Source organism: Haemaphysalis longicornis, unplaced genomic scaffold (assembly GCF_048455015.1).
Source record: "Haemaphysalis longicornis isolate Haplotype H1 unplaced genomic scaffold, Haemaphysalis longicornis Haplotype H1 scaffold_7, whole genome shotgun sequence".
Classification (NCBI taxonomy): domain Eukaryota; kingdom Metazoa; phylum Arthropoda; class Arachnida; order Ixodida; family Ixodidae; genus Haemaphysalis; species Haemaphysalis longicornis.
The window spans coordinates 65,867,906-66,012,084 of record NW_027526422.1 but is presented as its reverse complement, the minus strand read 5'-3'; the positions used below and the strand labels follow the sequence as shown (position 1 = coordinate 66,012,084).

The following is a 144,179-nucleotide window of genomic DNA, read 5'->3' as shown; positions in this document are numbered from 1 at the left end:
TTGTTGTTGAACAAATTAACTTCCAATTTTCAGGCCAATGTAAGGCCGCCGTAAAAAAAAGATAAAGATGTACAAAACGATAAAAAAGTACAAACACAATAAAAGTTTTGTCATTTGCTTATTGGTTTCCGCCGCGTCAGGCTGTAGTTCCGGCTACACGTCAGAGCCGTCAAAGCCAAGAACCGGTAGCAGGAGCTTCTATGTGGCCCATAACCTGGTTCAACGACCGCCAAAGCTCGATGGAAGCCGCTGCACCATGCCACCCGGGTGTGGTGTCGCCCACCTCTGCAGGGATTTTGGCCTTATCTAACTCGGGAGTTCAGCGAGGGGCTTAGGCTGTGGGAGCCAAGTACAGAGTGAGAACCACAGAAGGTGTTCAAGGACGGCCCGAGTGCCGCGTGGGAAGGCGAAAAGCAAAAACGCCCGTGTGTGCGAGATTTCAGCGCACGTTAAAGGTCCCCAGGTGGTCAAAATTAATCCGGATCCCTCTACTACGGCGCGCCTCATCGCCTGCGTTGCGTCGGCGCGTTAAACCGTACAATCAATCAATCAATCAATCAATCAATCAATCAATCAATCAATCAATCAATCAATCAATCAATCAATCAATCAATCAATCAATCAATCAATCAATCAATCAATCAATCAATCAATCAATCAATCAATCAATCAATCAATCGATAGATCGATCAATCAATCAATCAATCAATCGATCAATCAATCAATCAATCAATCAATCAATCAATCAATCAATCAATCAATCAATCAATCAATCAATCAATCAATCAATCAATCAATCAATCAATCAATCAATCAATCAATCAATCAATCAATCAATCAATCAATCGAGTGCCGTATCGGCTGGACATTCTAGTGTTGGGCTGGCCAGGGAACGGCTGCCTTCCTTGCTTCTGAAGCGCTGCGAAAGGTAGGGGGTAAGGAGGGTGCCAGTCTGTACCCGCCAGAGCGTAACTTTCTACGTGACTTGCAGACGTCACTGCACCTAAACAAAGAATCTCGTTGCTGCCTCAAAGCCACGCCCGCGTGCGATATTCCGTTACAAGATAGGTGCAAGCCCGGCATTTCCGGAACGTTACTAAAACGTGTTGACAGGCCACGCCCACCTCTAAACTGAGCTAAAAGATACCAAACCACGATAATTTACGAAAAGAAAGCCCAGAACTGAGCTAGGAGAACACTTTACGACAAAAAAAAAATTAGCAGTGGCTTAGCTAGGATATGCCAAGATATACGTAGCATCAGTTAAGGTTAAGCTGGTTATTCTTAGCTTTCCTGGTTGTCTAGGATTAGCTTGAGTATCATGCTTACTGCTGCTTCAATGACACACACACGGTACACGCATTATGTGACACATGTTTTTTTATCAAGCGGCTCCGGCGCAGCGTCACCAATCGCCCCAGGGCTAAGCTGGTTCCACAGGCGCACGCCGGTGTTGCTGCGACGCACGAGCCATCGGTTCCACACCCGGCCTCCCATCGGAGGATCATCAAGTGTACGTGGCCGCCACGCGCGGAACGGAGTTCTCTGAGAAGACGCCGGGCGCGTGGGGTGTGTGAGAGACGCCGGGCAGCGAGCAACGTTCTGTGCGCCGTGTGATGTCACTGCTCCTCGCGCATCCGCAGCACGGCTCTCCAGGAGCCACGCGAACTGCTCAACCTCGGCCAGTGTAACTCACGCTACAAAAATATCGGTATTGCTGGGGCGTGAAATCGTTGCGCTAGTTCGAAAGCTGATGATGCTACCCGTAGGCTACTCGGGTACAGCAGCGGAGCTCTTTCAGCAGTCGCTTAAAAGAACAGAAGGAATGCCCGAAGCGAAGCAGTAGATGGCGCTGGGTGCGCATAGGAAATGCCGGGCTTGCAACCACAGCGGAACGGAATCTCGCAGCTGCGGCGGCCGCGACGGGAGCGGCCGCTCAGCTGATCGGCAGCCGACCAAACCCGCAGCCTCTCACGCATGCCCCGCTTCGTCGTCTCGGGCTCTGTGACTCATCTTGCGCCACGTTCGCCGTGAATGAAAGCGAGACCGGGCCTCCTTCTATGAGCCTTGAACGGGACCGAATGGCTTTGAGACGTCGGCAATACAGCTAAACCAAAGGTTACCCAAGCGAAACAAAGACTCAACCAGACTAAGCCAATCTTTTGCTTTGCATATCCAAGGTTAGCTGAGCTAAGCCGCAGACTTTTTTTTTTTTTTTTCAGATCTGTCGGAGACAAGAAATCGGACTGGCCATTTTTGGTCAATACCCCACCATAGTATGTGTCATCGTGAACACGCGCCGCAGCTACTTGAGCAGAACGACTGAAAACGCGGCCTTGTGCGCAGTGCCCATAGCGGCCCGGCGAATCACGCGATGCCCTTTAAGGGGTGTGTCGCAGGTGGCGTGTCTGCGGTCGAAAGGTGAACATGCGCATCCGCGGCGAAACCGCTGGGCGGGAGTTGTAAAGCTTTGCTTTAAAAAAAAATGGAGAAACGAATCTGGGGGGGGAGGGGGGGGGGGCGGTGAGAATCTGCTGCGGTCCTACACCCACGTATTGACACATTGAACAAGCATAACCTATGGAAGGGCCAAGAAGTAAAATCTAAGGGCCGCTCGCCTACGAATGTCAATTTGTTTACACAATCATGATTTACTTGCTTGCTTCCTAAGAAGGTTACTTTTCGCTTGTTACACTAAGTTGTGGACGATTTTCCCAGGCAAAGGTCGCCGGTCATGCCCGCCCTGTGCTACCAACTCAGTGCAATTGCAGTTTGTAGTAAACTTAATTTCCCCGCTACGTTCCACCGTCCCAAGCTGTATGGACGAAGATCTCAAAGCCTCATTGTTCAGGTTGATATTGTAATTTAGCGTTAAAATGGGCGCTGAAATGCACTTCGGAACTGTCAGAAGGGTTTGAAGTTCGCTGCCTTGGTCCCAATGATGTTCCCTCAGACGTTTTTCTTTGCTTCTGCGCAGGCCACCTATGCAAAGAGGGATGAATAAGAAGCACCGGCTCGCTGACAGAAAAAGAAAGGCCTTCAACTTAAGCAGGAATCTATATCATTTTTTTTTCTCTTCGCTTTCCTTATAGATGTGAACGAAAGGAAATCTCTTCGGCCAAGGTCTCAATGTAGACGAGTGGCGGCGCCTGGTTGTCGAAAAAGTTCGCTTCCTCGGCGGAAGAACAAAAGTTCACGTAGGCAGTGATTCGTCACGAGATCCCGATAGTCGGAAAGGGGCTTCTATCGAACTGGGAACGAAACGAGCGGACGGCTTGAATAAACGGCTCGTTGAGCGCGGGCAAGAGACGCCAGCACCACCTAAAAGAGCGGGCCTGGTGGCTACGTTTCTCCTATAACTTGTCCGATTGGCTGAAATAACGATCTACCCGTAGCACGGCCTATGGCTGCACGAGTCAGATGAAGCGACGCGCTGACCCTGGTTTCTTGGTGGTCTCGTGTGCGGCGATGCGAAGCGGCGCTGAGCGCTTCCTAACGAAACTCGAGAGAGATGTGTTTTGCATACATTTTTGCGGCGGCGAGGAGTCCGGGGTCATCTTTTTGGGAAGGAATCATCGATCATAGCTAGCGCGTCAATAGAGGCATTAGTACGCGGCGATGGGGCTGTCGGTATTGCTCGACGTTTCTTGCGGTAGTATACGCGTGAGGTGTCCGAAGCGTTTCCGCTCGAATTGTCTTTCTCGGAAGTTTTCATAGCGGCGTGCTTCTCAGTGTGGGGCGGCATGAAAGAAGGCAACGTTGATTCCGCGTTACATTCTCAGGCCTAATTTCGGAGTTGATCTTGCGCATCGAGTTATTTTACGTACTGTTGGTGGGGAGGGGGGGGGGGGGGCAAAATGGGCCAAAATATTTTTACACATTGCGCCGTTTGTACATCGCACTCACGTTGAAACACTACGTCCTACTGCAAGGGAATAGAAATTTACTTGGCAGCTACAGTTAGTAAATGAGAAAACTGCTTAAGGGTGAAAGCCATACGTGCGCATGGAATGATGCAGTTTTTAAGCATACGAAGCGACGCCCATTAGAAGTTTGTTGATTGATTGATTGATTGATTGGTTGGTTGATTGATTGATTGATTGATTGATTGATTGATTGATTGATTGATTGATTGATTGAGCCAATATGCTTAAGTGTGTCGCATTTTGTTTCACCTGACAGGATGCGAAAGTGGCAGGTGTCCGCGAAGAGTCCATCGAGGAGGTTGAACCGCCCTTACGTAAAATACCGGTATGCGATTCTGAGTAATTCCTGCAAGCCGTTAACCTAAAAGTGATCCAAAGGGTTAACGCTTCCCGATATAGGGCCATGCAGACAAAATAGAAGTTCGTTTTATTCGAAAGATTTGGTGCTTTATAGTGCCCTCAGCGCTTGCCCGGCAGCAAAGGATGCTTTATTCACTGAAAAATAAACATTTTAACCCAAAATTTTAATTCTCCCGCTAAATCGTGTGTTTTCGTGGTCGACAATGACCTATCCAGGCCAGGGCGTTCGAACTAAAGATAGATAGTCTGCTGACCAGGGCTGCTACCATCTCACCGACTGCCGTTTGGTTAACTTGTTTATCGCCCACGTTCATAGATGGCGCTGCAATGCCGTTGAAGTTAGGGTACCTACATGTGCACGCCTAACGGAGGCGCGCACATGTAGGCTGTCTAGCTGAAGCGCTCGTGTTCGCACTTTGCTTCTGGGGCCCTATTCTCGACTGCACAAATTGCCGGCAATTCAGGCAATTTTCCGGAAGTCTTTTCTGATTGGCTTTCCATTTTGGTCACGTGCTTCCGGTTGACAAAGCGGTTGTGTGTGCTGTCGTCATTTTGACGTTTCATGTCGTTTACGTACACCAGTTCTAAAGTTTGCCTTATTTCTCGTTACTAAAGGCGCATGATTCTTGGCCGGCAATGAAAAACCAGACTAAATGCAGCGGACATGACAACGTAAGCCTGTCTTTGCTATTCAACAACAATACTGCTTGTAATACACGCCCCCTCTGTGATTGGCTGAGAAGGCGTGACGTAATTTAAACAGTTGGCGGGAACAATTACGTCATGCATTGGCAACTTCAGCCTGCGTAAAAGTGACGTAATGCTACGTAACAGCTTGAAAATGGCGGCTGTTTTTGTCGCAAAATACAAGCAAACTAGGGCAAAAAATTGCCCCGGCTTACGGCGCCGCGAAATGTGCGGCAATTTGCAGCAGGCGCAGTTTCGCATGCGCGCTGTTTAAAGCATGTTTCCTACCGAAACAAATTATAGTTTCAACTACTTCCAAGTCAGCGATCTAGGAACATACAAATAACATGCAGTATTTTGCTTTTATGTTTGGCAATAAAATAAAAATTATTTGTTTGGCGTAACCGCAACATAAGAGGGCAGTACAAGCCTCTCCATGACAAAGAGAACCCAATGCTTGGCATTTGTCCATACTTGTCCTAGTAAGTTGTTGGGTCACATGATCGAACTCAAGAGAAAAATAACAAAGAAAAGTGACGATTTGGTTCATTACAGCGCTGATTGCAGTCGAGCTTGACGAATGAGTCAATCGGCGACATCGGTGCGCTCCGCGATTATCAGGCGTAGCGCTTCGCTGCTCTTAAGCGATGATCGCGGCCGTCTTTTTCTGTGATCACGCCATGAACTTGTAACATAGCAGCAGACGATGGCGTGGCGGCGGTGGCGGCAGGGAAGGTGATAACGCAACAAAGCTTGCATTGAAGCAGAGAGCCCAGCTATGTTACTAAAAGCGATTGAAATAAATAAATAGATACGGTAAAAAAAATTGTGTGATGCTCTTTAGCTCGACATCCGCCTTTCGCTCGATTTTGGATCAACGTTACTCGATCGCCTTGTGGTGTTGACGCCAATTCTGACCTCCAGAAATGTGTTTTTCTTGTCAGCCTCAGCTACCGTCTTAATTTTTATAGTACATGCCAAGTGTTTTTTATATCTTTCTTGGACAATATTTGATACCTTGGTAGCGATCTTTATGAGTGACTCGTCAAATTACACTGCATGTCGTCATAGCTATAGGTGTAGCACGTCACTAATTGCTTACGTCGTGCTTACGCAAAAAAACATGAGCGAAATGCCGGCAATTTGTGCAACTCTATGGAGAATAGGGCCCCTGGCCGGATTGGATTGGATTGGAGTAAACTTTATTTGTGCCTGCAGATCGGCGTTTTTGTGCGCCGTGACGCGGGCCCGGCGTCGTCCTAGGGGTTAGCCGTTACTCGGCCCGAGCCATCCGCTCGCCGTTGACGGCTCGCGAGTCTCGTGCCTTTCGAGCGCCCTCAGGACCTGCTGGACGGCCTAAAGTTGATGTTCGCGGTCGTAGCTCTTCGCGGCTTCTTCCAGCCGCGGCGGGATTTTTCTCGATGCCGCTTCCTCCGGTTGTTTTGAGCAGTCCCACAGGATATGGTACTGGTCGGCCATCTCCCTACGGCACATCTTGCACCTGTCGGTCGGGTACGCTTCAGGGTACATACGATGCAACAAGGACGGGGTGGGTAGCGACCCGGTCTGTAGCTGTCTTAGAAGTACGGCCTCCGCCCGGCTCAGCCCCGGTTGCGGGGGTGGGAGAACTCTGCGAGCCAGGCGGTAGGCCTTCGTGATTTCGCCGTAGTCCATCATGCCGTCTTTGGCTCCGAACCACGCGGGACGGTCGGTCGCGGGGGCGCGGTTGGTTAGAGCTCGTGCCTCCACGTGTGCCGTCTCGTTGTGGTTTGCGTTTCTCGCCGACGCGCACTCGCCCGCATGCGCCGGGAACCACTTGATCCTCACTCTTTTTTCTTACAATTTGACTCCGCGCAGCACGCGCGCGGCCTCTTCACAGATGCGTCCCTTGGCGTAGTTGCGCACCGCCGTTCTCGAATCGCTCAGCACCGTGCGGCAGTCTGTGTCGGCGATGGCCAGGGCGATGGCGACCTCCTCCGCGCATTCCGCCTTGGTGCATCTGACGCTCGCCGCCGTCCTCACGGCACCCGTGGACGCTTCGATGACAGCTGCGGCGAAAGCCTCTCGTTGATATTCGGCCGCGTCCACGTACCGCGCGTGTCCGTCTTTGGCGTGTAGGTCGATGAGGGCCTTGGCTCGCGCATTCCTTCTTCCCTTGTTGTATTCCGGGTTCATGTTTCTCGGTAAGGGGTCTATCCTGATCTTGCTCCGGATCTCGTCGGGGATGGAGAGTTTGGCATTCTCCCCGTCCTGACGTCCGAGACCAAGGTCTTCGAGTATCTTCCTCCCGGCCTTGGTTGTTGACAGGCGCTCGAGCTGAGCCGTTCGTTGCGCCTCCGCAATCTCTTCAAGCGTATTGTGTACCCCTAGCTTCAAGAATCGGGGCGTGCTCGTGGACTCGAACAAGCCGAGCGCCGACTTGTATGCTTTTCGGATGATGGCGTTGATCTTGTTCCGTTCGTGTTGCAGCCAGTTGTGGTAGGCCGCTACGTACGCAATGTGGCTGACGACGAAGGACTGGACGAGCCTGATCAGGCTGTCTTCCTTCATGCCGGCTTTGCGGGACGTGATTCTCCTGACGAGACGCATCGCGTCGGCCGCCTTGGCGGTGAGACGGGCGACGGTCTCGCCGTTTCTTCTGTGCTTCTCGATGACCATGCCCAGGACTCTGATCTTGCTGACCTCGGGGATCGTCTGCCCGGACCGCGTTACGATCTTGATCTTCTCGTGCTCTCGCCGCTGTCTGTTTTTGGTGTTGCCTCTTCGTGGTGGTATTATCAGGAGCTCCGACTTGCTTGGCGAGCAGACGAGGCCGGAGCCATCGAGATGGTCTTCGATGGCGTTGACGGCCTCCTGCAGCTTGGCCTCGATCTGGGAGTCGCTGCCGCCGGTCGTCCATATCGTTATGTCGTCGGCGTAGATGGTGTGTCGGACCCCCACTTTCGCGAGCCTGTCGGCCACTCCTATCATTACCAAGTTGAACAGTAGCGGCGAGATCAGGGACCCTTGCGGTGTGCCGGTGCACCCGAGCTTCTTGTCTTGCAGTTGTATGTCGCCAGCCCGCAGCTCGGCGGTCCTGTCCGTCAGGAAGTCCTTGATGTAACTGTAACTCCTTTCGCCCATGTTGAGCTTGGAGACTTGGGACAGAATCGCCGAGTGTTTCACTTTATCAAAAGCGCTCTGCAGGTCGAGCCCCAGGATGGTCTTGTTGTCTCGCGAGATGCCGGTGTCGTCCACGATTTCGTTCTTGAGCTGCAGCATCGCGTCTTGTGTGCTCAGGCGCTGTCTGAAGCCAATCATCGTGGCGGGGTACAGTCCTTCCCTCTCCAGGTAGTCCTGCCACCGGTTCATCAAAACGTGCTCCAGCACCTTGCCCACGCAAGACGTTAGCGAAATGGGCCGGAGGTTGTCCGTGCCGGGTGGCTTGCCCGGCTTGGGGATCAGGATGGTCTTGGCCTTCTTCCAATGCTGCGGCAGCGTCCCCGTTTTCCAGCATTTGTTGTAGTAGCCCGTTAGGCTTTCCACGGATTTGTCGTCGAGGTTCTTGAGTGCCTGGTTGGTGATGCGGTCCGGTCCGGCCGCCGACCTGCTGTTGAGGTCCTGCAGCGCTGTGCGAACCTCTTCTACGTCGATGTCTCTGTCGAGGCGCTCGTTGGGTAGCCCCCCGTACGGCCCGTGGTGCTCCGTGGACGTAGTCAGCAGGTATCTGTCGCTGATGCGGTTCATCACCGTGTCGGCTCCGTGTTTCATGACTTCCCGATGGATGAGTTTCGCCAGTCGGTCCCTCTGGTGCGACTTAGCCTTAGTTTCGTCGAGCAGATGCTTAAGCAAGTTCCATGTTTTCCCATTGTGCATCTGGCCATCGGCGGCGTTGCATATCTCGTTCCACTGCTGCGCGCATAGCGTGCGACAGTGTAAACGTTTTCTCTCTCTCTCTCTCTCCTCGATTGCTTTGTTGAGTTCTGCGACCTTTTTCCGTAGCCTACGATTGAGGCGTTGCTTTTTCCATCTGTTGAGAATGGACTGCATGGCCTCGATGAGGTGGGCCAGCCGGCTGTCCATTCTGTTCGTTTCAAGATCTGTTTCTATGCTCTTGGTTGAGTTCCGAACGTCTTGTAGAACCTTGTTGGTCCACATTTCGATGTCGTCGATTACGTGTTTTCTTCCTCCTCCTGATTTCTGGTGTCTCTGAAAGCGGTCCAATCGATCCACGTATGTTTCCTGACGTTATTACTGTTCTGCTCCGGGACCGGTACAACGATTTCCACGATCATATGGTCGCTGCCGAGGTCCACCCCCGTGTTCCTCCACGTGATCGTGATCGGTTCATTGTTCTTGACGAACGTTAGGTCGGGGGTGGTATCTCGGGAAACGGAGTTACCAAGTCTCGTTGGGTGAGCCGAGTCTGTTATGAGGGCATAGCCAAGTTCCGCCGCGTCTTGGGATAGGTTTCTGCCTTTCGCATTGCTTTTGACGTAGCCCCACGCCGTATCCATCGCGTTAAAGTCACCGCACGCAATCAGCGTGTTCTGGCCGGCCGTCGTGCTTGCCTTGTGAAGAATGGATTTGAACTTCTGCAGTCTCTGTGATGGATTACTGTAGATGTTCAAAATGAAGATGCTGTTTCTTCTTTGCTTGGTCGGTATGAGTTCGGTGAGCGTGTGTTCGATCTTGACGTTGCTTAGCCGGTGTTCAACGAAGGTGAGTCCCTTCCTGACCAGGGTGCACAGGCCTCTGCCATCGGGCGGGCCCGCGTGCACCATGTAGCCTGGAAGGGACGGCTTGTCCGTTAGCGTTTCTTGAAGTAGAAGCACGTCGGGATTGCGCGCGGCGTGCACAATGTGTTGCTGGACCACTGCCCTCTTCTTGACGAAGCCGCGGCAGTTCCACTGCCACACTGTTATGCCTGCCGGACTTCTATAGGCTCCGGAACGATCGCCGGGTGGCGCTGCACTCTCCCCTCCGGGGGAGTACGCCGGGGCGGCCGCCGCTTCGGCACGTGCTTTTTTCGCTGTGCGCGTGCTGCATTTCTCGCGCTAGGAAGAGGGCTGGGTAAAACTTTCTTTCGACTTATGAAACCGTACGCGTCAGCACGTGTCCAGAAAATTCGGTTTAAACGTAGAGTATATAGTGAGTTCATTTTTGTCGGCGTTTGTCTTGTCGTCTGCTACAGACGCGCCGTCTGCTACCCGCCGCTCGACCGGCGACTGCCCCGACGATTTCAAGGGCGGAAGCGCGTTGTTCGGTGGCTGCTGTCTTTTCGTCTGCAAGGCAACAGCTGTTCAGCTTGTCACAGCGTAGTTTTCTCTTCTTTGTTGCTTCCTTCGCGTGTTCGCGCTTCGGACATTCGGATTTTATGGACTGCAGCAACGCTGAGACTTGCAAGAAATGTAAGATAAACGTGATTGATTATGGTTAATAGGTTATTTCTTACTCTTGAAACAATCAGCTGCATCTTATAAAAATGCATTAAAAAGGCACAGGCTAATTAAGGGGTGCGCAACACAGCGCCGCATTTCCATTTCAGTTGTCCCTGATGGAATTTTTGTTCGCAATGTTAGTCACCCGCTTGGAGTACAAGTATGGGTTAGAGTGACAGTTCGCGGAAACAACAGAACAGCTTGTGGTGTATAACTTTTAATTACTATTAATACGCAGAATTTGGTGTATAACTCTTTTAATTACCAGTATTTTTAAATGTGGGAGAAAAAAAAAAAACGAACAACACGCAGTCCCGTCGAGAACACAAATTATAATGAGAAGAATGAACGGAGCTACTACAGCCAGTCAAATTGCTAGAAAGTATTTTTTTTTTCACCCATGCAAAATATGAACCTGTTGTGCCATATATGGACGGTATCGAACGGCACCAGCTAAACAATCCCAAGTTAATTTATTATAGCGGAAAACAATCATTGGCAGCACGCATTTAAAAAAAATAGTAGAGGGCCCAAGGTAATTTATTATAGCGGAAAACAATTATTGGCAGCACGCATTTAAAAAAATAGTAGAGAGAACACTAGTTCGCATTTTCGAATCCGGGAAATGTAAACTGAAAGTGCACACATACAAACAAAAATGGGCCAGTTTATTTCACCTTTCCAACCACAGCGATCCATGCTTACCTAAGTCTTTCCTTTTGGCACGCTTTCGCCGGGAATTCGTTGAATTTAACGGATGGATTCTTTTCTTTCGCCGTCTTGTTAATGTCGTGGCAGCGGACCATGCAACAATATCAGGGTTTGCTGGGCTTTCAGTTTTACCACCTTAGACATCGCGAAACGACTGCGGGAGCGTCCGCTCTTTCGCCCCGCGCACCCGATCCGAGGGAGACGCCCGCCGGCCCGCGCGGTTCGTCTTACAACCGCACGTGCAGCTAGCTCGCTGTGCACGCTGTCGCACTCCCGGATCCATTTCCGCCTTCCCCGACCACTCGAAGGACCCGTCCCCCCTACTCCGGTATGCGAACAAAGCGACCGCCGCCTGCACGAGCCACTTAAGCCAGCACGTACAAAGGGCGGCGGAAACGCCGCTCACTCCCCCGAAACGAAAAGGACGCCGCTTCGCGATAGAATCAGCGCTGCCCTCGCCCGGCAAACTTTAGCTTCGCCTCCCTATACCTGCTGTATTTTTATTAGGGTTGATACCAATCGTTTCTTAAAGCAAAAACTCGACAAACATGGACACGCAAGTGGCCGTGCCGTTTATATACATCAGTTGGCCAGTGTTGTGTAAGACAGGTCCGCGTCTGACGGCTGTGTAAGGCAGTGCCGTCGGCAAAGTGATGCACTAACTGCTTCGATGTTTACGTGTTCGTTCGTAACTTGAACTGTTCATCCCACCACTATCACTACTATAAAAGGAATGCGCCAAAATTTGAGCGCGAACAGCTCGTTCTGCAAGATTATAATCTCTGTTCAATCGCACAGTCAATTGCATAGCTGTCCACACTGTTACGTGGCGGCAATACTACGTCATAGGTTCTAGTGCGGGAAATGAGCTACTTGGTCGCATGGCCATTCTCTCCAGATTAAACACACAATTTGGGAGAAGTTTGCGTTAAAAGTGCATGGTGCTAGTGCTATTGCAGTGTCTAGGGTGCCGTCCGACGGCATTCGAATATCTAGGACTAGGCTAACACCGCCCTAAGCGTCTGTCAGTGTGGTGTAGGGGGGCCAACTCAGCTTCTTGACAACAAGGCCAGTGGTTCGAGACCGGATCTTGTCTCTGTTTTTTTTTTACATCTTTAAATTGAACCATAATTTGGCTTAGGTTAGTTTTGGTGTTTTAAATGATTTCTTTGTGTGTGTTAGGTCATGTAAGGCTATGTTTAGGTTAGATTGCCTAGCTTTGCGTTATCTAGAGGGATGTAGGGCCAGGCACGGCGTTTTGTAACAAAACTGTGGAGTGCTTGTAACAAGTGGAGTGCTTATAATACCATCGGACGGCACTCCAGACACGGCCTAGTGCTATTCTAACGAGGCAATCTTTCGAATGAAGGAAACTTACGTTTTGTCTACGTGGCCCATTTAAGGCTATACGGTACAATCTAAATCCAAACCTACCGCTTTTACGCGTCATAGATGCACTTGGTCATGCGGCACGTCACAGTGGAAAAGGACTACGTATTAATTTGCATCATGGGGCATCTTCAACTTGTGAATATCGACATGTGAATCTTACGCATGTGATGGCTACGGTAAATTCGACGCGTGGGCGTTTTCGGTTCTTGTCTCTGTCGAAAAGAAAAACAAACAAAATCAGCAATAGTGCTCGGTATCGAATCTGCGTCTTCGGGCTGTGCCACAACGGCTCAGTCACTTAGCTGCCCAAAAGGGTCTGACATCATTAGATTTTGATAGCATATCCGACCAACTTACCCAACTCGCCTTCTATAATTAGCCACGCATGCATCATCCATCCCTTAAAATGACACCCTTGAACCCCCCTTTCGGTCCGCTTTCACCGCCCCTCTTTTTGATGAATGAGGCCTGTGAGGATGCAAAAAAGGGGTCGTCCCTCGGCGCCACACGAAGTTGTACTTAGAGCGTCGATCACGCTCTGGAGAGGATCGAGCGGTCATGCAGAAGCACCACCGCGAGCCACAGCCAAGGCGCAACCGGTCATTGTGAGAAGGCCGATACTTCACGGTGATTGGCCGCAACCAGAAAACGTCATCGTAGGACGGCCAATCTCGTCAATCACTAGCCCAGGAAAAAACATGCAGGAGGGGAAAACAGCGCGCGGGGAAGTTCATGAAGCGGGTGCATGTTTCAAGCTGTTGCTCGCTATCATGACAACGCCGATGCGACTTGGCTCACTGGCCACGAATCGGGCCCTCCCTGGAGAGCGATCGGCGAGCATCGCAGGCGATGCATCTTTCGAGGTCATCGCGCACAGGGTCGGTTTTTGGACGCCACGCTCCACCAAGATTATTGCGGGGATCTTTTGATCAATGTCCAGGATCCCACGCATTACTGCGTATGCCCGTCATAGAAGAAAATATATAAAGGCTGGTTTTGCATTACGAAAATGAACCGGCTGCCGCGATGACGATACTACATCGCGCGTGAACACGTCCATCCTGTCGGGCTTAGAAGCCATTGTCGCCCGTCTACGTACGTGCCCTATTATGCATACGCGTAATCCGCACACCCGTTGGAGCGAAGATTATAGCTTTGGAGATGGAAAGCGGTTTCAAATAGCGCATACGCGGAGGTCAACGGCACAACGTTTCGTCAGCGTCGGGTTTGCAGGGTATGTTTAAAAGGGTGCGCCGCATGCGATTGAGAAATTAAAGCTTTTTTGTTCTTGCGAAAGATGCGTGATAGCGCGCCGACCTTTTGCAACGCTCCAAGAGCGCGCAAGTTGCAATCGGTACAGTTCCCAAGCCGTACACGACGGAGGCGACAATCGGCAAGAAATTAAATCTGAACACACAGCCTGTGGACGTGTGAGGCAACGGAGGGCGTCAGTTTAACGAGGTCACGTTGAAACGATAGCGCAAAGCCTGTTGCGTAACACAACATACTGAGAGCCTGTCACATTTCAGAACTCAACCGAAATGACACCATGGCTAACTTTTTCTGTAATAATGTCAGTCTCGTGGGAAGTTTGAGATAAGGCTAAACCGTCGTTATTCCGAACTTGGAAAATATAAAAATAGCGGAGTGTGAACGAGCGAAACTTGATACGGCGAGATACTATACATATAGTGGAGCAGTAGTAGTAGTAGTATAAACGTTTATTTGCCATAAATGGTAAAGGAGCGGAGGATGATCTCCTGCGTTGGTCTTGAGGTGATCGCCCCCTTTGGTTGGCGTCCCTAGTCCGGGATGCCATGGCCTGCCGCAGCACGAAGAGCCCGGTTCACCAGACCACGCTGGTTCTCCAGGACCGCGCTGGTCAGCACGGCCTCCCACTGCTCCGGTGATGGCGCCAGGACCTCCGGTAGTTCCTTGACGCCCTTACCCTCCCACACCATGTGGTATAGGGTGTTGGGCGTTCCGCTGCAGAACTGGCATTCGAAGCTGTATAATGTGGGGTACATCATATGCAATTGTGTGGCATGTGGGAAGGAATTTGTCTGAAGTCTTCGTAGTTGTGTCGATTCTTCTCTGGTGAGCTTTGGATGTGGAGGTGGGTATTTCCTTCTTGTAAGCCTGAGGTGTTCCAAGATGTCTTTGCTTCGTTTGGCGATGGGATGGCTGTGTGGCATCCCGGGCAAGATGTGTGTTCCCGTCAAGGCAACTGCCCGGAGTGAGAGGTCTCGGGCTACGGCGTCGGCCGCTGCGTTACCTTCTAGGGACTCGTGCCCCGGTGTCCACACGATGTATATGTCTATTGGGTTTCGGCGTGATTGAAAAGTCTTGGATAATATTCGAAGCGCCGTTTTAGAAATTCGTCCTTTTTGGTAATTCCTGCAGGCTGCTTGTGAGTCCGTGAGCACTGTGATTCGCTCTTTGGTTACCGGCGCTGTGGTGACGGCAAGCGCAACCGCTGCCTCCTCCGCCGAGTCCGTGTCTCCCGTCTTGATTGTTGCCGATGATAGGTGGGAACCTTTGGAGTCTACAACGCTTATTGTATGGGCTCGTTTATTCATTTGGCTTGGATACACTGCCGCATCAACGTATCTTGAGGTTTGATCATTTCTGTAGGCTCTGTGGAGTGCTTTCTCTCTGGCTTCGCGACGCTTCTTGTGGTAGACGGGGTGCATGTTTCGTGGGATGCTTGCTACTTCGATGTGCGTCCTTAAATCGAGGGGGATGCGTTGCTTTTGATTTTCTGTTTCTATTGGGCCCTGATAGTTTAGGCGGCGCAAGGTAGCTCTGCCCGTTTTTGTAAGCTTGAGCAGTTCCAGTTGGCTTGCCCGGTGCGCTTCTGTCAGTTCGTCCCACGTAATATGCACCCCTAGTTGCAGGAGTTTTTCGGTTGAGGTTTTGGCCGGTAATCCAAGCGCCATCTTGTATGTTTGTCGAATTAAAACGTTTAATTTTTCTTTTTCTGCTGTTTTCAGTCCTAGGTAAGGGGTTCCGTAGGTTATTCGACTTATGATTAGTGCCTGGATCATTCTTATCGTGTCTTCTTCTTTTAGCCCGTGCTTTTTGCTGGTCACTCTTTTGATCAGGTGGGTGACCTGGGAGAGGGTAGACTGTAATTTTTGGAGAGTGGCTGATCCTGCGCCGTCCTTTTGGAAGACAAGTCCCAGGACTCTCAGCGTGTCTACCTTTGGGATGACGACCCCATGAAGCGTCACTTCGTGGTCGAGGGACTCCGGTGGTGGTCGTCCTCTTGTCCGTTTCTTTAGTATTAGAAGTGCTGATTTCTCCGGAGCTAGGGAAAGGCCACAATTCCTGAGGTATTGTTCCGTGTGGTTTACTGCTTCCTGTAGTGCATCCTGTTGTGTGCCGGTTGACCCTGTCGTCGTCCAGAAAGTAATATCATCCGCATAGATAGCGTGTCGAAGCCCTGTGATAGTCTTTAGTGATTCTGGTAATTTGATCATTGCGAGGTTGAATAATAGAGGCGAGATCACTGAGCCTTGGGGTGTTCCTTTTGCTGGTACGTCGAATTTTTCGCTTTGTATAGTGGAGCAAAAGAAAAAATTTCTCCCACCTCCCCTCGCGGGAACCCTTGTGTAGATGCGACGCACAGGGGGTTCCGTTGTTTCCGTTAGGTTGATTCTCCCATCGCGTGAAACGTGCCGTGAACCCCCTGACGCGGCTATGACGCAACGTGGCGCGGCTATGACGCAACACAACCCAACACAATCCACTTTAATCCAATCCAATCCAAATCCAATCCAAGCCAAGCCAAGCCAAGCCAAGCCAAGCCAATCGAATCCAATCCAATGCCCCTCTCGAGACAGTGTTCGCTATCGGAGAGGAGAGGGGGTGAGCGGCGAAGAGCGCAGCTCGCGCGGCGAGGAGAATGGGGGAGGGGTGAGGACGGACAACAACAACGCCGTATGGAGGGACAAGGCGAGTGAATGGATGCAGTAGCATCTAAAATGCTTTTGTATAAAACGTTCATTCGACAATCGCACTGTTCTAGAACAATTAAGGAGCAACGTGTCAGGCGTTGACCTATCTCTTTTTGTTCACTACAACGGTCGTGATGCTTCTCTCTGTAACCCTGGCCGCTGGATTTTTTATCGAGCGGCCGTGCTCGATACAATCGGCAGATTCTTCAAGCCGAAGTTAAGGGGGGGGGGGGGGGGGAGAATAGGGGAAGACGATGAAGAGTGGGACCTCTGGATTTGGTTTGCCAGTACCTGAAATTAGCTGGTGGCTGCTATGTCTTTGCTGCTGTAACGGTGAGTTATACGCCCAAAGGAATGATAAACAAAAATTACAGCTGTTCCACTGAATGTGAAAGCTGTCGGAAGTGCCGAGCAGTGATTCGCCATAATGGGATGTAGCATCTTTATCCGCTCACTGGTACCACTAAATGCAAATCAAATTTCCCGCCTTCGCAGTGCTCGCGCGCCCTCTGCCTGCAACTGCGCCAGCGGGTGTCCTGTTCTTTTTGTGCTTGCTTTTCCTACCGCACGTGCCGGCGTTGCACTGCCACTTTTTTTTTTGCCTACTATACTAAAAACCAACCCAACGAGCGTTCCTAAATAAATGAACGTAGATGCTGCCGGTTAATTACGTAAATTTTGCCTCAAATGTACCCACACCTTTCCTTGCGCTACACAACGGGAGATGTATGACAAGCGCCAGCGGTTCACGAGTTTAGAACGCTTATGAGTATACAAACAGCTTCGATTTCGAAGCCTCTGGATTACGCCGCGACGGTGGAACGCAGTGTGGTTCTATTTTGGCCCAGCGAGCGAGCTACGACAACAAGGCGAGCCCCTAAAGTGCTCTGCAGTTAAAATGCCAATTACACCGCGGTTCGTTATTACGCAATCTTTATCCCCCTCCCCTTCACACCCTGCCCCCCCCCCCCCCCCTAAATATTCAAGAATTATAAAAAAAATGGTTCATTGGTTTCATCGAGCCACAGGAAAAAAAAAAAGCGTTCAAACGTAAAATGCTGTTTACAAAAGATGAGGTCATCAAAGTCGCCAGTTAGGTCATTCCTTGTCTGTTGGTTACTTCTAAGCAAACCTTCGTTACGACGAAATCGCTTTTAAAATTCAGGTTTATACGAATTGTTTCATTCCCACTGCGGATGTCGGCAAAAAATGAATAATCTCCGCGTATAACGAAATGTCTCTTAAAGCGAAGCTGCCTTCCTGTCCCTTGGACTTCGTTATAATGAGGGCTTTAGTTTAACGTCGTTTAACTTACTTGTTGCTTACCAGTTTCGGAGTAACTACTGTGACGCTGCCCGTCACTTTATCATCTCCACTGCAGTATTGAGCCCGCTATTCTGGTCAACTCGCCAGTGCATTTATCTCCCGAGACGCCTAAAAAAAGGTGGCGTTACTTTCCTCTAGGCCGCTAAAAATAAACTATTTCACATGCCTGTAATTCCAAAATGATACTTTTCTTTCTCGAGCTGCTGTTATAACTGACGTTGGAATCCCAGACGAGCGAAAGAGCAGCGTACGCGACCTAACATGTCTTTTCCCCTCCTCTCGCGGCGTCGCTTCATCGTAGGCGTGAAGTTGATGCATGTAAGCTTCACAAAGATTAAATAACACTTAGTAGAAGGACGCATCTGTCTTAAGCCTTATTTCTTATTTTTATTACTGTTTTCTTTTGTTGGTACTTAGCCGTGAATTTCTTGTTCTTTCGGTCCGCATCTTTCGGCGCCGTGGTGATTAATGTTCGGCGGAGCGAAAGGCCCATTTCGAGCTCATTTTTCAAACTAATGCTTCTTCGTCCAGTAAAAAAAGGGAAGACAACGAACGCTTAGTACAGAAGAAACTGTATATGCGGGCCTCTAATGAAAGGTATTGGTAGCGTTGGAACAATTTCCACGGCAATTTCACAATTACTGCGACGTGAACGAGTTAAGCCTAATTTTAGCGCGCGAAGACTACTTAGTTTCTCTTTTTCATTCGGTAAGTTTAGTGTTGTTGTTCGAAGTCTGAGCACTTACGAAAATTCAGAAATGCGAACAGGCTTGACTGGTTACGAAAGCGTAGCGCTTCTCAGCTAGCTTCTCCGCATTTGACCCTTTATGCTAAACCGTCTTCCGGTGTGATCGGAAGGTCCTCCATTAATTTTTTTCCTAGCGATCTTTCTTGGACCTATGCTGTAACTTTGTGTTACGGGTTATTTTTTATTCTTACGATCGCAAATGTGAATAAGTAGGCAAAATGTACCAATTCGTGACCGTGCTCAACGTTTCATTAACGTAATTAAGCTGTCCATGTTCATTTAATGGTGCAAGAACAATTGAGGATATGGACGAGCCGTTAAAGCCCTCATGCGTCCTCCAGGAATCGTACCTTGTGACGCTATCAAGACTGTACGTGCTTTTAAAAGTTATGGGTGCCCGCATAACTCCTGCTCGCGCAGGTAATTGAATATAACGGAGATTCCAAGAACGAAATAATATGCATTTGACTGAATATACGTTAGTGTATAATATATATAGTTAGGACCAAGCCCTCGTCAGGGCCCCGTGACGAAGTCGCGTTTCTTTGCCGGAACGATGGCAACAATCGAGGTCGCTACCTTGTTCAACGTTTCGTTGTTCCTTATATATATGTATATATTGAGAGGACAGGGTTCACCGGAGAGGTCGATGTTCAGGGCGACCGTTTATTCCGAGGCCCGAGTGAGGAAGGCGCTCGAGCCCCAGGCCGTGACTTGAGTGTCTACGACATGTCAAGAGTGATCGACAAGCGTTAAACCCTATGGCACCAAGACTGCCAGAACAGAGGCCCTCACTATGTATATAGCGAATCAGAATGGGAATGGCGGGCTCGTTGAATGAAGTCAGAAATAAGTGCTGGAAGTCAAGAAGACCTCGGAAAGCAAAGGGGACAGATAAAGAAACAGACAAAGAATTTGGAAATAGAGAAAGAAAGTGGAGAAAAAGTGCCCGCCGGGTGGGATTCGAACCCATGACCTCCAGAATACGCGTCTGGTGCGATGGCCACTACGCTACAGGCGGGGATATTTTGCCCTCCACTTTCTTTCTGTCTTTCCAAATTCTTTATCTGTTTCAATGGCCTACCACACTCTCCCCTTTGCTTTTCGAGGTTTTTTTTTACGGCCAACCCTTATTTCTATATATAGACGAAGGCGTTCTGCTGCTGAACATGAGGTTGCGGGTGCTCAGCAGCACCCGCGAAAGCAAAAACGCACGTGTGTACGAGATTTCGGCGCACGTGAAAGATCCCCAGGGGTGGTCAAAATTAATCCGGAGACCTCCACTACGGGGCGCCGCATGCGTTGCGTCGGCGCCCCGTATATATATATATATATATATATATATATATATATATATATATATATATATATATATATATATATATATATATATATATATATAGGGAGTAGTAGAACTTTGAAGATGGTAGAGAACACAAGAGAAGAAAAACTTCGAGGAAAGCAAGTTCTCTTTGCTGAAACGTAGGCCACAGTCGTGCTTTTACCTTGTTCGAAGTTTTTCTTCTCATATATATATATATATATATATATATATATATATATATATATATATATATATATATATATATATATATATATATATATATATATATATATATATAGAGAGAGAGAGAGAGAGAGAGAGAGAGGAGAGAGAAAATAAGAGTTGGCAGTCAAGAAAACCTCGGAAAGCAAAGGGGAGGATGTGGGCGGTCATTGAAACAGATAAAGAATTTGGAAAGAAAGAAAGAAAGTGGAGAAAAAATGCCCGCCAGGTGGGATACGAACCCACGACCTCCATAATACCGGTCTGGTGCGATAACCACTACGCTACCGGCGGGGCAATTTTCCCCTCCACTTTCTGGGGTATTTATGTTTAGGTATTTTTGTTTCTTGTGCTTCGGGGTGGTAGCCAGCGCCACTAGGACTACTCGGGGTGAAGGGGACTACTCGGGGTGAAGGGGACCTTCTGTTTAATCCCCTGGCCGTGACTCGAGTGTCTACGACATGTCGAGAGTGGTCGACCAGCATTGAACCCTCTTAAGCTTCCTATGGCACCAAGACTGCCAGAACAGAGGCCCTCGCTATGCATGTAGCGAATCAGAATAGGAAATGGAGGGCTCGTTGAAAATAACACAGAAAATAAGAGTTGGCAGTCAAGAAAACCTCGGAAAGCAAAGGGAGGATGTGGTAGGTCATTGAAACAGATAAAGAATTTGGAAAGAAAGAAAGAAATTGGAATATATATATATATATATATATATATATATATATATATATATATATATATATATATATAGCGAATCAGAATAGGAAATGAGGGGCTCGTTGAAAATAACACAGAAATAAGGGTTGGCAGTCGAGAAAACCTCGGAAAGCAAAGGGGAGGATGTGGTAGATCATTGAAACAGATTAAGAATTTGGAAAGAAAGAAAGAAAGTGAAGAAAAAATGCCCGCCAGGTGGGATTTTTTCTTCACTTTCTTTCTTTCTTTCCAAATTCTTAATCTGTTTCAATGATCTACCACATCCTCCCCTTTGCTTTCCGAGGTTTTCTCGACTGCCAACCCTTATTTCTATATATATATATATATATATATATATATATATATATATATATATATATATATATATATATATATATATATATATATATATATATATATACACAGCTTAAAATATTAATTAGGTAACTCATTGAAGAAATAGAAAAACGAACACCAGAATAGCAATGGGGAATAGTTTGAATGTTTTTATTTTAGTATTACGACTGCCGAAGTCATTAGGGAAAAAGTGGAGAAAGATACGCGTCTAGAGGGTGGACCCAACCCACGCTGTGCGATTACGTTTCGGGTGCGTTACCAATTAATAGGTCTATCTGGGCGACTGTGCTTTCAGCTACCTTCCGGGATATTTATGTGCGATACTACTCTATCTTACGCTTGAGGTTGGTAGTCAGCAACACTCCAACAACTCGGGGTAAAGAGGACCTTCTTTTTAACCCCCGGGCCTTGAACCGAGCGGCTACAGCCTGCCGAGAGCAGTGGAATGACGGGAAACCCTCGTAGGCTACACTGGGGCATCAAGGCTGCCAGAACCGAAGCCCTCGCTAGGCTTGCAGATTTATATGAAGATTTATGAGGGGTTCATTGAAGAATACAGAAATGAAAGCCGCCAGTCTCGAACGCAGAGAAAAGCCCAGGGAAATATTTTAACTGTTTCTTTATTTTAGCATTACAATTAAAGAAGTCAACTTTTTGTTGTTACTTTATGTTAGAAAAGGAAGTGAAAAAAAACCCTGCCTTTGGAGTGACCGCACTTATACCTTCCCACTAGGCACCAGTCACAAATGGCAAGGCAGTCAACAAAAAGGAAGTATTTTAAAGCTATTCTTATGGAACAGATAACAGGTTGTAGACCTGAGAGATAACGCAAAACAATGGAGAAAAATGCACTTGAGCTTTCGAAGGGTTCAACAGTACCCATTAACCAAGTCTGCAACAAAAATGAAACGAGTGAGGTTGCCCCAAATCGCATTGCAGTGATTCACCTGGCGTCCGTCCGCGAAGGGCTCCCGCTGTTATTATGGAGTTTTAGTACAGCGTTTGTTGCCTTTGCGTCCGCTGCTAAGCGCTAACTTTTCGCGCCACGCTACGTAAACACCGCGAGGCGAGTTTTTGTGGACTGTCTCATCACTTCTGCGTAGCGACACGCTAATGCTTACTGCGCCATCTGTCGAATGTTTTGCAAAATGACTCGCCGGCTGGTCTGCCAGCAGAGTGCCTGAGTACCTGGACAATTTACGACTGTCCAGACAAGTACAATCAAATGCTTTTCCGTTAGCATTGAATGCAACACATCCATAACATGATATGAATATTATCTTACCTGAGTACGTTCCATAAATAATGCGTTGAAGCCCCGTAGCACTTCTTTCATGCAATCGCACAGAACGCCCTGAACCAAATGTCCGGTTTTGACGCATACATTTTATTCAGTTTCAAAACAATCCAGACATGCGTTTCGAACGAACACAACGTCACAGCATGAGCTGCAAGCATGAACTGTGATTGACAGGCGATCGGTTGCCTCCTCCTGCCCGTCGTAAATTCGGCACTCAGCTCTCGCGGTTTGCGCGGACATAACAGCAAGTCACTTAACTCTGGCGCGCAAGCCGCGAAGGCTTTTAGCCACGCACACTGCACATACCCGATGCGAGGTTGAGTCGTGCGTCGCTCGAGGAATATAATCCCGAGCATGGCAAGCACTGTCCAGATGCTGAAGCACAACGTCGCATTTCATCGCGAAGCGTACGCGTCCACAGCACACACACACAGCTTCGGTCGCTGGCGTGGCTACAAAGCTTTGTCCGGGCAGTCAGCGATATCACGACGATGCAGAACTGCGCGAGGGCGACGCGATAACCCCTCGACGTATTTAAAAACGCAGGATAAAAGAACTTGGTCCATCGGAAGCAAATTACTGTCCATAAAAGAGCGGAACCGTGGATGGTTGTAGCGCTATTTGCCGCCATGTTGGAAACGCAAGCGGCCTCGCGTTTGCTGAAATGGTGTCCGCTCATCTTCCATCCGCTAAACGCAGAACCGGCTTAGCGTACGGCGCATGCGCAATGCGAACGACGCAAAGAAATAGCGTTCGCTACCTCTTTGCGTACGGCTGCGTACGTTTTTCGAAAGCTCTAAATTGTTGTTTAGTGCTTTGAAAAGAAAACGTAGGCAGAATTTAAATCGTAGAATTATCCAATAAAAATCACACAACAATAAAGTTTATGTTTTCTCCTAAAAAAAAAATGGCGTCGAACCGGGGAGGCCATTTTACCGATGGCACTCTACGTCGACGAACCTCGCTCAAATTGCGCAGGACTGACAGCGTGTCATCGACTTCCTAACACACTTGCAGACCGTCAATAACAAGATGGGGCTGCATTTCAACTCAACTTCCCAGTACCACTGTCCACCGAATGCCGCAGACGTCATGCCGTCGTTAGTAACGAAGACCGGAGGAAAATATCAATTACACAAGCGTTAGGCTGAGTATATTAACCTCGAATGCGACCGCAGCAATCAGAAATCGACCATCTGTGCAGGCGTTGTTCGGGGTACTTGCGATACTCTGCTCGGCCGGCCACCTCATTCTTTAGAGCCAACTTGCAAAAAAAAAAAAAAAAAAAAAACAAGTCGTAGAAGCAAACACTGAACTATTACAAAACACTTAAAAGAAAAGATCCATTGACAACAAATATATTGGACCAATTTTATGACACAGCAGGACCTCCCACTACTTGGTATACACCGGCCCGCAAGTAAAACACTGTTTCGGGGTGTCTTTGATCTCTTCAACAGATTCTCTGCCGACCGCTTCGCGCGACGATAGGAAATAGGATGCGAATAGGAAACCACAGATTCTGGCGGCGATCTCGGCCTGTTTCGAAATCTTTTATATGTGTCGTGCGCGCCCGGAGGACATCGTGTCTGATAAAACGAAGCTGCTTTCATTGAGCAAAGTGCTTCCATCAATCGACCATTCCTCTGCACTCAGCCCAGCCGATCGCCGCGCTGGCCAATCGACGAACCGGCGGGATCCCCAGGGAGACGAACCTCGATCACCCGCGAGGTGGAAACACTGGCGCGTGTGCGAAGGCTGGTTGCCCACAAGGCTTTCCCTACGACCTCTCTTGTTTTTTGGGGGGCTTATTTATTGTTTTTCCCTGAGTCTCACGCTGACGTCCCAGCGATAAAGGAGGCAATATCCCGCCCTCCCCCCCCCTCTCCCCCCCATTTTTCTATATTGGCGGCCGACTTTTTTTGGACTCCATTTCTGTTTTGTGATCACTGTCTGGTCCCATTTTTTGGCCGTATTGGGAAACATGAATGATTTTTGTAAAGGTTAAGAAATTGCCCGAATCTGTCGCAGTTGTTGCAATAGCTGTCGCGCTTACAATAAAAGGGATTAGGAGGACACAAAATTCCCACAACGGAAAGCACCGCGGAGACGAAAGGCCAAGCGCTCTGCAGAAGGCCAGAGTGTAGAGTGATCTAGTGAGCTGATGAAGCAGGGTGTACGGGGGAGAGAGAAAAAAAAATTCACGCATATCCACGAAGTGAATCATGATGAGTGGGCGAAGCACTGGGGATCGTTCTTACCGTAAATCACCTGTGAGAGTGCTTACTGCTGTATTACAATTTCCAATCCAATCCAATCCAATCCAAATCCACCTCCAGGAGCACTCTCTCTCTCTCTAAACTTTTGTGAACATTTTATTTTGTTCTTGTTAACCTTTTGTGAACCTTTTGTTCACAGATGTTTCGATTTACTTGGTGCTGTGCGTCTCTCTCTGTCTCTCTCTGTCTCTCTCTCGCTCTCTCTCTCTAACGTTTCGTGAACGATTTTATTTTGTTCTTGTTAACCTTTTGTGAACTTTCGATTTACACAGTGCTAGGCCGTGAGCACGGACGCCGGACGCCGGACGCCGGACAATCCTCGGCCTTAAGGTGCTTAGCCCCTAAAAACTTTTTCCTTTGGCAGAGCCTTGTGGGAGTGGAGCCTTCTTACCAGTAGCCATGTGCCGTCCTCGATGCTACTGCTCTCTCAACCAGCAGGAGCTGACCACAAAACGGGGAGCTGGACAGCAGCGTCTCCCACTGATCGGGGGAATGGGGAGGGGGCGGAGGTGGCAAATCAGGGTACTGGGTGCATTCAAGGATAATGTGCCGAAGTGTTCCTGATTGCGCACAGAATTTGCATTGGGCTTCGTGTTGATTTGAAAACATAAGGTGCATCAGTGTTGGGTGGGGATACGTGTTTGTTCGCACAAGTCTAAACGTAGCTTCTTGTGTCATTGTTAGTTGCGGGTGGGGCAGCGGAAGTGTTCTGCGACCGAGTCTACAGCGCTCTGTAATTCCCTGGTAGGTCTTGAGTGGCATAGGTTCAGGTGAGCCTTCTGCGGCCTGGTCGACGAAACTTCAGGCCTTTGAGGAGGGCTTGATCATTGCCCTCCATGGAGGAGTAGGCCGGCGCCCTCACCACTTCGACTACCCTGTCTGGTCCCTTGCTTGAAAGTATGCGGTATGTCATTGGAGCCACCCAGCCCGACGTGAGACTCCTGCATACTTCTTGTGAGTCAGTAATTATGACACTTGCCTTCGTTTGTGAGAAAGCTAGGGCTCGGCTAGTTCTTCCGTTTCTTGCGCTGAGTCTCGTGGCAGGGTTGCCCCGACGACGAGGTCTGTCTTCGTTGTCACCACCACTACGTTGGTTTATCTTTTGTGGTATGCGGCTGCATCTTTGTAGGCCTGTGGGCAAAGATCCCTATTTTTTGTCCAGAGCTTTGGCTCTTGCTTCTCGCCTACCCTGATGGTGAACAGGATGCATATTTTTCGGGAGTGGGCGGATTATGATGTGCTTCCGCCATTTCTCCGGCATTTCCTTTGTTGAGACAGCGTCGCCCACTGGCGTCAATTTTGATTGGGAGACTGGTCACTTGTAGATTGTTGTTTTCTTCCCGTGTGCGCACACTCACAGGCACACGCACGCACGCACGCACGCACACGCACGCACACACACACACACACACACACACACACACACACACACACACACACACACACACACACACACACACGCACACACACACACACACACGCACACACACACACACACACGCACACACACACACACACACACACACACACACACACACACACACACACACACACACACACACACACACACACACACACACACACACACACGCACGCACACACACACACACACACACACACGCACACACACACACACACACACACTCATCCGAAACTCACAAGATCCCGTGGTTGTGCTAGACGGCGGTTTGATGAGAATGTCTACGCAGTAATCGTCTAGCGAAAATTCAAGTCGATGAGCTAGCCATCAAAGAAGCAAGCAGCCCGTGTTGTACTTTAAGGCCCCATCATCTGTCTTGCGGCACCGCTGCAACTGAGCGGACGTGCTCCTGTGTGCGTCGTGCGCTTGCGCACTTACAATTCACGTTATGGAGCTGCTCAAAGATCGCGAAAATTCTCGAACTAAAACCTCGTTCTACAACTGTTTGCTAGGATGAAAAGAGTGAAAGCAAGTATATAACGTAAGTTGTGGAAACAAGAATAATTGTCGTTAACTAACTGCGATGAAACTTGCAGTTTTGAAGCAATCAGCAAAACAGAAGCTTAAATACTCGGCGATTCATCGTATCGACCTCTGTGGTGTCCTTGTTCTTTGTGTTTTTTTTAACGTACACTCCAAGGCTTGAACCTGTCCGAAAAAGTTAATGAGCCATTCCGATGCGTAAAGGGAGATGACCAGAGAAGCGGTAGTACTTAGTATACGTGGCCTCCCCATTACGGCGACGGAACAAAAGTGAAATAAAAAAAAAAATCAGGGAAGCTTGCACGCACGTGCAAGACTTGAATGGCAAAGCTGTTGTAGGTGAACACTGCCGCACACATAGTTAAGTTTCGGTGTCATTGTTTATTTGCACAGTTGCAGTCCTAGTAATCGCCGTCATGTGCATCGAACAGGTTGCCGTCTTCGCGGCGAGTGGTGGATGCAAAGTCAGCCTCAGCAGTGTGGACTTCCACCAGCTCAACTGGCGAAGCTTGCACCAAGTCGCGCAAGGCTCGAACCATAGCGAAGTTGCAGGATTTTTTTATGCGTGGACAGTGAAGGACACTGCATCCCGAATTTGTACAAGTTTAAGATTCCTATTTAAATGTTCCACCGTTGCTTCGCACTGTGCTAGTAGTAGTCACCGTCATATGCAACAACATCGTCGTGCTCCTCATGCCAAGCATTCCATGCCAGGTGGCGCTTGACGGCGCTGGAGAGTCTTTTTTTTTTTTAAATGCGAATGCATTTATTAGCCGGGGGTTGTCTTGCTCCGTTGGCCGCCGTGCGCCTGCATTTCTCCAGCGCGAGCGCACGTGAGCGCGCGCCTCGTAGTTTTGCCTTCGTCGTCGTCGTCGTCATACATGCGAATGTGCGCCTGCATTCCTCCAGCGCGAGCGCACGTGAGCGCGCGCCTCGTAGTTCTGCCTTCGTCGTCGTCGTCGTCGTAAATGCGATTGCATTTCTTAGTCGGGGGCTCGAGACGCCGTTGCCGCGCAGCTGGACGCGGCTATGGAAAGTGTGCGCGTGCGCTCCAAACCCTCTGACACCATAGTCTTGGTTGGCGACTTCAACGTTGACGTGCGCAAGAAGAGTGGCGAGTGGCTGGTCGAGTACATGCAGACCAGGCACTCTATGCATTGTCTCTCTGCCGGCTTCGACACGTGCCCCACTACCATTCACGGGAGTTGCATTGATCTGGTCTTTACGCGAAACTGTGACGCGCGTATGCTTCTCAAAGACCCTTTGACCGTGCACTTTAGCGATCACAAGGCAGTGATTGTGGCCGTCAGGTACAACGATAACACAAACAGGTGCTGATGAATAAATGATTACGTTCACACTCTCGTCATTAATTACGCCATTACTCGCAACACACTCATCGGTGCACCCAATGCATTCGCATTTCTGCACGATTCCCTTCGGGGAGGTGCGGGAAAATTTGTTTGCTAAAGCCACTGCGTGCGCCGGGGACTCGGTGGTCGCCGCGAGACACGCGCTCACGAGTGCTCGGCATTTTCTCGCTGCTAGTGGTTTTTGCCAGCTGTTTTTTTTCTTCTAAAGCCACTGCGCATGCCGGGAACAGCCCGCGGTCCCCGCGAGACGCGCGCTCACGAGGGCGTCTCATTTTCCTGCTATTTTTACGTGCAACGGCCAACTTTCGGCTTGAACAACAGCTCAGCAGTTAAAATTGAACACGGTATCTCTTGGCGTCGGGATTTCCGCCCTGCGGAGACGGAGGTAACTACACAGACACGCTAGCGCTAGGAACGCTGACATAGGCAGGGTGGCGGGAACCTAGATACGGTCGATGTGGATCGCACAGCGTCAAATCTTTGAGAAACCATTACGATCTGTCTGAGAGTCTACTGCTTTTGAAAATCGTGCGTATTAATAACTAGTCTATCCAAAGTGCATACCCAAAGGATGCGGCGTATAAGATTTTGCATAGTATCAAACGGTTTTGCACCGAATTCGGAACGTGAGATGACGCCAATGCAGAAGAAAACTCCACGGACCACTAGCAACAAACAGCTCCGCTGTAAAATCCCTTGCGCTAACTCGTGATGTTAGCTTACGGCATGTGCGGGTAAAGGCGGCGCCCACAGGTCCCCGCACCGATACGTTAAACGCAGAAGAGATGTGGTGTACCCAGTTCCTTCGATCTGCGGAGCCTTTACGTAGGCCAAACCGGCCGATGCTTAAACAACAGGGGCCGTGAAAACGTCTGCCCACCTGCTAGCACATAGTCGTGACTGCACGTGTAAAGCAAACTTTCATGACATTGTAGGGGTCGGAAAAGAGAAAATTGGCTTGTCCCATACGCATATGTGTCAAACAACGTAAACCGAAGCTTTCAGTTATGTTTAGTTACATAAGAGGTTCCAAGCAATGAGCGTGATGGGGACCCCTGTCGGGCTCTTGAAAGAATGATGGGGGACCCCACGATAACGTACGCAGATCGTTTCATAATGCCGCCCACGTACTTATGGAACGCTCTCTTTATGTTTGTGCGTGTCATATGGTCAAACAATTTGCTCTTGCAGCCTCACCCAGCCGTTTTTTGTGTCTGGCTTCTTGGCATAGCTGGTGTGTTGTGCAAAAAGCCAACGCTAAACCACGGTATATGCGGAGAAATTAAGCGTAAAGTCACGCAGCAAAGCCGCCGTTTTGCATTCGCAGCAAAGTTGGGCAAAAAAGCAGAAATAAAAGGGGAGACTAAGAGCTTGGGAAAAGGCTTAGCGGACCTTTGACACTTCCTCGCGCACCCACTGGGGCAAGGGAAACGCATTTGGAAACCACGATTTTGAGCATCATTAATGCCAGTCGTGTGAATTGCCCAATGAGTTGAAGTAGCACCGTTTGAAATGATTGCACGGGCGTCGTGACATAGCTGAATTGATACAAGAGTACGTGTGGCATTTTTTCAATTCAATTCAATTCAGTTCAATTCCGTATTTTCCTTTTGGGGGAGGAGCCTGGAGCTGTGGATCCAGCTTGACAAAGGCTCCAGCCCCGTATACGATGGTAGCACTGTAGGCAGTGTGACACTCGTTAAAAACATAAGTAAAACGTATTTAACAGAACCATATTCAACAAAAACATACTCGACATAACCCAAAAAAATCACTATACATATCGTAAACAGAAGTGCATAAAAATCTTTTTAGTATAATACATAAGGTTGCTCAGTATGATAAGTTTGTGTTCATTGGTGGCGTTCGGGGAGTAGTTCTAATGACGCGGGACATAATTCAGGGCTGCCACACGTTGCTGCCTTGACTAACCTCTTCGAGCCAGGATACGACAGCGGTATACGCCACGTTTTACGGTTAGCGGAGGCGGCTCTGTTCTGCGTGACACTACTATCGGGTCTAGACTTTTTGGACGCTGTGGAATAGTTTTAGAACAATTTTTCTGGCGCGTGTTCACGTGATCTCCGGGCACTTCAGAGGCGGACGTAGAACAATGTTTGTGGAGACGAGCGGGCCATCTGTTGCGCTTGTTTTCCCAAATTAGCCCAAGTTCGAGCTGTTTCCCATACAGACTATCGCATCCAGGGTGTCGAAAGGAAACGAAAACTGGAATAGAAAAAAAAAAGAAACGGTAGTTTTGGCTGGAACAAGAACAAGCACCGACATGCTATTTATTATTGCGCTCAAGAGCAAAACCGAACCAAATTCGTTTCGGTTCTCGGTTCGAGTGGAAATTTCAGGTATTTCAGCATTCCTCTCAACTTCCATCCAGCGAGGTGGGATATTGCCGCCGCTTCGCTGGAATATAAATCACCTTTCGTTACGCTGGCGCGGCCTCTCCGTTGGCAGGTTTGCTACCTGCAATCCTACTCCCTCCGTCTGATACCATTTTCTAGAACTCTCTAGAACACTACGTCTGTCTCAATGGTCAGTGCTTAGTTCACCGCGGGAACGCCGCCCGCCGTTGGCTGCGAAGCAGACGTCGTGGGCGTGTTTTTGTATTGTTTTATTTATTTATTTATTTATTTATTTATTTATTTATTTATTTATTTATTTATTTATTTATTTATATATTTATTTATTTATTTAACCTACATTCTCCTGACGCATTGTTGTAAAGGAGAGCTATACATTAATAAATACAAAATTCGGAAACAAGACGTAATAATACAGAAAAAAAGAGAAAATACAATGTTTGGTGTGATTACACAAGCACACACAGATTGCAGCCAACGCCACGCATTACAGCAGCACACTCAATGAACGCAGCTACAAATCATGCTGCACTTGTACGCAAGTGCTTGCAGAGTTCTCAATTTTTCTTGCAGCCTACCACGAACCGTTATGTACCGTTACGAACCCTTATTTTCCTTTCGTCGCCAAGCTGAACCAGAACTGAATTTATTATTTATAAACGAAATATAAATCAGAACAAAAAACCTTTCGTGGCGACACCCTGGTCGCATCGTGAGTAAAAACAAACTTACTGGCCTTGGTAACACTTTCTTGCCTACTCGTTAGCTCACACACTTGCTTTCCGATCTGCTCGGTCCGAAGGGACATTTTCAGACGTTATGCACGACGACTTCGCCAAAACTGCCGTTTTGTCAGGGAATGTGATACGAGAGGCTCCAAACTTAAAAAAAATTTGGTTCGTACGTATGTACGCAACGAAGCTCCTTCACCACAAATTAGCCAATAAAATCCTTATACCCTCCGTAGCGGCGTAGCATCCAAGGCCGGCGAAGATCTTAGAGGTGTCTTTTTTTTTGTAACTCTCGCTTGTGTTGTATCACAAGTATGGAGGTCCTAAGGAGGAAGATTTTTGTCATGAAATTGTGTCATGTCATAGATTTTGTCATGAAATAGATTTTGTCTAGTGCCTTGCTTGCTGGCGTTAAGGGAGAACGCTTCCTTACATTCGTGCACGCATCGTGGCCATCACTTCGCTATCAACCCAGGGAGACCTCTCTCATTAACGTGATGGTGCGAAATTATGACGAGATGATTATTGCGCACGTAAGACGCATCCGTTTAGCTCCTAATTAACGCGAAGCGCAACCTGGCTTTCCTTTAGAGGCAGTGGCGGATTAGTAGACAGTAAAGTGACTCACTATTTGTACCCTTTGAGTCCTAGCGAGGCTTAAGAGGAACAAGTTTCGGTACAGAGAGGCACAGAAACAAATCCGTTCCACCGGTTCCTTACTGACATATGTGGATATTTATGAATATACCGGTAATCGGATCTTACGTTATTAGCAATTTATTCACCAACAACAAAGAACTAATAAATCACCAAATATTTATGATAATCTCGTTTTCCGGCAAAATATCGGAAACAAGTAGCGAAAAAGAAACGCGCAGCAGCCCGACGAAAAACTTGAAAATATCGATTTTCATGGTTCAAGAGTTGCTGCGTGGGCCGCTGACACGGACGTGTCGGCGGTCCACACCTTGCGCTGAATGCGCATCGATCTCGACCACCTTTTCGTCAACAAGGACTCCACAGTTTCAATCCCCCAGCAACGGACCGAAACCACAAAAAAAAAAAAAAAATCTGCCAGCGAAAACGACATCGCTCTTCAGTCTATCCGCGGATTGATAAAGGTGCGGGCAAAAACCGCAAGCACGATGCCTCAAGAGAGACCAAGTGGGTGAGAAAGAAGGCAGAAGGCTTAGTCTGTCAATAGGCCCTTACTTTACCTTTTTTTTTTTTCGCCAACTTTATCGGCCTAGCTTTTATGTTTTCCCCCACAACTCTGGAGCGAAACTCTGGAGCAGTGGGGGCTGCGTACGACTTTTCCATTTTCCCCTTCCCTCAGTATGTCTCTCGACCTCAGCTTCAGATCAAAAAGTCGAAAACCCGCGAGGTCAGCTGAAAGGCAAGTCAAAATACGCCCGTAAAAACAGAAACATACTCCCCCTTCCTCGTTCGTACGGCCCTCTTCATTCAGCTGCGAAGCCACGAAAGTTGAGGAAAAGAAACAACGCTAATAAGGTGGGGCGCTGCACCAGAAAAGAGAGTATACGACAAAGGCGGAGCCGTCAGATTCAGAGGACAATGATTTATGGGCGTCTCCTTTTATGGGAAGGCGCCAACAGCATGGTAAGGTTCGGATAGGGTAACGGTCGCGAAGCAGCTGTCTGAATGGCGGTGCGGCGGAACCAAGGGAGACATCTTTATTTATTTACTGATTTATTCAGGTTACTTGACAAGTTTCCGTTGCAACATCGAGCAACAGGGGTGAGAAAAGCAATGAAAAAATAGCAAAAGCAACATGGTATAAAGCGACACAATGGCGTAACATAGTATATAACAGAAACCATCAACTATGTCGAAACGACAATGATGCGGGAACGCGAAGACTTCCAAAATCAAGTCAAACATCAAACGAGCCAACCCAAACGCGAGCGGACCCTATTTACTTATGATGATTAGTATGTTGGTAACGCGATTCCTACCTCATGGATATGTTAAGGTTGCGTGATGCGAGGGTATGACGTAAGACTGTGCGCTCGTTATGCGAACACCTGTTTCTAATCGGGACGGTTTACTGCACTGCGATTGTGCTCTCTAGTGTTTTACAGATATATCGTCCCATGGCTTTCCGTAGCGTTCAAACATCGTGCTCGTTAGACGGAGGGCCGCATTTTCTGTCTAATTTTGCACGTCCATGCAGTTTGGAGTGGGAGAGGGGTGCATGGACGTGCAAAATAAGACAGAAAATGCAGCCCTCCGTCTAACGACGACGATGGTTGAATGCTAGGGAAAGCCATGGAACGCCCGTACGTATCTGTAAAACACTAGAGAGCACAATCGCAGTACAGTAAACCGTCCCGATTAGAAACAGGTGTTCGCATAACGAGCGCACCGTCTTACGTCATACTCTCGCATAAAAGCTAGGCCGGTAAAGTTGACGAAATAAAAGTTAAAGTAAGGGCCTATTGACAGAATGATCCCAAATACTCGACCCTACATCCAGCACGATTATTTCTGATTCTAAAATTGCACTTCAAAATTTCTTCACCGGACGTTTATAACAGCCGGCACTCGAAATTTTGACAGGAAACTCTTCCCGGCCCCTAAGACAACCAGTTCTTCTGATCTGGAAAGCCGCGAATGGCGGCCTCGAAGGGAACGAGGTGGCGTAAGAACACACCCGAGGACTCACGATCCGGGCTGGGCCCAGCCTCTATCCCTACCACGGGGCACGATCTGCACCGGATCGCCTGGTCTCTTTTCATCACATAAATATGCACTACCGCCCCTCCTGCTTGAGCTACCCTCCGACGGACAAAACTTTAGTCAGTTCTAAGGCCCACACTTGGCGACTTCTTCAGACAGGCACCTTTAGAAATCCCGCCGTCCTGACGCACATCCGCCCAACTCTGTACGCTATTTCAGCCTGCTGCTTATGTGGCGGTCATGCCACACCATCCCATATAATCTGGGCTTGCCCAAAAAACCCCTTTCCCGAAATACCCTCCGATGAACGGAGGGAGGGCGCGCTGCGCAGTTCGGATCCTTGACATATAGGCCCACTTGGTCGTCAGGGCTGCCGAGGCCGCTGATCAGTTCACGCTGACCGCCATCAACGCGATCTAACCACCAGCTTAGCTTTCAAGATGCATCATCACTGATATTCCTCGAAATAAATTTTATTCTCTCTACCTCTCTGTAGACCATGCCGGAATGCCGCAATGGGACAACGTCGGCTTCATAACGCGAGGGACCCAGGTTCGATTCCGACCACGGACGGCGTTTTCATTTTTTAACACGAAAGTGTTTTATTCCGGGATACCAAAGATTTCACTGACGTCATATCCGCCGCGGAAATGACGCCATTACAACGAAGCAAGCGGCCTGTAAAGGCTGCACCCCTGCACACAGTGTCTTCTTGCGGGGAAGCAACCTTTAGTACTAAAGAGTACGTTATACATGGGTTTGTTCGTCTTAGGGTGTTATATTTTATCACGAAAGTGTTTTATGCCGGAATACACCAAGATTTCACTGACGTCATATTCGTCACGGAAAGTACGCCAGTACACCTTTGCCGACGAGACCCACGAGCAGAACGTCGCTTGCCAAGCCCACCCACAAGACAGCCGCCGACCTGCAAATCATGCTCAGCTGCAGTTTTCGCTGCACCTTTCATTTTCGTGTTTTACCGATTCCTATGACAGAGGAATCAACCACACTTTTTTCTCACTTTCCACAATCATCATTATCGTCAGAGAAAGTGCAATGCTTTTTGGGTGGACTGCAGACATCAGCGAGAGGCTGAAGGCTTCGGTTTAATAATGGAGGTAACACGGAAGAAGCATACTACAAAAAAAATTTGCTAAAATTTACGCTGTGAAGGTGGTTGAACTGCGAAGCTGTAAACGACACCCACAACGATTACCCATGCGATGTCACTTGAATTGACGTACGTGGCTCTAGACAGAGTGAAACCAGAGACTCTGGCAGCCGTTACCTGAGTTTCGCGGGGGCAGCGGCCGCATAATTGAGTGAGCGAAAGCAGCAGCGACGGCAGAAAGAAAATGGAGAGGAGCGTCTGGCGAAGAGTGAGGAGCGGGTCGGCATGCGTGGTTTGGGCGTCATCTCTCTCACTGCCCCTCTCTCACTCTTGTTTCATGTGTCGTTGCCAAGGCCTCACCACTTTCCCCGGACGCTATTCCGTGCGCCCAATCCAAACCACGTGATCGCCGTTACCATACATAATGCGGTTTTCACTTCTCAGGAGGGCTTCCATGAGCGCAGATGTGCTTGTTGAGTACCCACCACTGTGCTTGTTGAATACCCCGTCTGTCTCCCAGTCTCCTGCAGGAGACGGGGATACAGACGGTAAGACGACGGTAAGACGACGGGCTGTCGCTCCGTTTGTCTATTCGGGTCCAGGTTCGATGCCTGGCGGTGCGAGTAATTTTTTTCATTTAGCCTGGCGTTTTCTGCTGACGCGGATACGAAAATTTCCTTGGCTGGTAGAGGTATACTGCTTCGCAGTAAACACGGTGTCTAGACTAAGGCGTAGAAATGCAAGGGTCAATCAACGAGTAATTATTAGAGACGTGTATGCGCGTTCGTCTGGGCAAGTGCGGTTATTTAGAAACTATTCGGAGTGGCTTGATCGATATCGTACAGTTGAAATTCTTGAGGGCTGGTTAACCTGGCGCAACAAATCGAATTTATCCGTTCATTAAAGGAGACCTATATAAAACTTGTTTTTGTCACTTTTACTAACCCTACTCGCCCAGAAACTATGGCGCACAGATGAAGACTCACCAGTGTGTCCAATCATGAATTACAACGTCATTCATGTCATCAGGCGCTTTTTCGTCCGTTGAGAGCCAGGGTATGTAGTTGTTCATTGTGAACATTCTTTTTTGTACCCATGGAAGACCCCCCCAACCTTAAAGGTTGTTCCAAAAGAACCCAAAACCAACTACTTTCATGGCTATCTTCAACCTTCTCCACCCTTTCTCTCCACTCCGCCCTTCCCGCCCAAAGAGCCATTGTCCTTCTACAGACAGGTTCGAAACTGCCACAACGTGGAGGAGGTAAGGTATAGGGGACCAGAGGGTGCAAAGAGAGATGATGCTGGTACACGCACCACCACGACATCGTCTGCCGCAACATGCTGAATGCAATTCTATCGTTCCAGGTTTTCTCGTACTGGCTCATCGGGGGTGAATGCGCTTTTAATGGATGGTCATCATTCACCACGGATCAAGATGCCCTTGAATTCATGGAGTCGCTGACCGATAACCAGCTGATTACGACAACCAAGACAGAACTTTCAGTTCTGGCTCACAAACTGGTCTTCACCTGGCAAGCCCACCTATCTGGCAACGCCACCTGTCCCGGGACCGGACCACCGAGTACATAATACTGGAGAGGCACGCAGGAAGTTCGGGGAACGACATTGTCCCGCGCAACATGAAAAAGGCGATTCTAACATCCCTGGCTTGGTACCTTCGCTGTTACAAGAAATATCGAACGCGTAAGCACTGCCTTGTTGCGGCGTCGCGCCCCTAGGATTTCAAATGCCATAATATGCTTATTGTGCTTACTGATGTGATTGCATGCCAAATGTTATCGTAGTTGCTTTTGTTGCTTTCGGGCAGTGTTGTACGAAACGGCGTTCCAAGGAACGGCGTTCCTGGAACTAGTTCCTTTTTGGAGGAGCGGAGGAACGCCATCGTTCCATTAAGGGTCGGTGGAACTGTAATTGTAACTCGTTAGGTTTTTGAAGGAACGGCAGGAACGGCGTTACTCCTGCAAACATTACATCGCTAGGAACTGGGTGCTTTTGATACCAAGGTTCGAGGACAAAAATCGACATGTAACTACTTTGTTTCTCTTCCTATAAGCTGGCAAATTTGCCCGCCCTTCAATTGAACGCGCTTCCTCGAAGGTCAAAGACAGAAGAATAACAACGTGGCGGGCAGCAGGTTGTGTTTGCTTCGATGCCGGTTTAACTTACGCGGCGTTCGACGGCTGAATAGCCCAGCCGCGAGAATTCTTTTCACCTTTCATCGTTTGTCTGGGGAGGCCAGGATGCGTGTCTGGCCGATAGAATTGTTCCCTGCCGGGGAAAAGTTTCTAAGTCCGAGTGGCACGGCAGGTACAGTGTGAAACCACCATATATTGTCAGGGGTAATTACCGCATTAGCGCACGCGAAGCGCGGCTGCGTTGTTGTCGAGGGAGTTGCTCTCGCTCCGAGGTTATTCGAAGGGTCACCGGGATTGCAAGCTCACCGGGCCACCGGGATTGCAGGTTGAACCCTCAAAGGAAAGCGCGAGCTCGTTGTCGCCAGTTTCTTCATTCCAAGGTTTAAGCTATCATGAATCCCATACAGTTGTATGAGAGGCAAGGTGACCAACGACATGAAGACAAAGGTGGCTGCAGTGACCGAGCCATCCAGCGCAGATTTTGCCACCTTGTCCGCGCCCGAGGATTTCTTTTTCTTTGGGAAGCAAACGCTTCCAGACGAGGTACAGGATGTGCTGTCGCGGTACCTCCTGGTACCAGTTGACTACCCGCTGTCACACACGAAGAACTTTGAGTGGCTGAACAACTTTTCTTCAAGTACACGTCATTACTCTCAAGCGCTTCCGTTGAACGGCTCTTCAACATTGCCAACCAAGTGTTAACAAAAAAATGGGTTCGTCTGTCTGACTCTAACATCGAGATGCAACTCTTGCTGAGTTCAAACAGGGGACTCTGCATTCGGGCATTTTTTCCCACTCATTCTTATCACATTTTTTCATTCACTCTACATTTTTTTTCTCTTCTGCCATATCCTATAACATTGTTATGTACCTAACTTTTTTCTGTTTGAAGAGCCAAAGAAGCTGTCGTTCCGTACCACAGCGCGAGTTTTTTTTTCTCATTACTTCTTATTCATTTATTGTTGTTTCTTTTACTTTATAGTGTAGCACTTTGTGTCCGACTGTATTTTACCCGCCGCGGTGGCTCAGTGGCTATAAGGCGTTGCGCTGCTGAGCAAAAGGTCGCGGTTTCGATTCGAGTAGAAATTTTTTTTGCAAGAAAAATGAGCGAAAACTGAACATACTTTTCGTGTGGAGGAAATTATATTGAATGCTGCTGAGTGTTTTGGGGAGTACCAAACGTAAAGGCATTCGCGCTGGTTTTATATACAACAAAAGTGGTCAAGCAACTGTTGTAAAAATAGTTGATTTAGTCAGAGCATGAAAGCGTTCAGGAAGATTGTCTTAAAAGAAATTGGCTGAAAGCGGCACTTTCATCTTTGTGAAATTCCATCCATTGAAGTATGCGCCTTCCACCTCCCTCCCCTCCTCCTACCCCATTTATTACAGGTAAGCCGCCCCAGAGAAGATATCAGGACCTGGACAATATATCTATTCCAGCTCCGCAAAGAAATGAATATTTTCTGTATGCTACAGTAAAAGAGGAATATCAATTAAAGGAACCACAATTTGTGAGCACTGTTTAATAAATTTTGAATTTTGAAAATAAATGAATTTTGTTGTCAACTAACGTTGATAATTAAGCAAGGCTGCGATGAAGGCTGTATGGCTGGAGGGAGGTGGCGCACGGGCTCACTTTGATGTCGGTGCAGTGGACTCAAAATGGTGGGTTTGTGCTGCTGCCAAGCGCGACGAAGTCATCTGCTTGCGCTGCATGCAGTGGTCGTCCACCGGCCTCAGTACAATTAACGCACTGTGGCTGAACTCCAATGCCCGCAGCATGGCCGAACTTCCGGCAGCTAATTACTCCGGCTGGAGTCCGACGACCGCATCTCGGCTGTCCTCCGGTTGCCGTACTTCGGCCGCTCACGGGTGGCTTTGAAATGGCCGGTGCCCTACGGCTGGAATATGGCCGTATGAACGTAAGCCGGTCGACTGGCCGACGGACACTGGCCGTTGGACAGCCATGGGAGTACGGCCGTATACGGCCAAAAGGCCCACATTTGGACACGGGCCGAACACGGCTGCTGGAAAAAGGCCGTACAAAATATCATCGGCCAGAGTACACCGGCTGGACTTAGGCCGAACAGTCCTGTGCTGCCTGGGATGTTTTCATCTCGTCACACTATCTGTCAATCAATCAATCAATCGGTTTATTTCGCAGAAATACATCCGGAGGGGTCCATGGGTAAAAGCAGACTTAACCGCTCGACTGGGCCCATGAACGCTTAGTATGACGCAGAGAAATTTTACACAATGTAATAGACAGGAGCTAACAGTTTCAGTGCCTCATTTAGCAAAAATAAAATTTCGCAAATACAAACAAAATAAAAATATACAACGTCATAACGCTCTGAAGTATAAAACATGAAATGTATACAGCTGTATAAATTTGTATAAAAATGCACCAAGCGAATCTATAAATGGGAATTGGAAGGGAATGTATAAAATAAGGAAAAATAACCAGAGAAAGGGGATATCAGCAAGATCATTTGCGCTGCAAGGGGCAATATTATTTACGTTTGTCAATCAACAAATGGGTGTTCCCAGTTTATTTTTTACTGGCAAAAAACCATTTTATCAGTCCCAAAGAAAAATTCGTTGCAAGATCGTTTCTATTTAGAATTAATGGCAAGTTGCGCTCTAGTGATCGCAACTTGTAGTTATTGCGGAATTCTCGCTGGTGCCAGTTGTCCGTGTTACGTGTATAATTTATAGGGTGAGTTGTGGCCTGGAGTGATGCCGAATGTATGAGAAATTGTTTTAATGGTAACGAAGAAAAGTAGAAGTAGTGGAGAATTTGGGAATCGTACATGTACCTTTGATTATGTTGTAACGTGAGAAGAAAGTCCGGGTGGAAGAGGAATAATCTAGGTTTGCGATATGGCAAACGGTTTTGTTTTGTAAGATGAGTAGCTTACTGATGTTTTTCGAAGACGATAGTCTTTCTTTGGCTACTTGAACGGGAAAATTTTGGCCTGTCTGTCTGTCACTCGATTTGGCTATCCGGCAAAAGTAAAACAGGTGCTGCGCATTAAACGTAAACGTATAAACGTCTAAATCTAAACGTTTAAGTCCAATGTGAATGTTCATACTTGTCAGAATTGTTAAACAAGAACAAAATATTAAGCAAGTATAAGGCAGAAAATCAATACAAGAGGGATATTTCAGCGTTCCTTTATTAGAAAATTACGGATGTTTGCGTTTGCGGTAGCAGATAAAATACTACATCAACTGCAGAAAACCGTCGCCTCCTGTTGTCCGTTCTACCTGGCGGAATTCGAAAAAATCAAACGGCAACAGCAACGAAAGGTTACACTAGATAGGTTCCGCGTTCCGCTTGGAACGCTCGTGGAGTTGGGCAACGTGGTTTCATAAACGTTGTAGTCGAGTGCCTCGATTCACGCGCGTATCCGCCGTACGGCAGCGCCGGTATCGCGGCACCCGACTTGCAGCAGTGGAACGCGGTAAATTCAAATTGACTTGAGCAAACCTTTTCAACTTAAATTGAGGACGACTCGGCGATCAGTGGAACGGAAATTATAGGTAGAACATTAAGGGACAAGAAGAGAGCGGAGTGGGTCAGGGAACAAACGCGTGTTAAGGTCATTAGTAGAAATTAAGAAGAAGAAATGGACGTGGGCAGGGCGTGTAATGCGAAGGCAAGATAACCGTTGGTCATTAAGGGTAACAGAGTGGATCCCAAGAGAAGGCAAGCGTAGAAGGTGGCGGCACGAAGTTAGATGGGCAGATGAAATCAAGAAGTTTGCGGGGATAAATTGGTCGCAGTTAGCGCAGGAGCTCAGTTATCGGAGATCTATGGGAGAGGCCTTTGCCCTGCAGTGGGCGTAGATAGGCTGGTGATGATGATGATGATGAGCAAACCTCTAGCGTGTTAGCTTAGAAGGAAAGAGACGGCAATGGAACAGGAGGACAGGTGAGTGGGAAGGATAAGGGAGGCATTTACTTGCCAGGGGCGCCAGTCGGCTATCGTCTTGCGTCGACATTTGCAACGAAAGGAGCTGATACGTGGCCAGTTTTTAGTTGTGGTAATCCATACTAGGGTGCAGTAATTTATATACGAGGCAAATAAAGCATTGTAGATGTTCAGTTTAACTTTTTCTGGGAAGAACCTTAGCGTGCGCGTTATCGCGCCGGCTACCGAAGAGAGTTTCTTACAGGTGGTATCTACATGTTGGTTCCAACAAAGCTGGGATTGAAACGTAACACCGAGGATCTTGTGATCCCTTACTAATTCTACATTATGATTGGCATATTTGAGCGCATATTTCAGTTCAACTCTTGTTTTGAGCTCGGAATAGAATTGCTTTTGTTTTCGTCGGATTAACCTTAATTCGGTTTGAACTTGACGAATGAAATAATTATCCAAAATCGCGTTACATTTGAGCGTATACCATTTTCATCCGGACCAGAAAGAAGTATAGTACTGTCATCGGCATATATTACAAATGTTGCTTTTAGGTCAATGTGTGTAATATTATTTATATATAAATTAAAAATCAGGGGACCTAGCACGCTGCCCTGAGGAACACCACTTAAAATCGGTAGAAAAATAGACTGCTCACTAGAAATATGCACTGACTGCACTCTGTTTTCGAGATACGATTTCGTTAGCGTTAGGGGCTTCCCACGAATTCCTGATTGCTATAATTTTTCAGCTAAAATATTATGGTTCAGACAGTCGAAGGCTCCACTAAAATCAATAAAAAGTGCTTAAGTAAACCTATTGTTTCCTCTATTTGACAATATGCGCTCTTTAATAGCAAGGCAGTTTCAGTGAACCTTCCTTTGTGAAAACCGAATTGTGCATCCGTAATGATATTTTTTTGCTTCAGGATAATTAAACATACGCGAAAAGATTTATGTCTCCGAAAATTGGGAGAAGACTGGTATGACAGATATAGCCTTGCAGTTTTTAGGATCATTTTTATCTCCCTGCTTAAATATTACCGTTACTCTAGCTCACTTCATTTTATCCGCGAACACCGCATTCTGAAGAAATAAATTGTAATTGTGAGTTAGTATTGGGGTAATAAATTCTAAGATATACTTGACAGGATTAACTTGAGTGTTGTCTATATCTAATGCTTTGCTATTTTTATGCTCATAAAAGTTCTCTGTACTTCGTAATTATCAGCATGCTAAAAACAAAAAAAAAACGCTTCCAGTAGGACCACTAATAGGTATTTGGAGAGCAGCAGTTTCCCCAGCTCGTACGTCAATGTTTGTAAAGAACCTATTAAAATAATACCCAAGAATTTTCCCAGATAGTTTATCGCCATTCTGGACTTTGCTTTTTAGCTTTGCGCAGAGGCAGTGTCGCATGCAATGACGTTTTGGACTTTGCTTTCGACTGCCGCCTGTGCCTTCTTCACGCTTCCTACTGCCCTTCTGAAACAAGACAAGCTTTATTGATACCACCGCCACGAACCTCACTCCTCTCGAATCACAATAATCCGATTGCCTGAATGAACTGACGTACGTCATCAATGAACTCTTCCTTCTTTCTTTACGCAATAGCAATTTGGAATACTTTGCCGAACGACATCGCTTCTTGTATAATAATAATAAAAAACATTTCGTGAAAAAGTAAAAAGTCAAATTTATACGCTACCAGTATTTCTGTGATTTCAACTCCACAGTTAAACATGTGTATTTGCTCCAAGGAATTGTGTTTTACCTCTGTAATCTTGTAATGTCTTTGTCTCGTTTTGCCTTACCCTTGTTTGTTATTTATACGCTGTATACTTCTGCCAATAGCCATTATGTGATACCGTCTGGCATTTACGGTGGAAATAAATTAAATTAAATAGAATCAAATGAAAATTTTAGGTAACGTTATCTGTTACGTTCTCTACATATGCTGGAAAGAAAATGGCTCAAAGGAACACCGAAAACAAAATACAAGTTGCTCTGGATAGATAGAATAGCTCATCGAGAACAGGAACATACCGCCCTTACGTTTAGGTTTGTTAAAACGAGGTATAAAATGGCGAAAACGTGAAGGACGGTTTAGCCACCGCGGGCTATACCGCGCTGCTTACACGGGAAGGGGTTAACATTCCGTGAGAAATATTCTTACAATGTTTTCACAAGTTTATAAAAACTTGACTGGAAGTTTTTTTTGCAATGCGTGTCGGGTTTGAACGTGGAAGAACAAAAATAAAGCTTGAAACAATACGATGGGAGACCCGCCGTTAGCCCACGCGGCGATCCGAAACGCCAACAAGCTCGGTTCGGTTTAGTAGCAATACCTGGAGCAATACTCTGCCAGATAACTGTGACTCTTGTACAGTACTGTGTGCTAGCTTTCCACTTATATTATGGCCCTCTGCATGCCTTCACTGTGTTAAGCAAAAAAAAAAAACACAGGAACGCTTATTTGGGCTGAAGTCACTATTTTTAAGCAAGCGCAACGTCTGGCGTACGCAACGTCGATCGTCCGTGGCTGCCGCCGTATCGCGCTACTCATCCTCGCTGTCGGCGGTAACATTATGCCATACGGCGTGCGGTTGGTTCGACGCCAACCTACTCGGCCTAAAAAGGGAATAAGCTATTCTTCAACAAAGCGTCAATACTGATCACGAAGAAACCTTTTACTTGACGGTGCGGAGCAGCAAAGGACGCGGTAGTCCAGAAAATTACGACTGATTTCACCGAGATTTCTGACCAAACCGCTAGGTACGTGGCAGCGTTGTATTCGGTTGCTTCTATACATACGGCTAAACATCACCACTGCCCCGCTTTCCTCCAGTTTATCGTGACGCGAACAAGCAGCTACAACAGCCGCTGTTTGCGTCATTGGGTAGCTGCGAGGGGAAATGACGAATGAAAAAATGAGGAATGAGGGAAATGGGTGTTGTTTGATCAGCGATTTTATAGCAATTAGGATATCCTCTATTGATTTAATTGATGGTAAGGTTTAACGCGCCGACGCAACGCAAGCGATGAGGCTCGCCGTAGTGGAGGGCTCTGGATTAATTTTGACCATGTGGGGGTCTTCAACGTGCGCCGAGATATCGTACACAGGGGCGTTTTTGCTTTTTGCCTCCATCAGAAAGCGGCCGCCGCGGCCGGGAATCGAACCCGCGACCTCGTGCTCGGCAGCGCAACGCCTTTACCGTTGAGCCACCGCGGCGGGTCGTACAGATGAGCAAAATCCCATGCGGAATCCCCAAGTCTAGGGCTCCAGTGGCAATGGCTCCTGCTTTGACCCTCCTTATCAGGTCGGGTTGAGCATAGGGTTATGCTGGCTTGGCCTGCTTCCCATGATTCAAGAGGAGTTGTTGAGTGCCGACCCCGTTGCGTGCAACAATGTTGCTATTTCTAGGCAGAACTTTCAGTGTTCGTCCGGGTCTGGGTTCTTGTAGCGTAACGTTTTGGACTCTCCGGTTCTGTGAACAAAAGTGTTGTTTTGGATTAATCTCAGTAGTTGGGCTTCTTGGCTAGTGAGTTGTTTGCGTGGTGGCGGGTATGATGCTTTTGATTCGCGCCCTCACCGCAATAATTTATGGCGAGCTTCACCTTGCAGGAAGGCTACCGAGAGAGCGCCAAGTCGTTGCTACGTTCGCACTGCCGTCCCTTTGTGGGGATTTTAAGTGCTCGCGTGGCTAGTTTCCTCCGGTTCCTCGGGCGAATGTAGCGGCGTCCGGACGAAGTGCCGTTCTCCGTTCTGAATTTCCCTCTTCTTTTGTCGCCGTTATGGGAAATCCACGTGCAGTTCGGGCTCCCTGGTTATCCACTTTTACAGAGTAGAATGGCTCATGATTTTTTTGTGTGTGTTCAAATTCGTATTTAGTTTCTTCAGTTATAAAGTTGTCTTCGGTTTGCTATTTTAAAAGTTTGCGTACCAATTATCACCCGTGAAAAAGAAGTACTGATAAATTTGAAAAAAAAAAAAGCGGATTGGAGCATTTCAGCTAATTACGCGTTTGGCGAACTATAACGATGAGAAAAGACTGTTTATGCATGCAGTCAAAATATGTGCACTATCAACATTTTATACGTATACATACTCCAGGGCTTCTGAACAAAGCCAGCACTGTGAAACGGTGCAGAAGTTTGCGTCGCTGAAAAAAAAAAAAAAGCTTGCATGTATGATTCATAAACATGAATGAAAAGCCGGCAAGCACAAGTAAAGGGCGGAGAAGAATTCGCCAAAAATAGTGTCGGAAGGGAAGACGTACCCCGCGGTGAAATCGCTAACGAAGCGTACCCTAGGTATGCGCGCGGTAATCCGATTAAAGAACCCGAACACTGCGAGGGTATATTTTCAAACGTGAAGCCAAGCGAAGCCAAGACAAGTCAAGACATGGTGCGCCTGTTTGCCAAGTTCCACAGCTAGTTCTCTTTCCGCAGAACTGAAAGGGTGGAATTATTTGGGAGGTCTTCGGTCTGCATGCATAACGTATAAAGTTCACCACAAAAAACAAAAACTTAGCAAGAGTTTGTATTGAGTTTCCCTGAGTTAAATAACACATTCCCCAACTCATACGAAATCTCTTCTCTTCTTGTTGTTTCACCTGAACGTCATTTCGGACAGTATTGGGAATACTCAGCAGTATGAAGAGAGCATTCTACATTAAACACAATTTCGCTTTGACAGACTTAATGGTTTGTAGAGGAAAAGGACGTCTAACTTTCGGAAGACATGGGAAATTATAAACCGACTGTCTTTGTTGACTAGCGGAAATATAAAGTATGTTCTTACATATGAACTCATGTGCATATAAACTCATTCGGCATGTGAGGCCCGTTATATTTAGGCAAGGGATGATGATGAGTGCTACAGGGGAAAATTTGAATTCTATGTAATAGAAATTAAGAGGGAAAATGTGAATGTTAAGAATCAAACATACTTCAAAATTTTGCTCGACATACGGCAAACTTAGTGGGAGACCTCCTCCTCCTGCTCCTCCTCCTCCTCCTACTCCTCCTCCTTCTTCTTCTTCTTCCTCTTGGTCTTCTTCTTCTTCTTCTTCTTCTTCTTCTTCTTCTTCTTCTTCTTCTTCTTCTTCTTCTTCTCTTCCTTTACTCCTACTCCTCCTCTACCTCGTACACCCCCAACCCTACCATCACATACCCTGCAGTACAAATGTTTCTTTTATATCATCGTCGTCGTCGTCATCATCATCATCATCATCATCATGCCTACGCCCCCTGCAGGGCAAAGGCTTCTCTCACAGATCTCCAGTTATCCCGGTCCTGTGCTAACTGCCACCAATTTGTCTCTAACCAATTATTCCCAGCGCCATTCGGTGAGTTTTGCATCGTCCCTTCAAAGGACTTTCCGCATTTGTCATACTAGTCCTGTCTCTACGCAGCCATTCTCAGATGGCCGATCTGTTGTAAGTCTGTGATGAGTTTTCCCTGCAGCGAATCCAGAGTGACCGATCACGTGAATGCTACGCGCGTAGCCCAGTGAAGACACAAGTTATGAAGAAGAAGAGGTGGACAGGTGTGGTTTGGTCTTGGAGGCAGCAGAACCCTGCAAAACGGTGCAAATATTGTAGTTAAACAAGCATAGTTAGCAGGCCTTGCATGTTCACCTAGCAAGTCCTAGCTGCTCGTCTTACCACCCAAAAGAGCAGCCCTCACAACCTCAGATATCTCCATCTCTATTAGTGGTTATTCAGTCCCGGAAGTTTCCACACTAAAAGTTATCGGGCTCCTTATACAACGGATTCGAAACAATACGCAATTTGTCACCCAGTTAACCAAGCATGTTGTACAAACAATTCGTCACATCAAAAAAATTGCCAACCACCGGCATATGTTGCGTGAGAGTGAGAGATAGCGACTTATTCAGGCCCTCGTGATAAGCAGAATAACATACTCTCTCCACTGCGTCATGCCAGTGCTGCTGAGTTACAGAAAATCAATTGCCTCATCAAAAAAAGCCCACAAAGCGGCACTTCAGATGCCCCTGTTCTCTTTCACTGCCAAATTTGACCGTCTGGGTATCCGCAATAATGCTGAGGAGCTTATGGAGCGCATTTGAAAGACAAATGGCACGCTTATCCGCTACTTCAACCAGTCTGCACATCCTAGACCGACTAGAGATTCGTGCCCCTACTTTGCCCGCTCAGTAAATCTCCCATTCATCGCGCTATTCACGCTGGACTTGTTGTCCGTCCTCTACAATGGAACATGCACCCTGTGTATCATGCGGGCTGCAGAATGCAACGAACGCAGGCCATTTAGCGACGCCTACCTGTGAGACCGGATATCTTATACGTGGATGCGGCAGAATACCGTCACCACGATGCTTATGCTCTGGCCATCGTGAACTGGCCGGACGACCCCAAGTTATGCTATGCTCCATTACAGGTCGTACCCCTTGCCCTGCCACGGCGGAGGATGAGGCAATTGCGCTCGCCATGTCACAAAGGCCGACCCCCACGATCGTAATCTTTGATTCAAAGACGGCCGTTCAAAATTTCGCCCGTGGTTTGATTTCGACACTGGCACTCAAAATTATCGCTCGAAATCCCCAAACTTATTCGGTAGTACTATGGACATCGACACATGCGGGACTCGGGGCTAACGAGGTGGCCCATGACGCTGCTCGAGGATTCAAAATCCCAGAGGGAGCCAGTCTAGTTCCTTACCACGGGGCCCGATCAGCCAGAGACCGCTTAATTACGTATAATGACATACTCGCGCATTACCGCCTCGCCCGCCGAAAATAACCCCTGGCGCATCCCCAGCTCAGCCACGAGCAAGCGCGCACCTGGCGATTTCTGCAGGTTCATTCCTTTCCCAGCAGGGTGGTGCTCCATCACATCCACCCCTCCCTCTAACTCTCACCTCATTGCCCCGCATGTGGCGAGCGCGCCACACTTCCCCACTCTATGTTGCCCTGTCCTTCCAATTCGGTCCCTTTAGTCACCCGTGACGAGCGATGGGTGGGTGCGCTGGGTAGCGCCGACCCGGGCGTTCAGATGACCTTGGTTGAACGAGCTGCCATACTCTCCGCCGACCTCCAGCTGGGGGCCACCACGCTTGCCTAACCCCAGTTGCTCAAAAAAAGTTTCTCTCTCTCTAGAAATGTGGTGCGTACCTCCAGAGTCGCACATACTCGCAGTATGGGATTGGCCCATGGAGAAAGAAGTATTTGAGAAGGGGAATCCGTGGGGCTAAGAGTGCGCGGGCGGGCGGCGCGTTAATGTAACTTTCTGGCGGGGAGAAAATGCAGCTTGTGGAGCAGCACAACAGATGACGCGTCAAGTGCGTTGCCATATTTTACACATTCTTCTACGGACGCGATGCACAAAAATTGCAATATCATCAAATATATTGTAAAAATTGCCAGATTTTTTTCTGGAAAGTAAATAAATAGCAGTACTGGATATTTTAACAGCAGTTATTAATAAATACTGCCCTAGTTACAAGCCGTAGCGCGCCTGAAATGAAGCACTAGAAGGAATTCCGGAGCAGACGACGTCTGCCGACGCCGCCTTCTCGCCACGAGTGGTTCACTCTCGCCACTCCGGCCTGTCGCGGGCTGCGCGGGCTTCTCAGATTTCGCGCGCTTTTCATGTTGCACAAGCAGAGCGGAAAAGTTTGGACAGTCTAAACATAAACTAATGGCATAGAGGACAAGCACCATCATTCACTGGAACTAATCATGCCTAGCTTCTCAACCACATGTTTTTTTATTGTAGGTATGGCATTCTAAAATAATCAAGGCCCCTTCGTCTAACGACAACGATGTTTGAAACGCAACGATTTCTTCCGCCACAAACCGAGTCGTATGAAAGTCCAGTTGCGTGAGGGATTCACCGGCGTCGTCTGCCCATGACAGCAGCCGGCCATGCAGTGATTGACCTTTAACATGCGAGCCTTTCCGGAAAGCGTGCCGCACGCGTTTTCCTTTTGGCGCTACGCGAAAGAGAGCGCGTCGGTGCCATGCCCGGCGCCGTGACGTTATTGCGCCGCCGGCATAGAGCAGGAGCAAGCCCTGTTGCGCCTCCTCAGTAATTCTTGCTCCGTGGATTGGCCAATTAAAGAATCCACCACGAGAAAGCTTTGCGTTCAACCACCGTCTTCGTTAGACAGAGGGGTGCATAATTTTATATGGCTCGCCATCTGCGAGGTATCCGCCCCAAATGCCGTTACTCAAAAGCAAGGAAGAGAGTCGACGTCGTTTAACACCATGGTACTTTTCTGCCTTACGTTAACTTTTTTTTTTGTTTAGAAACGCAAACTTCGCTGTCTGTTGCAGAGCAGCTTATTCGATATTATATCGCGTTAAATTTTGATACCCAACGCACACGACCACAAGTCAGTTCAGTTTAGAAGAAAGAAATTAACATTTCGGCTCCAACATGGAAGCCTTGGTCCGAATCTAATGCATCCCGACCAGACAGGCTTCCGTCACATCCTTGACTTCAACGCACACGAGAACCAACATTTAGTTTACGGCTCAATAACAAATCGCTTAGCAGGACTGTGGGCGACTGGTCAATATTTCACCTGCACGGGCGGTACAGAATGCGGCGTTATAAGTGGCCTTAGGTGGTGTCCCACTGTTATATTGCGATCAGGTACCTCTACTGCAAAAAAATCAAAACACTTTGCAGTGGGGTGTCGACAGAGCATAGGCGACACCTCGCTTCTGTGAAAGCGTACTCTTTTTAGATGCGACGCATCTCTTTCACTCGCCTTGTCCCTCCGGCGTCGTCCGGCGTAGTCCGCATCCCTTCTCCATTCTCCTCGCCGCGCCAGCTGCGCGCTAGCGCCGCTCTCACCGCAGCGCCATCTGCGTGTTAGCGCTCGCCGGCGCTCGCTCCGTCACCGTGCCAGCGGTGCGTGGGTGCGGGTTAGCGCGCAGCTTACGCTCGGTTAACACATGCGCATGCGCTGCTATGCGCTGCTCTCTCTCATTCCGGTGCATATAAACGCGGTAACTGCGCCGCTCCGCTCAGTCGTTCCGCCGCCGCTCCGTCGATGACATCCTCCGATGACCACCGATGATTTGAATGGAGACTAACAGGCCTGCTATCGCGATGGTCGGCGCAACCGTAAAAAATTTACACCATCTTCCCGCGAGGGGAACCATGGGGTAGATGCGACGCATCGGGGATGAACATGCTGCGTAAAATACGGACACACAACAACAATGGACACGCTAACATAACGGAAACGCAACGGAAACCCCGATGCGTCGCATCTACCCCATGGTTCCCCTCGCGTGAAGATGGTGTAAATTTTTTGCGATAGCTGCTCTATAGAGGCTGAGACAGGGATATACGGTTTCGTCTACGCACAGCAAGGTGAACCAACCGACAACAACCGAGTTCTATCTATTTATTTGCATTTCCGAAGCTGCCGAAATCCCAGGATATGTTGCACCATCTCTTAGCGGTTAAGGAGCAGCGCTAAAACCTTACACTTTCTTATTATTTATTTTTAAGGGAGAGAGAAGCAGAATTATTGGTGCAAGCCCGTGAAACCTGCTACGTTGTTGACGCTATGCCTCCTTAAAATTTCGCGCCGCCTTCGGCTTCGCACAGGTCACGCTCTTGACGGTTTTATTGCACAACTAATGTTCTATTGCACTACTCTTGATGATTTCTTGAGTCATGCTGGGACTGAGCAGTAGCACTCATACGCAAAATGGTATTTGTGGAAATATAAAGTTTTTAACGTCAGAGGGACACCTCATCGTGTAATATTACGATGTTCGAAACGACGGAGAAAAGTTTAGCTCTGCCTTCTGAAGGGCGTCGTTTCCTCTTTGATATAAAAATACTGGTCACGTTTCGGCTTTCGTGTTCATGATTTAGGACGAGTAGTTGCTGCCGATAGTTACTGAATTCTTTTTCGTATTGCTCGAATCACGATCGCATATACCGTGGTTTGCCCAATTAAGTAACTTGAATGGTCCAATGCCATCAAAGATCAAATATAGAATTTCGGAGAGGAGGTTTCAGTAGTAGTAGTAGTAATAATAAACGTTTATTGAGCTAAAAGGGACAGGAGGAAGACTGGAAGTGGTCAGCGTCGTATGTTTAGGATGTCTCGAGCCCACGCCGATTCCGCGACCCGGTCGACCAGAGCTTGTGGTTGCTTCGGAGCCAAGCTGGTCAGCGCAGACTCCCACTGCTCAGATGATGGGTTGGGGAAGGGTTTAGGGTTGCCTGGGCATGAGTGCACCCAGTGGTAAGTAGTGAGAGGTACATGGCAAGCGTGGCAGTCGTGTTGGAAGAGTGATGGAGAAATGTGGGAGAGAACCGTGTGGCTGAAGTAAGTACAGGTCTGTAGCCAGCGCCAGATATGAGCCTGTTGGTTACTGGGAGTAAAGTGGGACGGAGGAGCTCTCAGTTAAAAGCACAATAATGTAAACGTAAATTCGCGTTAGATTGATTCCGAAATCTCTATAACATAGGCCGTGCACCCAAACTAAGCGTAAACATTTATAAGCTAAAAGATTACTGAATACAAAACAATAACCTCACCACCATTAGCAATCACCACTTGCCATTGCAGTTGAACTAGGGTAACTTTATATATTTATTTATGAACAGACTAGGTGGGGACGAATGTTATAGGCTTATGAATTAACGATTTGAAATGAACTCAGAAATATTGACATAATAAAAAAATAAAGAAATGCCGTAGTCAATGCTTGTTCCAGCAAGTTGAAAAGGGTATGACTAGCGGCTTTGGCTCGCTCCAAACGGTTGACGACACATTGAACTCAAATTACTAACGACAACAAAATACCGAACAGAACTCAACTTTAACGGCACGGCGAATTGTATCGAAGTACGCCGAAGATATACAGCCTTACACTGGTGTAAAAAATTGCCGCAGCTTCAACTAGTGGTGCTAGGCTTGAGAAACAGCAAATCTGGCGGCCCCTCTCCCTTCGTCGGAGACCCGGCTGTTGCAGCAAACATATATTTCCGAACTTGCCACTGCAAGGTCTCCATGACTGGCAGGCCCGGGTGGGTTTAAAAAGTCCGCAAGCTTTCACATCTCTCACAAGGTGGACCACGTTAGCACTCGCGGGAACCTGCGGCAACCTGCTTCACGAACTCGGCGTGAACTGGCGGAGAGAAGTGCACGCGAGAGGTCACGCCACGAACGTTTGGCAGAGTGTCCTCGAAGGTCGAGCTGACCGACGCCCGACGCTCCTTACAAGACGCTCGGTATTTTTCCTCGGTATTTTTTCGCAAGCTCCTCACGTGTCGCAAGCCCACGCGCAAGTCTGGACAACGACGCTGTACACGAGCCTTTATACTATGTGTTGCGCAGTGACGTCACGGCTTGATGGGCGCCGGTGAGGCTCGGCGGTACCATGTTTAGGCTAGTGAAGCGAGTGCAAAGCTAAGCACAGCTGCGCCAGGGGTTGCTATGCAACGTGAGGAGACGTCATCGCTCCGCGAGATTTGTTGGCGCGACGGACGCATGACGCTCGGATTAAACAGCTTTGCTGTTCAAAGATTTCAGAAATGAATTAACGGTAATTGCAATAGAACCATCTACTGTAGCTCATTTAGATTACGATAACGAAGCGCCACACTTTTTTCATTGGCGTTTGATCAGCTTTACGGTATAATTTACGTCATTAATCACTGATTTAGGGAGGGTTTCAGTGTCGGGATTACTTCTTGTCACCAATTATCCTTTTTATCGACACTTGGCCCATCAATCGGGATTTACTTGTTATAAATGTAGCCCAAGGTCCTTTTAGGATGCAATGTTTAAGCCTTGAACAAGCGTGAAAAAAGTTCTGAGAACACCATGAACTCTCAATGGCCTTTCTTGATCCGGAGAAGCTTATGACCGAGTGCTAGCGCAACAAATTCTTAAAAGCTTTCAATAAAAAAAAACGCACGTGAGCTACCAGAAATGTACAGATATGCGACAAGCGTTCGCAGTTCCTTTTGTGAAACAGGGACCTTTGAGGCAGCACTGGTGCTCCACCAAGGATCAAGGCTAAGCCCCCCCCCTTCTAACTCAGTTGTGGATGTTAACATGGGCAGGTAAAGGAAGTTACTTGGCGCAAGCTGTATGCAGACACACTTTGTCTGGAAGCAATTCTGTAGAACGCCGAGCAAGTAGCTGAAGATAAAATACCAATACTCGAAGAAACGTATTTGAAACTGAGTTGAAGCAAAGTACAACATAAGGATTGACATAAAGGTACCCCTAAATGGGGTCATGTCCTGCTTGTCGGCTTGCCAGTAAAGAGGAGGAGACCAAGCTTTCAATAACCTTAGTTAGGGTTTTACGAAATGAAAGAAGTGACAAATAAAAGCCTACGGTAAAATCAAAGCACAACAGCAGAAATGAACAGAAATTTCACATGAAGCCAAGAGGCCAGGTTTGCGGGACAGTAACAAGGCCAGCGATGCTATACGGAACCAGATCCCTCCACATCGTGTCGTCCCACATCGAAAGTATGAAAATATCTGGGATGAGGATGGTGAGATGAGGATTGGGAGTAGAGAGGAAAGGAAATTGTTTTTCACGACGGCATTGAAGAAGTAGCGAAAGTAACAGACGGTGAGCGTAGATTGAGGCGGTCCGGCATCGCAATCAGGAGAGTCGACTACCCTATCGAAGAGCTAACAAAGTTGCTCTGAGTAAAAGACAGGAGGGCTAGGGGACGACCAAAAGAAGTTGATGGAACTATTGAGGAGTGCGATGGACAGCCAATTGCTCTCAAGACGGTGTGACGATTGCTCACACAAGAGATGGCATTTATCTGATAGAACCAACGCCTCCAAGAAACGGGTGACGCGGCACGCAGGAGAAGTGCAGGTGGACGAACGAATGGACGCCCCTTTATTTTTTCGCAAGAAAACCGTTGCCTTCAGAACCACATGTGAAGACCATGAAACAAGCGTTCTTAAAGTGGCTCCTGTACACTTACGTGACCTTAGCCCGATCGAGAAAGGCGTGCGCATTCGGGCATCTGTTCGTGCCATCGTGGTAAAGTGCCTATGCTTTTGTATATATATACATATATATATATATATATATATATATATATATATATATATATATATATATATATATATATATATATATATATATATATATATATATATATATATATATATATATATATATATATATATATATATATATAACAGGTAGGATAGCTATACCCCCAAAATAAATTTTTCCTCGTGGCGACTGGGCGCACGTACATCCTTTGAATATTTTACTGAACGCGCTTTTGCCGCGAAGTGAAAGCAAGCACACAAAAAAATGCCGAAATTGAACGCCTGTTTTCGACAGGGCAATGCAAACGGCAGACTTTAAAGGTAACAACACCGTTTTGTTCAAGCGGGAAAGGTTATTGTATTATACATAGTTTTGTTATTATACCAACCCTAGTTGTATCATTCTTCAAGAAATACAAAATTCAGCAGGACTCAGAATATGATCATGACTTAGCGAGTTTTTGAACTTTGGACCAGAGGGAGGTTATATCAATTTTTAAGCTAATTTATTCGTTTTTCTGGCTTCTTTCTGTGAGTACGAAAACGGCAACGCGACTCTTCTTGAGGATTCGGCGAATTGGTGTTTCCATCTTATACGTGATACGGCAGTGAGTAGTGTAGGGAAGGGAAATGATTCCTTACATTTCACGTTTCGTCATTGCCTGCATTCGTTGGACCATGACAGTTTCCGCTGCTGTGATCGCCCCTGGCTGCCATTGCCTGCAGGACGTTGTGTAAGGCCTCAGTCGAAAAAAAGCGACACCACCTTGCCCGGAAAACGAAGAAACAGAAAGATCGGAAAAGAAAAATTAGCCGGATATCTGCTCCTTTCGTTGCAAGTGTCGACCGAAGACGATAGTCGACTGGCGCCCGTGGCAAGCAAATGTCTCCCTTCTCTTTCCTGCTCACCTCTCATGCTGTTCCTCTCCCGCATCGTTCCTCCCAAGATAACACGCTAGAGGTCTGCTCAAGTCAATTTAAATTTACCGCGTCCCACTGCTCCAAGTCGGGTGCCTCGATGCCAGCGCTGCCGTACTGCAGAGACACGCGTGAATCGAGGCACCCTACTACAATGTTTATAGAACCACGTTTCCCTACTCCAAGAGCGTTACGAGCGGAACGTGGAATCTATCTAGTGGGACCTTTCGTTACTGTTGCTGTTGGATTTGTTAAATGCCGCCAGGTAGCGCGGGCAACAGCAGGCGATGGCTTTTTGCAGTTGATATAGTATTTTATTTGCTATCGCAAAAACCAAGCATCCGTCTATTGTTTAATAAAGGAACACTGCAAATATCACTCATGTATTGATTTTATGTCTTATATTTGCGCAATGTCTTGTTCTTGTTCAAAAATGTTGACACGTATAAACATTAACACCGGACTTAGACGTTTAGATTTCGCTGTGGGTATATAAGACTATTGCGCAGTTCCTGTTTCACTTTGGCCGAGTGGCTGACTAGAGTCAGAGACACACAGACAGACAGACAGACAGACAGACGAAAATTTCTGCGTTTAAGTAGCCCAAGAAAGTCTATCGTCTTTAACAATTCGAGAAACATTTCTGATCATTCTGAGTGTAAACATGAGTTCACGCTGTACTGACAGGCTGAAAGCGGTCACAATGTCGCTGGGATTGGAAGGAATTGGAAACTTCGTTTCAGTTACTTTGATGGGTCTACACGAACCAATTTATACCGTGACAGCACGTGAAACGCGTCAAAAGCAAGTCAGTTTCGACCTTAATTTCGTCTTCTTTTTAAGTTCGAGGGGAAGGATAGCAAGGTATTTTCTGGGGGAATGTCCCAGCCGCAGGCACAGGGCCCGCGATAAGGCGCTGATAAAACAAAAAGGTTAATTTCTATTCCGAATGAAATGCTGAAAACATAGTGGCAAGGAGGTGCACTCACGCAAACCGTGAACCTGACGTGGACAGCTGCACGGTTTTGCGATTAAAACGTCACTCCAGACTCAGATTTTTTTTCCCTAATAGTTACTGGTCGCTCTACTTTCCCACCTCCTTGAGTCTGCCGCCACATGTGAAGTCGTCTTTCCACAATCGCTACTCATCCAGGCCGGTCACAGAGCGATTCGCTATGACGGCCCACCACTGGGCATGCGTAGCCCGCGTCGTATTACACCCGGCAGACATGAGGCCGTATTCTCGGCTATTACCAGATCGTCGCCCTCTTTTGAAATGCCTGTACGGATCACATTATCGGTTCCGTCTCGAAAGACGAAAGCGAATCGGAAACGATCTTTGCGACCCCGTCACTGCATAGTCGCGCCCAGGCAAAGTCTAGCGCTAGGGCCCGCGATTACGCTTCAATGCGCTCTGGGAATAAGCGCGAAAGGAGACGACACGTAGAAGAGCACACACAGGACGGCGCGTATTTTTTCCGATGTCTTTTTTTGTTGCGCTTATTCTCCCAATGTATCACCAACTCGCCCATATTTCAATTGTGCTTCAATGCGGCCGGCTTCGGCTGCAGCGCGGCTTCGTCGCCACTTATCAAATGCCGTCGTTAGCGGCCGCCACTTCCCAGTCGCGCCTGTCTTGTTATCAGCAGGGCTGCGACGAGAGCGTAGCAAATCGGTCCGTCGGGCACGCACGAGAAGGAAGTTGTGCTGCACCCCGCAAAACAACCAACGAGGGGTTCACGTTCAGTGCCCCACACTTATAAACACGGATTAATTAACGTGTAGGAATCGGAACAGTCTCTAGACTTGTGCCTTGCCCATCCGGATGCACTGAAGGTGAGTACGTGCCCTTGGGTGTTTTCCACGCCGATTCGATTCCGCCGTCCGGCCCTCCCACGTATAGTTGCGCTTTCATGAGCTTGAAGAAGCGGTTGCGCGTGTAACTTGTGTCACTCGGTTTTTTCTGCACCGCGAGGGAGAATGATGAAACCCTTCCGGCGCGTAATGTTTCACCTCTTACTCGCTACACCAGAGCGGTGTGACACAAGCCAGTGCCTGTCAGCGCTTGTGTTTTCGCCTTTCTGTCGTCCTTGTTGCTTCGCGCTCTAAGTTTTACGAAATATGCACAAATTTGACCAACAGTGGGTTCTCTTTCATTGCTTGACAGAAGGAAGGCATACCTCATTGCGCTCGTCCTGTTGTCTTCCCTATGTGTGTCGTCCTTCTGTTAAATCCTCATGGCTTTTCAAGATGCCTTATTAAGCGAATAAATTGGAGTAATGTAGTTTGGGGTAGGGGGGAGGGGCTTTGAGTGCGACCGATAACTTTCCGTTTGCTAAATCACAAGACGCTGCAAAGCGCTTCCCATCACTGACTTTTGTCATTGAAGGGGGTATACTTTCGTAGTAGCGCGGAGTGCCGTTCATTACATAGCTTAAATGAATGTCAAATTCCCGATTTTATTTTTCGAGTAGCGACAGAGCTTGCATCTACACGCATTTCAGTTTCGTGCTCTTTTGTCTGTGCCGCATATTTGCCATTCCGCCCCCGGTCGCACCCGCAAGTAGAATCGTGTATCGTGCGCTATGTAATACTGGCCGCTGATAAGAAGCCCTGCTGTCAGGAGGCTCTAAATGGTCGATTCCTCCCCTTCATGCCCTTGAACGCATTGTGCGGGTACGGACAATTTTCGCATCCGAGTCCCGGATTCTTTTCATGCATGCACCATGTGCCTAGAAATCTCTGCCCGCGTGGTTTATACCCGGTGTGTAGCAATCCCAACCCGACTGTAACGGCAGGGGTGATATATGCGGCGCGCTCTGATAGACGTTCCCAATATGGCGCACCGTGAGTGCTGCGATGACTCATGCCGTCGTGACCGCCGAGACGCGTGTTTGCGTTGTAGTGCTTAGCACTTAGCTTAGCCCGCCCCAGCCTCCGCAATCGGGCAATTCGCGAGGCTACTTTTCTTTGATAAAAAATAAAACTTGTGGTATAAATATATGGTAGCGAGGTAAATGAACAGACGTGACAGGCCATCAAACCGTCGGGGTATGCGCCCACACTCGGGGATATGCGTCAAAGAGGTCAGGGAAGACGATGAACCCCAAGAGGTGCATGCGCCAGAAAACGAGCTTGGCGGTCGCAACGCTCGATCCTGCGTTCCCATCGGCTTCACCCTGCGAATAAACTACCTCAACCAGCTACTGGCGCATCGGCTGTCTTCTTGACTATATATATATATATATATATATATATATATATATATATATATATATATATATACAGTAGAATCTCGATAAACCGAAATCGCTTAAACGGAACAGTTGCCTGGAATTTGGTTGGTTTTGTATTCAGATAACGTAAAAAAACTCTCGGTAATCGGAACTAAAATTTCCGCATCCACGTGTAAACGGAACCAGAAATGGAACTTCTTGTGGAATCCACTGGCATGAGAATCAGCTTTTTACGGTTCGGGCTGTTTCTTTCTTGTTTTTTTTTCCTCCATGCTTTTTTAGCCTTGTTGGCCTCGTAAGCCTCGTCTCGTAAGTGGTTAGCCGTGTTAGCGCAACGAATGCAACATCGCAGTTCTTGTTCCAGTCGTTCGGTCTCTATTCTAGACGCCGAGGCTACAGGGCTCACCTCCTGTCGCCTCGTTCGTGCCATCGTTGTGCTATTCGTCCTTCATTACCACGTTGCCGTCTTCTAAATTCGGTGGCTCGTAAGCACTCGCGAAGTTGAGGCCTCTAGCCTCCGTGAAGATGCAGTTGCAAGGACTCAAACAAAAATAATTGACGCGTTTTGTAGTGCACAGCGACTCATTGTTGCCAAATAAACTTTGTGAATGCTGTGCCTACGCTTCTTGTAGTTTTCTTGCTTTCTGGAAACTATCAGCTACAGTCACTTTTTAGTGGTTAGAGTTCCATGAAATGCCCTTAGAAGTGTGTACGCACATAAATTTGCACCTTAGAACATCTCTCTCAGTAAACAGAACTCCTGTTAAACGGGACTAATTTTCACGGTCCCTTGAAGTTACGTTTATCGAGAGTCTACTCTATAAATATATATATATATATATATATATATATATATATCAGGATGTCGATTCGGCGGTATTTTTGAACTGAATCCGAACCCGTGCCGTTATTTTTTTAGCCCGCTGAACGCAAACTGGAACTGCACCGAAAAAAATAATGGTTTCCGGTTCACGCCGAAACGATTCGACCCCCCCCCCCCCTCGCTTCTTGATAATACGCGTTCAATGTCATTCAGGGCTTTTCTCGTTCACTGGAGATCAACTCCGTCGCCTCTCACGCACCTTTCCCCTTCAGAGCGGTCGCAACACTATCAGCGCTCTATACATGGTGGCAACATTATGAAAGCTATGCCCGGCAGCGTTTCAATGGTATGCTGCTGCTGGTCGTGCGTGCAGAGTGCGAGGCTCGATAAGACACACTTTCGGTATCCCGTAGGCGATATGAAAGCGACTTTGCCCTTCCATCGCTGCCACGGTACACATGATGCAAGATAGATGCACTGCGAAAGGTTATAAAGCCGATACCGTAAAGTTCCTCCCTGTTGCATTTCATAATTTGCTCAAAGAGGTTCCACACAAGAAGTGTAAGTACTTGACAAGCGTGACTCGCAGGAGTGATTCAGTGGCTGAGCCACTGATGAAGACGTATGTTCGATTGCCGCCCCCGGCTGCTGCTTTCGTGATGTTGACGAAAACTAAAAACGTGTGTATATTTCGACGCTGCTTAAAGATTCCCAGCTGCTCAAAATTTTCCTGCCACCCTGCATTATACGTTGCACCTCGTAGCCATAGCTTCGGGGCGCCAAACGCGGAACAGTTTTTACAAATCGACCAGAATTAGGGGAACTTTCCTTCACAGTTTTTACAAATGTGTTCCCGCGGAAAACCAGAAGAAACACCGTATCACTCAGGTATAAATTATGCCACATACTGTTCATACAGGCAGCGTCGCCTGTGTAATCCTTGTCAAAGGCGTGGGCGAACAATGGCCAAACAGCCAGTCTCCTGTTGCTCTCTCATACCCTCTCCCGCTCCGTAGCTTTCCTTAGTTGATCACCATGTACGCGCACAGCGGACAAGTGTCGACCGGCCATTTGCCCTCTTACGTTGACGTGAGAACTTTGTTAGAAACCATTCTATTATGTCCCCGTCACACAGCCAACAAGATCATATCTTGTGATTTACAGCTACAATACTACACAATCCGACATGTTTCTGTTTCTGGAGAATATGATAGTACAACATTGAAGATTTTTGAAAGCTTAGAAAAATCCAAGACGGAGTTTTTACACGTGTTTCAAAATTAGAGCAAAATTTCTGAATTGCATGCAATGCAGAGAATTTTTCAAATAACTCATTTATTCTACGTAAACTAGGATTCGGACAAGAAATGAAGGGAATTCCGCAGAAATTCAGAGAATTGTCTACTAATGCGTAGTATTCTTATGCCGTTTGTGTTGAGTGTGAGTTTTTAGAATCAGTTTTTGGTTTTTCTAAATCCTTTCCAACCACTTATCTCCATTTACGCTATCATAACGATTCCCTGTGAAAAATTCGCGAAATCTGCATTACTGTGGAACTGCAGGGCGTTATACGGATTGCCATTTTCCGCAATTGCTTAATATATTTCGTATTTTTTAGTTCTTAAAAATTTCGTTCTACCAATTATCTCCATGTACACTGTTATAACGACTACATTTGGAACTTCCGGGAAATATGGCTTATTGTGGAAATGCAGGGCTTTGCACGGTTAGCCATTTTCCGTAATTTTTTTATATTGTACTTATTTTTTTAGTGTTTCATAATTTCTTTGTACCAATTATCTTGTTTACGCTAATACAATGGTTGTAGGTGAAATTTCCGCAAAATATGCATTGTTGAAATGTAGGTTCTTATATGGTTTGCCATTTTCCGATTTTTTGCATTTTTTGTTGTTTATTTTTTTCTTCAAAATTTTGTTCGACAAATTACCTTCATTTACGCTATTATAACGACTACAGGCGGAACTTTCTCGAATCTGCTCCATTGTGAAAATGCAGGGCGTTACACGGTTCGCCATTTCCCGGAAATATTTTATATTTTTCTTAAAATTTAATTTGTGAAAATTTCTTTCCACCAATTATTTCCATTTACGCTATTATAACAATTTCGGGGGAAACTATCGCGAAATCTGCATTATTGTGCAAATGCCACGTGTTTTCCGTTATTTCTAATATTTTTATTTTTTAGTTTCTTAAAATTTTGTCCGACCAATTATCTCCATTTAGAATAATATAACGATTCTATTTGGAAATTCCCCTAAATCTGCATTTTTGTCGAAATGCAGGGCGTTACACCGTGCGCCAGTTCTCGTAATAATTTTATATTTTTCTTATTTTTTTAGTTTTTCAAAATTTCGTGCGACCAGTTATCTCTATTTACGCCATTGTAGCCATTAAGGGCGAAACTTCCGCGATATCTGCATTTTGGCAGAAATCCAGGGCGTTACACGGTCCTGGCTGTAGGGTACTCGGCAAAGAATCGACGCATCAAAATTATGGGTAAATAATACAAAGAAATAATTCCAAGGAGACGCCGAAGGCACGAGCCCCTAAGGTGCTTTGCCACTAAAAAAGGGCATTTCTGCATGGCACGCGCGTTAAGCTTTTCTGCGTGCCACGTGTTTTAAAGTCGGCTTTTTGTGCAACAGGTTAGTTTTCAGGTAAAGCCAGACGCACAAAACGCGAGCCAGTAGCGGGTGTTCTGTTGCAACGCTGGTTCAAACGTGCGGACATGAGCAGCGGTAGCGCATTGGGCAGCTACGTTGCTGACCCGGGTTCAAGTCCCTTGGGATCACGCTCGTGTTTCAGATGCGGAGCATCTTATAGTCTGGGCATGTCCCGCGTCGGCGTCCGCAGTCTCACTGCGCATGCGCAACTCTCCTCCTTCCCTCTCTCCCACAGCTGCGCGATACTCCCGCCACTTCTTCTCTCGTACCAGCTGCGTGCACTTCGCTCTCGCTTCTCCCGCGTTCTCGCTTCTGATTTCGCGGCGCATGCTCGGCGCTTGCGCATCTCTCCTCCTCTCGTCTCCTCTCCTTTAACCTTGAATGTAAATCGGGTAGCGCGCTGCGCGCGTTCAGTTCAGCCAGGGGGATGAAACTCTGCCGTTTTTCTGTCCCGTGACTGCAGCGATCCTAACGTTTGGGGGCTGTACTACATACGTGCATAAATGAACGTTGTTGCTGCATTTTATATTTATTACCAGGTTACTTATTAATTACGGAGTTTTGAATATGCAAGTGAACTTAAAAGTTGCCGTTCTAGACTGCGAAAATACGAGCGCCACCCGGAGTGGAAAACCGGAATCGCGCCTTTTTGCTTCGCACCGCAGAAAAGGGGCGTTTCTTGTCGCGCCCACAGGTATGCTGCGATCCACGGTGTTCCGAGGGCCGTTTTTACCACCGTGAAGTTTGTTTCATCGAAACAGACGCATGAATGGATTCGCGCCGTCATCACAGATTGTGCTGTACTGAGTGGTGTCAAAATTCTTCACGCCAGGCCACATGAAATTCTTTTGGATCCCGGCGGACGAAAGGTACGATCTGCATGCTGCTCCTTTCGCTTTTCTACGTTTGCACGACATAGCAGGATGCGGTTGCAGCAGTAGATTTATAATTGAAGTGAGCGTACACGCGCACTATTTATTTTTTACATTCTGATTGTTTTTTTTCCCTCTTGAATTACGCATGAAATGCGTGGCAGAGCATCTGCCAATTAATCCAATGACTACATTAGCTACACACGTTTGTTTATACGTGCGCTATTGATTTAATGCGTTTCGATTCTGCGTTTTGTATTTTAGCGCAAGTGAATGCACGGTATGCAGCAAAATGTATATGAGGCAACATATACAATAACTAATGCAACAGTGTGAGCTTATCTGCACTTGTTTTATTATCTTTTGATTGCCTGCGTTTAGCATGTTTTCGTAGCATGCGTTGTTGTTATTGTATTATTAATTTTATTGCGATTATTATAAATATTATCACTATTATTGTTGTCGTTATTATTATCAGCCTATTTATGTCCACAGCTGGAGGAAGGCATCTCCCATACACTTTTGACTTAAAGGGTGGGTCCATATAGGTTCATATCGGGTTGTTAGCGCAATGTTAACTAAGTAGTGACTACATTAATTATTTTATTGCGTTTCGATTGTGTGTTCCGCATTTTGTCTCCACGTGAATCCACGGCACATAGCAGAATGAATTGGTAGCAATCAATATACAAACTAAGCAATTGCTGTATATGTTTATAATACAATCATAACTATAATTCCACCACTTATAATTTATAATTTCCGCTTCAGTTCCGTGCTTCGAGTTTCAGCTTTCAGTACTGGAACGATATATTCACAAGAACAGAGTCACAGCTATAAGCCGATAAATAATGAGACAATGGAGGTTTAACGTGTTCTAGAAATTTATTACAGGTTTTTAAATAAGGTGTTAATAACCGGTTTACTGCAGGGCCCGAGAAACACCTGAGGGATACTTAGCGCGCGAAAGTATATATGCCTTAATAATAGCTTAGAAATCCTGGTGTGGGATGGCTGCTTTCGTCTGGAGTAATATATTTTGGATTAGGAGGAAGGGTGGATCGTTTCCACCGAACACTGTAATCGCACAGATAAAAAAACGTATCCGTGTATCTTAATAATAGAGGCTGATTTTAATTTAAAATTTGCCTTTACGATTGGCGTTGTCACAATTCGTCTTTGTAGCCAAAATCAATTTAAGAAAGGAAGATTCCTAATATATCAGATAACGTTTATTTCGAATACAGATGCCACAACGATTTCACTCAAAACTATCGTATGTGCGCTTGAAAGCAGCAATAAAGCTAGTATTCATTATAACCCAAATATGCACACGTTCTTGTTGATGTTCCAGATCTCGCATTTGGCTCCAGTGTGCGAGAAGGCAGGACCTGGCTCATTTACCACCTCGTCAGACCTACAGCAGCTACCGGCTGTGTCCTGCCCATTTCACCAGCAGAGACTACGCGGACCTTGGGCAGATATGCACTGGCTGGATACCTAGTTATTAGCATGCTGCCATGGGCCACACACTTTTGTATGCAACTAAAAGCGTAAAAAATCCAAGTTGTGTTTTTACTGTACGAATGGTACATTTAAGCAATAAACATAAAAAAACTGTGCTCTTTATTCCTGTCTGGATTGTGTGTACTAATAAACCAAAACAACGTCGTACTTAGAATAAGAGGTGCAAAAAGAAGTGGACGCGCAAAAGTTCATCAATCAGAACGAAACAATTGCCCTTTTGATAATGTGGTGGGTTGCGCAACAGGAACAAGGTCGTGCGCTGGCCATCTGAATGCCTTTTGATTTGGTTCTAAATCACCCCCCCCCCCCCCCCCCTCGGCTTTTCAGTCCTCATCAAGATGGCGTCTCCTAATGCATGTCTGCAACGCGCCGCCATGTTTTTAGTACCGCCCCCAAACACCAGGAGTTTATCCGGCGCTGCGAGCGAATATCGCGTCCCATGCAAGGTATAGGAAGTTTCACTCCCCTGGTTCAGCGCTTGCTGCGGTTGACTCCACTTCACTCCGTTCTTCCGATGAAGTGTGATGGAAGCAACAGTCCCGTCAGTTAGTGGGTTGGCGCAAGCAAGCGTCAGCACCACCCCACAAACTGGGAAACACAACGGAACCCCGAGATGCTCCGCATCTACTCAGCGTTCCCTTCGGGAAGATGGGGCTAATTTTTTAAAGACCGTAGTCCTTCTTCGGCTTCTTGAGCCAACCAATGGGACACGTAGAATAATACAGAACACCTTAGCACCGATTTCATTATATATAAAGGCAGCTTTTTGATGCTGTTGAACCTAAAGCCCAAATCGTCATGTAGCCCTGATTGCCTAACGCGTTTCTTCGCCGCTGTGCCGGATTACTTGCACATTTGCTTGTTATCATCCTTCGGTTGTCTTTTTCTCGTCGTGCTGTACCGTATAACTGGCCGGTCGCTCGTGTTGTCGCGGTATATAAAAAAGGTTATCGGTAGGAAATAGAAAATTATCGTCCGATATCGCTCACACGCAAATCTTGCAACCTGTAGAAGCCTTGTATTGGAAACTTCACGATTATACTTCTCGAAGATGATAATAATATTTTAATAATAATATTTTAACAGCGTTTCAGCACTGTTTTCGTAAAGGCTTCTCGACCACCATGCACCCAACTTGTTTCTACCGTTCGTGCACTCGCGTCAATTCTCGATAAATCTGGCCAAACTGATATACTAGTCTTGAACTTCAGTAAAATTTTTGACCGGCTCTCCCATTCTGGTTTTATATAAAAACTTAACAAATTAAACTTCCCTTCCAACCTAGTTACATGAATATCACCCTATTTAAAACTGCGGAAATCGTCGATGTAGACGGGCTCTATTCTGACTGCCTTCCAGTCAACTCAGGGGTCCCGCAAGGAAGCGTTCTATGGCTGTTGCTTGCCGTCATATGCATCAATGGTCTTAGGACGTGCATTGATGAGAAAGTCATCATAAGTTTGTTTGCCGATGATTGCTTAGTTTACAAGGAAATTAAAAATAACAATGACCATGATATGTTAAGTGATAGTATTAGCGCTATTTGCAACTGGTGCGATAGGCGGTACATGAAACTTATTCTTGATAAGAGAGTTCATGCGCGTTACTAACAAAAAATGGGTTTTTGAATACTGACACTGTGTAAATGACTGTTTAATTTGTCTACCTGAAAGCCTTTGTTTCTCGGACGTAACACTGACCAGTCAATTAACATGGTCCAAATGCATTGATGCTGTCTGCGCATCTGTTTGTGGGGGATGCACAGACCTGTATCTCGTGGTAGCGTTTCAAGTTCAGCAGTAACAAGTTTTGCGCTGGCAGTGGAACGCGGGAAAACTGAATTGACTTTAGAAAACCTCCTGTGCATTTATCCTGGGAGGATGGAAAGGGAGTGGCACAGCATGAGAGGTGGCCAGAGGAGAGGAGAGGCGCTGACGTGGCAAGGGCGGCAAACGAACATCGTCTTTCAACGACATTTGCAGTGAAGCGAGCAGATACGTGGCCATTTTTTATTTACTATTTAGAGCGGGGGCCACTGTTTCCGTAACGCTAGCATTGGACCTTCTACGGTTTTCCAAACGTTTGTCCACCACCTAAAGCGCTTTCCTTGCATCATATCTACAAAATGGCAGGAACTTTTTGCCTCCGCTTTACTGCAATGTTGCGGGGAGGGGGACGACGACACATATGTTGAATGAAGACGCGATGCATATTCGGTCAGAAATCGTAAGAACAGCCTCCTGAGAGTTAGCAAATATATTTGACACTGCTGTTTGCACGTAATTTGATTTAGTTTAACCGAGGTCTTCAAGAAGATTGGAAAAATATTTGTTCCGGATGTTACAAATACAGCTAGCTGCAAAAATGGCCTGTGGTTTATTTTAAACTTGTCGTTGTTTATGAAAGAGCAGAGAGGCCATATTAATTAAATGTTCACGCTAATCTATCGATAAAAAAGTAACTTGTTGCTTGCCCTGTCCGCGTATTTTACGTGTATTTTGTACCTTGTTTAGTGCGAATTTTCTGCAACGGTGGTTTGCAGATTCCTTTAAGATAGCACTGCAATCGATGCACTCATGTGTAGCGTAACGTTGCAGATTTTTGTGCCAGTTATACATCGTTGCCGATAAACCTGACACAGGAACAAGAGACGTCAAGCAGACAGTCGAAGCGAAACGTGTCACTTGTTATCATGATTATTTTAATGCTGAATTCACTGGCAGACGATCTGTACCTGCCCAAGCACAAAATAGATGGCAAGAAAAACTCCCGCCAATGTCGATTACCGAGTTCCAAGTTGTCCGTTTCCAAATTGCGGTACGTTTCATGCTGCATTTTTCAAGAAGAGCAACATGACGGAAGTTTTGAGAGGGCAGCTAAGAAGTGCAAACTTGAGCTTATTTTCTCATCCCTGTGGGGAAATGATCCAGCTTCCCTGGCCTACTTGTGAAAAAGAAAGTGGCTTTTCATGCTTATATATTACTAATACACCTCGAATGTCTCCTTCCCTGAAAACGAAAAAGAAATCGCCCGTCTGTCGAGATATTGGCGCATGTTAGAGGTGTCTAGGAGGTCCAAATTATTGCGGAGCCCCGCATTATGCCTGATACCTAGGTGTTCCTTTGGTACGTGAAACTCAAATTTAAAATTAAAAAATTCTATCCACACTTCCCTTTAGTGCCTTGCGAGGTGGAGCATGGCATCACAAATAGAAATTACAGCAACACTAATTTCTAGCTACCAACATAAAACGACCCGTTAAATGCTGCCTTGTGCGTTTCAGATACGTTGGCAAATTCGTACATAACGTGTCGTCGCAACACTTCCGCCGTCAAGATTTGCCTCCTTCCAAATTGTCAAAAGACAAAACGTGCCGTTGTCGTCAGGTTCTACCAACTCCAGTGGCTGTTGTCGCCTAGTATGATGGTGTATATTTTCGGTCAAATTAATAATGCTTATTACTTAATCCGCTATTTTCGGCTCTTGATCTGTGCCTAAAGTTTCCCACTAAATTATTTTTTCCGCGCAGGTCGTCGGCAACACTTGCGAAATGGAGCGTGTGGTGTGCCGATGGCGCAACTGCGGGGTAATTTTGTTCCCGGCGGAGGGAAGAAAATTCGTCGTTTGCGGCAACTGTCGCCACGTGACTTGTCGCTCCTGCGATGCGTGCCACGAGGGCACTAACTGCGAAACGTTCCGGACCCAGAGTATGATGCTGCTTACAGACACCCCAGTTCGCGCCTCCGGCGACGTCCGTGCTTGTGCAGATGCACAAGCCTCTCTACCACCGCTGCGTTCACAGCAGACTCCATCTCCGAGGACATCACTGGCGGGTGCCTCTCCTGGGATTACATCGGCACAAGCGAGTCCGAGGAAAGAGGCACGAAGTCCCGTTACCCCAAATCCTCCAGTCAAGGTATAAACAAAGACACTGGAACGGAACTGATCAATTTCTTCGCTGATTGAGATCTGGTATAAAATGACAGACACCAATATGTTCCATTACAATCACCTTTGTGCACATTACAAATATTCTACTTTGCTTCGCACAATGCGTTGATTTTAGTCATCTGACAAAAGTCATTATGGTCTTGGAAGTTAAAAATTGCGAAGGGTAGATGCAAGTAATGCGATTGCTTAGCGCTGCGCAGCCTCTTTTCCTTCATTTTATCAAAATAAATTAGGCGAGATTATCAAAAATCATCGTTACAATTTCCAATGGTAATTATTAAACAGCCAACGCTGTCCCACGTTCTCGAACTGGTAACTCTGTTGTTGTACAATTACTGTGGCATAGTGTACCTCGTTCCTGCTTCTGGCACTGTCAGTGCTTGTGAAGAAGTACAACCTTCTCTACCACGATTTCGTTGACAGCAGTCCCCATCTTCGAGGGCTTCGTTGGGGGGTGCCTCTCCGGGGATTACACCAGCACAAGAGAGTCCGAGGAAAGAGGCACGAAGTCCCGTTACCCCAAATCCTCCAGTCAAGGTATAACCGAAGATACTCGAACTGAACTGATCAATTTCTTCGCTGATTGAGATCTGGTATAAAATGACAGACACCAATATGTTCTATTACAATCACCTGTGTGCACATTGCAAGTATTTCACTTTGCTTCGCACACTGCCTTGATTTTAGTAATCAGACAAAAGCCATTATAGCCTTGTAAGTTAAAAAATGCAGAAGGCTATATGCACGTAATGCGATTGTTTAGCGCCGACCAGCCTATTTTCCTTCCTTTTTTCAAAATTAATACAGCCAGATTATAAAAAATCATCGTTACAATTTTCACCGGTTATTATCAAACAGCCAACGCTGTCCCACGCTCTCACTGGCAACTCTGTTCTTGTACATTTACTGTGGTATAGTCTACTTCGTTCCTGCATCTGGCACTGTCAGTGCTGGTGAGGAAGTACAAGCTTCTTCTCTCTACTACGATTTCGTTCACAGCAGTCCCCGTATCCGAGAGCTTCATTGGCGGGGGCCTCTCCGGGGATTACACCTGCACAAGCGAGTCCAAGGAAACAGGCACGAAGTCCCGTTGCCCCAAATCCTCCAGTAAAGGTATAAACAAAGACACTGAAACTGAACTGATCAATTTCTTCGCTGATTGAGATTTGGTATAAAGTGACAGACAGAAATATCTTCTACAATCACATGTCTGCGGATTGCAAATATTTCACTTTGTTTCGCACGCTGCCTTGATTTTAGTTGTCTGACAAAAGCCATTATCGCCTTGTAAGTTAAAAAATACAGAAGGCTAGATGCACGTAATGAGATCCTTTAGCGCCGAGCAGCCTATTTTCCTTCCTTTTTTCAAAATTAATACAGCCAGATTATAAAAATAATCGTTGCAATTTTCACCGGTTCTTACGAAATAGCCAACGCTGTCCCACGTTCTCTCACTGGTAACTGTTCTTGTACATTTACTGTGGTATAGTCTACTTAGTTCTTGCTTCTGGTACTGTCAGTGCTGGTGAGTAAGTACAAGCTTCTTTCTCTACCACCATTTCGTTCCCAGCAGTCCCCCTCTCCGAGGGCTTCACTGGGGGGCGCCTCTCCGGGGATGGCAGCGCCACCAACGAGTGTGGGCGGAGAGACACGGAGCCCGGTATCCCCAGTCAAGGTATAAACGCAGACTTAGATAATATCCCGTATTCAATTTCTTCACACTGCTTCCGTTGCTTAAGCTGTTGCCTGCTCCGAATAAATTAGCACAATTTATCATAAATTATCACTACAATTGTCCCTAGTTATTTGGCACCAGTCAACTCTGTCCCAATTTCTCTCAGTGGTAACTCCGTTCTTCTAATTCTACTGTGGTATAGGTTGTATTCACTGGTGTGGCACGCATGCAGACAACCATGTGTGTGCGCCGTCCCTTGTTACGTCGGGCTCCGCGGGATTGTGGTACTTGTCCGTGCTAAGCACATGATTTGTTTTTCACGTTTTAAACACTACCCAACCGAACGCAAAGTAGTGCCTCGACTCCATTGTGAGTGCAATTAATAACATCTCTGTTGACACTACCGTTTAGTATCGGGTTTAAACTGAGCAGACGACGCACGTCGGGGCTTTTTTTTTCTGCGGCGTGCTGCCGCTGTGGCACAAGCCGCGCCATGTCCGTGGCGCTTCGGCCATGTCCGTGGCCGTTTCCGATGTTGCCAAACGAAGAAATTGGCAACTAAACTCCTCGGTGAATGCCATCTATAGTTTTCTTATAAACCTGGTGTAGCAAGCAAGGCGCCTTTGCCAGGTTAACCTCACCGGCACCATTGAACACCATTCTCTCCATCTCATCTCCGTTCGTGCGTCCGGCTTGCGAGGAAGTACAAGCCTGCCTTCAACCATTTCGTTTACAGCACACCGCATCTCCGAGTGCTTCATTGGCGGCTGGCTCTCCGGCAAGGACAGCGACAGAAACGAGTCCAAAGAAAGAGGCCCGCAGTCCTGTTACCCCAGCCAAACCGAATTCTCCAGTCAAGGTACAAAAGCAGCTACAGGAACTGCACTCATTAAATTTCTTTGTTCGGCGAGATTGGGCAGAAAATGACTAATGCCGATGTCCTTGTACAATCATCTATGTGCATATTACAAATCTTTGCGTGTGCTTCGCGCGCTGCGTTATTTCAAGCCATGCGAAGGAATTTGTTTTGGAAGTCGAAATTTGCTGAAGGGCGGACGCATAAAGCGCAATTTTGACGCGGGCGTTGTTTAGCTCATGCCTCTTCTAAGATAAATTAGCACAAACTAAGGTAAATTATCTTTGTAATTGTAATGAACTATTACGCAACATTCAATGCTGTCTTTATTTCTCTTGCTGGCAACTCCATTCTTCTACTGGCCGCGGTGGCTCAGTGGCTATGGCGATGCGCTGCTGAGCACGAGGACGCAGGTTCGATTCCCGGCCGCGGCGGCCGCTTTTCTGATGCAGGCCAAAATAAAAAACGCCCGTGTGTACGAGCTTTCTGCGCACTTTAGATTTCCTCAGGTGGTCAAAATTAATCCGGAGCCCTCCACTACGGCGCGCCGCATCGTCTGCGTTGCGTCGGCGCGTTCAACCCTACAATCAAATCAAGATCCGTTCTTCTAGCTTTAATGTGATATATTGTTTCATATAGAGCTAGGTTTAAAAAACTAAAACCCCCTTTTCTAAGGGAAAGATCGTTAAAACGTGACTCTTCCTCCCATGCAACCTATGTCAAAGTCAGAACAAAATCCAAATTGCTTCGACTTTGTCGAAATAGCGCAATCTTATAGGCGTCAGCTTCATAACGCCACGCTAGACACCCAGGTTCGATTCCGATCATGGGAAGAGCTTTTTTTTCTTGACATGCTTGTGTAAATTTCGCTGCTTTCCTGTAGTGCGTTTTGCGTGACGAACGACGCCATCGGTGAGGCATTTCTTAGAAAGCTTCGCTTTATAAATTAGCAGCCATTCCCGCTTGTGAAGGTTGGTGACCAGTGAATCGGTATAAAATACACACCATACACATGGTGGGAGAATGCATACTTGTATATTTTCTCGTTATTTGGAAATGGTAAGGACTACAGCTTTGTGATTTCTCAATAAAACTTGGTAGGGCTTTAGTTTTATCTTAGCAGCGAACAATGGGCCTTTTTCGCGTAATGCGCATGTACTGAAATCAGGCGGGAATTCTGGGAATTCTGCAAATTCACTGTGGACTAATTATGTTGAGTAAATAAAATCTGGCGTCGTGATAGTTTTCTTAGCGGCCATTTATATAATTGCTGTTATGAAAGTTTCTATGAAACCAGAAATACAGCTGTTTTCTGTAACCATACCACTATGTAGATGTCCACGTATTGAGAGCAGACGGTAATTCTGTAACGTTTACAGCTTCAACGGAACTAACTACTTACGACTACTAAATTAAACTTGGAGCAAGGATAGAGTCGCCTTAACGTATAAGTTTTGTTGGGAAAGTTTTGATAGAACGAGTTACAGCCGTTTTCAAGTGAAGGGTGCGGTACAGTTGCTTTTTTGCAATTTGTTTTGCCGCCTCAAATTTGTTGGCGGACACAAAAATACACAGAACCTTGGCTATAAGCAGATTTGCTGTAAAACAAGCAGCGGGATTGCGGCGTGGCCATGATTAACAGCCTACATATTAGCTAAAGCGGACAGTGATGTAAAAACCGAACTGATGGGATAGGACTGCATTGTTCCGTGATCCTAGCCGTAGTGAAGTGGTTAAAAAACCAACTTGTACACAAAATATCCTCAAACAGAGGCATGGGTTTAGGGCTCTGGAAAGTTGGGGAATTTCTGCTACATGCACCGGTCTATTCGTCGTTGCAGCCTTCTATTGTGTTCCCATCACTCGTATCTTCCAGCAGTAGAAAATGGTGTTTACCACAAAATTTTGTCATCGTAACTCGCCTTCTAAACCTCGGCATTCTCTATTGTTCACTTTTTTCCCACCCGCATGGTATACCTGCTGCCTGTAATCTGCTTCCAATACTTTTTTTTAGACAAAACTCCTATCAGATGACTACAGATTGTTGCTGAGGGGGGGCCGCGGCTACTATCATGGCTCCATGCAGATACATTGCACTTCATACGATGGCAATGAAGCGGCGACTAAAGTCAGACGGGCTACCCAATGCCGGCATCAATTTTAGGAAGTCAGGCTGAGAAGCACAGAGTTTGTCACTGTGTCACTTTCTCTGTGTCACTTTCTAATATTTTGTTTGTAGAACAATGTGTTCATTCCTTGAGAAAGGGCGAGTGCCCATTCCCAAGTTTTCCACTGACCTACTCTTTTCCTCTACCTTTGTGTTAGTCTGCCATCACAATCGTGAATTGTGTTGTTCCATTATGTGTTGCTGACTCGGAAGTCTTCATGGGAGCTATCTGTGGGCTCATCATCGGATCTATCTTTTGGGCGTAGGCTAGTACCATCTTTAACTTGTGTCGCTTGTTTAACTTGATCACAACCGTCGCGACTCTCTCGCTAATGTTGAAAATCTCCTCCACGTTTCCTGCTATTTCTCTGTGGAGTAAAAATCCCACCACGTGTTCTTGCTTCTCCTGGGGTCCTCTGCAGCACAGAATATGCCTGCTATTGAGCTCCGTGAAGCCTTCTCCTGTTCTTATAACTTCGCTTACCCCTATGATATCTCCCTTAACGTCCTAGAGCTCGTCTAGCAGTACAGCTAAGCTTCCCTCGCTAGACAGAGTGCGTGTGTTGAACGTTGCCATGGTCAAGTTCCAATGGCGGCTTGTCCGGACCCAGAGATTCTTAGCACCCTCTGCTGTATCGCTGTTCTGGCCGCCGCCGTGGACAGGTGATCTACAGCTGCTGGGAACTGAGTGCCGCGAGTTGGGTTGGTCAATCATAGGAGACGGGGGCGAACTACCACACCAGGGTGGACGGATCCTACTGTGGTGAGGGAGTGCTGTTAGTGTCCCATAGAGCCTTCCTAGCATTGCCTACAGTTGATTCTCGTTAATACGAATTCAACGGGAACCGAAAAAGAAGCTTCGAATTTACCGAACTTCCATTCAAACAGAAAGAACAAGAATAGTATTGCCGTTAGTCCGCAAGACTGCTTCCTTCTTGATTTTGTTCAGAATCGCGACTTTCGTTGGCAGTTTGAGCGTGCGACGCGGTTTGCCCTGGTAGTTCAGAGTTATCGCTAAATTGAAAGCCCGAAGCGTCGACTACGCTAATTGCTCACACGGAGATGTGCGCAACAAAGAAGGTTGATGACCTAAAAAATAGAGGAAGCGGTAATACGCTGGCGCGAGTCTCAACTGACCTGCCACTTTGCGCTGTGCGTTGTCTCAGTTGCGATGACACCGACAGTGCAGAGCATGACGGAGTTTTGGCACTTGAAAATTTTTGTATTTTATCGCGAGGTGATGGTGACCTCGATGCTTTTTATTCGAAATAACTTCAATTTAACTGACATATTGGGTTTTAGCTGCGAATTATTGTGCAATTCCTTCTATTGAATTGCATGTAAAATTGCCAAGACCGGAACATCACTTCCATTCTCCGAAAATTTCAATTAGGCGACTTTATCGAGAATCGACGGTATCTAGTTTAGCCTCTCACGTATGCGGGGGGGGGGGGGGGGGGCATATGCGGGCTTATGCGGGGGAGGGGGGGGGTTGAAAAGGGGCAACTACCCCCTCCGAACCGACACAAGCACAATTGCCCTTTCCCCCCACTTTCGCTCTCTCCCCCCTAAAGCAACGGGTTTGCCCCCCTCAACACAAAATCCTGCCGACGCTCGTGTACGGTGTGATGGTTGCTTCCGGTCTAGGCAGCACTCTATACCTGGGATATTCTGACAGCCAGAAAAAGAAATAAAAGCAAATAAAACGTCGAGTGGATCTTCTTATACAGAATATGTTCGTATTCTATTCGGCCAGCAAAAAAACCAAATGTTCCTTGTCGCTTCTTGTACTTGGCCGGCTTCGCATTCTCCTCAGAAAATTGCGGTTGTTTTGCACGTATCGTCTTTTGGAGTCAGACTCGGAGCGATGAAATGCTGAGTGAGTGCACAAATAAAGAGCTGCCGGGATTGTTGACCCGGAGCAAAACAAGCGTACGTGTATCGCTTTAAGAAGGTAATCACTAGGCGGTGCTTGTCGTTTCTCGTACACGGGCGGCGTCCAGTCTGAAAGAAAAGAAACTGATGAATAGCCCGTAACCTTTAAACCTTCTCTACGGTCTTGGAGCAAGAATAAGCTTCGCAAGTGGGCCAAAAAAGTGTAGTTGAAGCTGTGGCTGAATAAGCAAATACACGACTAAGAAGCCGCACTGGGCGACTGTGGTAACTCACACTTCGAATACAACAAGGCGGTTTTCAAGTGGCAGCAACCCTCAACTACAGTGGTGAACGGAAGGAAGAAAAGCAGACGTGAAAGTTGACATGGCTTCTAACATAAACTCGCGCGTTCGCCGCACGCATTATATTAGGGAAAAACGCAAGTTTCCACGCTGAATAACTGCTCTTTCCAGCTTGCTGTCGTGAACAAAAGTTATGTCTCGGCGCTTGCCACTTTAGCTGGTGTGACTGCAAGCAGAAGCTTATGTTTAAGACGCCCAACGCAGTAGACAAATATACGGGCATAAAGTTGTAATAATGTCACCTCAGTACATTTGCCGAAAGTTTGATGCAGATGTCGCGAAATATGTTGCTGGATTACTTGGCCCTCCTTGACGATAGATTGCGGCGCGATGGAGAGACATTTTAAGGGCACCATTGATACAAAGTACAAGTTTGGTAAATTAAAAAGAGCGCTCTTTCTGGATAAAAAGGATAAAATTTAAACGCAAACATTGAACAAGCAATCTAGATATCGAGAAAAACTGATGGAGCAGTAGCGACTTAGCAGCCACATTCTAGGCTTCTCCTCGTGAAGTCGCAGGAACTTGTTGGTGTGATTAGTGGCTGCCCCACAAAGCTTTCACCAAAAAACGGCTCATTTCGCAGTGGTGCACCAACTTCCTTTTAATCTTACCACTTAAATGCTAACATGTACCAGACATACAGACAGGCCTTTACAGTGTTTCAACGTTACGTTAGTGATGATGTTGTGAAGAACAAACTTAGAATTTTTTAAAATATTTATTTTTAGGCAAAAACTTTCATTGGCTGGGATACAAATGAGTGTGTTACCAAAGACTAGTCCGTTTAATATAAACAGTATTGTATTTTGTCATTAGGATCCATTTAACCACAGGTGTATGTTCCAATCCGAATGCAGACACAATGACATCGCCTGAACTATACCGTGACTGTTTACATTCGGGGTGTAGAACGCTGGATTGTATGTTTGCAGCCACCCGCTGTACAACTGTCTCCTGGCGCTGCGTTTAGACAACCAACTTGGAAGCGAATGACGGTGCGCAGACCGCAAAAGACAGCACTGTGCGCTAAAGATGGCTGCGGCTTCTGGGTCTCGGTTGATGTGGATGAGACGGAACTGCCCTGCTACAAGTGCCGCAACACTACTTGCCTTCTATGCAAGGCCATACATCGAGACCTTACGTGCGAGGACTATCAAAAGCAGGCAAGCACACGGGAGCACACTTAAATTCCACTCAAACTGGGGAATAGTTACCGCCTATTCAAGGGATTTGTAGAATGCGTTCCCATTGGTCGGTAGCCGGATGTCCCAGGCCATTTTTATGTGATGGAGTTTAGCTTTAGTCATAAGGGGCCATACCTTCACGGGATCCTTTTAACAGCCGAAAACTTCTCCGGTTCCCATCGTTGTTACTTGTTGGGAGAAAGTTTTCTTTTGATTGCTGGCAGTGATGGTTAGATATGGGTGTTTTGTACGTGATGGAGGAATAAGATAAAGTACGAAAGCTTCTCCAGTTACTCTGCAACGCTCTTCCTCTGCTCTCTCGCTCCTCTAGTGATTTATTGAATGGAGGCTTGGCCAATCCCATTGAGTTTTCCCGCTTTCGGTCAGAAGATGAGGAGGAATAAACGTCTTTAAAGCAGTCAGCCTTGGGCTCTGCAGCAGCCAAAGCTGGTCCTCAGAGTCCGAGCTGGACAGTGCTCTCTCCCAGTACTCTGGAGAGGAACAGGGCAGGGGGGGGGGGGGTAGGTGGGTGTTATTATCACAGCCCCACATGATATGGCAGAGGGTGCCCGGAGCCTCGCAGAAGCGGCATTGCAAACAGTACAGGGTGGGGGCAAGAATTTGGGCTTTAGTGGGGTGGGGAAATGTGTTTGTTTGGATGTCTCGGAGGTGGCGCTCTTGTTCTTTAGGGACAGTTTTGTACGCAGGGGGATACAGTGTTCGTTCCAGGTGGTAAAGCTGGGTGATTTCGTGAAACGAGAAGAGGGGGCAGACCTGCCACTGCTCGCCGAACTCCTGGCTTGCCCCTAGGGTCTACTCTTGGGCACGCTGATAGGCATCTTTGTTGCCAGGCACGGCGGAGTGGGCTTGATTGATTGTGGGGTTTAACGCGCCGACGCAACGCAGGCGATGAGGCGCGCCGTAGTGGAGGGCTCCGGATTAATTTTGACCACCTGGGGATCTTTAACGTGCGCCGAAATCTCGTACACACGGGCGTTTTTGCTTTTCGCCTCCATCAGAAAAGCGGCCGCCGCGGCCGGGAATCGAGCCCGCGACCTCGTGCTCAGCAGCGCAACGCCTTAGCCACTGAGCCACCGCGGCGGGTTACGGCGGAGTGGGCTGGCACCTAAGTAATTCTTACAGGATGTCGAGGAGGATGCTGGAGAAGAATTGTACTGGCAGGTAGTGATATGCAACGCTGGAGAAGGTTCGATGTCCACTTCCTCCACCTGCAGAGAATGGACGGTGGGAATGGATGCGCATGTAATATGTGGTCTTTTGTAGCAGAAACCACAGCGGTCTTAGCTTTTCGCCCGGGATATGAAGCGGCGTCTGTATAGACTATGGCAGAGTTTCGGCCGTATTGATTGAGAATCGCTTTCGCTCGGGTTTCCCTAGGAGCTTCGTGATGTGTCGGATGCATGTTGCGTGGCAATGGGGCCACATCAATGAACTTGCGAATCTCATGGGGAGGATGAGTCGTATCGGCCTGCGGGTGTTGCAGAGGAGTGCGCAGGTGCAGCTGAGACAGAATGGCTCTATCGGTAGGGGTAGAGCTGCGACGTAAGAGTTGGCTCAAATGGTGGACTTCGATATAGTTTATCTAAGGTATGGTGGGCTCCTAACCGCATGAGTTTCTGCGTTGAGGTGGTAACGGGTAGTTTTGATGCTACTTTGTACGCCTTGCGTATCAGGGCTTCCAGATTGTCCTCTTCTGTCTTGGAGAGTACGGCGTAGGGGAGGGAGTAAGTGACCCTAGGTATGACGAAGGCTTGAACCAGCGTGAGTACATCCTCCTCTCGCATACCTCTCGTCTTGGTACTAATTCTCCGGATCATGTGGGAGACGCCCTGGAGTGTTCCTAAGTCTGTTAAGCAGTTGGATGTTCGAGTGATCCGCATGGAAAAGGATGCCAAAATTCTGACTTGTGGAGTTGGAACAATTACATGGTCATTCATATGCAGGGAGATGGTGTGCGACCCAGGAGAGAGTTTCTTCCTTGCTGAAACGATAAGCAGCTCCGATTTCTGCCGCTAGCATTCTAGTACACACTGCCGTGCGTATTGAATGACTATGTCAACTGCCTGTTGTAGAGTCTTCTCCATGTCCCCTACTGATACATTATTGGCCCATATGGTAATATCGTCCGCATATAATTCATGGCCTGTGCCTGGTCTGGCAGCCAGGAGTGGAGGGAGACCAATGAGCGCTATGATAAATAGCGAGGGGGAGAGGGCGGCACCCTGGGGTGTGCCCTTGTTGCCGAGAGAAACCAGATCTGACTTCAGGTCATCCACCTCGAGAATAGACCCTCAAGAAAGTCTCGAACGTAGGTGTAGGTACGTTGCCCGCAGTTCAGTTAGTTTAGTTGTTTGAGGATGGCTGTGTGGCTGACAATATCGAATGCCCATTTTAAATCTAGGGCTAGTATGGCTTTTGGGTGGTACCGGGAGGCTTTAAGCATGACCTCTTCCCGCGGCTCTGTAGGGACATAACTTAACAACGGGAGGGTTCGAGCTAGTTGGTACTCCATAGTGCAAATTTAAAGCGCAACAAATTTAGACAGAAGACGAACGACACAAGGACAAGCGGTACTTTCAACTGGAAATTTTATTTACAAAAACAACATATATATATACGCAAAAGTGAAAAAAAAACAGTGCATGTGCGCATCGTCCTAAACTAGAGTATGTGCGCACTGTACAGGCGCGCACACGCTCCTTATGCCATGGGCGTGCCCAGGAAGGTCAGCTCTTTCGCTTATAAAGATACGGAGGTCATACTCGCACAATCTTCGCCCCCACGATGTATCTCAGCCGCTTCTACAATCTCCCGTGTGCGCTGATCGGGATCGCGAAAGACAACTGTACAGTCATCAAATCGAGGGGAACACTTGCAGTTCTGGCAGTGACTGGCGAGGTTCCTGTCCGTGCTTTTTTTCCGCTCGATTGGCATGCTCACGGAGGCGTTGATTAAGGCACCGTCCTGTTTGTCCAACATAGGCCCTATGGCAAGACAATGGGAGACCGCTCCCGCAGTGAAATCAACGTACTGATTTTGGTGCCTTACCCCGCACTTTTCTTTCGGAACCGGGCACGTAACAGTGCAAAGCCGCGACAGTTTTTCCGGGGCAGACATCAAAATTTTGACGTCAACCTTTCCACCAATCTTTTTAAGATTGTGTGAAATGCCGCGTGTAGGTAGGGAACAACCACTACCTTGTTAGCTTGGTGGGTCGCCTGGTTATCTTGGTCGCTTTGCCCGATGCCAGCCCGTCTTTGCTTTGAGCGAATTGCGTCGGCCACCACTACGACCACGTTTGCGGGGTAACCAGCCGACATTAGGAGACGCACTTGCACATGGAAACTGGTGTCCATAAGGTCCTCGCAAGTTTTGATGTCTGCTGCGAAAAAACTGTCGCGACTTTGCACTGTTACGTGCCCGGTGCCATTGAGCCGAGACTTGGGTCGTTGCTTGGCGAGGTACTGGGTGACGGAGCCCACCGTTGGTGTGCTGTCTGCTAGTCGTGCTCGCTGCCACAGACAAACGGCTGAACCTTTCAATGTTGTACATGGTGTAACATGCCCCAAGTACCGGACTAGCGCAGCGGATGCTCCGATCATCGAGTCTTTACAGGAACGGGCAGAGCGGCGTTGTTGTATCAGCTCATCAATCGTGTAGAGTTGGTCCTAAGTCTGTAATGTTCTATTAGGGCCATTCGGGACAGACTAGTATTAGCCGGCATGGTATCCCGACTGATAGCTTGAAGGCGATCCCGGCCCTTTATGATGAGATGGTGGAATTTACCTAGTACGCGAGTAAGAGCTTTAACACGGACCTCACAAGAAGGCAAACACTGCTAGTGCGCCCCCCCCCCACCTCCCCCCGCAGGCTTTGCCGCAATTCGATGTATGAGGTAAATGGTCCGTGCAGCGTGCTCTTTTGCCCTCTTCACCCATGGATCCAAATAACCAGACGAAGGAATTTCGAAGTCCAGCACTCCAATAATTGGGTCTTCCTGTAGAGGTTGTTGTTGAATAAACGCCGGAAAGACTGATTCTCGAGTCGACGGCGCCAATGGTTATAGACACTGACACGTATGACGCTTTTTCTTCTGATAGTTCAACCCGCCTAATTGGGCGCACCAGGAATCTGTCATGTTCGTAGCGCGTTTTATTTCGCAGAGAGGCCAAGGGGCTTAGACAGCACAGCAATTTCGTCAGTATACATGATGTAATACGCCTCCGGTATTCCTGCAAACAGCCAGACTAGGTGTAGCTGGGCGATATTGAACAACACCGGCGCCTACACAGAGCCCTGTGGAACGCCACGATGCGAAGCGTCTCTCTCCCGGCCAAGCGAGCAGTGAAAGGGGGGGCAAGAAGGACATTGTGTATGTACAAGCACGACTGAAGAGATTGATCTACTGGAGGATCCGAACCATCGTTTCGCAGTTGACATTGCATATCCATTGCTATGACAGTTCAAATCAGGCAAGAGCACCCTCCGATCAGGACTACATCAGAAAAAAATATGGTTGGTGCTTCTTTTTATAGGAATCGGTAAAACACGAAACTGAAATGTGCCTTCACAGGAGCATTTGAATGTTTATTGTGCATCGATATAAACTTGCACATCGTTATTTATATTTCGTCGGTGTGGCACCGTTAAACGCATCAACATTAGACACTGGATTACACGCGTCGGAGCATTGCGTAAATCCGATTGAAACCCCAGGTACTCGGTTACCGTGCGAACGAAACCGAACAGGTTGTCAACGAAGCGTTTGGTGATGTCACAATATGCTATAGCGATAGGAGCATGATTAGCGGGTTGGCAGGAGTCTTGTGGATGTGCTTGGCGAGCGACGTTCTGCTGGCTGGTCGCTTAGGCAAAGGTAAGACCACATTGGTCCTGCTCCGTGGCGTGTACAACATATGCTTGCGAATTGGGACGAGCCCAGCTTGTTGAACACAGCGGCGGCGTTCCACAAGATGAGCGGCGTTCCACATAGGCGACGGACGGGTAAACAGAGCAGCTTCCGCTGCTACACGCTGCCCTATCGAGGCGCCAACTATCGGCGCTCACTAGCGTCATGACGCGCTACTTCGCTTCACCTCTCCTAGACAGCAGCACTATCTCAATGGACAAGTTAGAGGGAAGGGCATAAGGCGTGTTCGTACCTGGGCATGACGTCATGGCTCAGTTGGTAGAGAGTTTCACACCTCCCGTTGCGGCCGGAGTGATCGTAGGCTCGACACTTATCGCCGCCGCGCCAATAGAACTTTTTCTGGTGATGTCAGTTCCGTGACGGATATGACGTCGGTTATGTTTGTGTACCCTGGCATAAACACTTTCGTGTTAAAAATGCTGCAGCCCATCTTCGGCTTCCAGTTGTGGTAGGAATCTAAGTTTTCCAGGATGATACCTTAAATATGGCTTAAGCCACAAAGTAAGATGTGTAGCGAGCATACGCTGGATCAGCTTGGATATCGTCGAGGTAAGGACCCGCCGCGGTGGCTCAGTGGCTAAGGCGTTGCGCTGCTGAGCACGAGGTCGCGGGTTCGATTCCCGGCCGCGGCGGTCGCTTTTCTGATGGAGGCGAAAAGCAAAAATGCCCGTGTGTACGAGATTTCGGCGCACGTTAAAGATCCCCACGTGGTCAAAATTAATCCGGAGCCCTCCACTACGGCGCGCCTCATCGCCTGCGTTGCGTCGGCGCGTTAAACCTTACAATCAATCAATCGTCGAGGTAAGGGCTATTGGCTGAAGGCGAGAAACGCAGCCCGGTGTTGTGCCGCGCTTCGGGAGAGAGACTTTTATCGCGTAACGCGAAGAGTCAGGAATCGCGGCTGAAGTTCATGCTGTATTTACGGCTTAAAGTATGACCTGAAATGTGGTGCCCTCTGTGCTCTTCTTAAATAGTCCATAAGGACTGCAATCAGGTCCCAATGCAGTGCACGGCTTGGCACGGTCGACGGCTGCCAAGAGTTCAGCCATTGAGAAGGGGGCTTCGATCTTTCCAGTGTCTCTGCCTGTGGGCAACGAACAAGCTGTTGCCGGCAGGCACTTTGGGGTGTCAAGGGCGGGAAATAAAGTACTTGCAGCGAGAGAAGCAAACGCGTATAGTGTCTGGCTAGACGCTAGTGCGCGCAAGCTGCTAAATGCAGGGTGCGATGACCACATTCAATTGCTTGAATGTTCTCCAGACTGGAGCATTAGATGATGAAGGGTGACTTGCCAGGCACATTCTGGGTCAGTCCTTATGACGCCGCAGGACCTTGTTTGTGTTGTTTGTAGGTGCCCGGCAAAGGTACCGCCAAGACATAGCTTTTTGTACTGGTGTCCCGACTTCCCTTTTAATCGTACCACTTAAAAGCTAACGTGTATATAGTTAACAGAGAACTTTCCAGTGTTTCCATATTGCGTTAGTACTGACGTCGTGTAGCACGAAATTCAAAACATTTTTCATATTTCCTTTCTTTTTAGGCGAAAACGCCCATCGATGTGGAATACAGTCGGGTGAGTTACCAAAGGCTAGTCTGTGCAAATTAAACAAGGTTACAGTTTGTGTTCCTGTTCTCTTTAACAATACCCGTATGTTCAAATTATCCCAAATCGAATACGGTGTCTAACCCAGGCGATCACAAAAGGACATTGCATGAACTACACCGACTGTCTGCATTCAATGCCTAGAGTGATAGATTGCTTGTTTGCAGCCATCCACTGTACAACCGCCATCTGGGGCTGCATTTAGCCAGTCAGCAGGAAAGCAAGCGGAATCGCCCAGGCTGCAAAAGACTGTGCAGTGCGCGTCTGAGGATTGCGGCTACGAAGTATCGGTTGATGTGGATGAGACGGAGCTACCCTGCTACAAGTGTCGCAACACTACCTGCTTGCTGTGCAAGGCCGTCCACCGAGACCTTACTTGCGAGGACTATCAAAAGCAGGCAAGCACACGCGCACACTCTTCACTCTGCACTTAAACTGGGAACTAGATCGCTGTCCAAGCAGGACATGTCAGTGACCAGAATGAGTGCTGATGGATGGGTAGTTTAAGCGGGTGGGTCGCTGTCACTAGTAAGTTGGATACATCGGGGATTTTACTTTTGATTGTGACTATTATGAAGCCAAAGGTTTCAAACCTCCGCTGTTCTCCTTGAACGACAAAAAATATGCTTATGTTCACGTCGTTGTTACGGGTGGGGGGAAGTGTTCTACTGGCAGTCCTGGTTATATTTGTGCTTTTGACAACTTCGTTCCTGATGAAATAATAAAATGAAGACAAAGCACGAAAGCTAGTTTCTACCAAGGAGTTTCGTTGCCAACTAAATATGTAATAGGAAGTCAGTCAGCTGGGTGTAAGGTTGTGGGCGTGCCACAGTTTCGAGCGAACCAGTACACCTAGCTGCTTTGACGACACCGTAAGGCCTTTTATTCTTGCCTTCATGTCCAAGAGCAATGGTTCTCAACCATGAGTGGGGTGTGCACACCTTTTGAATTTTGCACAAAAGGTGGATGACCCCACAATGATTAGGGCTGATCCGTGTCGAAACGTGCACTTGCAGGCACTGTAGAACCACGCCTATTCAATGCCCGCCTTTATTTCCGTCTGTACTGCTGTAAACTGCCAAACAGTTCCCTCTTGCACCTAAAGGTCGCAAAACCATAGCCTATTGCATGCTTGTCTTTCGTTTGTCTGGCTTTCTCGCACAGCTATTCTGTCTTGCAAAAAGCCGACGCTAAGCGTGCGCTACGACGAGAAGTTAGATGTATATTTTCCGCGGAAAAGCCACATTTTTGCGTTGTCGACAAGGTTTGGCAAAAAAGAAAGGATGGGAGGGACCGAGAGACACATAGAAAGAGCGAGTGTTGCTAAGTCCTCGCGGACACCTGCAAAGACCTAGCGGACCGCTGTAGCCCCATTTGAAAATTACTGTTTTAGAGTACACAGTGTCATAGTGCGCTAATCAGATTGCTGAACTTGCCTCCACTACTCTTATTTGCAGTTGAACCCACCGATTCAGGAGGAAGAGATTCAAGTTCACTGCGCCGGTGCACGCTGCCGCTTCATTGCTTTTGTTGGCGTCAGCGCATTGCAACTGAGCTGTCCTCTGTGCCAACGCATCACATGCCTCCAGTGCCGCGCTGTGCACGAGTTCGAAACGTGCGCCGTGTACCAGGCCAATCGCCGCCGCTCTTCTGCGGGGGAGGAACATTCGAGGCCTGTAACTGCATCCATGCTGGCTGCAGAAACTGAGCAGATGCTTCACATCTCGGAAAGTAGCACGGGATCGAGGTCGAGCGGACGTTTCGGCAGCACTCGCCCAGAGGAGGTCTTGCAGTCATTTGTTGCGTCTTCTTTGGCACCTGCCAGACGCGATGCACCGAAGCAGGATGCCATCCTCGTGCAACGCGCAGCTAGTGAGGTGAGTAGGGCTGACGTGTAAAAACGATGTTGACACCGTGGACTATAGTCACTTTGTCTTAAACGAAGATAGACGCGAGTAAGGGGCCCCTGTGCTGCAGCCGAAACACATGCAGCGGGACACTTTTATTACTTGAAGGGGCCATGCCGACAAAATACAAATTTGTTTTATTCGAAAGATTTCGTGTTTTGTGGTACCCCCAGCGCTTGTCCGGAAGCAAACGATGCTTTATTCCCTGACAGATCAATCAATTTAAGGTAAACGTTTGATTCTTCCGCCAAATATTGTTTTCGTGACGTCTGCAATGATGACATATCTGCTGGGGAGCTTCGTTTGCGGTTAGTCAATCTAGATGGCGCTACCATACCACGGCTGGCCGTTTTCGGCTTCTGTTCTTGATCGTATTTGTAACTGGCTTGTTTTTGTTAAAGGAGTACTGACACGAAATTTCAAAGCTTAGATGACTATGCAAAATGCTTAATTTTGATCAGGAGATATCTCCCAGCATGTTTCAACACCAACCGTTCAGCGTAACATATTTAAAATCCATTTTAATCTTCTCACGCACGAGAAAGCCCAGAGCGGCCTACATGAAATTATTTGCTACTTGTCCCAAACAGCCGACGTCGGGGTTTCCGTGACGAAGCCGATGCGCTGGCTGTGGTTGGCGCGCGCTGCTCCGGCGTGTGTACACGTCATGGTTTGGGGACCGATGTCATGCTGCCCGGGCGCGTGGGGACGGTGAAGGCCTCGGCCGGTCTGGGCGCGCACGTGCGCTCGCTCGCTCGCGCGTCCAGAGCGGCAGCGGTACGGCAAGAATGGTATCGTCACGTGATACCTCCTCTTATGGCGACCGCCCGGCATTCGTTTTGTCGAAACCAAAACTGACACAAATAAACGACGCCGTAAATGAATGTTTAGGCTGCGCTCAACCGTCTAATGTGTCATTCTATGATTAGTGGGCTGGTAGGCACGCATAGCAGTGAAAAAAAAAAAAAAAACGTAACGCGAAAATTTCGTGTCGGAAAATAACCGTTTCGTAAAACATGGTGTTCGCTCGACAAATATGGTGACGTAAGACACCGTCGCTTACGACGATCGGCCAGTGTCGTCTGACACAACCCTAAAGTGCCGCAGGGCTGTGCATCTAAAACAGCATTGTGCGCGCAGCACCAACAGCACTACGCATCGGTACTGGTATGTTTAGGTGTACTTTCGTAACTTCCACTGTTTGTCCCACCATTCTTAGGGCTTTAAAAAGAATGTGCCCTAAATTTAAGCTCACATAGCTCGTTCGACACGCTTATAAGCGCTGCTACTTGGCGTTTGCTTTTGCCGGCCTCAGCCAATCGCAGAGCTGTCTGGAATGACATCATAGGTTCTGTTGTGGGAAATGAGCTAGTGGGTCGCATGGCCATTCCCTTTTTTCATAATTATATCGCTTATTCGAGCGAAGTTTACGTTAAAAGCGATTCTAACGAGGCAATCGTTTGAATGATCCAAACTTGCGTTTTGTCTGCAAGGTCCCTTTAAAGGGGTTATGAAGAAAAAAAAAAAACGCCAGTTCAGTTCAGTCAAAAGATTGCCTCGGTGGAGTGACACTCATAATAAATTCATGCAAACATCACTCAAATGAGCCATACAATGAAGACAACAGAATATACAGGCGGCTCGCCAACCACTCTCCCATTCCAAAACCATGACGCATGGCAGGGACAGCACGCTTATGCGATTGGCTGAGGGCAACGAAATTGAACGACGATTATTAGGAAGTCACTGCAAGCCCGAAAAATGAGATGTTTGTGCTTTAAACTTCCCGAATATATTTATACCAGTAAGAATTGTGGAATAAACAGAAGTTGCGAATGCGCGCGTAAACTGCATGCGGAACTACCGCCGGCCGATGCTACTAAACCCAGTCGTTGTAAAAATGTGCAAAAAATATAGCAAGGCACTGGCGTACTTACAGTATCGAAAGTAGGCTTAAATGAGCTGATATTGTGGCGCCACCTTGGAGGGCCGATAGTAACTAACAGGCGCATTTTGGCTGTAGCCTCGTTTAGTTGCTGTTGATTACAGCCTTCCCATGCTACAAAAGACAACACGCTACCTTTATTTACAATGTTTCTCAATTCTTTATTTCTTTATCAGGTGAGGAGTACCTTAGGACCACGCAATGTCCGTCCGCGTCCGTGCGCATAGCATTTACAATCGCGAAAAATCACACACGCACCAGCAGGATTCGAGCCTGTGTCTGGTAGACCAGACACTGTCAGTCGTCTTACCCATTGGGCTACGACTTTTTTCTTTATTACATGAGAGAACACGCTCAGACGTTGCAGTTCGAGCAATACAAGCAAACAAAAGAATACACTGAAGTTATGAGAAGCACATGTACATCAAAATTCAGGCAAACACACAGAAGCGTTCAAAAGAGGGAACCAGTCATGTGTCGGCCAAGCAAACTATGCACACTATGTACAAATGCCACAGTTTCTTGGAAATAGGACTGAGTTGATCTTGGTGGCTCAGCATGCCTATCACATATTGGGCTCGGAGAGTGAGACGGTTTACCCCCTCGCCTGTAACGGCGCGGAGTACCTTAGGACCTCCCAGTGTCCGTCCGCGTCCATCCATGCGCACACAACCATCAAGCGAAAATCAAGCGAAATTCGATTTGAGCCGGGAGTTGCAGCTTCATTTAGGGAATAATCAAGGTGCAACTCACGGCAAAAATCGAATGAAGGTCGGGGCGCAAATCGGATGCCACTCGGGGCGCAACTCGGATGTCATTTCGAGTCCCCGTACTCCGCACCCTGGCCATCATCCACGGAGTGGAGATGCTGCCCTTTTTTTGTTATCTCCTTGCTCCTGTATTTTCTCATTTACTTATTTATTTCTTTTTTCCTCATTTCCTTACTTCTGTCTTTCTTTGTTTTCTAATTTCCTCCAGTATACTCTAGACGTCAGCTAATCACTCAGCCAGCTGATTGCAATTTGAGTTATTCCCTTGAAATCCAATCCTACTCAATGGCGCTGTAGTGTAAAAATTGCCGCCGAGAAAATAACTGGTGTAGCTTTATTAGTTTGGGCATTTGGTAACATTGTAAGGCTCGCTCTCTTAATTTCTAAAAGGGTAGCTTATGCGCTCAGTTTATATTTCAGCGAGATGGCGTGGCATACATCAGACGTAGGCCTTTAGTTCTTCCGCCTCAACAGCTAAACATTGGCTAAAGCATTGACTTGTTTTGCACGTGCACCTACGAACGTGACGAAACCGCTCCACCTAAATTCGACCTATATGTACCAATCTACTACGGAAGACGAATGACTAACGCGCTGTGCTTCAATACATGTAGTCGTGTGTTTGATTGGCAGCCCTGGGGTGAGTAGTGTGATTGAGGTGGAGCAAACAAATCTCCGTGTAAACAAGATAGGATCTAAGCAAGAAAACAATTTGGACCGATCCGCGCTGGGAGGTGGGTGCGCAGCGTGAGAGTACTTTCATGGTCGCAAAGCATGCACGACGCAAAGTAATATGTTGGCAACCCTTCGGTTGGTTACGGACTTGCTCGAACTTTAAAAAAAAAAATAGCGGATTGTGTTTGTCCATACACCTCCGTGGTATGCGGTGCTCTGCGCATTGGGGACGGTAATTTTGGAAGTCGCACGAACGAAACGAAACATTCCGAGGTGTGAGCTGCATATTGTTAACGCGGTAAAATTGAACAGCAGGATTCATGCCAACAGTGTAAAATTTGCAGAATTTGTTTTGCAGTTTAATGACGCAAGATGGGGTTTATAGACGTTTGACAAAAACTGTGTCTCCCTTAACTTTTTCTTCCTGTAGGCGCAGCCAGCGAACGAGGCCGTTATGTTGGAGTGTTGCCATTGTCTGGTGGAGTCCTCGTACGAAGAGATCATCGAAGTATCGTCATGCGGCCACTTCCTCTGCCCGTAAGGCACTGTCGAAGATCCCATCCTTTACGTGGCATCACTCCACTGATATGCACTCTGGTTATCGGACATTTTATTATTTCAACGCCACGCGTGTCACCTTCTGCGCTTTTAATGTGGCGCACATCCGAACATGGCCTGCGCAGAAATGTGCATTCGTAAGCGCTTCCGGAATAATTTAAACCTCGTTTGGCTAACAAGCAGTCATAAATAAGTCGTAAAATAAACCATAGAAAGGAGTCCATGCACGGCATGTGCCAAGCCCAACCACAATTGGAACGGTGCAGCAATGAATGTTCATGTTGTCATAGCTTTCCAATATTGGGAAGCCACCTTGTGAATATTTTACCTATCCAAAAATTTAAAAACGCTATATTTTCGTCGGAGGACTGCAAGAAGATTTTGGCCATTAGTCTCATTGCTATTGCCCGGGGTTTTGTCATGTTTCCAATGTTCAATATTACAACGAATATTCTCATAGAAGGCTTCGCGCCTCTGATGCCTTCATACTTCATCTTCGCATTCAGGTGGGCGATGAAGGTAGGAAGAGTATTTTAGCTAAAAACAACCTTGAGCCCAGAATGTCGGTTTTGGTTCTGCAGAAACCCTACTGGGCATGCGGAAAAAGCACAAATGACCTCTTTGCACGTGCATCTGCAATTTTGAATTTTTTTTGTGTTACATGAAAGCCGATACCCCACTTAGACGGAGTTATTCACCAAGAATCAGCCATGTGCACCCATTTACACTGACTTGTCTCCTGACTCGAATCCCCTTCCGGGGCCAAAAGTATTCTCCTTGATGGCTGAAACAATAACTAAAGGTTGATGCTCCGGCGGCGCAAGCTTCTTGGGATTGAGTCACTTCAGCAAGATAAGTACAGTAATCCCTCGTTATCTTGAGCCCACATATCTCTAAATAACGGCTAAGTCGAAACTTTTCCTCGCCGTGCTTTTACCTTCCATCGGTGTCATGTATTCGCCCCCCTTATCTCGAAACGTTTTTTGGGGGGACTACAGATATCTCGAAATGTTATCAGAGAGGACGCAAGTCAAATCCGCTACAGGCAGCTGATAAGGTCTCCGTACCAACGCTTAGCTTCCACTACGTGCGAAATGCGCTTGAAAGCGGCAAATTTGAAATTACCGCCACTGCGGCCGTTTTCTATCCAACGTGTCAAGCAACACTAAGGTGTTCCTGGGACCAAATACGAACGCCAAACAGGCGAGCATTACGCAGTTCTTTCTTTCGCAATAATAACAATGCTTTCCTGGGAATTATTTTGCCTTAATTACGAAAGCACCGCTGTGCAGTGGAGCTCTTGTCACCAGCACAAGCTCTTATTTCAGTGACCTGGCAACTATATTTTCGGCATGTTGCTTAACTCGAAACTCCGGTTATGTAGAAATTTTTTGCGGATTTTACGACTTCGAGTTAAAGAGTTGTTACTGTGCAAGAAGAAAAAACTGAAGACCTGGATGAAGACTGGCGTATTCAGTAAAGTTTGGCGAATGCCTATTTCAGTTATGTGGGGATGTTTGTATTTTGACGTTTAGGCTGTGGTGATTCATTTATTTATGGGATGAGCACTCTGAATAGAAAAGTTTAATTAAAATGACGGGCTCGTTGCATGGTGTGACAAGGGCGTCTCGAGAGTGTAGCATTTAACTTCAGTTGTAAAACCAATGTGGGTAGTCTGAGTACTCTTGTGAACTGGAGGTACCGCCTATTACTGTCTTTAGAATGAATGAATGAATGTTGTCAAGAAAAAGACGAAAGGAAGGTCCACCAGCAGGGTAATTTGTCACATCTCGGGGTCACACCGGAACGCGTGCTCGTGTGAGAGATGGGAGGGGAGGTCAGAAAGGTGGATATTAAAGATAGTAAAAATAGATATAAAAATGAAAACACGCACGCATAAATACAGTCAGGGGGGTTCATCCCAGCACTCCGCTCCCTGGCTCAGTGATTGGCGTCAAAAACTGTGGGTGGGGACGCCAGTGACTGTTTTTTTTCTTTCGAAAGTCGATAGTGTTTTGGGAGGACGATAGTGTACAGGGCTTTAAGCTTGGAAGGGCGAAGTATTCGCGGCGTGGGGATGTTCGCAACTTGGAACAGTTATCGGATTAGGGTTTGCTATTCGAATCGATTCGCAGCGCGCTTTTACTGTTCGAAGTATTCATTTTTTTTTCGAATGTATTTGAAATTTACCAAGGCGGCTTTGCCGCAGGTCATGCGAACTTTCCAGTTTCACTGCATGGCATGCCGTTTTGAGTTGGCTTTTCTGCGCAACACCAAAGCTGTGCAAAAAGCCCAACACGCGAAAGCTGTGCTAGAAACAATCGGGATACATGTCAGCTGAAGTAAAGCACTACTTGTGCAAAATTTATAAGCCTAAAAACTTTCCTGCCAATATCGATATAGGAAAATAAGTGAGAAATCAAGAGTTGTAACTTCTTCCCAATGCTTGCAGGACCTTACTGGCCATTCCAACCATTAGCATATGTCTGGCGAAGGCTTCTTTTCAATGACTGGAGACACCAGTCAAATGTACTTGCTATATTAATAGCATTGTGAGGAGGAACCCCCATTTCTCGATTGAAATGAATGACAACATCTTGTTTTCTGCTTTGCCATCTTTTCTTTAATATTTTCCATTACTTTTTTTGTACGAGTGAAGTTATAACTGCCTACGTTATCTGTATTTTGTGGGCATGTTTTGAAGATTTATATGTACTAAAGCAAACACATTTGTATGCGAATTTTTTAAATTCTATTGGCGGCCAGTTTTTATTACTTGCATTCACAAATGTCTGATTCGAAGTAAGTTATCCTTTCGTATTTTATTTCCCAACCCAAATTTTATATTCGTCCACGTTACAAATACAACCGCTTAACTTATTTGCAAAATACACGGGAAAAAGCTGCTACAGACCTGAGATTAACTTGTTAATGAGGTTTAGTTCACGATCATAGGATTCTAGTCAAATAACGAGACGTTTTAACTACAGTCAACTACAAAAAGTGTAAACTATCATGAAACACAAGTCTGCCGCTGAAGGTTTCCGTGCGAAAATTTTTATTCATTTCGCTTCCAATTCGTATTATTTGTAGTATTCACAGATATCCGATTGGAAGTCAGTTTTTTCTATTCGAATTCGATTCGCAGGCAGAAATTTGATACTCGTAGACGTTATGTATACAACCACTCAACTTACTAACAAAATAGATGAAGAAAGCTGCTACAGTTCCAAGAGTAACTTGTTAATGATTAGTTGCGTAATCGTATGATTCCAGTCCAATAACAAGACATTTTAGCTACAGTCAACTACAAAAGCTGTAAACAATCATGAGACAGAAGCCTGCCTCTGAAGGTTTCCTGTCACATGCACCTTAAAGTGACACGTTTTATTCACTTAGGTGGGAATAAAACGATGAGGGCAGAAGCTGTCATCGTTAATTAAGGACGAAGGGTTCGTTTTGGAACCTGATCTAGTTGTTTCGTGAGGGTTGCATACCAACGACTGGATAAATAAATAATCTGGTGCCAGAGCTAGTTTGTCTATGATGTGTATTCTTCTTATAGCGTTCCATCGCTGTTCCAGATTCTTAGGACTGTACTGGCACACTGTCATGTGTTCTGCTGTTATTTTGGCGTCTCGACATCGCAGGGAATGCGTGCACGATGCGGCGGTAAACTCCCTGACGTACCTGGTGCTGTGTCCTGTGGTGCCGGTGGGGAGCCCTCGCTGCGAGTCCCACATCCAAGAGTCGGCGCTCAGAAAAGTAAGTACCGTCTCGGTGATAAATAAAAAGCTGCTTATTGACCAATACTTAATAGCTTTATTGTTGAAAATGAAAAACTTCAACGGTGGAGTGGTTGTAGGTGAGCATTGCCGGACACGTAGTTGAGTTTCGCTATCATTGTTTAGTTGCATATTGCTGTGCTAGTAATCGTCGTCATATTCATCGAAAAGGACGTCGTCTTCTTCGCGGCGAGTGGTGGACGCAAAGTGATCCTCAGCATTGTTGACTTCCACTAGCTCTTCGTCATCGACTCGAAGCAGCGGTGGCGGGATCTGCAACTCGTCTCGGGAGGGATCGGCACACTGGTAGCCATGCCTCCATTGATCCATAATGGCTTCGAGAGAATGGGGCGGCCGCGGTGAGCTCTCCCAAGTGGGCTGTCTTTTCAACTTTAGCATTAGCGCAGGTGTTCTTGTTGGGCTTTAACAATGCGCGGTAGAGCTTGACGACAGCGCTGGAGTTTTTTTTTTTTTTTTTGCTAAAGCCACTGCGCAAACCGGGGACTCGGCGGTCGCCGCGAGACACGTGCTCACGAGCGCTGGCAATTTTCTCGTTCTTCGGCGGTTTTGCTAGTTTTTTTTTTTTTTTTGCTAAGCCCCTGCGCGTGCCGGGGGCGCTTGGCGGTCGCCGCGAGGCACGCGCTAACGAGCGCTTGGTATTCTTTCCTGCAACAGCGATATTACGGCCAGTAACAGCTCCGCTATTAAAACAAGGCCACAACAGTACTGTCAGTTCCTTTGTTGGTGCGCTGTTGCCTACATGTGTCGATCATGTAGGCACACCAGTCAGGCAGCCCAATTTGGCAACCAAAGCCTTGCCCCGAGTTGCACTTCCGTTGATTGCGAATAGCCAGCGGCTGCGCAGGTGGAGGCGCGTGCTGCTGCAGTGTTGTACAAAAAGAATATGCTAAACAAGTTCGAAGATATAGCATTGTTGATCGTATCTGCTTTGCAAGACACGCTTGTGCGTGGAGGGATTTGTGAAGGTAGCGGGAAGCATGCAGTTTTATGGAATGTTTTGACAAGATGGTGATGAACCAATGCTTAAGTTCCCAGGGGTGACGATTTGGCTTACTATAAGGAAGGGTTCGGCGAGGGGGAAACGCGGACTTGTGTAGGTACAACAAGGGCCTGACATTAAACCAGGGGGGAGTAGTAGGTCAAACGACAGTTCGTTGAACGTCTCCCCGATTGTTTCCCCTCCTCGCTCATTGCTCGGTATTAATACTCCTGGAACAAGTGTCCCCTGTGCGTCTTCGTCTTGGCCCTGTATTCCTAGGCAACGCGTTTACCATCCCCCTAGTGAGATGCCTGCAGTCTGAGCACGTGTAAGGAATTGGATTAGGCATATTTGGTTTCCTCTTCAGCTTAGGAAACGAAGCGTTAGAAGAAGTAAAAGAATGCAACTACCTCGGACAGATGGTTAGCGCTAGCCCTAACCACAAGAGAAATCCGGCGCGGAATAGGTATGGGCTGGGGAGCATTCGGCAAGCACTTCCAACTAATGAAAAGGCTACCTCTGTCGCTCAAAAGAAAAATCTGCAACCAGTGCGTACTGCCGGTGATGACATACGGAGTTGAAACTTGGCACCTTACCAAACAACTGGAAAGCAAACTTAGATTGTCTCAACGGACCATGGAACGAATAATGACAGAAGTAACACTTAAAGACGGGAAACGAGCTTCCTGGATCAGGGAAAAAACTCGGGTAGGAGATATCATAGTTCAAATGAAGAAAGGAAATGAACTTGGGCTGGCCATTTAGTGAGTTGAACTGACAACCAGTGGACAATTAAGATAAGAGTGTATACCTAGTGACGGGACTAGAAAAAGGGGTTGGCCAATAACACGATGGAGGGATGAAATAGGAAAATTCGGTGTCCAACAGTGGACTCGAGTAGCGCAGGAGAGGAGCTGTTGGAGGACAATGGGAGAAGCCTTCGCCCTGCAGTGGGCCTAAGTAGGCTGTTGTTGTTGTGTTTGTTGTTGATGATAATGATGATCATTATATTTGGTGCAGCCAGTTTAAGTAGTAAACGAGGCTCGGGCTTTATAATCTGGCGTTAGTAGTCCTTCACCATACTTACCAGCACTATTGCACTCTAATTTCTGAAGTTCTCGTAATTCGTGGATTGATAGGTGACCACCACATGAAAATCCGCAAGGATGTTTTTTATCCGGCCCGGCTCTGCGGGCTCGCAAATTTTCAATAACGCGTTAGCCTTCCCCATTCTTGAGGCAAACGACTCAAGCATTCGTGGAAAGGTGCCATCACGGCCGAACAAAACACGATGGTGGCTGCGAGAAGCAAGTGGCCGGCTGAAGTTAGAATTCGGTGCAGCGACATGTTGGGTGCGGAAATGAATGAATGAATGGCTTTATTAAGGAGGAGGCCGGAAGCCCTAACTGGAAATTGGGTCAGGGCGTGCCGGTGGGCCACTGAGAATGTTTCTAGGGCGAAGAAGCGAGAGGCGTGATATGAGCTAGCGGTGCGCCTGGGCAGGGAAGTTTGTTTTTCCACCTTGGCTGCACGTGCCTCTGAATCCGTTTTCGTGCACAGCGTATTGATATTTGCTGTCCGAGCAGAACTGCCGTTTTATACATCATGGTGGTGGATGGCGTAATTTTGGCAGGAACGACTGCGTACTTGTCGTTGCCTCCTCACAAAATTCAGCCTGCGCAGGTCTCACCCCATGGTTTGAGTGATGAACAGCCTTGCTTATCCTCTGTTAAGCAACCCACCCCAAACAAAAAGCGTCAGTTGTTTAAAAATCCCTGAGACTTTAGTTGCATGGTTGGGGAAAAGTGCGAAACAAACGGGATGAGCGGTCACATTGAACTCGTTGATTTGTTAAAAATGCGTTACTTTATACACACAAAGATTGTATTTTTCTGGTCACCACGTGTTCGAACCAGCCGATAACAAACACACACACTACCGAACCACACTTCCATATCGTTTTGTAGCTCAGCCGTGTGCTACGTGGTAGCTGGCATTCAGTAGGGCGGTTTGTGGTAACTGACATTTGTGCTTCATCCCCTGAAAATTCCAACTCGGTAACGGTGCAGAGCTAAATAACAAAGGTGTAGGGTGTAAGATACTCCATATGGCTGAGGCGGACTCGCCCCTCCCTTTCCCTTGTCACGGTGGTTCATTTCTCTCTCATGTTCATTGCGCACACGTTTTTTCTTGAATTGCTGGGTCTAGACTTCGAAGGACTCAGTAAGTCACCATGGGAATCCTTTTGGTAGGTTCTCGAAATATGTGTGCACACTGCAAATGGTGCAGGTGATGAGTCCAGCAGAACAGGAACGCCGCAAGGAGTTGCTGTCCCTGCCCATCCTGCGCTGTCCGGTCGAAGGCTGTGGCGGCAAGTTCTGCGCCCGGCCCGGAGTGGAAACGATCGACTGTCCCTCGTGCAACAACGAGTACTGCGTGCCGTGCGCCGCCAGCCACCCCGGTAGCTCTTGCGAGCAGTTTATTCGGGTCGTGGCAGGCACCGATGCCGCAGTACGACGTCTTTTGCCGGACGATTCGGATGACAGCGTGGACGACGGCGAGGACGTAGTCGGGGTGAGGGTCGCAACTATTCCCCATCTGTGGGGTTAATACTATGCCCCACTATTTCCCCTTTAATATCTAAGCAAACGTCCTGCCTGTATGGGGGTTTTTCTTTGATTAGAAACATTTTATAGTTGCAAATAATGTGTAATATGATTGATTTTTTTTAACTCTGTTCGCTTTTTGTTTCTACGTTGGCGCTCCGAGAGAACATTGCTCTTAAGGAGTCCTGCTCAGAAAGCGGACACCTATAACTTGCCTAACCAGGGTGGATGTGTTACGGCGCAAGTTTTTTGCAGAGCTGAACGGCTATTTTGTTAAGGAAGGGACGTAATGGTCAAAGCCTTACTGTGCGTTCCAATTGGGCAGCCTCGCCCAAACAAAACATAACTTCCTTGATGGCCCCGAAAGGCAGGCCCGTGATTTCTAGTCCCTCTTGTGTGCATTCAGTCATTTTATCAGCCAGTGATCTCGGGTGTTTGACTTATGCTTCTATTTGATCACCTGTGGCCTGAACATTTTTGTGATGTCATTTGCTTTTCAATTTATGTTCTGCGTTGACCTAGTTCGCACTGCTTGTTGTCTCTTATTCTAGTCCCATTCACTGGTTTATTTAGGATAAGTTGCGTTGTTTCTTGGCTGGGAATTTCAAATGGAATGATAAAATAAGCACGGTATAACGAGAGCACGGAACAAAATTGTGCCTGTGGTTCCTTTCTACCATCCTTGGTTTTTCGTTCTAGTTGAAATATGCAGCCTACGTGAACTAAATCACCCAATCCCAAGCAATTGTTCCTTGGTTCCAGAATAACACGCCAATAAACTGATTGCAACATACTGTCAAATTTAGCGTAAGGTATTGTAAGATCAATAGAAATCTTGACAATAAAGAACGTTCAAGTTGCCTCGCCATACTAAGTTCTGAGAAGTTTGCCTTGCATGTTTAAGTGTCCACAATATTGTTTTGAATATTTAGGTCAATGTCTTTTTCGTTCTGTCGGTTACTCACTTAGCTTTCAAGGTTCCAGCAATGATGGTCATTCAGGTAGACTTAAGTGTTCAAATAAGCGGTCTATAACGGTTAAGGGTTGGTTGATTAGTGTCTTCTATATTGGCAGATTAGTGTCGTGAATATCGGTATTCCTATCGTGTCGGCCGTTGTTTATTAAGACAAATGCACATAAGTGGGTGAAGAATGTCTCCACGCAATACATTTGCCGGCAGTGCGATTTGGGGCGTCAGATATTGTGAATGGTTAAAGGAGTGGTGAGGCCTGTGTAAGCGTATTTGTGAATAAAAATACTCCGTAAAACCCGTAAATGCAAAGTAAATGTTTGTGATGAAACATTTGTTGCATACACTTTTTTTACAAAGGTACAAAGGGCACAATTTTAGCTAGTAATATGAAAAAATATGACGCTGCCTAAACGATATTTCTTTTTATTCTGAGGTCGGTAAAATATTTCTTTCTTGTACATGCGCACAGAGGTGGGATAGGATAAATCAATGTGAATGGAAAAATAAGCCTAAGGGTGCCATCAAGCAAATGGCGCTCTGGATACAAAAATCTAACACCTCGTGTGTATTCCTTATTGAATATGACCGTCAGGAACAAGCAGGCGCTTCTGGAGCAACACTGACGCCTTGCCTTGAAAAGAATTGCTATAACGATATCCTTACATCCCTTACTGGCGTTGCTTTCTTGGAGAAAAGTAAACAGGAGCACCAATTCTGTTCATGATGCGGAGCCTTGAAACACGCTGTGTTTGGGATAGTCTATGCACTGGTTAGATGGGACAGCGAAAATCGCTTCATAATGACTGCACGCAGCACATTGAAAGCTCTCTGTTCTGCCATCGTATAAACATAAAAGGTGCACCCTACCTTTGGGAACGTCAGAAACAAGACGGATAATTAATATTCTCTAACACGACAGAGGGCGCAGTAAAGAGACCAGTTTAGTAAAGTAGAGAGAGAGAGAGAGAGAGAGAAACTTTATTCACAGTTGAAGTGAGCATATTTGTGGTCGGGGTCTTCAGTCCAAGACTCCGTTGGTACGACCGGCTGTCTTCGCCCTTTCCGCTAGCAGAAGCTGCGTTTCAGGAGAAGAGCTGGCCAGCGTACTCTCCCACTGCTCGCGTGAGGGGTTGGGGATGGGGGGAAGGTCTGGGTTCCGTTGACATTCCCAGACAATATGGTACAGCGTGCCTGGTGCTTGGCAGTGAGTACATAGGGGGTCGTAAAGAGTAGGGTGGATGGCGTGTAGTCGTGTTGGGTGGGGGTAGGTATTAGTCTGTAGTTGTCTCAGGATGACTTCCTGTTCTTTCGTGGCCTGATCGGTGACTGGGGGATAGAGTTGTCTCGCTAGTCGATAGTGTTGGGTGATGTCGGCGTATGTGAGGAGCGGTTGCCAGGTTCGCTCCGACTCTTCTTGCGGTGCCCGGTGGGTAGAGGTTAGTAAAAGGTTAAAATGTTGGCGTGAAAAGGGCAAAGAAGGGTCTGGGGAGAAATACGAAGAAAGTCAGACTGGCACGAAAATTCCAAAGAGTAGCAGTAGTAGTAGAAACTTTTATTTTGCCCGTGATGGGATTAAAAAGGGAAGGGACGAATGAGAAGGTGGTGTCTTCCACTCGTCTTCCTCCCCTCTTCTTCAAAAGGTATCTCTTTTTTTGAGCGAGGTATCTCAAGTGGCGTTACGACTAATTTCGTTACGACACAGTGGCGTTACGACTAATTTCGCGGTGCCACACCACCCCATTACAAAGGAAAGCCGCTAAGCATCATCATTGCAAATGCTGATGGCGTCATAGTTTTATTCTAGTATATATTAGAGGGAAATCTGGCGATGCAGTAGCAGGCCGCCGAGGATGGCGCCATTGCAGCTAGCGACGTTCCTTGCCTACTTGGCTTAGCTACCCATATGGCTTCTTTTTGGTCTCGAAGCCAAAATCAACAAAAAAGGGTAACATTTTTTCTTGTTCATTGTGCATGAAGCTTCTAAATATTCAATGACATAAATATTTTTGGAGATTCAATTTTATAAGAGCAAAATAAATGTGAATGATCTTTTACAGCAGTATTGTTGCTTTTTTGCGGCTAGAGGCAACTTTTGAGCCTGTTGTTGAACTATGCCAAAAACAAGTGGAACGAGTCTGTCCGGTACATGACGGAACGCTTGCTGAAGCGGGGCTCCCCTGGACAGTGGCACCAGATTTCCCTCTAGTATATACTAGTGTGAAACTCTATGCATGGCATGACTTCAGTGTGACATTTATTTACCATTCAAGAACCACTATTCTTCGTGTGAAAATTCTCGTATACATGAAGACTGAGTTGAAGGTTCTGCAGGCATTTCTGTTTTTGAGTTCATGCTTAAAGGGGCCATAAAGACAAATACTACTTTGTGTACTTTCAGAGAACTAGACTTTGGTTTCATGTTCTGATCCGCTGAGCGGCGGCGGTCGGGGCCGCTCATCTGATAGGTAGCCGAATAAGCGCATGCGCCGCTGGGTCGTCTCGAGCTACGTGACTCTTCTTGCGCCCGGCGAAGAGGAACGCCGCGTTCGCCGTGAATGAAAGCGCAGCCAGGGCTCCTTGTGCGAGCGTTGCACGGGACCGAACGGTTTTGAGCCGAGGTCGGCAATACAGCTGCCTCACAGGTTAACCAAGCGTAAGCAAGACTCAACCAGACTAAACCAAGCGTTTGCTTTGCATATCGAAGGTGAGCGGAGTTAAGCCGCAGTATTTTTTTCGCAGTGGTCTTGTCGGCAGCCACCAATCGCACAAGCAAGATTCTTTGAAGCCGTAGAGACGTCGCCGGAAAGTGTCTGGGGAATAGCCACTGCTGAAAGCCCTACTACGCTGCATTTATCGAGGGCATTCATCGCGCCACAATCACCTTGTACCTTCGGCTCGCAAGCAGTATTTTTCTTACCCCTTCGCTTGCGCGGAGCCTCGCCGGTGCTGTACCAGAAGGCGAGGGTGAAACGGCTGCTTCGACTGCGGCGTGTTGCCCACCGCCGACTCGGCCGTCGTTGTGCGCGGTTCAGCGCAAGTTATTTGGCCAGGGTTTATCGACTGATATGTGAAAGTGCTGCGCGCACTGGGTTTACAGGCGTGGAAGCTAGGAAAACACACGATGCACGCACACAAAGGTGTTGCTTTGCCGGCGCTTGGTCCCTCAGTCTAGCAATAAATTCCGCAACGGTTCAGCTGTCTGCACTGGCCCTTCAGCGCGAGCGAACGGATGAATTCAATCATATAAAAGATATACCTCGGCGGCCGGCTGCGAAATCTCAAGCAAAGGCGAACTTTCAGGAAACACTGTGCGCATATTTTTTTGCTTTCGCTCATCATAGCTAGGTTACTAAGTGTTAAACTCGAGCTATCCTTCTTAGGAATGTCTCATTTCTTTCCATTTTAATATGAGATTGGTATTGTTGTCATTTGGACAAAGCAGTTTTTATTTAAAAAGACTTGTATTCTGTCTTCATCGCCCCTTTAAAATGGGAGCTCGTGTACTATACATAGAATTGCAGCGTATAATATGGGAATTAGAGGGGTTATCACCATGATTGTGCAGGCGAGATGTTTGCAGAAAATGCGAAAATGAGAATGTTTGCGGACGTACTCGTAAATTGATCTGTATGTCTAATGACCTTTGTCTGCTTTTCTCTTCTCCTCTAGGGCGGCTCTGCACCCACTGATAGCGACTAATTTAGAGAAACTGGTCAAGAAATTGTCCGAGGACATCTCAGGCTGCGTGTTAAAGATGTGATGGTGATTTAAAGACCCTGTTCGAGACATTTACATTAATTTGAGTGAAGAAATTAGGACGTGCGAATCGCAGGTTGGGGAACTATCAGTGTGTACGCGTTTAGGATTGGGCACTTGAGAGCCAAGCTAACCATTTAGCTATCATCCAAGGGCACGTGTGCTTATGTGACTATGTACAGCGACACGAAATAAAAGCCGAACTTTTAATTTCCGTGATATGTCTCTAAAGCTTCATACATTCCCCACGTTTTATTTTTTGGCCCGTTTTTCTACCTAAATCATGCTCTCACCTCCACACCGATGTTTTTATAAGAAGCCTTGCTCTACTCTGTGTAGTAAACTCCTAAATTATGGCTCCTTTCAAAGAGAGAAATTAGAACTCCCTGTCGGCATTATAGCTCAGGACACGACCCTTAATACGGGTACAACAGGTTTTCCTATGACAACTTTTGTTTCAGGGAAAAGCACCCGCTGAACCGGTTTGCCATATCAGCGTCGTTTACATTGCTGCCACATAAACGCAGCCAGTAAAGCTTCGATCGCGAAAAATCATGTAAATGGCTGGATTTTCTAGCCTTGTTTACATGGGTACGACAGAAGTGCAGTGAGCCAACTACCACTGCCGCTTGCAAGGATTTTGTTGGTTTATTTGTATCCAAACGTACACACGTGATAGCAGAAAATAGAGTAAAAAGTTGCACTCAGCTGCTTGACCATACACCACATGCTTTCAAGAGGCAGGGTAACAGCGGGGTGGAAACAAAAGAAAGAGCAATACATAGAAAAAGTTTGTGGGTGTCAATTATAAGTCCTAGCACCGATATATAATAAATTCCAGAGTACAATAAATACCGCAACAATCAGTGCATTTAAGAACGTGAAGACCAGTATTCATTAGAAATAAAATATATGCAACAAAACACACAGAAAAGCAAGAAACTAATCGCAAACATCACATTGTTTCCGAACAAACAAGTTACATAGCGCAGATGTAGTACACGAGTTAATATCAAAGCCAATAAGTACAGGCCCATTCAACAACTTCGGAAGGGTACACCCGATCATCTGCAATAGTGTAGCTTGTACGTGGGCGGAGAACGTGCCAATGTTCAGGCGGTCGAGTTACCCAAGGAAATACACCCCTACAGGAAAATAAATGATGCATGGCAGAATCCTGTCATGGTGCAGAATCATTCCCATTTTTAGTTTTGTACAAGAACCCAGCTTGTGCAACTGGCGCCGTGTTCATACGGATTTTTTTTGTTTTTTTAGAACTTACCGAAAGCCACCCCTTTTTCCGACAAGTTCCTTCAGCTCCTTGTAGTTCGAAATAAGAAAGCGAGTCTTTTGTGGAGGCCACAGCTCCGGTCCAACGACGTTGTCCTGGTCTGGTGGGCAGTCTTGTTGCTGCACATGTTGGTCTTCGCTGGCATTCGCGAATACGACGGTAACATCTCCATCTGTAAAAACAACAAAACAACTATTGTGTAAACACCACAACGTGCTTGCAGTCACCAAAACAGTAAAAATCGACCAGTCACATTACGTTTCGTTTCTTTGGTTCGAGTATGCTTGCTCGAGCACGCAGACTCGCGCAGTACACACTATGCATGACAAACGATGCAAGGAACATTTTCTTCTGCGTCAAGTTATTATTACGTTATTATTATTGCGCACCAATGTCGATGGACGTGTAATAACGACGTACTCGCGCGTCGGCATAAGTGCGCGTAAAAGCGCGCGAAAAATTACGCCGCGGCGAGGGAGAGCAGCCGACTTTGCTGCGTCACGGCGATAAGCCTAATTCCGCTTCCCATAACTGGTGTCGCGTAGGCGCAGCCGTTCCCCTGTCGAACTCGTTCGCCGTTCACGTCGACGACTGAAATGACACAAGTCTACTCGCTGTTCACGGCGACGACTGGAATAACACAAGTCTGCTCGCCGTCTATTACTCGCAATCCGTCGTCTGCTTCCATGGCGGGCGGCTGCTTGCAGTCGAGCAAGGGCGCAGCTTTCGTGACTTTTGCTGAAGTGGACCTGCACGGCGTCCGCACTTTTTGAAACGAACGGCGTCGTGCAGAGGGCGCCATGTTGCACCGCTGAAACAAACGGCGGAGTGCAGCGCCGCGTGAACCAGTTCAGGTAGTGCAGGAGAATCGAACGGACCTGGAAACTCGCGGTATGATGGCGCCATCTAGTGCGGCAAATGAAAGCCCTCTCGTCCACTGTTGTTACCGATAGGCATAGGAGCATCTCCGTAGCGCTGCCCTTGCACAAAGAAACGCGGAAATTTGTCCACTGTAGTGGACAGCATGCAACAAAGGGTTAAAGGTAGTGAAGACTACGAGTTCGCTGTTTTCTCAGTCTTTTCATCGCAATTGCGAAGGTGGCCCAATTCACATTTGGTATCGTAAAAACCAACCAAACATGTATTCTTGGACTACAGGTTAAGTACCTACATCTTGCCTAAAATATTCGTGGGGTTTCTTTTCCGCCAACTAATGTGGATATGTATTATTTATGCTAGCAGTTTTAGTTGTTTGGAACGGTTGTGTCTATGCTTCCTTTTACTTCGTTTTCACGAATTGTTTCAAATTTTGACTGGAAGGCTGAATCCATGGAGAGAGACATAGATACAAACACACCAAATTTTCGCGTTTAAGTAGCCGAGGAAAAGCCTATATACAGGTCGAGCCGTAGCGCCTTTTGTTATTCGAAAGTACGCCCTGTGGCATAACGATAAGCGCGTTCACAGGTACACGTGCAAGTTGACTTTATGTATAAAGTCAAAAAGCTGTTGAGGAAAGGTTCTAAGAACCCAGTGCTGCATGTCTGGAGGGTGCCCAAGGTAAAGGCTGGTTGCACGGAGGTGCCGCGTTCGCACTTTTTAACACGAACGTGTTTTATGCCTGGGTACACAAACCCAACCGACGTCATATCCGTCACGGAAATGACATGACCAGAAAAAGTTTCCTTGGCGCGGCGGAGCTAGGTTTCGCGCCTACGATCACTCCAGCCGCAACGGGAGGTGGGAAACCTGAGCCATGAAGTCACGCCCAGGTAACTGTGCGAACGTGCCTTGTATCCTTCCCTCTAACCTGTCCATTCGATGGTGCTGCCGTCTAGGAGAGGTGAAGTGAAGTTGTGCGTCATGACGGTAATGAGGGCCGGTAGTTGGCGCCTCGATAGGGCAGCGTGTAGCAGCAAAACCTGCTGTGTTTACCCGTCCGCCGCCTATGTGGAACGCCTCTCATCTTGTGGAACGCCGCCGTCGCGTTCAACAAGCTGAGCTCGTCGCAACGCAAGCGTCTGTCGTACACGCCACGGAGCAGTGCCAATGCAATCGCACCTTTGCCTAACTGACCCGCCAGCAGGACATCGCTCGCCAAGCACACCCAAAAGACTGCTGCGGACCCGCAAATCATGCTCCTTTCCCTGTAGCGAACTGTGACTTCACCAAACGATTCGCTGCCAACCCGTTCGGTTTCGTTCGCACGGTTTGCGACCGCCTGGGGCTTCAATCGGGTTTACGCAATGCTCCAGCGCGTGTAATCCAGTTTCTGATTGATTGATTGTTCGGTTTAACGCGCCGACGCAACGCAGGCGATAAGGCGCGCCGTAGTGGAGGGCTCCGGATTAATTTTGACCACCTGGGGATCTTTAACGTGTAATCCAGTTTCTAATGTTGGTGCGTCAACGGTGCCATACCGACGAATTAAAAACAAACGATGTGCAAGTTAATATCGGTGCACAATAAACATTCAAATGCTCCTGTAAGGGTACATTTCACTTTTGTGTTTTAGTGATTCCTACGAACAAAGGATCAACCTACATTTTGCACTTCTGGGAAGGTCCACAGCAGATGTTGCACATTCATATCTTGTATGGCGGAGTCGCAGAATAGACAGGTGGAGCCGTATGGGCCGCGGTACTTCGATGGCCATGAGGCAGTCACTAACAGCCTAAGGCCATCCCAGCGCTGAGTCTCCGCAGCGCAACCTCCTCTCGGCCAGTTAGGTTTAATAAGGAGGTTTGGACCATGGTGGTATAAGAGCTTGGGAGGTGCGCTGGAGATTTTCCTTCTATCATTCCAGGTTCCCGCTTGAATCTTCGAGGACGGCTGATAGTAGTCGTATCACGGTCTATGGGCGACTAGCCAAGTTTGCCTCCCTATCGCCAGGCATAGATGAATGGGGCAACCACTGAATGCGGATCTGCAGTATAGCGCTTCTTGCTAGGTGGCGAATGTCATCGGCGAACGATGTGGCTTGTGGCACGCGACGGATGTCGTAGGTGGCTTGCGTAGAAGAGTCCGTTCGTAAGAGTAGTCGAGAGTACAGCCCTGCCTGGACAGTAGGCATTATTGCGGCCATCCCATCGTGTATTTCTGTATTGCAAGATAAGCTGGCAGCGACGGATCAGCCGCAAATGAGCAAGTTTGATCAAGTTCTCATAACTGGGGGCAGATGAGAGCAGTGTGCACCTTGCCATTGTTGGAGCTGACACTTGCACATGTCATTGCCGTTTCCCAACCTGTGCCATTGAGGCGAGACATGGGTCGTGGCTTGGCGAGGTGCTGTGTGACGGAGCCGACCGTTGGTGTGTTATCTGCTAGTTGTGCTCGCTGCCACAGACAAACGGCTGTACCTTTCAATGTTGTACATGGTGCAACATGCCCCAAGTACCGGGCTAGCGCAGCGGATGCTCCGATCATCGAGACTTTACAGGAACGGGAAGAGTGGCGTGGTTGTATCAGCTCATCAGTCGTGTGGAGCTGTTCCTAAGTCTATAATGTTGTATTAGGGTCATTCGCGACCGACTAGTATTAGCCGGCATGGCATCCCGACTGATAGTTTGAAGGCGATCCCGGTCCTTTATAGTGAGATGGTGGAATTTAGCCTAGTACGCGAGTAAGGGCTTCAACACGGGGCTCACAAGAAGGCAAACAATGCGGGTACGAGCAGGGCGCTCTTTTGCCCTCTTCAGCCATGGATCCACATACCCAAACGAAGCAGTGTCGCAGTCCAGCGCTCGAATAATTGGTTGTTCCTGTAGAGGTTGTTGTTGAATAAACGCCGGAAAGACTGATTTTGAAGTCGACGGCACCAATGGTTATAGACACTGACATATATGACGCTTTTTCTTCTGAGAGTTCAACCCGCCTACTTGGGCGCACCAGAAATCTGTCATGTTCGTAGCGTGTTTTATTTGGCAGAGATGCCAAGGGGTTTCGACAGCACAGCATTGTCGTCAGCATACAGGATGTAATACGTTTCCGGTATTCCTGCCAACAGCCAGACTAGGTGTAGCAGAGGGATGTTGAACAACACCGGCGCCAACACAGAGCCCTGTGGAACGCCACGATGAGAAGCGTCTCTTTTTCGGCCAAGCGAGCAGTGAAGGGGGGGGGGGGGCAAGAGAAGTACATTTGTGAATGTGCAAGCGCGACTGAAGAGTTTGATCTACTGGAGGTTGTGAACAGTCGTTTCGCAGTTGACATTGCATATCCATTGCTATGACAGCTCAAAATCGGCATGAGCACCCTTCGATCAGGACTACATCAGAAAAAATGTGGTTGTTCCTTCTTTCATAGGAATCGGTAAAACACGAAAGTGAAATGTGCTTTCACAGGAGCATTTGAATGTTTATTGTGGATCGATATGAACTTGCACATGGTTATTTATATTTCGTCGGTGTGGCACCCTAAGACGCATCAGCATTGGACACTGGACTACACGCGTCGGAGCATTGCGTGAATAAGATTGTAACCCCAGGTGCTCGTTTACCGTGCGAACGAAACCAAACAGGGTGTCAACGAAGCGTTTGGTGATGTCACAGTACGCTATAGCGATAGGAGCATGATTTGCGGGTCGGCAGCACTCTTGTCGGTGTGTTTGGCGAGCGAAGTTCTGCTGGCTGATCGCTTAGGCAAAGGTGCGATTACATTGGTTGATTGATTGTATGGTTTAACGCGCCGACGCAACGCAGGCGATGAGGCGCGCCGTAGTGGAGGGCTCCGGATTAATTATTCCGGATAATGGCCGCCGCACCAATGGAACTTTTTCTGGTGTTGTCATTTCCGTGACGGATAGGACGTCGGTTATGTTTGTGTACCCCGGCATAAAACACTGTTGTGTTAAAAATGCTGCAGCCCGTCTTCGGCTTCCAGTTCTGGTCGGAATCTAAGAATTCGAGGATGATACCTTAAATATGGCTCAAGCCACAAAGTAAGATGTGTATCCAGCATACGCTGGATCAGCTTGCATGTCGTCGAGATAAGGGCTATTGGCCGAAGGTGAGAAACACCGCCTGGTGTTTTGCCGCGCTTCGGGAGAGAGACTTTTTTTCGCGTAACGCCAAGAGTGAGGAATCGCGGCTGAAGTTCATGCTGTATTTAGGGCCTAAAGCATGACCTGAAATGTGGTGCCTTTTGTGTTCTTAAATAGTCCATAAGGACTGCCACCAGGTCCCGGTGCAGTGCACGGCTTGGCATGGTCGACGGCTGCCAAGCGTTCCGCCATTGAGAAGGGGGCTTTGATCTTTCCAGTGTCGGTGCCTGCGGGCAACGAACCAGCTGATGTCGGCAGGCATTTTTGGGTGCCAAGGGCGGGAAAGAAAGTACTTGCATCGAGAGAGGCAAACGCGTCTTTTTTTGGCTAGATGCTAGTGCGCGCAAGCTGCTAAACCCCGGGGACGATGACCACATTCAATTGCTTGAATGTTCTCCGGACTGGAGCATTAGATGATGAAGGGCGACTTGCCCGCCACATTCTGGGTCAGTCCTGATGACGTCGCAGGAACTTGTTTCTGTAGTTAGTAGGTGCCCTGCAGAGGTACCGCCGAGACACGCACCTGTTTGTACTGGTGTCCCGACTTCCTTGTAATCGTCCCACTTAAACGCTAACGTGTATATAGTTAACAGAGAACTTTCCAGTGTTTTTATATTGCGTTAGTACTGACTTCATGCAGCACGAAATTCAAAATATTTTTCATATTTCTTTTCTTTTTAGGCGAAAGCACCCATGGGTGCGGAATACACTCGGGTGAGTTACAAAAGGCTAGTCTGTGCAAATTAAACAAGGTTGCAGTTTGTGTTCATGTTCCCTTTAACAATGCCCGTATGTTCAAATTATCCCAAATTGAATACGGTGTTTAACCCAGGTGATCATGAAAGGACATTGCATAAACTAAACTGACTGTCTGCATTCAATGCCTAGAGTGACAGATTGCATGTTTGCAGCCATCCACTGTACAACCGCCATCTTGGGCTACATTTAGCCAGTCAGCATGGAAGCAAGTGACATCGCCCAGGCTGCAAAAGACTGTGCAGTGCGCGTCCGAGGACTGCGGCTACGAAGTCTCGGTTGATGTGAATGAGACGGAGCTACCGTGCTACAAGTGTCGCAGCATTACCTGCTTGCTGTGCAAGGCCGTCCACGGAGACCTTGCTTGCGAGGAATATCAAAAGCAGGCAAGCACTCGCGCACACTTTTCACTCTGCACTCAAACAGGGGAACAGATCGCTGTCCAAGCAGGACATGTCAGTGACAAGAATGAGTGCTGATTGATTGGTAGTTTATGCGCGAGGGTCACTGTCACTAATAAGTTGGATACATCAGGGGTTTTACATTTTATCGTGATTATTATGAAGCCAAAGGTTTCAAACCTCCGCGGTTCTCCTTGAACGACAAAAAATGTGCTTCTGTTCACGTCGTTGTTACGGGTGGGTGGAAATGTTCTACTGGCAGTCCTGGTCCTGATTGTATTTGTTCTTTTGATAACCTTGTTCCTGATGAAATAATAAAATGAACACAAAGCACGAAAGCTACTTTCTACCAAGGCATTTCGTTGCCAATTTAATATGTAATAGGAAGTCAGTCAGCTGGGTGTAAGGTTGTGGGTGTGCCACCGTTTCGAGCGAACCATTACACCGAGCTGCTTTGAGGACACCGTAAGGCTATTTATTTTTGCCTTCGTGTCCAAGAGCAATGGTTGTCAACCATGAGTGGGGTGTGCACACCTTTTGAGTTTTGCAAAGGGGTGGGTGACCCCACAATGATTAGGGCTGATCCGTGTCGAAACGTTCACTTGCAGGCAATGTGGAACGCACGCCTATTCAATGCCCGCCTTTATTTCTGTCTGTACTGCTGTAAACTGCCAAACAGTTCTCTCTTGCACCTAAAGGTCGCAAAACCGTGGCATATTGCATGCTTGTCCTTTGTTTGCTGGCTTTCTCGCACATCTATTCTGTTGTGCAAAAAGCCGACGCTAATAGTGTGCTACTTTTCTTGGCGCATTTGTGTCTTTATCAAAACGCGCTGGTATTTTACGCAGCATAGTTTTCGTTCTTTATATTAGTCAGTTATCCATATACATTTCATTGCTGTCTGTCTCCTACATCATTCATCTCTTGGGCCTTTACCACCTAAAAAATGCTCGTTACCTTTCAATATCAAATCGTTACACAACTCTCGCTCATTTCACCACCAATTGAACTTTTTTGTTGTTGTAAACCACTGCAACCATTTTTTAACTTTGTGTACTACTGAGTACTGATGCGTACTGATAAGTTCTAATAAGTACTGACGCGTTCTCGATCAGCTAGTATTATATAATGATTTCGCTTACCATGCGGTTGTGTTTGTGCCTATCTTTGTTTTTCGCGTATTTCCGGTTCTTGTAGTAATATTGTTTCTACGGTTTGCTCAACTAGCATTGTATTGCGGTCTTCCATTCCTAACTGGCGTGTTATTTAGCAATGTACCATTTGTACTTTCTTATAGGAGGTCGCCCTAACTTTTTATTTCGGAACAGCCTTGTGTACACCATGTACCATGCAAACTTGTATGCGAAAGTTCGTTTGCAACAAACCTGAAACCGAGAAAAACCGTGTGAAATCAGTACTCCCGCAGGGAACTTGAAATTCTGCCTTGTAGCCTTGAAAAAACTCCTTTCGGAAGGACTGCAAAACAACCCAAACTTTCGTAAAACTCCTTTCAAAAGAAATATAGGCTTCCCTTGAACCCCCTAAAAACTCCCCTCGCGGAGGCTACCAAACTCCCCAAGCTTTCGTAAAACTCCATGCAAATGAAGTAAATGCTTCCCTTGAACCTCCTGAAAACGCCCCTAAAATAACATAGGTACTTCCCAAGGGAGCCATAATAGGCGCCTATTCAACCGCCTAAAAATTCCATAAACATAACCTAAAAACGCCCTTGCGGAAGTAAAGAATACTCCATTTTGATCTCCTTAAATGCTCCCGAAAATTTCTTAGCACTCCCAAAATACCTCCTTTCTATCACCTAAAAACTCCCGGTTTAGAGGAGGTAAACAAAACCTCCCTGTTCCACGTAGTAAAAAAAACTCCTAAAAGGAGGACCACTAGAGGACAGGCGAAAAAGAACCTCTAGGGAGTATATGGGAGGGAAAGAAATTTATAGTGTAGATCCGCGGAAAGGCCACATTTCTGCGTTGTCGACAAGGTTTGGCAAAAAGGAAATGATTGGAGGGAAAGAGACACACAGAAGGGGCGAGTTTCGCTAGGGCTTCGCGGACACCTGCAATGACCTAGCGGACCGCTGTAACCCCATTTGAAAATTACTGTTTTAGAGTACAAAGTGTCATTGTGCGCTAATCAGATTGCTGAACTTGCCTCCACTACTCTTATTTGCAGCTGAACCCACCTAATCAGAAGGAAAAGATTCAAGTTCACTGCGCCAGTGCACGCTGCCCCTTCATTGCTTTTGTTGGCGTCAGCGCATCGCAACTGAGCTGTCCTCTGTGCGAACACATCACATGCATCCAGTGCCGCGCTGTGCACGAGTTCGAAACGTGCGACGTGTCCCAGGCCAACCGCCGCCGCTCTTCTGCGGGGGAGGAACATTCGAGGCCTGTAACTGCATCCATGCTGGCTGCAGTAACTGAGCAGAGGCTTCACATCTCGGAGAGTAGCACGGGATCGTGGTCGAGCACTCACCCAGAGGAGGTCTTGCCGTCATTTGTTGCGTCTTCCCTGGCACCTGCCAGACGCGATGCACCGAAGCAGGATGCCATCCTCGTGCAACGCGCAGATAGTGAGGTGAGTAGGCCTGACGTGTAAAACCAATGGTGACACCGTGGACTGAAGTCACTTTTCTTTAAACAGAGATAGACGCGAGTGAGGGGCCCCTTTGCTGCAGCCGAAGTACGATGAAGCGAGACACTTTGATTTCTTGAAGTGGCCATGCCAACCAAATACAACTTTATTTTATTCGAAAGATTTCGTGTTTTGTGGTACCCCCAGTGCTTTTTCGGAAGCAAACAATGCCTTATTCACTGACAAATCAATCAATTTAAGTTAAACGTTTGATTCTCCCACCAAATGGTATTTGCGAGACGTCTGAAATTATGTCATACATATATATATATATATTGTAGAAACTTTATAGGTGTCATCATTGCTGCACCGATGTGATCACCATCATCGGTGCCCATCGTCGCGTGAGCAGCTCTCGCTCGAGCTGCTTCATCTTCATCAGTCGCCATATTTCTTAAAAGAAGCACCATCGTATCGCAGGGACGTCGCGGCTATTGGTCTCTCCTTTTATTCTATATTTTGGTGCCGATAAACCCGGGAAGAAGGCCCAGTGCGATTCGGTTTCATCCGAACTTTGGCCTACGAGTAGGAGGACCCCTCGAAGCCGACGACGGACCGTTTAATGGACATAGACATATCGACGATGGTGCTACCCATGGCCGACCGACGCGATGGGAAGACAAGACGACGAGACATCCTCCCCTTTGAGCATTTTCTTCGATGGATCTAGAAAGCGATTCTGCAGAAGGTGAGAGGGGTGCCGCAGCGCATCGCGCAATGAAAAACGAACTACCTTTTATGCACGAACAGGGTGTTTTTCAATGTAAGATGAGCCTCCACGAACTGAAGAATGAAAGAGAAAAAAGGCGGTTAATCGCACGAGAACTGTGTCGAAACGCAAAAGCAATATTAGACTCGTCCGTAACGATCACTGATGTTTGTGGGGTGTTAACAAGCTTTCTGAGCCAGCTACGGAAAAATGAAGTTGAATTGAGGTTGTTGAATAAGGAGATCGAACCGCTTATTGATATCGAAGATTTGGACCAGGAATTTACCACCAACATTGACTATGAAGACGAAATCACGCATATCATGATCCGATTGTACTACCGATTGAAAGATAAATGTGGCACCAAAGAAAAGTGCCAAATTATGGAGACCTTGCATTCATCAAAAAACTTCAATGAGTTTTTTACAATGACTGAACAGTGCTACGATCCATGCGACTTGGAGACACCCGCGGAACATGACTTATTACTAGAAACCTCACCTCAGCCAGATTTCCCATCGCAAACAGGACTTGAGAATTCGACATCTTCATTGTCTGAACTAGACCTTGAAACTCAAGGCGCCTTACTCTCGCGAGCATTGAAAGAGTCGGCCGAGATGTCCACGAACAAGACCGGCGGCAGGTCATCGAACCTCATGACGCCAGCAGAGTCTCCGTATGGCGAATATATCAAGAGGGAGACCATGGATTTGGAACCTGGAGAGCTTCAAGGGCAAGATACGACACAAAAAGGAAAACCGATGCACGACGCTGGAGAGCGGGATGAGTGCGTTTTTGAAAGGTATGCGAGAAAGATGGCAGCGGCACATATTCGGCAATCGCTTCTAAAGAAAACGATACACTGCAGAAAACATCTGAACAACAAGGCACGTCACAACGAAAATCGTATCACTAATGTCCAGAACTCCAGAAAACAGCGGAAGCCTCCAAAGCACTATTTTGAGATCGCAGCGAACGAACCTGAACTTACATCAGGGTACAAGACCGTCTAAGACGGGCTTCGAATTTTGACCTGGCTACGTGGACTGCATCGACAGACTTGGCGTGTGCTCAGAAGACGGCCACAGTGACTGCTTCGCCGTCTGACTGCCCTACCGGATCGGATCGGAACGAACTTGTTAGTTTATGGAAGCGGACTGACCATGGTTCGTTGTGGGCGGGGAATATGTAGAAACTTTATAGGTGTCATCATTGCTGCACCGATGTGATCACCATCATCGGTGCCCATCGTCGCGTGAGCAGCTCTCGCTCGAGCTGCTTCATCTTCATCAGTCGCCATATTTCTTAAAAGAAGCACCATCGTATCGCAGGGACGTCGCGGCTATTGGTCTCTCCTTTTATTCTATATATATATATATATATATATATATATATATATATATATATATATATATATAAATGTATATGTGCAGGGGAGCTTCGTTTACGGTTAGTCAATCTAGTGGCGCTAACATACCGCGGCTGGTCGTTTTCTGCTTTTTTTAGCGTATTTGTACCTGGGTCATTTTTGTTAAAAAAGCACTGACACGAAATTTCAAAGCCTAGATAACTATGCGAAATGCTTTATTTTTATCAGGAGATATCTCCCAGCAAGTTTCAACAGCACTCGTTCAGCGTAACATATTTTAAATTTATTTTAATCTTCTCCCGCACGAGAAAGCCCAGAGCAGCCGACATGACATCATCTGCTACTTGCCCCAAAGTGCTGACGTCGGGGCTCCCGTCACGAAGCAGACGCGCTGGCTGTGGTTGGTGCGCGCTGCTCTGGTGTGTGTACACGTGATGATTTTGGGACTGGCGTCATGCTGGCCGGGCGCGTGGGGACGGTAGAGACGTCGGCTGGTCTGGGAGCGCCCGTGCGCTCGCTCGCTCGCGCGTCCTGAACGGCACAGTACGCCAAGAATGGTGACGTCACGTGATACCTGCTGTCATGGCGGCCGCTCGGCATTCGTTTTGTGGAAACCGAAACTGAAATGAATGTTTACGCGGCGCTCGACCGTCGAATGTGTCATTTTATTATTAGTGGGTTGGTCGGCATGCATAGCAGCGAAAAAAATGTAACACGAAAATTTCGTGTCAGAAAAAAAATCGTTTCGTAAAACATGGTGTTCGCATGACAAATATGGTGACGTAAGACACCGTCGCTTACGACGATCGGCCAGTGTCGTCTGACACAACCACGAAGCGCCGCAGGGCTGTGCATCTAACACAGCATTGTGCGTGCAGCCCCAACAGCAGTAGGCATCGGTAAGTGTGTTTACGTGCACTCTCGTAACTTTCACTGTTTACCCCACCGTTCTTACTGCTATAAAAAGAAAGGACCCTAAATGTAAGCTCAAATAGCTCGTACGGAACACCTATAAGCGCTGCTACTTTGCGTCTGCTTTTGCCGGCCTCAGCCAATCGCAGAGCTGTCACATGTGAGTTAGTAGGTTCTGTTACGGAAAATGAATTAGTGGATCGCATGGTAATTCTTTTTTTTCCTAATTATGTAGCTTATTGGAGTGAAGTTAACTTTAAAAGGTGGGTACGTGTGATTCTAACGAAGCAATCTTTCGAATGATCCAAACTTGCGTTTTGTCTCCAAGGCCCCTTTAAAGGGGTTATAAAGAGAAAAACACGCCAGTTCAGTTCAGTCGAAAGATTGCCTCGGTGGAGTGACACTCATAATAAATTCATGCAAACTTCACTCAAATGAGCCGTACAATGAAAACAACAGAATATACAGAATACGGTGTCTAACCCAGGTGATCATGAAAGGACATTGCATAAACTACACTGACTGCCTGCATTGAATGCCTAGAGTGACAGATTGCATGTTTGCAGCCATCCACTGTACAACCGCCATCTTGGGCTACATTTAGCCAGTCAGCATGGAAGCAAGTGACATCGCCCAGGCTGCAAAAGACTGTGCAGTGCGCGTCCGAGGACTGCGGCTACGAAGTCTCGGTTGATGTGGATGAGACGGAGCTACCGTGCTACAAGTGTCGCAGAATTACCTGCTTGCTGTGCAAGGCCGTCCACGGAGACCTTGCTTGCGAGGAATATCAAAAGCAGGCAAGCACTCGCGCACACTCTTCACTCTGCATTCAAACAGGGGAACAGATCGCTGTCCAAGCAGGACATGCCAATGACAAGAATGAGTGCTTATAGATTGGTAGTTTAAGCGCGAGGGTCACTGTCACTAATAAGATGGATACGTCAGGAGTTTTACATTTTATCGTGATTGTTATGAAGCCAAAGGTTTCACACCTCCGCGGTTCTCCTTGAACGACAAAAAATGTGCTTCTGTTCACGTCGTTGTTACGGGTGGGTGGAAGTGTTCTACTGGCAGTCCTTGTCCTGGTTATATTTGCTCTTTTGATAACCTTGTTCCTGATGAAATAATAAAATTAACACAAAGCACGAAAGCTACCTTCTACCAAGGAATTTCGTTGCCAACTTAATATGTAATAGGAAGTCAGTCAGCTGGGTGTAAGGTTGTGGGTGTGCCACCGTTTCGAGCGAACCATTACACCGAGCTGCTTTGACGACACCGTAAGGCTATTTATTCTTGCCTTCGTGTCCAAGAGCAATGGTTCTCAACCATGAGTGGGGTGTGCACACCTTTTGAGTTTTGCAAAGGGGTGGGTGACCCCACAATGATTAGGGCTGATCCGTGTCGAAACGTGCACTTGCAGGCAATGTGGAACGCACGCCTATTCAATGCCCGCCTTTATTTCTGTCTGTACTGCTGTAAACTGCCGAACAGTTCCCTCTTGCACCTAAAGGTTGCAAAGCCGTGGCATATTGCATGCTTGTCCTTTGTTTGCTGTCTTTCTCGCACAGCTATTCTGTTGTGCAAAAGGCCGACGCTAAACGTGTGCTACTTTTCTTGGCGCACTTGTGTCTTTATCAAAACGCGCTGGTATTTTGCGCAGCATATTTTTCGTTCTTTATATTAGTCAGTTATCCATGGCCATTTCAATGCTGTCTGTCTCCTACATCATTCATCTCTTGGGCCTTTACCACCTAAAAAATGCTCGATACTTTTCAATATCAAATCGTTACACAGCTCTCGCTCATTTCACCACCAACTGAACTTTTTTTGTTGTTGTAAACCACTGCAACCATTTTTTTAACTTTGTGTACTACTTAGTACTGATGCGTACTGATAAGTTCTAATAAGTACTGACGCGTTCTCGATCAGCTAGTATTATATAATGATTTCGCTTACCATGCGGTTGTGTTTGTGCCTATCTTTGTTTTTCGCGTATTTCCGGTTCTTGTAGTAATATTGTTTCTACGGTTTGCTCAACTAGCATTGTATTGCGGTCTTCCATTCCTAACTGGCGTGTTATTTAGCAATGTACCATTTGTACTTTCTTATAGGAGGTCGCCCTAACTTTTTATTTCGGAACAGCCTTGTGTACACCATGTACCATGCAAACTTGTATGCGAAAGTTCGTTTGCAACAAACCTGAAACCGAGAAAAACCGTGTGAAATCAGTACTCCCGCAGGGAACTTGAAATTCTGCCTTGTAGCCTTGAAAAAACTCCTTTCGGAAGGACTGCAAAACAACCCAAACTTTCGTAAAACTCCTTTCAAAAGAAATATAGGCTTCCCTTGAACCCCCTAAAAACTCCCCTCGCGGAGGCTACCAAACTCCCCAAGCTTTCGTAAAACTCCATGCAAATGAAGTAAATGCTTCCCTTGAACCTCCTGAAAACGCCCCTAAAATAACATAGGTACTTCCCAAGGGAGCCATAATAGGCGCCTATTCAACCGCCTAAAAATTCCATAAACATAACCTAAAAACGCCCTTGCGGAAGTAAAGAATACTCCATTTTGATCTCCTTAAATGCTCCCGAAAATTTCTTAGCACTCCCAAAATACCTCCTTTCTATCACCTAAAAACTCCCGGTTTAGAGGAGGTAAACAAAACCTCCCTGTTCCACGTAGTAAAAAAAACTCCTAAAAGGAGGACCACTAGAGGACAGGCGAAAAAGAACCTCTAGGGAGTATATGGGAGGGAAAGAAATTTATAGTGTAGATCCGCGGAAAGGCCACATTTCTGCGTTGTCGACAAGGTTTGGCAAAAAGGAAAGGATTGGAGGGAAAGAGACACACAGAAGGGGCGAGTTTCGCTAGGGCTTCGCGGACACCTGCAATGACCTAGCGGACCGCTGTAACCCCATTTGAAAATTACTGTTTTAGAGTACAAAGTGTCATTGTGCGCTAATCAGATTGCTGAACTTGCCTCCACTACTCTTATTTGCAGCTGAACCCACCTAATCAGAAGGAAAAGATTCAAGTTCACTGCGCCAGTGCACGCTGCCCCTTCATTGCTTTTGTTGGCGTCAGCGCATCGCAACTGAGCTGTCCTCTGTGCGAACACATCACATGCATCCAGTGCCGCGCTGTGCACGAGTTCGAAACGTGCGACGTGTACCAGGCCAACCGCCGCCGCTCTTCTGCGGGGGAGGAACATTCGAGGCCTGTAACTGCATCCATGCTGGCTGCAGTAACTGAGCAGAGGCTTCACATCTCGGAGAGTAGCACGGGATCGTGGTTGAGCACTCGCCCAGAGGAGGTCTTGCCGTCATTTGTTGCGTCTTCCCTGGCACCTGCCAGACGCGATGCACCGAAGCAGGATGCCATCCTCGTGCAACGCGCAGATAGTGAGGTGAGTAGGCCTGACGTGTAAAACCAATGGTGACACCGTGGACTGAAGTCACTTTTCTTTAAACAGAGATAGACGCGAGTGAGGGGCCCCTTTGCTGCAGCCGAAGTACGATGAAGCGAGACACTTTGATTACTTGAAGTGGCCATGCCAACCAAATAAACTTTATTTTATTCGAAAGATTTCGTGTTTTGTGGTACCCCCAGTGCTTTTTCGGAAGCAAACAATGCCTTATTCACTGACAAATCAATCAATTTAAGTTAAACGTTTGATTCTCCCGCCAAATGGTATTTGCGACACGTCTGAAATTATGTCATATATATATATATATATATATATATATATATATATATATATATATATATATATATATATATATATATATATATATATAAATGTATATGTGCAGGGGAGCTTCGTTTACGGTTAGTCAATCTAGTGGCGCTAACATACCGCGGCTGGTCGTTTTCTGCTTTTTTTAGCATATTTGTACCTGGGTCATTTTGTTAAAAAAGCACTGACACGAAATTTCAAAGCCTAGAAAACTATGCGAAATGCTTTATTTTTATCAGGAGATATCTCCCAGCAAGTTTCAACAGCACTCGTTCAGCGTAACATATTTTAAATTTATTTTAATCTTCTCCCGCACGAGAAAGCCCAGAGCAGCCGACATGACATCATCTGCTACTTGCCCCAAAGTGCTGACGTCGGGGCTCCCGTCACGAAGCAGACGCGCTGGCTGTGGTTGGTGCGCGCTGCTCTGGTGTGTGTACACGTGATGATTTTGGGACTGGAGTCATGCTGGCCGGGCGCGTGGGGACGGTAGAGACGTCGGCTGGTCTGGGAGCGCCCGTGCGCTCGCTCGCTCGCGCGTCCTGAACGGCACAGTACGCCAAGAATGGTGACGTCACGTGATACCTGCTGTCATGGCGGCCGCTCGGCATTCGTTTTGTGGAAACCGAAACTGAAATGAATGTTTACGCGGCGCTCGACCGTCGAATGTGTCATTTTATTATTAGTGGGTTGGTCGGCATGCATAGCAGCGAAAAAAATGTAACACGAAAATTTCGTGTCAGAAAAAAAATCGTTTCGTAAAACATGGTGTTCGCATGACAAATATGGTGACGTAAGACACCGTCGCTTACGACGATCGGCCAGTGTCGTCTGACACAACCACGAAGCGCCGCAGGGCTGTGCATCTAACACAGCATTGTGCGTGCAGCCCCAACAGCAGTAGGCATCGGTAATTGTGTTTACGTGCACTCTCGTAACTTTCACTGTTTACCCCACCGTTCTTACTGCTATAAAAAGAAAGGACCCTAAATGTAAGCTCAAATAGCTCGTACGGAACACCTATAAGCGCTGCTACTTTGCGTTTGCTTTTGCCGGCCTCAGCCAATCGCAGAGCTGTCACATGTGAGTTAGTAGGTTCTGTTACGGAAAATGAATTAGTGGATCGCATGGTAATTCCTTTTTTTCCTAATTATGTAGCTTATTTGAGTGAAGTTAACTTTAAAAGGTGGGTACGTGTGATTCTAACGAAGCAATCTTTCGAATGATCCAAACTTGCGTTTTGTCTCCAAGGCCCCTTTAAAGGGGTTATAAAGAGAAAAACACGCCAGTTCAGTTCAGTCGAAAGATTGCCTCGGTGGAGTGACACTCATAATAAATTCATGGAAACTTCACTCAAATGAGCCGTACAATGAAAACAACAGAATATACAGAATACGGTGTCTAACCCAGGTGATCATGAAAGGACATTGCATAAACTACACTGACTGCCTGCATTGAATGCCTAGAGTGACAGATTGCATGTTTGCAGCCATCCACTGTACAACCGCCATCTTGGGCTACATTTAGCCAGTCAGCATGGAAGCAAGTGACATCGCCCAGGCTGCAAAAGACTGTGCAGTGCGCGTCCGAGGACTGCGGCTACGAAGTCTCGGTTGATGTGGATGAGACGGAGCTACCGTGCTACAAGTGTCGCAGAATTACCTGCTTGCTGTGCAAGGCCGTCCACGGAGACCTTGCTTGCGAGGAATATCAAAAGCAGGCAAGCACTCGCGCACACTCTTCACTCTGCATTCAAACAGGGGAACAGATCGCTGCCCAAGCAGGACATGTCAATGACAAGAATGAGTGCTTATTGATTGGTAGTTTAAGCGCGAGGGTCACTGTCACTAATAAGTTGGATACGTCAGGGGTTTTACATTTTATCGTGATTGTTATGAAGCCAAAGCTTTCACACCTCCGCGGTTCTCCTTGAACGACAAAAAATGTGCTTCTGTTCACGTCGTTGTTACGGGTGGGTGGAAGTGTTCTACTGGCAGTCCTTGTCCTGGTTATATTTGTTCTTTTGATAACCTTGTTCCTGATGAAATAATAAAATTAACACAAAGCACGAAAGCTACTTTCTACCAAGGCATTTCGTTGCCAACTTAATATGTAATAGGAAGTCAGTCAGCTGGGTGTAAGGTTGTGGGTGTGCCACCGTTTCGAGCGAACCATTACACCGAGCTGCTTTGACGACACCGTAAGGCTATTTATTCTTGCCTTCGTGTCCAAGAGCAATGGTTCTCAACCATGAGTGGGGTGTGCACACCTTTTCAGTTTTGCAAAGGGGTGGGTGACCCCACAATGATTAGGGCTGATCCGTGTCGAAACGTGCACTTGCAGGCAATGTGGAACGCACGCCTATTCAATGCCCGCCTTTATTTCTGTCTGTACTGCTGTAAACTGCCGAACAGTTCCCTCTTGCACCTAAAGGTTGCAAAGCCGTGGCATATTGCATGCTTGTCCTTTGTTTTCTGGCTTTCTCGCACAGCTATTCTGTTGTGCAAAAAGCCGACGCTAAACGTGTGCTACTTTTCTTGGCGCACTTGTGTCTTTATCAAAACGCGCTGGTATTTTGCGCAGCATATTTTTCGTTCTTTATATTAGTCAGTTATCCATGGCCATTTCAATGCTGTCTGTCTCCTACATCATTCATCTCTTGGGCCTTTACCACCTAAAAAATGCTCGATACTTTTCAATATCAAATCGTTACACAGCTCTCGCTCATTTCACCACCAACTGAACTTTTTTTTGTTGTTGTAAACCACTGCAACCATTTTTTTAACTTTGTGTACTACTTAGTACTGATGCGTACTGATAAGTTCTAATAAGTACTGACGCGTTCTCGATTAGCTAGTATTATATAATGATTTCGCTTACCATGCGGTTGTGTTTGTGCCTATCTTTGTTTTTCGCGTATTTCCGGTTCTTGTAGTAATATTGTTTCTACGGTTTGCTCAACTAGCATTGTATTGCGGTCTTCCATTCCTAACTGGCGTGTTGTTTAGCAGTGTACCATTTGTACTTTCTTAGTGGAGGTCGCCCTAACTTTTTATTTCGGAACTGCCTTGTGTACACCATGTACCAGGTAAACTTGTATGCGAAAGTTCGTTTGCAACAAACCTGAAGCCGAGAAAAACCATGTGAAATCAGTACTCCCGCAGGGAACTAGAAATTCTTCCTTGTGGCCTTGAAAAAACTCCTTTCGGAAGGACTACAAAACAACCCAAACTTTCGTAAAACTTCTTTCAAAGGAAATGTAGGCTTCCCTTGAACCTCCTAAAAACTCCCCTCGCGAAGGCTACAAAACTCCCCAAGGTTTCGTAAAAATTCATCTAAATGAAGTAAATGCTTCCCTTGAACCTCCTGAAAACGCCCCTAAAATAGCATAGGTACTTCCCAAGGGAGCCATAATAGGCGCCTTTTCAACCGCCTTAAAATTCCATAAACATCACCTAAAGACGCCCTTGAGGAAGTAAAGAATACTCCATTTTGATCTCCTTAAATGCTCCCGAAAATTTCTTAGCACTCCCAAAATACCTCCTTTCTATCACGTAAAAACACCCGGTTTTGAGGAGGTAAACAAAACCTCCCTTTTCGATGTATTAAAAAACTCCTACAAGGAGGACCACTAGATGACAGGCGAAAAAGAACCTCTAGGGAGTATATGGGAGTAAAAAAAGTTTAGAGTGTAGATCCGCGGAAAAGCCACATTTCTGCGTTCTCGACAAGGTTTGGCAAAAAGGAAAAGATTGGAGGGAAAGAGAGACACACAGAAGGGGCGAGTGTCGCTAGGGCTTTGCGGACACCTGCAATGACCTAGCGGACCCCTGTAACCCATTTTAAAATTACTGTTTTAGAGTAAAAAGTGTCATTGGGCGCTAATCAGATTGCTAAACTTGCCTCCACTACTCTTATTTGCAGCTCAACCCACCGATTCAGGAGGAAGAGATTCAAGTTCACTGCGCCGGTGCACACTGCCCCTTCATTGCTTTTGTTGGCGTCAGCGCATCGCAACTGAGCTGTCCTCTGTGCGAACACATCACATGCATCCAGTGCCGCGCTGTGCACGAGTTCGAAACGTGCGACGTGTACCAGGCCAACCGCCGCCGCTCTTCTGCGGGGGAGGAACATTCGAGGCCTGTAACTGCATCCATGCTGGCTGCAGAAACTGAGCAGAGGCTTCACATCTCGGAAAGTAGCACGGCATCGAGGCCGAGCACTCGCCCTGAGGAGGTCTTGCCGCCATTTGTTGCGTCTTCTCAAACGCCTGCCAGACGCGATGCACCGAAGGACGATGCCATCCGCGTGCAACGCGCAGCTAGTGAGGTGAGTAGGGATGACGTGTAAAAACGATGTTGACACCGTGGACTATAGTCACTTTGTCTTAAACGAAGATAGACGTGATTGAGTGGCCCCTTTGCTGCAGCCGAAGCACGATGCAGCGAGACACTTTTATTATTTCAATGGGCCATGCCGACAAAATACAAATTTATTTAATTCGATAGATTTTGTGTTTTGTGGTACCCCCAGTCCTTGTCCGAAAGCAAAGGATGCTTTCTTCACTGACAAATCAATCAATTGTCCCGCCAAATCGTGTTTTCGTGACGTATGCAATTATGTCATATATATATATATATATATATATATATATATATATATATATATGTGTGTGTGCAGGGGAGCTTCGTTTACGGTTAGTCAATCTAGTGGCGCTGCCATACCGCGGCTGGTCGTTTTCTGCTTTTTTTTAGCGTATTTGTAACTGTGTTGTTTTTGTCAAAAAAGTACTGACACGAAATTTCAAAGCCTAGATAACTATGCAAAAAGCTTTATTTTTATTAGGAGGTATCTCCCACCAAGTTTCAACAGCATTCGTTCAGAGTAACATATTTTAAATCCATTTTAATCTTCTCCCGCACGAGAAAGCCCAGAGCGGCCGACATGACATCATCTGCTACTTGCCTCAAACTGCCGACGTCGGGGCTCCCGTAACGAAGCAGACGCGCTGGCTGTGGTTGGTAGGCGCTGCTCTGCTGTGTGTACACGTGATGATTTTGGGACTGACGTCATGCTGCCCGGGCGCGTGGGCACAGTAGGGACCTCGGCCGGTCTTGGAGCGCACGTGCGCTCGCTCGCTCGCGCGTCCTGAGCGGCACAGTACGCCAAGAATGGTGACGTCACGTGATACCTGCTGTCATGGCGGCCGCTCGGCATTCGTTTTGTGGAAACCGAAACTGACACGAATAAACGGCGCATTAAATGAATGTTTACGCGGCGCTCGACCGTCGAATGTGTCATTCTATAATTAGTGGGTTGGTAGGCACGCATAGCAGCGAAAAAAACGTAACACGAAAATTTCTTGTCAGAAAAAAATCGTTTCGTAAAACATGGTGTTCGCACTACAAATATGGTGACGTAAGACACCGTCGTTTACGAAGATCGGCCAGTGTCGTCTGACACAACCCCAAAGCGCCACAGGGCTGTGCATCTAACACAGCATTGTGCGCGCAGCACCAACAGCAGTAGCCATCGGTAATTGTGTTTACGTGCACTCTCGTAACTTTCACTGTTTACCCCACCGTTCTTACTGCTATAAAAAGAAAGGACCCTAAATCTAAGCTCAAATAGCTCGTTCGGCACGCTTATAAGCGCTGCTACTTTGCGTTTGCTTTTGCCGGCCTCAGCCAATCGCAGAGCTGTCACATGTGAGTTAGTAGGTTCTGTTGCGGAAAATGAGTTAGTGGATCGCATGGTAATTCCTTTTTTTCCTAATTATGTAGCTTATTTGAGCGAAGTTAACCTTAAAAGTTGGGTACGTGTGATTCTAACGAGGCAATCTTTCGAATGATCCAAACTTGCGTTTTGTCTGCAAGGCCCCTTTAAAGGGGTTATGAAGAGAAAAAAAAAACGCCAGTTCAGTTCACTCGAAAGATTGCCTCGGTGGAGTGACACTCATAATAAATTCATGCAAACATCACTCAAATGAGCCGTACATTGAAGACAACAGAATCTACAGGCGGCTCGCCAGCTACTCTCCCATTCCAGAACCATGACGCATGGCAGTGACAACACACTTTTGGGATTGGCTGAGGGCAACAAAATTAAACGCCAATTAATAGGAAGTCACTGTAAGCTCGAAAAATGAGATGTTTGTGCTTTAAAATTGCAGAATATATTCATACCAGTAAGACTTGTGGAAGAAATAGAAGTTCCGAATGCACGCGTAAACGTTTTTGCTGCTGCTGCACTACATGCGGAACTATCACCGGCCGATGATACTAAACCCAGTCGTTGTGCAAATGTGCAAATAATATAGCATGGCACTGGCGTACTTACAGGAGCGAAGGTATACGCTTTGCTTTGCAAGACATTCTTGTGCGTGGACGGATTTGTCAAGGTAGCGGGAAGCATGCAGTTTTATGGAATGTTTTGACAAGATGATGATGAACAAATGCTTAAGATCCCAGGGGTGACGATTTGGCTTACTATAAAGAAGGGTTCGGGGAGGGGAAACGCGGACTTGTATAGGAACAACAAGGGCCTAAACTCTGGGATTATACCATGGGGAGTCGTAGGTCAAACGACAGTTGGTTTAACGTGTCCCCGAATGTTTCCCCTCCTCGGTCATTGTTCGGTATCAATACTCCTGTCACAAGTGTCTCCTGTGCATCTTCTACATGACCTTGTAGTCTTAGGCAAGGCGTTTACCACCCCCCTAGTGAGATGCCTGCAGTCTGAGCACGTGAAGGAACCGTATCAGCCATATTTAGTTTCCTCTTCAGCATAGGAAACGAAGCGTTAGAAGAAGTAAAAGAATGCAACTACTTCGGACAGATGGTTAGAGCTTGATTGATTGATTGTAGGGTTTAACGCGCCGACGCAACGCAGGCGATGAGGCGCGCCGTAGTGGAGGGCTCCGGATTAATTTTGACCACCTGGGGATCTTTAACGTGCGCCGAAATCTCGTACACACGGGCGTTTTTTGCTTTTCGCCCCCATCAGAAAAGCGGCCGCCGCGGCCGGGAATCGAACCCGCGACCTCGTGCTCAGCAGCGCAACGCCTTAGCCACTGAGCCACCGCGGCGGGTTAGAGCTAGCCCTAACCACAAGGGAAATCCGGCGCGGAATAGGTATGGGCTTGGAAGCATTCGGCAAGCACTTCCAACTAATGAAAAGTAAGCTACCTCTGTCGCTCAAAAGAAAAATCTGCAACCAGTGCGTACTGCTGGTGATGACATACGGAGTTGAAACATGACACCTATACCAAACAAGGAGATATAATAGTTCAAATGAAGAAAAGAAATGGACTTAGGCTGGTCCTGTAGGGAGATGAACCGAAAATCAGTGAACAATTAAGAAAACAGAGTGCATACCTAGTGACGGGTCTAGAAGAATGGTGTGGTACCGGGGTCTTAGCGCCCGGCCGCGGCTCCCAAGAAAGACACCGAGTCCCCAGAAACCACACCTTTAGTCAGGTCTGAACCGAACCCGTCCTGAGACGTCCGATCTTCTCCAAGCCCAGGCACGCAGTGCCTCAGTCCCTCGTCTCGCTCCAGCGCGCACACGCTGCGCGTGCCCCGAACTACCTCTTTCACCTTTTCTGCGCGCCGTTCCCACAAATGTGGTACCGGGGTCTTAGCGCCCGGCCGCGGCTCCCAAGAAAGACACTGAGTCCCCAGAAACCACACCTTTAGTCAGGTCTGAACCGAACCCGTCCTGAGACGTCCGATCTTCTCCAAGCCCAGGCACGCACTGCCTCAGTCCCTCGTCTCGCTCCAGCGCGCACACGCTGCGCGTGCCCCGAACTACCTCGTTTTCCTTTTCTGCGCGCCGTTCCCACACTCTCCCCCCCTCCAAAAACAAAGTCAAGACTCGTCGGGCATGTCGATGACGTCGTCGGCCGGGAGAGGGTCGCGGAGGAGGTCCGGGCGGTGGTGAAGCAGCAGGGCAAAGGCAGCAGCGACTGAGTCTTCAGTTCGGGGTCCTGCGGAGGCCGACGCTGCAGCAATGGCGGCAGTCATGCAGTCACGGTGCAGAGCACCTGCCAGGTGCGTGGGCACATGGATTTGCGGCACCCGGCAGTAAGGGCAAAGGCGACGGAGCTCCTCTGCCGTATAGATGGATGGAGGTTCCTGGGGATGTCCATCCGAGAGTAAACGGCCCCGGAAAGGCTCTGGGACATCGGCCGCTGGATCCCCACGTTCAGGACGGGGCTGGAGTTCCCAGGGGAGGCGGGACACCCAGCCAACCGAGCGATCTGCCTCCACGGCCGTCCAAGTGGCCACGGTGCGAAGTGTTGGAGGGCGGTGACGTGGCGCCCGGGGAAGCCAGGGATGGAAACGGGCCTGTGCATACGCAGAATGACCCCATCCCCGAGAGGGCCCAGGAAGATTGCGTGGTGGCGGGGGCATCTACGAGAGCGTGCAGAAGAACATACAAACAAAAAATATTGAAAGGGGACAAAAAAGAGGAAGCCAAGCTAGTACTACGGAACAGGTGAACCCCACAATAACCATAAAGGACTGATCAAGGCTTTACAGAAAAGACAGGTCAAGAATAAACAGAGGAGAAAAAAGAAAATGTGGATAGTAAAAGAAAAAAAAACTAATTCTGTTATTTCGCTAGCGCCCATACGCAACGCTAGGCGAAGGCGTCCTCTGAAAAGAGAAACATGATCAGTCCGCATGGTACCGTTTAAGGTCGGCTATATTAACCGGGCCTGCATGTTCACCTGTCCTGTTGTTGCGTAAAAGATACGTGATGGAAGACAGCTTCTCGCTTACGGTAAAAGGGCCCTCCCATTTAGGAGCTAGCGACGCGGAAAACTTGCGTGAAGCGTCGCTCAGCGGATGAGTGCGCCGGAGAACCATGTCGCCAACCGCAAGCTGAACATCTCGACGACCCCGGTTGTACTGCTCCGCCTGCTGGAGACGAGCAACATCAAGCTGCTCCCGGGCAGCCTGTATCGCGTCACGCAGGCGCTGGCGGACGGCCACAGCATGAGGCGACAGACCAGAACCCGTGTCCGTTTCTGGAAGTGTCCTGTCGAGAGGAAATGGCATCTCCCGACCGTAATTCAGATAAGCCGGCGTAAACCCGGTTGAACGATTCACCGTGGTGCGAGTGGCAAATACAATCTCAGGTAGCTTAGCATCCCAATCCTTGTGTTGCTCCGTATGAGCAATTAGCATCGCCTTGAGATTGCGATTCACACGCTCAGTTATGTTTGCCTGAGGGTGATGGGTGGTCGTACGATTGTGTTTCACACCTACAGCTCGGCAGTTGTCCTCAAACAATTTGCTCGTAAAATACGTAGCATTATCCGTTATGAGCTGTGCGGGGAACCCAAAGCGCGAAAACACTTCCATTAGGCACCTCCATACATTCGGTATATTGACGGTACGTAGCGGGAACAGCTCTACCCACTTCGTGAAATGGTCCGTCACCACAAACAAATAACAATTCCCACGCGGGCTGCGGGGGTAAGGGCCCATGATATCGCAAGCAACGATGTGCCAGGGGCTCTTACTCTCAACAGACTGCATCAATCCGGGCGGGCAACCGACTCGGGGTTTCGCTGTCTGACACACGTGACAGCTCCTGGCGTACCGCAGCACATCCTGCCTCATTCCCGGCCACGTGACAGTCCGACATAACTTCTCCTAAGTTTTGCTGCCAGAGCTGTGTCCAGCCAGAACTGAATCATGAAAGTAACGGATAAAAGCCCTCCGAAGCTTACGCGGTACAACAGCGCGGAATGGGGAATTAGCTTCGTCATCGTTCTGCGGGATATACCGTAGCAGGAGACCGTCTTCCGCCAACACATATGTATCAAACTCAGCGCTGTTGCTGGTGGGAGCTGCGCCCTGTGCCCCGACGTGCTCAATGATCTTACGGCAGAGTCCGTCGGCACGTTGCGCCGCGAGAAGATCTGCCCTGCTCACCAGCGTACCCCAGCGTGCGTCAGCATCCACTTCAGCCACCAGCGCCGGCGCTTCCGCGTCCGAAGATGGCGGCAGGGGCGCGCGCGATAGCGCGTCAGCGACTTGGTTCTGCGAACCCTTCCTGTGCTGGATAGTAAAATCGTAGCGCTGAAGCGCAAGCACCCAGCGCGCAAGAAGACCAGCAGGGTTCTGCAAACGCTGCAGCCACGTTAATGCCATGTGGTCAGTCTGAATGGTGAAAGAGGCACCGTCAAGATACATGTCAAATTTCTTTAGTGCAAACACAATTGCTAGACACTCACGTTCTGTGACCGTGTAATTGCGCTCAGCCGGAGTGAGCGTATGGCTAGCAAATGCGACCGGACGGAGAACGCCCTCAAACTCCTGCATCAGCACTGCGCCCAGTCCATAGTCGCTAGCATCGGTCTGCAACACAAATTGTTTGTTAAGGTCCGGTATCCTTAACGCCGCTGTTGTCGCGATTGCGCGAGACAGTGCTTCAAAAGCTTGCTGTTCAGCCTCTGCCCATTGCCATTTCACGCCTTTCCGTAGTAGCTGGTTCAGCGGACGTGATAGCTCCGCACAATGAGGGATGAAGCTGCGGTAAAAGGCTATCATGCCCAAGAAGCGCTGCAAGCTCTTAACGTCACGCGGGCACGGATACTCTGTAATTGCTTTCAGTTTGGCATCGTTAGGACGAAGCTCTCCCTTGTCCACGACAAAGCCGAGCAATTCAACTTTGCTTGTCGCGAGTTGGACCTTTTTAGGATGGATGGTGAGACCGGCGCGTTTCATGCGGTCAAGCACATCTCTGAGATGCACGAGATGCTCCTCAAAGGTGCGCGAAAAGACGACGACGTCATCCATATAGGCCATCGCGTACTTATAACGTACATCGTCAAGGACGATGTCCATTAATCTTTGAAACGAGCTCGGGGAGTTCTTCAGCCCAAACGGCATGCGCACAAACTCGAAAAGACACCTGTAGCATATGAAGGCGGTTTTAGGAATATCATCAGGGTGCATTTCAATTTGCAAAAAGCCGCGTGAGCAATCTAGAGTGGTAAACACGCGCGCACCACCAAGCGAGGAAATGATGGATTCTACGGCAGGAAAAGGATATGCGTCTCTTACAGTTACGTCGTTGAGACGACGGTAGTCCACGCAGAGACGCACACTGCCGTCTTTTTTTGGCGCCAACACGACTGGAGATGCATGGGCGCTCTGCGACGGCCGCACAACCCCCGTGTTCAGCATCTCGTCAAGGCTGACATCCAGTTTCGCCTTATTCTGGATGCTGAGCGGCCGTGGATTGCAGCTCCAAGGAGGGGCGTCTGCCGTGTCAATGCGATGTTGAAGGACGGTTGTCCGCCCAGGGGCCTCCGTGAACATTTCGGCAAACGGCTCCAGCACATAGGCGAGCTGCTCCCTCTCATAGTCACTGCAAGGACACTCCTCAAGCAACTGCCTGATTCGCTCAGGCAACACCGATTTCGTTGCGACTGTGGCTGACCTTGGCACGGTACAGATATGCGTTGACGCCACAAAAGGTATCAGTTCTGCGTCATTGCCCAATCTGTAACCACCACCCGCCAAGTCAAGCAGGAGGCCCTCGCGAATAATGAAATCCCTGCCCAAAATCATGGGCACCGCCAAACCCGGGCAGTACGTAAAGCGCTGCCGACACCTTCTGCTTGCGTAAGAAATGCGCAAGCGCACAGCACCACGTGCTTGAACAACAGCACCATTGGCCACTTGCAAACGGGTGCTGCATTTGCGCAACTTGACACCACGTGCTCGGCAAAGTTCAAACACTGTATCGCCAATTAGCGACAAACTGCCGCCAGTGTCAATCAAGGCGTCAATGTCCGCTCCAACCACGTAAACAGAAACATGCGGTGCTATGGGCTGTGCCGGCGCTTCAACACTACAAGCAGAGGGTAAAAAACACAAGTTTTCGCCGTTCGTCATATCCGGAGCCCATAGCGATGCTTTGGTGGCCATTAGCATCGCGGGCCGTACTCGTTTCCCTGATGGCTGTTGATATTTTGGCGACGAGCCATCACCTCAGGACACTCCTGACGGAAGTGTCCAGGCTGTCCACATCGGTAACAGCCGCCAGCTTGATTTCCATTGGGCACGTAGCCCCGCGACCCTCCCGTCTCGACGACCGGACGAGAAGGACCTCTGGAGTTCAGAGGATTTCGTTGCCGACCCCCAAGGGAGAGACTCGGGTCGGGGAGCGGTGAGCCTGCCAGTAAAGAGGGCCTGTTTTCCCAACGCAGGAACCCTGGCTCTAACCGCTGCGGGGAGTTCCCGCCGTGGGCTGCACCATCTAGTGGTCTTCCGCGCTCCAACTGCCTGTCGCCAAGGGCAGAAGGACCTCGTGCGCGGGGGGAATTCAAGCCCGCCGCTGTGGACTTCGCTGTGGCGAAGTCTCATAGGTGTCTCTCCATGCGCAAGCTGGCTCAAGTGCCTCTCCTACTGGCGGAGGGGGTACATAACTCAGCTCTGATATCAGAGCGTCCTCGATTGCTCGAGCTGATCGCGCCATCTCCTCCAAACTGGAGTAATCACGACCGTGCAGGAAAGGTCGGAAGCGCGGATGGCAACGCCGCAAGACGTGCTTTACCATTTCCGCGTCAGACGCACCCGGGATAGCTCGCTTGAAGAGCTCCTGGATAGCTCGAATGTATTCGAGCAAGCCCTCGCGCGGGTGCTGCGTACGTGCCTCCAGCTCACGGCGGATGCGGTAGTCGTAGTCGGGAGGCAAGAACTCCTCGCGGAACCGTGCCTCGAAGTCGGCCCAGGACGCGAACGGGGTCTGGAGGCGCCACCAACGACCAGCCGATGCCTCCAGGGCAACCGGCAGGACACGGGTCAACACGAACTCGTCCGAAGCACCCGACGCCGTCTTGTAAACATTGAGATCGCTCAGGAAGTCCGCCACGGATTTGAAGTCGTCATAGCCCGTGAACCGTGGCACTGCGAGGCTCGGGTGGAATGCCGGCACGCGCTGCGGCGCCTCGAGGCTCGTGGGGGGCGCATGCCCGGAACCAGCGGGCCCCACCTGCAAATTCTCCAAGCGATTAACAAGATTCTCGCAGAGGCGTGCGATCGGGCCCAGGGTAGCGACGACCGCCGAGGCATCCGATCCAAAGCCGGCACCGTGAGGGTCGGCCGAGAGGCTCCGTCGAGCAGAAGGCGTGGCTGCACCCCGGCGAGGCCTACGCTCCATGATGGAATCCGGTGCACCACGAAACGAAAAAAAAAGGGCACACAGCGATTACCGCCGCCGCGCTATCAGAAGGGAAATGCCACTGTTTGCGAGAAAAGCGACACAAAAATCTCCATAGAATTACCGGGGAATACCCCAGACACCAGCGACGCGAACAGCGAACGCTCTAGAACAAAGAGGAAGAAGACCACAATGTCTTTCCCGAGAACCAACGGCCGGCCCCACGTTCAGGGCGCCAAATGTGGTACCGTGGTCTTAGCGCCCGGCCGCGGCTCCCAAGAAAGACACCGAGTCCCCAGAAACCACACCTTTAGTCAGGTCTGAACCGAACCCGTCCTGAGACGTCCGATCTTCTCCAAGCCCAGGCACGCACTGCCTCAGTCCCTCGTCTCGCTCCAGCGCGCACACGCTGCGCGTGCCCCGAACTACCTCTTTCTCCTTTTCTGCGCGCCGTTCCCACAATGGGTAGGCCAAAACACGATGGAGGGATGAAACAAGAAGATTCGGTGGCCAACAGTGGACTCGAGCAGCGCAGGACAGGAGCTTTTGGAGGTCTTTTTCGTTCTGTTGGTTACTCACATAGCTATCAAGGTTCCAACAACGATGATCATTCAGGTACACTAAAGTGTTCAAATAAGCGGTCTATGACGGTTAAGTATTGGTTCATTAGTGTCTTCTATATTGGTAGATTAGTGTCGTGAATATCGGTATTCCTATCGGGTCGGCAGTTGTTTATTAAGACAAATGCACATAAGTGGGTGAAGAATGTCTCCGCGGCACTGCGGCATTTGCCGGCACTGCGATTTGGGACGTCATACATTGTGAATGGTTAAACGAGTGGTGAAGCCTGTGTAAGCGTATTTGTGAATAAAAATATTCCGTAAAACCCGTAAATGCAAAGTAAATGTTTGTGATGGAACATTTGCTGCGTACCCTTTTTTTTTACAAAGGAAACAAGTTTATCTAGTAATTTAAAAAAACATGTCGCGGCAAAAAACGATATTTTTTTTTATTCTGAGGTCGGTAAAATATTTCTTTCTTGTACATGCGCACTGAAGTGGAATAGGATAAATCAATATGAATGGTAAAATAAGCGATAGGGTCCATCACCAGCCTATCTACGCCCACTGCAGGGCAAAGGCCTCTCCCATTATTCTCCAATTACCTCGGTCCTGTGCCAACTGTGACCAATTTATCCCCGCAAACTTCTTGATCTCATCTGCCCATCTAACTTTCTGGCGCCCCCTGCAGCGCTTGCCTTCTCTAGGGATCCACTCTGTTACCCTTAATGACCAGCGGTTATCTTGCCTTCGCATTACATGCCCTGCCCACGTCCATTTCTTCTTCCTAATTTCTACTAATATGTCTTTAACACCAGTTTGCTCCCTGACCCACTCGGCTCTCTTCTTGTCCCTTAATGTTACACCTATCATTTTCCGCTCCATTGCCCGCTGAATCGTTTTCAATTTAAGTTGAACCCTCTCAGTGAGCCTCCAAGTTTCTGCCCCGTAGGTGAGTACCGGTAAGATGCAGCTGTCATACACTTTCTTCTTCAGCGACAATGGTAGGCTGCTATTCATTATCTGAGAATGCCTGCCATATGCACCCCACCCCATTCTGATCCTTCTTATTATCTCTGCCTCATGGTTGGGATCTGGGGTCACAACTTGCATGATGAAAGGGTGTCATCATGCAAATGGCGCTCTGGATACAAAAATCTAACACCTCGTGTGTATTCCTTATTGAATGTGACCGTCAGGAACAAGCAGGCGCTTCTGGAGCAACACTAACGTTTTGACTTGAAAATAATTGCTATAACGATATCCTTACATCCCTTACTGCCGTTGCTTTCTTGGAGCAATGTAAACAGGAGCATCAATTCTGTTCACGATGTCGTGCCTTGAAACACGCTGTGTTTGGGATGGTCTCTATGCATTGGTTAGATGGGACAGCGAAAATCGCGTCATAATGACTGCACGCAGCACATTGAAAACTCTCTGCTCTGCCACCGTATAAACATAAAAGGGGCACCCTACCTTTGGGAACCTCAGAAACAAGACGGATAATTAATATTGCCCTAACACGACAGAGGGCGCAGTAAAGAGACCAGCTTAGTAAAGTAGAGGTTAGTAAAAGGTTAAAATGTCGGCGGGAAAATGGCAGAGAAGAGTCTGGGAAGACATACGAACAAATTCAGACTGGCACAAACATTTCATAAAGTACTAGTACCGTATTTACTCGCGTAATTTTTCCAAAATAATAATGCTAATTTAGGGGTGCGTTCATTACGCGCGGGAAATTTTTCGCGCAAGAAAGTTTCAGCGCAGAAAATGCAAGTTGCAGGTCCGAATGCTCACGATAAGTCTCATGAACATAATAAATATAACAAATAAAAACATACTAAAAACTCCACCGACCACCGAATGACCATCGAGTGAGGCAAAATGCAGTGTTTTCATTACAGAACGCGACAGAATTACGGAACGCGCTGAAACGAGTTTGCCGCGAGGTGAGAGCAGGTCGATCAATAAGTGGCTACTGCGGTCACAGTGTGGGACATCAAGACACGGCTGCCGACGCAGTAAGCCGAGCGCGTTTTTTTGTCTTGTGAGTACATTATGTGCATTTAGTGAGAGTTTATTCCGCATCAATAATGAACTCATGCTTGCCGATATCGCTAATATTATCAAGTCCGCGGCAATAACGTAGCCATGTCCGCTATAAAAGAGAAGGAAACTAAGGGAAGCACGACCATCGTCATCTAGACTTGGCATATATATACGACATATGGCTGCGGGAAGTTCGCGGTGCAATCATTGCACGGGAAATAAAAAAGTCGTGTATTGACGAGGAACTTCAGGGATGCTATATCATTACGCGAGTGCGATCATTATGCGAGTCATACGGTAGTAGTAGTAGTAGTAGTAGTATAGTAGAAACTTTTATTTAGCCCGTGACGGGATTAAAAAGGAAAGGGACGAATGAGAAGGTTGTGTCTTCCACTCGTTGTCCGCCCCTCTTTCTCAAAAGGTATTTCTTTTATTTTTGGCGAGGTGATTATACAGTGGTGTTGCGACTGAGGTATGTGTGCAACACTACCCCGTTACAAAGGGAAGCCGCTAAGCATCATCGGCAAACGCTGATGGCGTCATAGTTTCATACTAATATATACTAGAGGGAATTCTGGCGCTGCAATTGCAGGCCGCCGAAAATGGCGCCATTGCAGCTAGCGACGTTTCTTGCCTACTTGGCTTAGCTACCCATATGGCTTCTTTTTGGTCTCAAAGCCAAAATGAGCAAAAAAAGGTACCATTTTTTTCTTGTTCATTCTGCATGAAGCTTCTAAATAATCGAAGACATAAATCGTTCTGGAGATTCAATTTCATAACAGCACAATAAATTTGAAGCACCTTTTAGAGCAATATTGTTCCTTTTTGGCGGCCAGAGCGAACTTTTCAGCCTGTTCTTGTACCATGCCAAAAACAAGTGGAACGAGCCTGCCCGGTACAGGACGGAACGCTTGCAGAAGCGGGGCTCCCCTAGCCAGTGGCGCCAGATTTCCCTGTAGTATATATTAGTATAAAACTCTATGCATGGCATGACTTCATTGTGACATTTATTTATCATTCAAGAACCACTATTGTTCATGCGAAAATACTCGTATACATGAAGACAAATTCGTGAACTAAGTTGAAGGTTCTGCAGGCGTTTCTGTTATTTAGTCCTTGCGGTCCTTGAAGACAAATTACTACTTTGTGTAATTTCAGAGAACTAGGCTTTGGTAACTCATTCGGGTATATTCCGGCCACGAAGAACGTTTAACTCCAAAAAGGCGAGAAAGGTTGACAAATACTCAGATGTCGCTCTAGAGTCACGGTGTATGGGCAGGAGTAATACAACAAGCCAACACCAAAAACAAAGTTGTCGGTGTGTTAACTACACGATAGCGTGCATGTGATACGATCAAACGGAACTGGATGCCCCACTAGAATCGCCCAGTCGCGTTTAAAAGCAAAGCTTTACAACTCCGGTCCGGCTGTTTCGTCGCGGATGCGCAAGTTCACCTTCATTTAACCGCAGAGACACCCCGGTGACACACCCTTTGCAGCGCATCACGTGAGTCGCCAGAGCCGCTTTCGGCGCTGCGCCCCGAAGGCCCCGTTCGACGAAGGCCCCGTTTTCGTGTTCTGCTCAACTGATCAGCTGAGCAGCGGCGGTCGGGGCCGCTCATCTGCTAGGCAGACGACTAACTCCCGCAGCCTCCCGCGCATGTGTCGCTGGGTCGTCTCGGGCTACGTGACTCTTCCTGCGCCCGGCGAAGAGGAACGCCGCGTTCGCCGTGAATGAAAGCGCAGCCAGGCCTTCTTGTGCGAGCGTTGCACGGGGCCAAACGGTTTTGAGCCGTGGTCAGCAATACAACCTACCTACAATACCTACAATACAACCCTACCTGCAAGCTACCTTCAATACACCTACACCTAAACTACAATACACCTACCTACAGTACACCTACACCTACAGGCTACCTACAATGCAAGCAATACAGCTACCTACAATACAAGCAAGACTCAACCAGACTAAACCAAGCGTTTGCTTTGCATATCAAAGGTTAGCTGAGTTTAAACCGCAGTATTTTTTTCGCAGTGGTCTTGTCGGCAGCCATCAATCGCACAAGCAAGATTCTTTGAAGCCGTAGACACGTCGCCGGAAAGTGTCTGGGGATTAGCCACTGGTGAAAGCGCTACTACGCTGCATTTATCGAGGGTATTCATTGCGCCACAATGACCTTGTACCTTCGGCTCGCAAGCAGTATCTTTCTTACCCCTTCGCTTGCGCGGAGCTTCGCCGGTGCTCTACCAGGAGGCGAGGGTGAAACGGCTGCTTCGACTGCGGCGTATTGCCCACCGCCGACTCGGCCGTCGTTGTGCGCGGTTCAGCGCAAGTTATTTGGCAAGGCTTTAACGACTGATATGTGAAAGTGCTGCGCGCACTGGGTTTACAGGCATGGAAATTAGGAAAACACACGATGCACGCGCACCAAAGTGTTGCTTTGCCGGCGCTTGGTTCTCAGTCTCGCAATAAATTCCGCGTCGGTTCAGCTGTCTGCACTGGCCCTTCAGCGCGAGCGAACGGATGAATTCAATCATATAGTAGATATATCTAGACGGCAGTCTACGAAATCTCAAGCAAAGGCGAACTTTCAGAAAACACTGTGCGCATATTTTTTTGCTTTCGCTCATCATAGCTAGGTTTTCAAGTGTTAAACTCGAGCCATTCTTCTAAGGAATATCACATTTCTTTCAATTTTAATATTAGATTGGTATTGTTATCATTGGGACAAAGCAAAACTTGTATTCTGTCTTCTTCGCCCCTTTAAGCTGGGAGCTCGTGTAATATAACATAGAATTACAGCATAAAATATGGGAATTAGAGGGATTATCACCATGACCATACAGGCAAGATGTTTGTAGAAAATGCGAAAATGAGAATGTTTGAGGACGTACTTGTAAATTGATCTTTATGTCTAATGACCTTTGTCTGTTTTTCTCTTCTCCTTCAGGGCGGCTCTGCACCAACTGATAGCGACTAATTTAAAGAAACTGGTCAAGAATTCGTGCAAGGACGTCTCTGGCTGTGTGTTATAGATGTGATGGTGATTTCAAGGCACTGTTCAGGACATTTACATTAATTTGAATGAAGAAATTAGGACGTTCGAATCGCAGGTTGGGGAACTATCAGTATGCACGCGTTTAGGATTGGGAACTTGGGAACCAAGCTAACCATCTAGCTATTGTCCAAGGGAACCTGTGCTTATGCGACTATGTACAGCGACACGCAATAAAAGCCGTAATCTTAATTTCTGTCATGTGTCTCTGGAGCTTCATACATTCTCCCGTTTTATTTTTTGGCCCGTTTTTCTACATTAACCATGCTCTCAGCTCCACACCGATGTTTTTGTAAGAAGCCTTGCTTTACTCTGTGTAGTAAACTCATAAATTATGGCTCCTTTCAAAGAGAGAAATTAGAACTCGCTGTCGGCATTATAGCTTAGAACACGGCATTTAATACGGCTGCAACGGGTTTCGCGATGACAACTTTTGTTTCAGGGAGAGAGAGAGAGAGAGAGAGAGAGAGAGAGAGAGAGAGAGAGAGAGAGAGAGAGAGAGAGAGAGAGAAAAACACTTTATTGGTGAGACACCGGGTTCAGGTTGGGGCGGTGGGGTAAAGCACCCGCTGAACCTGTTTGTTCCATCAGCGTCGTTTACATTGCTGCGACATAAGCGCAGCCAGTAAAGCTTCGACCGCGGAAAAGTCACGTAAATGGCAGGATTTTTTAGCCTTGTTTACATGGGTACCACGGAAGTGCAGTGAGCTAACTGGCACTGCCGCTTGCAAGGATTTTGTTGGTTTATTTGTATCTTTGTATCTAAACGTACACATGTTATAGCGGAAAATAGAGTAAAAAGTTGCACTCAGCTGCTTGACCATACACCACATGCTTTAAAGAGGCAGGGAAACATCGGGGTGGAAACAACAAAAAAAAAGAGCAATACAGAGAAACAGTTTGTGGGGGGTCAATCAAAACCCGTAGCACCGACATATAATAAATTCCAGAGTACAACAAATAGCGCAACAATCAGTGTATTTAACAACGTGAAGAGAAGTATTCATTAAAATGAAATATATGCAACAAAACACTCAGAAAAGCAAGGAACTAATCACAAACATCATATTGTTTCCCAAGAAACAAGTTATACAGCGTAGATGTAGTACACAAGTTAATATCAAAACCAATAAGTACAAGCCCATTCAACAACTTCGGAAGGGGAAACCCAATCATCTGCTAGGTGTAGTTTGTACGTGGGCGAAGAACGTGCCAGTGTTCAGGCGGTCGAGTCACATAGGGCATTTGAGATTAATTTGCACATTAGCTATCAATGAAATGTACTTAAATTCGTGTTTGAGTTCTAGAGTACATGCGTAGGCTAAGCGGTGCTCAAGAAGGTCCTGAAGTTTAGGTAGACAGTTTACTGAAGAGAGCTAAACTGTTTACTAAACAATGCTCCTGCGGCCCGCAGGAGCATCGTTACGTGCATTACAGTAAAGCCCGCTTATATCGAACAGCACGGTAATTGTCAAATAGTTCGATATAGCAAAAATTCGATATGGAAAGTGCAGTAAAAATAATTAACAAGAAATTGCCGAGCGCGCGCACGTGAGCACGGTCCCATGGCGCCGGCCCGGCAGCTAACAACAACAAGAAAAGTACCACTTGTGTGTGCGTGCCTCGCGATGACCGCCCGGCGTCCCCTGCGGATGTTTATGGATCCAAACATACCCACTTAGGGAGATTGACAAAGATTACGGCGATTGCATGGCAGTTAGTAAAATTAAGAAAATTCTGAGCGCTCACGTGCGCGTGCCTCGCGGCGACCGCCCAGCCTTCGGACGTACGTTTGTCAAGCCAAGCATACCCACTTAGGAAGATGGGCCAAGATTAATCCACCGTTCGCCGCAGTCGTGGCAACACTTGCTCGGAACGAGAAAGACAGGTCATAGCGTACGCCACTCCAAGGTGATGACCAATGATGGTCACTTCCAAAAAAAAAAAATGAAAGAAGCCCACTCTTATAGCAACAATGACGGAGTAAAGGTCATTTCGGCAGTGAGGACGAAGGAAATCGGCTGCAATCGTGGACTTAAACCGTCGTGATGGTCCTGAAGGCTCGTGCCGCTTCGCTACCTTCAAGTTTTACGCGTAAGTGTGAGCTTCCTTAATTTTTTATTTGTTAACACAGTACTCCTAGGTTCACTCAGGACGCCGTAGGCAAGAGTGGACAACAAAAAATTCAAAGCGCCTTGTTTAAGACAAAGATAATTAAAACGCGAAGATTTCTGCCATGCAACCAGAGTCAAAGTCAAACTTCGAAATCAAAACTGCTTCAACCGCTTTGGAATGGCGCAATCAGATAGACGTCAGCTTCATAACACGAGGTACCTGGTCTCGATTCCGATCACGTGAAACGTTTTTTTTTCTTTTCTTGATGCGCTTGACGTGCCTCTGTGGAATCTCATTGTGCAAACTGGGCTACATGCAGTGCGTTTTGTTCGTAAAAATTTGGATTTTCGACTTTGAAGACAGTAACTTTCGACCAGAGAAAGCTTTGCGTTTCAACCGTCTTTCACTTGACCCCCACTCATCATCAACGTCAGAGAAGGTTGGATTTCCTGTAGTGGTTTTTAAGGCAACGTTGAAATCAGTGCGGAATGAAAGGCTTTGCTTAAAAAATCGATGCAGCCCGCGGCAGCTGCTTTTCTGGCGGAGGCGAAGAGTGTAAACGGCATTGTGTTGAGATTTCGGCGCACGTTAAAGATCCCCAGGTGATACAAATTAATCCGGAGCCCACCACTAAGGCGCGTCTCATGGCCAGGTGGAGCTTCGACGCGTAAAACGCGCAAAACGTAATCTAAATCGACGCAATAAGTAGAAACGCAGTAGTTATAAACAACTATCCCAGCTACAACTAGCCCGACCAACAGCAAACAAACGAGTAAAATCTTGCTCCTACGAAACAACAATAAAAAACCCACCAATAAACCTACAGTAAAGCAGCACTTTGATGGCAATATTTCACACGATAGGACATCAAATAAGCACGTAAAAAGTACTAAGAAGCCAGCAGCGCCTAAAGAAAATCTTATCAATGACAAAAGAAATTGGCCCTAGCTGTACCTACCAGACAAAAACAAAAAAAAATATGGTTAATCCCTCTTTCATAGGAATGGGTAAAACACGAAAGTGAAATGTGCCTTCACAGCATCAGCTGAATTTTTATTCTGCATCGATATCAACTTGTACATCGCTATTTATACTGCGTCGGTATGACGTCGTCAGACGCATCAACGTTACACGTTGGATTGCAAGCGCCGGAGCACAGCGTAAACCCAATGAAACCACACGCGCTTGCAAACCATGCGAACGAAAGCGAACGGGTTGGCAGTGAATCATTTGGTGAACTCACGGTCCGCTGCAGCGAAAGAGCATGATTTGCGGGGCTGTCTTGTGGGTGTGCTTGGCGAGCGACGACTAGCGCGTCGCTTTGGCAAATGTGCAACGACTGCGTGGCGTTTCTGCTCCGTGGAGTCTACGTCAGACGGTTGCGTTGCAATCAGCTCACGTGGCACCAACTGTCGGCGCTCATTAGCATCGTGATTCACTACTTCGCTTCACCTCTCTTAGGCGGCAGCACCATCTAAATGAAGCAGGTTATAGGGAGGATATATGGCGCGTTTATACAGCTGCCTGCGCTTCAGCTCATAGCGCAGTCGGTAATTTGCCTGGCACCTCCCGTTGCGGCGATGGAGTTCCCGGCTGGAATCCTGGCGCAGCCGCATCCATGAAACCTTTTCTGGCAATGTCATTTCCGTGACGGATATGACCTCAGTCAGATCTTGGTGAATCCCGGCATAAAACTCTTTCGTGTTAAAAAAATGTTGCTGCGGTAAACATGTTCAAAGTCATGGCTACTAAAAAAATAGCATAACTTAGGCTATGGGCCGCAAACTATAGCCTGAACGAGAACTACAACGAGAACGCAGCGAGTGTAAGGGCAGGGGTTGGCGCGTGAGAAGCACGGCAGATGAACGGGCGCTTCCGCGGATTATAGCGCCCTGTTTGAACAGGTGATATTTTACGCATTCCATTGAAGAGGTCGGCCAAAGGTATGCGTCCCACTCACCGCTAAGGCCGCTCTCCCAGCATTACACGCGGAAGCACAAAGCGAGCATGAGCGGAGGCATTCCGACTGCATGCATAGCGCTTCAGCCACGTACAAATGCAGGTGAGCTTAGGGAGGTCCTTGCGGGAGCGAAGCTGCACCTGTGACGGGCAAACGATCGAAGGGTTCCCGTCGCAGCGTGAGACCGGGGGGCCCCTCGGGGTTGACCCTTTGCCCAATACCTTCAGAGTCGCCACGGCGAGAAGAGGTCTAGGTGGCTTTGGAAGAGGCCGCAGAGAAGAGAGAGAGAGAGAGAGGGGGGAGGGGGGGTCGAGAAAATGAAGCTTTCACGGATTCTTCAGCACTACATGCACGTGCGCAATACACGCATTGTGACGGAAACCACCGCTCGGATAACGTAGCGGAGAGAGAGAGAGAGAGAGAGAGAGAGAGAGAGAGAGAGAGACAGAGAGAGAGAGAGAGAGAGAGAGAGAGAGAGAGAGAGAGAGAGAGAGAGAGAGAGAGAGAGAGAGAGAGAGAGAGAGAGAGAGAGAGAGAGAGAGAGAGAGAGAGAGAGAGAGAGAGAGAAACCACTTTCATTAGGAGCATCGATCGGAAGATCATGTGGGAGTGGTTCCCTGTTCACGGGAATCCATTGGTCGTCTTGATTAAGGCTGCCCTCTCGACGAGGATGAGCTGGTCCGGGAGAGACGCGGGGCTAGACAGCAGTGCCTCCCGCTGCTCTTGGGGGTGAGGGGAAGGTAATATTAGGGGTGGCAATCCTGACGTAACTTTACATTCTACAACAATGTGCCTGAGGTTCCCTGGCTGCTGGCAGAATTTGCATCCGGCTGAATATTCGCTTGGGCACATTAGGTTAAGTCGGGTGGGATGAGGATGTGTATTTGATTGAAGAAGTCGTAGTTATTTCCTGATCCTTTGTGGGGCTTGTATGTGGGAGTGGGAACGCTCTCCTACTGAGCTAGTAGTGCTGAGTAATCTCTTGGAATGTAGTGAGTGGGGTAAGCTCTACCGTACTCTCCAGGGCCTGGTGGGTCAGTACGCGGGCCTATTGGTGAGCGAATTCATTGCACTCCACAGAATTTTAGGTTCTTTTACAACTACGGCGAATACAAAATAGAGAGACAGGCTCCCGTACTTAAAAAAAGGTAGTGTCTATTCTCCCGGCAACCGGGAGAATTAGCGTCAGACCTTTCTCACGGCAGTCGCCACTAATTGGCTAAGAACGCTACCCGGAGATTATATGGGATAAATATTTCGTAAAAGCCGCGTTTTCAGCTGCCCTTGTAGCGCTGTGGTATAGTACTTGATTTTAAGCGAGAAGGCTCTGGTTCGAGTCCGGCATTGAGGTGTTTTTTTTTTTTTTTCAGATTTTTTCGGTCATCGTGATTTTATTCATGCTTTTTTTGCTATGATTTTACTATATCAAGAGATCACCGCACAAGACTTATAGATTGGGTTGAATTGCGTTTAACACAGGTTGTGTTTCGTGTCGTTAGGTTGGGTTAGATTAGGTTTGTTGCAGTTTGGCTGGATTTGGGTATGTTATGACGCGTTCGGTTAGGTTACGTTAGTTTCGGTGAGGTTACGTGACGTTAGGAAACGTTGGGAAGTGCTATTATTCAGGAAATTTTAGGCCAGCAAGCTTTTATGGAAACTGCCGTGAGAATTTACCGGAGGTAATTATTACGGCTGCCGTGAGATTAGACGCAGCCTAAAAAAAATTAAAGCCGTTCCACTCAATGTGAAAGCTGTCGGAAGTCCAGAGCAGTGATTCGCCACAATGGGCTGTAGTGCAGTTATCCGCTCACTGTTACCATCCAACGCATTTTAAATTTCCCGCCTTCGCAGTGCTCGTGCGCCCCCTGCCTGAAACTGCGCCAGCGGGAGTTCTGTTCTTTTTGTGCTTGCTTTTCCTCCCGCAGGTGCCGGCTTTGCACTGTCACTTTTTTTCGCCGTCTATCGAAACAATCAACCCAACGAGCGTTCCTAACCAAATGAACGCGGGCACTGCAGGCAATTACGTATATTTTGCCTCAAATGTACCTACAGTTTTCTCATCGCCTCCTGTACAGGAGGCGATGGTTTTTTTAGAGCTAAACAACGGGCAGATGTAGGACAAGCGCCAGCGTTTCACCAGTTTCGAACGCTTTTGACTATTATAAACCGCTTAGGTTTCGAAGCCTTTGGGTTACGCCACGACGACAGCCGCTTCGACGGAACGCCGTGTTAATCTGCTTGGGTCCAGCGAGCGAGCTACGACGACAAGGCGAGCCCCTAAAAAGTGCTCTACAATTTAAAAGAAAACAACAAAACGTAATTGCCTTTGCGGGCCAGCATGTCCCGGACTAAGGACGTCAAATTCGCGGGCGAACGGCTCCGGCATCTTCAGCTTTTCTGATTCATTCTGATCTGATTCACTCGCCTTATCCCTCCGGCGTCGTCGTCGTCGGTGTTTTCCGCCCCTCCGCCATTCTCCTCGCCGCGCCAGCTGTGCTCTACGCCGCTCACCCCCTCTCCTCTCCGATAGCGAACACTCTCTCGCGAGGGGCATTGGCTTGGCTTAGATTGGCTTGGCTTGGCTTGGATTGGATTTGGATTGGATTAGATTAAAGTGGATTGTGTTGGATTGTGTTGCGTCATAGCCGCGGCAGACGCACTGGGGCCGGCGCATGTGCAGTACTTTCTCTTCCGCGGTTTCCTCTCCTTCGGGCGCGCTGCGCATATAACCGGTGTGCCGTTCTCCGGCGAAGCAACATCCACGCTTGGCTCAAACACCTAGAGTCCACGCCGCTTTACAAGTTCGCCAACGTCGTCATCGACTGGGACCGAATAAAGACGATGTCGTGGGGTGAAAAGGAAATGATGTAAGAAAGAAAGGTAAGAAGAGAGATGTGGAAATCAGAGATAGTAAGGAAAACAAGGGGAGTCATCGTGCTTGGACTCCGAAAACTGGCGTAACATCTGCGATGGATTGTGGCTGGGCTGCGGTGTGACGTCGAAAAAAACGGAGCCTATCCACCTTGACTCGCTTTGTAGAACATTCCCCGAAATTCAGGCCCCAAATTTTCTGCTATGGTCCAAGTGGAAAAGTTCTCTGTGGAATAGAAAAGCAGCGTACGACAACGCAATACATGAGGCCATTCTGGACGGCCTTCAAGTAACGGGAACAAGAAATCGCAGAAGTTATCATTTTAGTAAACGCTTCCAGGTGAGGCGTGTTCATTTAAACATGTTTTTATGAACAAACAGAGGGACCACTTGGTGCATGCTGGCATACCAGTGTGTCGCTGGCTTGAAACCGTTCTCTAGAATTCGCAACGATTAGCACCGGCTCGAAATAGCACAACACCATAGTCTTCAAAAAAGTTCCTGGTGGGTGACAAGACAATTCAAGTCGTTCTACACAATCCATAAGTACGCACAATGGTCAACATCCAACCAGGGCAAGGCAGTGAAGGGTTTCCGCCAAGGGCTTCTTGTAATAGTCTTACGCTTGTGTCACTATCTAGCGACGATGAAAATAGTTTGACTTTCCCGCAAGGCATGTGCATTCTTCTGACTTCTTCGCAAAGCAGCTGCTGTTAGGGTGTTTTTTTTGCGCACCACAGAAGCAGTGCTAA

At 47.5% G+C, this 144,179-nt stretch overlaps 1 protein-coding gene and 1 non-coding gene across 25 annotated transcripts; one reads left to right on the top strand and one right to left on the bottom strand.

Moving 5' to 3' along the window:
- Positions 1-19,477: 19,477 nt before the first annotated feature.
- Trnat-cgu (transfer RNA threonine (anticodon CGU)) lies at positions 19,478-19,550 on the bottom strand. Its single transcript has one exon. It is a non-coding gene; the product is annotated as a tRNA-Thr (tRNA).
- Positions 19,551-56,441: 36,891 nt separating this feature from the next.
- LOC144145839 (uncharacterized) lies at positions 56,442-136,657 on the top strand. 24 transcript variants are annotated; one of them, XM_077677613.1, is made up of 21 exons: positions 56,447-56,861; positions 67,697-68,083; positions 68,542-68,655; positions 69,118-69,231; positions 69,692-69,793; positions 70,533-70,652; positions 75,989-76,219; positions 82,730-82,762; positions 82,960-83,190; positions 84,250-84,669; positions 88,520-88,626; positions 92,298-92,412; positions 95,722-96,006; positions 107,781-107,813; positions 108,011-108,241; positions 110,444-110,848; positions 114,462-114,692; positions 116,897-117,301; positions 119,121-119,351; positions 121,556-121,960; positions 136,377-136,656. In XM_077677613.1, the coding sequence occupies exons 2-21, from the start codon at positions 67,718-67,720 to the stop codon at positions 136,404-136,406; spliced, it is 4,209 nt and encodes a 1,402-aa protein (XP_077533739.1). In that variant the 5' UTR covers positions 56,447-56,861; positions 67,697-67,717; the 3' UTR covers positions 136,407-136,656. The 24 variants fall into 24 exon arrangements, with proteins under 24 accessions (XP_077533745.1, XP_077533744.1, XP_077533739.1 ...); XM_077677610.1 differs by having other exon boundaries at positions 69,689-69,793; XM_077677611.1 differs by having other exon boundaries at positions 56,449-56,861; positions 68,545-68,655; positions 69,121-69,231; positions 69,689-69,793; positions 70,530-70,652.
- The last annotated feature ends 7,522 nt before the right edge of the window (positions 136,658-144,179 follow it).

Bases quoted from the DNA above. Each gene is read 5' to 3' on its own strand.
- LOC144145839 (XM_077677606.1), top strand. From the start codon at position 67,718: ATGGAGCGTGTGGTGTGCCGATGGCGCAACTGCGGGGTAATTTTGTTC. The intron at 69,232-69,688 runs GTATAAACAAAG...TTTCGTTCCCAG, and splicing joins CCCCAAATCCTCCAGTAAAG to CAGTCCCCCTCTCCGAGGGC. The intron at 82,763-82,959 runs GTGAGTTACCAA...GCTTGTTTGCAG, and splicing joins TCGATGTGGAATACAGTCGG to CCATCCACTGTACAACCGCC.